Source organism: Channa argus, unplaced genomic scaffold (genome assembly GCF_033026475.1).
Source record: "Channa argus isolate prfri unplaced genomic scaffold, Channa argus male v1.0 Contig093, whole genome shotgun sequence".
Classification (NCBI taxonomy): Eukaryota; Metazoa; Chordata; class Actinopteri; order Anabantiformes; family Channidae; genus Channa; species Channa argus.
In genome coordinates, this window is record NW_027125312.1 from 1 (window position 1) to 114,000 (window position 114,000).

Below are 114,000 nucleotides of genomic sequence, written 5' to 3' on the forward strand. Positions count from 1 at the left end.
GAAATAGTAGTGGAAGCTAGGCTAAGGGCAGAGGTGTTTGGCAGAGAAGTATGTTACAGTGATGGAGGACATGTATGAAAGCTGTAAGACCGTGGTGAGGTGTGCTGTAGATGTGACAGAGGAGTTCAAGGTGGCGGTGGGTCTGCATCAAGGATCGGCTCTGAGCCCCTTCTTCCTTGCTCTGGTGGCTGACATGCTGACAGATGAGGTTAGACTGGAATCTCCGTGGACTATGATGTTTGCGGATGACATTGTGATTTGTAGTGAGAACAGGGAGCAGGTGGAGGAAAATCTAGAGAGATGGAGGTCTGCTCTGGAAAACTGAGATGTGTGTCAATGAGAGGGACCTAGGTGGAACGGTGAGGTTACAGGGGGCAGAGGTGAAGAAGGTGCAGGACTTTAAGTACTTAGGGTCAACGGTTCAGAGCAACGGAGAGTGTGGAAAAGAGTTGAAGAGGCGACTGCAATCAGGTTGGAACGGGTGGACAAAAGTGTCAGGTGTGTTGTGTGATAAAAGAGTGTCAGCGAGAATGAAAGGAAGCCACCGTCTCAAGACAGTGGTGAGACCAGCGATGTTGTTCGGCTTAGAGACAGCGGCACTAAAGAAAACACAGGAGGCAGAGCTGGAGGTAGCAGAGCTTAAGATGTTGAGGTTCTCTTTGGGAGTAACAAAGATGGACAGGATCAAGAATGAGGCTAAACGGTTAGTTCAAAGCAATATACTCCAAGCCTAAGACTTACTGTCTGGAGGACAGTGTAAAAGGACAGTGATTTCACAAATTGGGATATGGAAACCGACTTTACCCGACTAGATACCAGTCGGAGTACCGCAATTTTGTTGTCGTTTATACACGTAACCATGTTTCCAATCAGCTTTCTCAAACTGTGCATAAGCGTAACAAAAGGCTGCAAGCCCTACGATGGATGCTGAGGTTTTCGAAAAAGTAGCAATTCAGAAAATCCAGCTGCAACTGCAGCCAGACTTGGCTACCCGTACAAACGTTTTGCCAAACAATATCGATCATCTAACCAACACTCCAACTGAAACCCACTAAACTATCAAACAAGAGCTTCACTCACTTCATTACACTGTCATAAGTTGCGCAAAGTCCCGACTGACGGCCCTTTCCAGCTGAGACAAAGGTGAGTATTGCAACAAATTGAGACTTTCCTCAAGAACACCTCGAGTATGTTGATTGAATTAGAGAATAACAACCTAATGACTTAGTTCCACTGTCCTAAAGAGTCGGCGCCCACCAACAACTGTCAGGATGGCCGAGCGGTCTAAGGCGCCAGACTCAAGGAAGAACTTTTTCCCCAAAGGGACTTCTGGTCTCCAGTGGAGGCGTGGGTTCAAATCCCACTCCTGACATTACTTTTATCTGCATGTTGCTAATGATTTAGACATAATTGTATTGAACAAATTTGAAAACTTTAACAACTCGTGATTGTCTTTTGTTGCACAAAGCAAAAGACATGGCAACACTATTGCATAATCCTTCTCTACCATATACCATTGTGCTGCTGAGATAATGCTGCCGCAACTTTCTTACGAGAATGCACCTCGGGCACTCCTGGCAGTAATTTCTGACCACGCGCACAACTGACCCTCCACATCAACTCACGTCAAGTGAGGTGGCCATGATGTGCATGCAAACGATTAGTTCGAAGCAATTTATTCCAAGCCTAAGACTTACTGTCTGGAGGAAGATGCAGAAATCAAACGGCTAAATAGTTGCAGCTGATCTAAAAGTGATTGCTGAAACAGAGTGGGACTTTGCTTAAACACGCCTGGAAAAATGTTGCTTTATTGAGGGTCAAAGGGTCTTTTCAGGTGTCCTTTTAGCGGCCCGGCTAGCTCAGTCGGTAGAGCATGAGACTCTTAATCTCAGGGTCGTGGGTTCGAGCCCCACGTTGGGGGGGGTCTTTTTTGATTATGGCCACACTGGAGAAGATCTGGGACCAACACTAAAACTGCACAAAACCTTGATTTCTTGTACAGCTGAAATTGAAAGTCACTTCCTGCAATTACACACAGTAAAGTAGCCAAATTACAGTCGGCTTTCTCAGGTGAGGTGATTTCACAAATTGGGATATGGAAACCGACTTTACCCGACTAGATACCACTCGGAGTACCGCAACTTTGTTGTCGTTTATACACGTAACCATGTTTCCAATCAGTTTTCTCAAACTGTGCATAAGCGTAACAAAAGGCTGCAAGCCCTACGATGGATGCTGAGGTTTTCGAAAAAGTAGCAATTCAGAAAATACAGCTGCAACTGCAGCCAGACTTGGCTACCCGTACAAACGTTTTGCCAAACAATATCGATCATCTAACCAACACTCCAACTGAAACCCACTAAACTCACAAACAAGAGCTTCACTCACTTCATTACACTGTCATAAGTTGCGCAAAGTCCCGACTGACGGCCCTTTCCAGCTGAGACAAAGGTGAGTATTACAACAAATTGAGACTTTCCTCAAGAACACCTCGAGTATGTTGATTGAATTAGAGAATAACAACCTAATGACTTAGTTCCACTCTCCTAAAGAGTCGGCGCCCACCAACGGCTGTCAGGATGGCCGAGCGGTCTAAGGCGCCAGACTCAAGGAAGAACTCCTTCCCCAAAGGGACTTCTGGTCTCCAGTGGAGGCGTGGGTTCAAATCCCACTCCTGACATTACTTTTATCTGCATGTTGCTAATGATTTAGACATATTTGTATTGAACAACTTTGAAAACTTTAACAACTCGTGATTGTCTTTTGTTGCACAAAGCAAAAGACATGGCAACACTATTGCATAATCCTTCTCTACCATATACCATTGTGCTGCTGAGATAATGCTGCCGCAACATTCTTACGAGAATGCACCTCGGGCACTCCTGGCAGTAATTTCTGACCACGCGCACAACTGACCCTCCACATCAACTCACGTCAAGTGAGGTGGCCATGATGTGCATGCAAACGATTAGTTCGAAGCAATTTATTCCAAGCCTAAGACTTACTGTCTGGAGGAAGATGCAGAAAACAAACGGCTAAATAGTTGCAGCTGATCTAAAAGTGATTGCTGAAACAGAGTGGGACTTTGCTTAAACACGCCTGGAAAAATGTTGCTTTATTGAGGGTCAAAGGGTCTTTTCAGGTGTCCTTTTAGCGGCCCGGCTAGCTCAGTCGGTAGAGCATGAGACTCTTAATCTCAGGGTCGTGGGTTCGAGCCCCACGTTGGGCGGGGTCTTTTTTGATTATGGCCACACTGGAGAAGATCTGGGACCAACACAAAAACTGCAGAACAACTTGATTTCTTGTACAGCTGAAAATGAAAGTCACTGGGGGACTTTCATAGGGAACACCGAGGGTACTCGGTGTGTCATCTGGAAAGAGGAAAGTGGACAAGGTGATTTGGCGGCAGAACGAGGAACTTCAGGAGTGTATACAGAGAAAAAGGTTAGCTAAGAAGAAGTGGGACACTGCGAGGACTGAAGAGAGTCGACAAGAGTACAGGGAGATGCAGCGTAAGGTGAAGGTAGAGGTGGCAAAGAGCATATGAGGACTTGTATGCTAGGTTGGACACTAAAGAGGGAGGGGTGGATTTGTTCAGGTTGGCCAGACTAAGAGACAGAGATGGGAAGGATTTGCAGCAGGTTAGGGTGATTAATGATAAGGATGGAAATAAATTGACAGGTGCCAGGATTGTGATGGGAAGATGGAAGGAGAACTTTTTAAGAGTTAATCAATGAGGAAAATGAAAGGGAACAAAGAGTAGAAGAGGTGACTGGTGTGGAGCAGGAAGTAGCCAAGATTAGTAAGAGTGAAGTGAGGAGGACGTTGAAGAGGATGAAGAGTGGAAAGGCAGCGGGTCCTGATGACATACCTGTGGAGGTATGAAAGTGTCTAGGAGAGGTGGCAGTAGAGTTTCTGACTAGTTTGTTTAACAAGATCTTGGAGAGTGAAAGGAGGGCTGAGGACTGGAGGAGAAGTGTACTGGTGCCCATTTTTAAGAACAAAGGAGATGAGCAGAGCTGTGGCAACTACGGAGGAATAAAGTTGATGAGCCACACAATGAAGTTGTGGGAAATAGTAGTGGAAGCTAGGCTAAGGGCAGAGGTGAGCAATATGGTTTCATGCCTAGAAAGAGTCCAACAGATGAAGTATTTGCTTTGAGGATGCCGATGGAGAAATACAGAGAAGGTCATGGGGAGTTGCATTGTGTCTTCGTAGACTTAGAGAAAGCGTATGACAGGGTGCCGAGAGAGGAGCTGTGGTATTGTATGAGGAATTCTGGAGTGGCAGAGAAGTATGTTAGAGTGATGGAGGACATGTATGAAAGCTGTAAGACCGCGGTGAGGTGTGCTGTAGATGTGACAGAGGAGTTCAAGGTGGCGGTGGGTCTGCATCAAGGATCGGCTCTTAGCCCCTTCTTCATAGCTCTGGTGGCGGACAGGCTGACAGATGAGGTTAGACTGGAATCTCCGTGGACTATGATGTTTGCGGATGACATTGTGATTTGTAGTGAGAACAGGGAGCAGGTGGAGGAAAATCTAGAGAGATGGAGGTCTGCTCTGGAAAACTGAGATGTGTGTCAATGAGAGGGACCCAGGTGGAACGGTGAGGTTACAGGGGGCAGAGGTGAAGAAGGTGCAGGACTTTAAGTACTTAGGGTCAACGGTTCAGAGCAACGGAGAGTGTGGAAAAGAGTTGAAGAGGCGACTGCAATCAGGCTGGAACGGGTGGAAAAAAGTGTCAGGTGGGTTGTGTGATAAAAGAGTGTCAGCGAGAATGAAAGGAAGCCACCGTCTCAAGACAGTGGTGAGACCAGCGATGTTGTTCGGCTTAGAGACAGCGGCACTAAAGAAAACACAGGAGGCAGAGCTGGAGGTAGCAGAGCTTAAGATGTTGAGGTTCTCTTTGGGAGTAACGAGGATGGACAGGATCAAGAATGAGGACAAACGGTTAGTTCAAAGCAATATACTCCAAGCCTAAGACTTACTGTCTGGAGGAAGTTGCAGAAAACAAACGGCTAAATAGTTGCAGCTGATGTAAGAGCGATTGCTGAAACAAAGTGGGACTTTTCTCAAAGACGCCTGGAAATATGTTGCTTCATTGAAGGTCAAAGGGTCTTTTCAGGGTCCTCTTTGAGGCCCGGCTATCTCAGGCGGTAGAGCATGAGAGTTTTAATCTCAGGGTCGTGGGTTCAAGCCCCACGTTTTGTGTGGTGCTTTTAATACGGCCACACTGGATAAGATCTGGGACCAACACTAAAACTCCACAAAACCTTGATTTCTTGTACAGCTGAAAATGAAAGTCACTTCCTGCAATTACACACAGTAAAGTAGCCAAATTACAGTCGGCTTTCTCAGGGGAGGTGATTTCACAAATTGGGATATGGAAACCGACTTTACCCGACTAGATACCACTCGGAGTACCGCAATTTTGTTGTCGTTTATACACGTAACCAAGTTTCCAATCAGCTTTCTCAAACTGTGCATAAGCGTAACAAAAGGCTGCAAGCCCTACGATGGATGATGAGGTTTTCGAAAAAGTAGCAATTCAGAAAATCGAAAATCGAGGAGAAGTGTACTGGTGCCCATTTTTAAGAACAAGGGAGATGAGCAGAGCTGTGGCAACTACAGAGGAATAAAGTTGATGAGCCACACAATGAAGTTGTGGGAAATAGTAGTGGAAGCTAGGCTAAGGGCAGAGGTGAGCAATATGGTTTCATGCCTAGAAAGAGTCCAACAGATGAAGTATTTGCTTTGAGGATGCCGATGGAGAAATACAGAGAAGGTCATGGGGAGTTGCATTGTGTCTTCGTAGACTTAGAGAAATCGTATGACAGGGTGCCGAGAGAGGAGCTGTGGTATTGTATGAGGAATTCTGGAGTGGCAGAGAAGTATGTTACAGTGATGGAGGACATGTATGAAAGCTGTAAGACCGTGGTGAGGTGTGCTGTAGATGTGACAGAGGAGTTCAAGGTGGCGGTGGGTCTGCATCAAGGATCGGCTCTGAGCCCCTTCTTCCTTGCTCTGGTGGCGGACAGGCTGACAGATGAGGTTAGACTGGGATCTCCGTGGACTATGATGTTTGCGGATGACATTGTGATTTGTAGTGAGAACAGGGAGCAGGTGGAGGAAAATCTAGAGAGATGGAGGTCTGCTCTGGAAAACTGAGATGTGTGTCAATGAGAGGGACCTAGGTGGAACGGTGAGGTTACAGGGGGCAGAGGTGAAGAAGGTGCAGGACTTTAAGTACTTAGGGTCAACGGTTCAGAGCAACGGAGAGTGTGGAAAAGAGTTGAAGAGGCGACTGCAATCAGGTTGGAACGGGTGGACAAAAGTGTCAGGTGGGTTGTGTGAAAAAAGAGTGTCAGCGAGAATGAAAGGAAGCCACCGTCTCAAGACAGTGGTGAGACCAGCGATGTTGTTCGGCTTAGAGACAGCGGCACTGAAGAAAACACAGGAGGCAGAGCTGGAGGTAGCAGAGCTTAAGATGTTGAGGTTCTGTTTGGGAGTAACGAGGATGGACAGGATCAAGAATGAGGACAAACGGTTAGTTCTAAGCAATATACTCCAAGCCTAAGACTTACTGTCTGGAGGAAGTTGCAGAAAACAAACGGCTAAATAGTTGCAGCTGATGTAAGAGCGATTGCTGAAACAAAGTGGGTCTTTGCTCAAAGACGCCTGGAAATATGTTGCTTCATTGAAGGTCAAAGGGTCTTTTCAGGGTCCTCTTTGAGGCCCGGCTAGCTCAGGCGGTAGAGCATGAGAGTTTTAATTTCAGGGTCGTGGGTTCGAGCCCCACGTTTTGTGTGGTGCTTTTAATACGGCCACACTGGATAAGATCTGGGACCAACACTAAAACTCCACAAAACCTTGATTTCTTGTACAGCTGAAAATGAAAGTCACTTCCTGCAATTACACACAGTAAAGTAGCCAAATTACAGTCGGCTTTCTCAGGGGAGGTGATTTCACAAATTGGGATATGGAAACCGACTTTACCCGACTAGATACCACTCGGAGTACCGCAATTTTGTTGTCGTTTATACACGTAACCAAGTTTCCAATCAGCTTTCTCAAACTGTGCATAAGCGTAACAAAAGGCTGCAAGCCCTACGATGGATGATGAGGTTTTCGAAAAAGTAGCAATTCAGAAAATCGAAAATCGAGGAGAAGTGTACTGGTGCCCATTTTTAAGAACAAGGGAGATGAGCAGAGCTGTGGCAACTACAGAGGAATAAAGTTGATGAGCCACACAATGAGGTTGTGGGAAATAGTAGTGGAAGCTAGGCTAAGGGCAGAGGTGAGCAATATGGTTTCATGCCTAGAAAGAGTCCAACAGATGAAGTATTTGCTTTGAGGATGCCGATGGAGAAATACAGAGAAGGTCATGGGGAGTTGCATTGTGTCTTCGTAGACTTAGAGAAATCGTATGACAGGGTGCCGAGAGAGGAGCTGTGGTATTGTATGAGGAATTCTGGAGTGGCAGAGAAGTATGTTACAGTGATGGAGGACATGTATGAAAGCTGTAAGACCGTGGTGAGGTGTGCTGTAGATGTGACAGAGGAGTTCAAGGTGGCGGTGGGTCTGCATCAAGGATCGGCTCTGAGCCCCTTCTTCCTTGCTCTGGTGGCGGACAGGCTGACAGATAAGGTTAGACTGGAATCTCCGTGGACTATGATGTTTGCGGATGGCATTGTGATTTGTAGTGAGAACAGGGAGCTGGTGGAGGAAAATCTAGAGAGATGGAGGTCTGCTCTGGAAAACTGAGATGTGTGTCAATGAGAGGGACCCAGGTGGAACGGTGAGGTTACAGGGGGCAGAGGTGAAGAAGGTGCAGGACTTTAAGTACTTAGGGTCAACGGTTCAGAGCAACGGAGAGTGTGGAAAAGAGATGAAGAGGCGACTGCAATCAGGTTGGAACGGGTGGACAAAAGTGTCAGGTGGGTTGTGTGATAAAAGAGTGTCAGCGAGAATGAAAGGAAGCCACCGTCTCAAGACAGTGGTGAGACCAGCGATGTTCTTCGGCTTAGAGACAGCGGCACTAAAGAAAACACAGGAGGCAGAGCTGGAGGTAGTAGAGCTTAAGATGTTGAGGTTCTCTTTGGGAGTAACGAGGATGGACAGGATCAAGAATGAGGACAAACGGTTAGTTCAAAGCAATATACTCCAAGCCTAAGACTTACTGTCTGGAGGAAGTTGCAGAAAACAACTGGCTAAATAGTTGCAGCTGATGTAAGAGCGATTGCTGAAACAAAGTGGGACTTTGCTCAAAGACGCCTGGAAATATGTTGCTTCATTGAAGGTCAAAGGGTCTTTTCAGGGTCCTCTTTGAGGCCCAGCTAGCTCAGGCAGTAGAGCATGAGAGTTTTAATCTCAGGGTCGTGGGTTCTAGCCCCACGTTATGTGTGGTGCTTTTAATACGGCCACACTGGATAAGATCTGGGACCAACATTAAAACTCCACAAAACCTTGATTTCTTGTACAGCTGAAAATGAAAGTCACTTCCTGCAATTACACACAGTAAAGTAGCCAAATTACAGTCGGCTTTCTCAGGGGAGGTGATTTCACAAATTGGGATATGGAAACCGACTTTACCCGACTAGATACCAGTCGGAGTACCGCAATTTTGTTGTCGTTTATACACGTAACCATGTTTCCAATCAGCTTTCTCAAACTGTGCATAAGCGTAACAAAAGGCTGCAAGCCCTACGATGGATGCTGAGGTTTTCGAAAAAGTAGCAATTTAGAAAATCCAGCTGCAACTGCAGCCAGACTTGGCTACCCGTACAAACGTTTTGCCAAACAATATCGATCATCTAACCAACAATCCAACTGAAACCCACTAAACTCACAAACAAGAGCTTCACTCACTTAATTACACTGTCATAAGTTGCGCAAAGTCCCGACTGACGGCCCTTTCCAGCTGAGACAAAGGTGAGTATTGCAACAAATTGAGACTTTCCTCAAGAACACCTCGAGTATGTTGATTGAATTAGAGAATAACAACCTAATGACTTACTTCCACTGTCCTAAAGAGTCTGCGCCCACCAACGGCTGTCAGCATGGCCGAGCTGTCTAAGGCGCCAGATTCAAGGAACAACTCCTTCCCCAAAGGGACTTCTGGTCTCCAGTGGAGGCGTGGGTTCAAATCCCACTCCTGACATTACTTTTATCTGCATGTTGCTAATGATTTAGACATAATTGTATTGAACAACTTTGAAAACTTTTACAACTCATGATTGTCTTTTGTTGCACAAAGCAAAAGACATGGCAACACTATTGCATAATCCTTCTCTACCATATACCATTGTGCTGCTGAGATAATGCTGCCGCAACATTCTTACGAGAATGCACCTCGGGCACTCCTGGCAGTAATTTCTGACCACGCGCACAACTGACCCTCCACATCAACTCACGTCAAGTGAGGTGGCCATGATGTGCAAGCAAACGATTAGTTCGAAGCAATTTATTCCAAGCCTAAGACTTACTGTCTGGAGGAAGATGCAGAAATCAAACGGCTAAATAGTTGCAGCTGATCTAAAAGTGATTACTGAAACAGAGTGGGACTTTACTTAACCACGCCTGGAAAAATGTTGCTTTATTGAGGGTCAAAGGGTCTTTTCAGGTGTCCTTTTAGCGGCCCGGCTAGCTCAGTCGGTAGAGCATGAGACTCTTAATCTCAGGGTCGTGGGTTCGAGCCCCACGTTGGGCGGGGTCTTTTTTGATTATGGCCACACTGGAGAAGATCTGGGACCAACACAAAAACTGCAGAACAACTTGATTTCTTGTACAGCTGAAAATGAAAGTCACTGGGGGACTTTCATAGGGAACACCGAGGGTACTCGGTGTGTCATCTGGAAAGAGGAAAGTGGACAAGGTGATTTGGCGGCAGAACGAGGAACTTCAGGAGTGTATACAGAGAAAAAGGTTAGCTAAGAAGAAGTGGGACACTGCGAGGACTGAAGAGAGTCGACAAGAGTACAGGGAGATGCAGCGTAAGGTGAAGGTAGAGGTGGCAAAGAGCATATGAGGACTTGTATGCTAGGTTGGACACTAAAGAGGGAGGGGTGGATTTGTTCAGGTTGGCCAGACTAAGAGACAGAGATGGGAAGGATTTGCAGCAGGTTAGGGTGATTAATGATAAGGATGGAAATAAATTGACAGGTGCCAGGATTGTGATGGGAAGATGGAAGGAGAACTTTTTAAGAGTTAATCAATGAGGAAAATGAAAGGGAACAAAGAGTAGAAGAGGTGACTGGTGTGGAGCAGGAAGTAGCCAAGATTAGTAAGAGTGAAGTGAGGAGGACGTTGAAGAGGATGAAGAGTGGAAAGGCAGCGGGTCCTGATGACATACCTGTGGAGGTATGAAAGTGTCTAGGAGAGGTGGCAGTAGAGTTTCTGACTAGTTTGTTTAACAAGATCTTGGAGAGTGAGAGGAGGGCCGAGGACTGGAGGAGAAGTGTACTGGTGCCCATTTTTAAGAACAAGGGAGATGAGCAGAGCTGTGGCAACTACAGAGGAATAAAGTTGATGAGCCACACAATGAAGTTGTGGGAAATAGTAGTGGAAGCTAGGCTAAGGGCAGAGGTGAGCAATATGGTTTCATGCCTAGAAAGAGTCCAACAGATGAAGTATTTGCTTTGAGGATGCCGATGGAGAAATACAGAGAAGGTCATGGGGAGTTGCATTGTGTCTTCGTAGACTTAGAGAAAGCGTATGACAGGGTGCCGAGAGAGGAGCTGTGGTATTGTATGAGGAATTCTGGAGTGGCAGAGAAGTATGTTAGAGTGATGGAGGACATGTATGAAAGCTGTAAGACCGCGGTGAGGTGTGCTGTAGATGTGACAGAGGAGTTCAAGGTGGCGGTGGGTCTGCATCAAGGATCGGCTCAGAGCCCCTTCTTCCTTGCTCTGGTGGCGGACAGGCTGACAGATGAGGTTAGACTGGAATCTCCGTGGACTATGATGTTTGCGGATGACATTGTGATTTGTAGTGAGAACAGGGAGCAGGTGGAGGAAAATCTAGAGAGATGGAGGTCTGCTCTGGAAAACTGAGATGTGTGTCAATGAGAGGGACCCAGGTGGAACGGTGAGGTTACAGGGGGCAGAGGTGAAGAAGGTGCAGGACTTTAAGTACTTAGGGTCAACGGTTCAGAGCAACGGAGAGTGTGGAAAAGAGGTGAAGAGGCGACTGCAATCAGGTTGGGACGGGTGGACAAAAGTGTCAGGTGGGTTGTGTGATAAAAGAGTGTCAGCGAGAATGAAAGGAAGCCACCGTCTCAAGACAGTGGTGAGACCAGCGATGTTCTTCGGCTTAGAGACAGCGGCACTAAAGAAAACACAGGAGGCAGAGCTGGAGGTAGCAGAGCTTAAGATGTTGAGGTTCTCTTTGGGAGTAACGAGGATGGACAGGATCAAGAATGAGGACAAACGGTTAGTTCAAAGCAATATACTCCAAGCTTAAGACTTACTGTCTGGAGGAAGTTGCAGAAAACAAACGGCTAAATAGTTGCAGCTGATGTAAGAGCGATTAGTGAAATATAGTGGGACTTTGCTCAAAGACGCCTGGAAATATGTTGCTCATTGAAGGTCAAAGGGTCTTTTCAGGGTCCTCTTTGAGGCCCGGCTAGCTCAGGCGGTAGAGCATGAGACTTTTAATCTCAGGGTCGTGGGTTCGAGCCACACGTTATGTGTGGTGCTTTTAATACGGCCACACTGGATAAGATCTGGGACCAACATTAAAACTCCACAAAACCTTGATTTCTTGTACAGCTGAAAATGAAAGTCACTTCCTGCAATTACACACAGTAAAGTAGCCAAATTACAGTCGGCTTTCTCAGGGGAGGTGATTTCACAAATTGGGATATGGAAACCGACTTTACCCGACTAGATACCAGTCGGAGTACCGCAATTTTGTTGTCGTTTATACACGTAACCATGTTTCCAATCAGCTTTCTCCAACTGTGCATAAGCGTAACAAAAGGCTGCAAGCCCTACGATGGATGCTGAGGTTTTCGAAAAAGTAGCAATTCAGAAAATCCAGCTGCAACTGCAGCCAGACTTGGCTACCCGTACAAACGTTTTGCCAAACAATATCGATCATCTAACCAACACTCCAACTGAAACCCACTAAACTCACAAACAAGAGCTTCACTCACTTCATTACACTGTCACAAGTTGCGCAAAGTCCCGACTGACGGCCCTTTCCAGCTGAGACAAAGGTGAGTATTGCAACAAATTGAGACTTTCCTCAAGAACACCTCGAGTATGTTGATTGAATTAGAGAATAACAACCTAATGACTTACTTCCACTGTCCTAAAGAGTCGGCGCCCACCAACGGCTGTCAGGATGGCCGAGCGGTCTAAGGCGCCAGACTCAAGGAAGAACTCCTTCCCCAAAGGGACTTCTGGTCTCCAGTGGAGGCGTGGGTTCAAATCCCACTCCTGACATTACTTTTATCTGCATGTTGCTAATGATTTAGACATATTTGTATTGAACAACTTTGAAAACTTTAACAACTCGTGATTGTCTTTTGTTGCACAAAGCAAAAGACATGGCAACACTATTGCATAATCCTTCTCTACCATATACCATTGTGCTGCTGAGATAATGCTGCCGCAACATTCTTACGAGAATGCACCTCGGGCACTCCTGGCAGTAATTTCTGACCACGCGCACAACTGACCCTCCACATCAACTCACGTCAAGTGAGGTGGCCATGATGTGCATGCAAACGATTAGTTCGAAGCAATTTATTCCAAGCTTAAGACTTACTGTCTGGAGGAAGATGCAGAAAACAAACGGCTAAATAGTTGCAGCTGATCTAAAATTGATTGCTGAAACAGAGTGGGACTTTGCTTAAACACGCCTGGAAAAATGTTGCTTTATTGAGGGTCAAAGGGTCTTTTCAGGTGTCCTTTTAGCGGCCCGGCTAGCTCAGTCGGTAGAGCATGAGACTCTTAATCTCAGGGTCGTGGGTTCAAGCCCCACGTTGGGCGGGGTCTTTTTTGATTATGGCCACACTGGAGAAGATCTGGGACCAACACAAAAACTGCAGAACAACTTGATTTTATGTACAGCTGAAAATGAAAGTCACTGGGGGACTTTCATAGGGAACACCGAGGGTACTCGGTGTGTCATCTGGAAAGAGGAAAGTGGACAAGGTGATTTGGCGGCAGAACGAGGAACTTCAGGAGTGTATACAGAGAAAAAGGTTAGCTAAGAAGAAGTGGGACACTGCGAGGACTGAAGAGAGTCGACAAGAGTACAGGGAGATGCAGCGTAAGGTGAAGGTAGACGTGGCAAAGAGCATATGAGGACTTGTATGCTAGGTTGGACACTAAAGAGGGGGAGGTGGATTTGTTCAGGTTGGCCAGACTAAGAGACACAGATGGGAAGGATGTGCAGCAGGTTAGGGTGATTAATGATAAGGATGGAAATAAATTGACAGATGCCAGGATTGTGATGGGAAGATGGAAGGAGAACTTTTTAAGAGTTAATCAATGAGGAAAATGAAAGGGAACAAAGAGTAGAAGAGGTGACTGGTGTGGAGCAGTAAGTAGCCAAGATTAGTAAGAGTGAAGTGAGGAGGACGTTGAAGAGGATGAAGAGTGGAAAGGCAGCGGGTCCTGATGACATACCTGTGGAGGTATGAAAGTGTCTAGGAGAGGTGGCAGTAGAGTTTCTGACTAGTTTGTTTAACAAGATCTTGGAGAGTGAGAGGAGGGCCGAGGACTGGAGGAGAAGTGTACTGGTGCCCATTTTTAAGAACAAGGGAGATGAGCAGAGCTGTGGCAACTACAGAGGAAGAAAGTTGATGAGCCACACAATGAAGTTGTGGGAAATAGTAGTGGAAGCTAGGCTAAGGGCAGAGGTGAGCAATATGGTTTCATGCCTAGAAAATGTCCAACAGATGAAGTATTTGCTTTGAGGATGCCGATGGAGAAATACAGAGAAGGTCATGGGGAGTTGCATTGTGTCTTCGTAGACTTAGAGAAAGCGTATGACAGGGTGCCGAGAGAGGAGCTGTGGTATTGTATGAGGAATTCTGGAGTGGCAGAGAAGTATGTTACAGTGATGGAGGACATGTATGAAAGCTGTAAGACCGCGGTGAGGTGTGCTGTAGATGTGACAGAGGAGTTCAAGGTGGCGGTGGGTCTGCATCAAGGATCGGCTCTGAGCCCCTTCTTCCTAGCTCTGGTGGCGGACAGGCTGACAGATGAGGTTAGACTGGAATCTCCGTGGACTATGATGTTTGCGGATGACATTGTGATTTGTAGTGAGAACAGGGAGCAGGTGGAGGAAAATCTAGAGAGATGGAGGTCTGCTCTGGAAAACTGAGATGTGTGTCAATGAGAGGGACCCAGGTGGAACGGTGAGGTTACAGGGGGCAGAGGTGAAGAAGGTGCAGGACTTTAAGTACTTAGGGTCAACGGTTCAGAGCAACGGAGAGTGTGGAAAAGAGTTGAAGAGGCGACTGCAATCAGGTTGGAACGGGTGGAAAAAAGTGTCAGGTGTGTTGTGTGATAAAAGAGTGTCAGCGAGAATGAAAGGAAGCCACCGTCTCAAGACAGTGGTGAGACCAGCGATGTTGTTCGGCTTAGAGACAGCGGCACTAAAGAAAACACAGGAGGCAGAGCTGGAGGTAGCAGAGCTTAAGATGTTTAGGTTCTCTTTGGGAGTAACGAGGATGGACAGGATCAAGAATGAGGACAAACGGTTAGTTCAAAGCAATATACTCCAAGCCTAAGACTTACTGTCTGGAGGAAGTTGCAGAAAACAAACGGCTAAATAGTTGCAGCTGATGTAAGAGCGATTGCTGAAACAAAGTGGGACTTTGCTCAAAGACGCCTGGAAATATGTTGCTTCATTGAAGGTCAAAGGGTCTTTTCAGGGTCCTCTTTGAGGCCCGGCTAGCTCAGGTGGTAGAGCATGAGACTTTTAATCTCAGGGTCGTGGGTTCGAGCCCCACGTTATGTGTGGTGCTTTTAATACGGCCACACTGGATAAGATCTGGGACCAACACTAAAACTCCACAAAACCTTGATTTCTTGTACAGCTGAAAATGAAAGTCACTTCCTGCAATTACACACAGTAAAGTAGCCAAATTACAGTCGGCTTTCTCAGGGGAGGTGATTTCACAAATTGGGATATGGAAACCGACTTTACCCGACTAGATACCACTCGGAGTACCGCAATTTTGTTGTCGTTTATACACGTAACCATGTTTCCAATCAGTTTTCTCAAACTGTGCATAAGCGTAACAAAAGGCTGCAAGCCCTACGATGGATGCTGAGGTTTTCGAAAAAGTAGCAATTCAGAAAATCCAGCTGCAACTGCAGCCAGACTTGGCTACCCGTACAAACGTTTTGCCAAACAATATCGATCATCTAACCAACACTCCAACTGAAACCCACTAAACTCACAAACAAGAGCTTCACTCACTTCATTACACTGTCATAAGTTGCGCAAAGTCCCGACTGACGGCCCTTTCCAGCTGAGACAAAGGTGAGTATTACAACAAATTGAGACTTTCCTCAAGAACACCTCGAGTATGTTGATTGAATTAGAGAATAACAACCTAATGACTTAGTTCCACTGTCCTAAAGAGTCGGCGCCCATCAACGGCTGTCAGGATGGCCGAGCGGTCTAAGGCGCCAGACTCAAGGAAGAACTCCTTCCCCAAAGGGACTTCTGGTCTCCAGTGGAGGAGTGGGTTCAAATCCCACTCCTGACATTACTTTTATCTGCATGTTGCTAATGATTTAGACATGTTTGTATTGAACAACTTTGAAAACTTTAACAACTCGTGATTGTCTTTTGTTGCACAAAGCAAAAGACATGGCAACACTATTGCATAATCCTTCTCTACCATATACCATTGTGCTGCTGAGATAATGCTGCCGCAACATTCTTACGAGAATGCACCTCGGGCACTCCTGGCAGTAATTTCTGACCACGCGCACAACTGACCCTCCACATCAACTCACGTCAAGTGAGGTGGCCATGATGTGCATGCAAACGATTAGTTCGAAGCAATTTATTCCAAGCCTAAGACTTACTGTCTGGAGGAAGATGCAGAAAACAAACGGCTAAATAGTTGCAGCTGATCTAAAAGTGATTGCTGAAACAGAGTGGGACTTTGCTTAAACACGCCTGGAAAAATGTTGCTTTATTGAGGGTCAAAGGGTCTTTTCAGGTGTCCTTTTAGAGGCCCGGCTAGCTCAGTCGGTAGAGCATGAGACTCTTAATCTCAGGGTCGTGGGTTCGAGCCCCACGTTGGGAGGGGTCTTTTTTGATTATGGCCACACTGGAGAAGATCTGGGACCAACACAAAAACTGCAGAACAACTTGATTTCTTGTACAGCTGAAAATGAAAGTCACTGGGGGACTTTCATAGGGAACACCGAGGGTACTCGGTGTGTCATCTGGAAAGAGAAAAGTGGACAAGGTGATTTGGCGGCAGAACGAGGAACTTCAGGAGTGTATACAGAGAAAAAGGTTAGCTAAGAAGAAGTGGGACACTGCGAGGACTGAAGAGAGTCGACAAGAGTACAGGGAGATGCAGCGTAAGGTGAAGGTAGAGGTGGCAAAAAGCATATGAGGACTTGTATGCTAGGTTGGACACTAAAGAGGGAGGGGTGGATTTGTTCAGGTTGGTCAGACTAAGAGACAGAGATGGGAAGGATGTGCAGCAGGTTAGGGTGATTAATGATAAGGATGGAAATAAATTGACAGGTGCCAGGATTGTGATGGGAAGATGGAAGGAGAACTTTTTAAGAGTTAATCAATGAGGAAAATGAAAGGGAACAAAGAGTAGAAGATGTGACTGGTGTGGAGCAGGAAGTAGCCAAGATTAGTAAGAGTGAAGTGAGGAGGACGTTGAAGAGGATGAAGAGTGGAAAGGCAGCGGGTCCTGATGACATACCTGTGGAGGTATGAAAGTGTCTAGGAGAGGTGGCAGTAGAGTTTCTGACTAGTTTGTTTAACAAGATCTTGGAGAGTGAAAGGAGGGCTGAGGACTGGAGGAGAAGTGTACTGGTGCCCATTTTTAAGAACAAAGGAGATGAGCAGAGCTGTGGCAACTACAGAGGAATAAAGTTGATGAGCCACACAATGAAGTTGTGGGAAATAGTAGTGGAAGCTAGGCTAAGGGCAGAGGTGAGCAATATGGTTTCATGCCTAGAAAGAGTCCAACAGATGAAGTATTTGCTTTGAGGATGCCGATGGAGAAATACAGAGAAGGTCATGGGGAGTTGCATTGTGTCTTCGTAGACTTAGAGAAAGCGTATGACAGGGTGCCGAGAGAGGAGCTGTGGTATTGTATGAGGAATTCTGGAGTGGCAGAGAAGTATGTTAGAGTGATGGAGGACATGTATGAAAGCTGTAAGACCGCGGTGAGGTGTGCTGTAGATGTGACAGAGGAGTTCAAGGTGGCGGTGGGTCTGCATCAAGGATCGGCTCTTAGCCCCTTCTTCATAGCTCTGGTGGCGGACAGGCTGACAGATGAGGTTAGACTGGAATCTCCGTGGACTATGATGTTTGCGGATGACATTGTGATTTGTAGTGAGAACAGGGAGCAGGTGGAGGAAAATCTAGAGAGATGGAGGTCTGCTCTGGAAAACTGAGATGTGTGTCAATGAGAGGGACCCAGGTGGAACGGTGAGGTTACAGGGGGCAGAGGTGAAGAAGGTGCAGGACTTTAAGTACTTAGGGTCAACGGTTCAGAGCAACGGAGAGTGTGGAAAAGAGTTGAAGAGGCGACTGCAATCAGGTTGGAACGGGTGGAAAAAAGTGTCAGGTGTGTTGTGTGATAAAAGAGTGTCAGCGAGAATGAAAGGAAGCCACCGTCTCCAGACAGTGGTGAGACCAGCGATGTTGTTCGGCTTAGAGACAGCGGCACTAAAGAAAACACAGGAGGCAGAGCTGGAGGTAGCAGAGCTTAAGATGTTGAGGTTCTCTTTGGGAGTAACGAGGATGGACAGGATCAAGAATGAGGACAAACGGTTAGTTCAAAGCAATATACTCCAAGCCTAAGACTTACTGTCTGGAGGAAGTTGCAGAAAACAAACGGCTAAATAGTTGCAGCTGATGTAAGAGCGATTGCTGAAACAAAGTGGGACTTTGCTCAAAGACGCCTGGAAATATGTTGCTTCATTGAAGGTCAAAGGGTCTTTTCAGGGTCCTCTTTGAGGCCCGGCTATCTCAGGCGGTAGAGCATGAGAGTTTTAATCTCAGGGTCGTGGGTTCAAGCCCCACGTTTTGTGTGGTGCTTTTAATACGGCCACACTGGATAAGATCTGGGACCAACACTAAAACTCCACAAAACCTTGATTTCTTGTACAGCTGAAAATGAAAGTCACTTCCTGCAATTACACACAGTAAAGTAGCCAAATTACAGTCGGCTTTCTCAGGGGAGGTGATTTCACAAATTGGGATATGGAAACCGACTTTACCCGACTAGATACCACTCGGAGTACCGCAATTTTGTTGTCGTTTATACACGTAACCAAGTTTCCAATCAGCTTTCTCAAACTGTGCATAAGCGTAACAAAAGGCTGCAAGCCCTACGATGGATGATGAGGTTTTCGAAAAAGTAGCAATTCAGAAAATCGAAAATCGAGGAGAAGTGTACTGGTGCCCATTTTTAAGAACAAGGGAGATGAGCACAGCTGTGGCAACTACAGAGGAATAAAGTTGATGAGCCACACAATGAAGTTGTGGGAAATAGTAGTGGAAGCTAGGCTAAGGGCAGAGGTGAGCAATATGGTTTCATGCCTAGAAAGAGTCCAACAGATGAAGTATTTGCTTTGAGGATGCCGATGGAGAAATACAGAGAAGGTCATGGGGAGTTGCATTGTGTCTTCGTAGACTTAGAGAAATCGTATGACAGGGTGCCGAGAGAGGAGCTGTGGTATTGTATGAGGAATTCTGGAGTGGCAGAGAAGTATGTTACAGTGATGGAGGACATGTATGAAAGCTGTAAGACCGTGGTGAGGTGTGCTGTAGATGTGACAGAGGAGTTCAAGGTGGCGGTGGGTCTGCATCAAGGATCGGCTCTGAGCCCCTTCTTCCTTGCTCTGGTGGCGGACAGGCTGACAGATAAGGTTAGACTGGAATCTCCGTGGACTATGATGTTTGCGGATGGCATTGTGATTTGTAGTGAGAACAGGGAGCTGGTGGAGGAAAATCTAGAGAGATGGAGGTCTGCTCTGGAAAACTGAGATGTGTGTCAATGAGAGGGACCCAGGTGGAACGGTGAGGTTACAGGGGGCAGAGGTGAAGAAGGTGCAGGACTTTAAGTACTTAGGGTCAACGGTTCAGAGCAACGGAGAGTGTGGAAAAGAGATGAAGAGGCGACTGCAATCAGGTTGGAACGGGTGGACAAAAGTGTCAGGTGGGTTGTGTGATAAAAGAGTGTCAGCGAGAATGAAAGGAAGCCACCGTCTCAAGACAGTGGTGAGACCAGCGATGTTCTTCGGCTTAGAGACAGCGGCACTAAAGAAAACACAGGAGGCAGAGCTGGAGGTAGCAGAGCTTAAGATGTTGAGGTTCTCTTTGGGAGTAACGAGGATGGACAGGATCAAGAATGAGGACAAACGGTTAGTTCAAAGCAATATACTCCAAGCCTAAGACTTACTGTCTGGAGGAAGTTGCAGAAAACAACTGGCTAAATAGTTGCAGCTGATGTAAGAGCGATTGCTGAAACAAAGTGGGACTTTGCTCAAAGACGCCTGGAAATATGTTGCTTCATTGAAGGTCAAAGGGTCTTTTCAGGGTCCTCTTTGAGGCCCAGCTAGCTCAGGCAGTAGAGCATGAGAGTTTTAATCTCAGGGTCGTGGGTTCTAGCCCCACGTTATGTGTGGTGCTTTTAATACGGCCACACTGGATAAGATCTGGGACCAACATTAAAACTCCACAAAACCTTGATTTCTTGTACAGCTGAAAATGAAAGTCACTTCCTGCAATTACACACAGTAAAGTAGCCAAATTACAGTCGGCTTTCTCAGGGGAGGTGATTTCACAAATTGGGATATGGAAACCGACTTTACCCGACTACATACCAGTCGGAGTACCGCAATTTTGTTGTCGTTTATACACGTAACCATGTTTCCAATCAGCTTTCTCAAACTGTGCATAAGCGTAACAAAAGGCTGCAAGCCCTACGATGGATGTTGAGGTTTTCGAAAAAGTAGCAATTTAGAAAATCCAGCTGCAACTGCAGCCAGACTTGGCTACCCGTACAAACGTTTTGCCAAACAATATCGATCATCTAACCAACAATCCAACTGAAACCCACTAAACTCACAAACAAGAGCTTCACTCACTTAATTACACTGTCATAAGTTGCGCAAAGTCCCGACTGACGGCCCTTTCCAGCTGAGACAAAGGTGAGTATTGCAACAAATTGAGACTTTCCTCAAGAACACCTCGAGTATGTTGATTGAATTAGAGAATAACAACCTAATGACTTACTTCCACTGTCCTAAAGAGTCGGCGCCCACCAACGGCTGTCAGCATGGCCGAGCTGTCTAAGGCGCCAGATTCAAGGAACAACTCCTTCCCCAAAGGGACTTCTGGTCTCCAGTGGAGGCGTGGGTTCAAATCCCACTCCTGACATTACTTTTATCTGCATGTTGCTAATGATTTAGACATAATTGTATTGAACAACTTTGAAAACTTTTACAACTCATGATTGTCTTTTGTTGCACAAAGCAAAAGACATGGCAACACTATTGCATAATCCTTCTCTACCATATACCATTGTGCTGCTGAGATAATGCTGCCGCAACATTCTTACGAGAATGCACCTCGGGCACTCCTGGCAGTAATTTCTGACCACGCGCACAACTGACCCTCCACATCAACTCACGTCAAGTGAGGTGGCCATGATGTGCATGCAAACGATTAGTTCGAAGCAATTTATTCCAAGCCTAAGACTTACTGTCTGGAGGAAGATGCAGAAATCAAACGGCTAAATAGTTGCAGCTGATCTAAAAGTGATTACTGAAACAGAGTGGGACTTTGCTTAACCACGCCTGGAAAAATGTTGCTTTATTGAGGGTCAAAGGGTCTTTTCAGGTGTCCTTTTAGCGGCCCGGCTAGCTCAGTCGGTAGAGCGTGAGACTCTTAATCTCAGGGTCGTGGGTTCGAGCCCCACGTTGGGCGGGGTCTTTTTTGATTATGGCCACACTGGAGAAGATCTGGGACCAACACAAAAACTGCAGAACAACTTGATTTCTTGTACAGCTGAAAATGAAAGTCACTGGGGGACTTTCATAGGGAACACCGAGGGTACTCGGTGTGTCATCTGGAAAGAGGAAAGTGGACAAGGTGATTTGGCGGCAGAACGAGGAACTTCAGGAGTGTATACAGAGAAAAAGGTTAGCTAAGAAGAAGTGGGACACTGCGAGGACTGAAGAGAGTCGACAAGAGGGTCCTCTTTGAGGCCCGACTAGCTCAGGTGGTAGAGCATGAGACTTTTAATCTCAGGGTCGTGGGTTCGAGCCCCACGTTATGTGTGGTGCTTTTAATACGGCCACACTGGATAAGATCTGGGACCAACACTAAAACTCCACAAAACCTTGATTTCTTGTACAGCTGAAAATGAAAGTCACTTCCTGCAATTACACACAGTAAAGTAGCCAAATTACAGTCGGCTTTCTCAGGGGAGGTGATTTCACAAATTGGGATATGGAAACCGACTTTACCCGACTAGATACCACTCGGAGTACCGCAATTTTGTTGTCGTTTATACACGTAACCATGTTTCCAATCAGTTTTCTCAAACTGTGCATAAGCGTAACAAAAGGCTGCAAGCCCTACGATGGATGCTGAGGTTTTCGAAAAAGTAGCAATTCAGAAAATCCAGCTGCAACTGCAGCCAGACTTGGCTACCCGTACAAACGTTTTGCCAAACAATATCGATCATCTAACCAACACTCCAACTGAAACCCACTAAACTCACAAACAAGAGCTTCACTCACTTCATTACACTGTCATAAGTTGCGCAAAGTCCCGACTGACGGCCCTTTCCAGCTGAGACAAAGGTGAGTATTACAACAAATTGAGACTTTCCTCAAGAACACCTCGAGTATGTTTATTGAATTAGAGAATAACAACCTAATGACTTAGTTCCACTGTCCTAAAGAGTCGGCGCCCACCAACGGCTGTCAGGATGGCCGAGCGGTCTAAGGCGCCAGACTCAAGGAAGAACTCCTTCCCCAAAGGGACTTCTGGTCTCCAGTGGAGGCGTGGGTTCAAATCCCACTCCTGACATTACTTTTATCTGCATGTTGCTAATGATTTAGACATATTTGTATTGAACAACTTTGAAAACTTTAACAACTCGTGATTGTCTTTTGTTGCACAAAGCAAAAGACATGGCAACACTATTGCATAATCCTTCTCTACCATATACCATTGTGCTGCTGAGATAATGCTGCCGCAACATTCTTACGAGAATGCACCTCGGGCACTCCTGGCAGTAATTTCTGACCACGCGCACAACTGACCCTCCACATCAACTCACGTCAAGTGAGGTGGCCATGATGTGCATGCAAACGATTAGTTCGAAGCAATTTATTCCAAGCTTAAGACTTACTGTCTGGAGGAAGATGCAGAAAACAAACGGCTAAATAGTTGCAGCTGATCTAAAATTGATTGCTGAAACAGAGTGGGACTTTGCTTAAACACGCCTGGAAAAATGTTGCTTTATTGAGGGTCAAAGGGTCTTTTCAGGTGTCCTTTTAGCGGCCCGGCTAGCTCAGTCGGTAGAGCATGAGACTCTTAATCTCAGGGTCGTGGGTTCAAGCCCCACGTTGGGCGGGGTCTTTTTTGATTATGGCCACACTGGAGAAGATCTGGGACCAACACAAAAACTGCAGAACAACTTGATTTTATGTACAGCTGAAAATGAAAGTCACTGGGGGACTTTCATAGGGAACACCGAGGGTACTCGGTGTGTCATCTGGAAAGAGGAAAGTGGACAAGGTGATTTGGCGGCAGAACGAGGAACTTCAGGAGTGTATACAGAGAAAAAGGTTAGCTAAGAAGAAGTGGGACACTGCGAGGACTGAAGAGAGTCGACAAGAGTACAGGGAGATGCAGCGTAAGGTGAAGGTAGACGTGGCAAAGAGCATATGAGGACTTGTATGCTAGGTTGGACACTAAAGAGGGGGAGGTGGATTTGTTCAGGTTGGCCAGACTAAGAGACACAGATGGGAAGGATGTGCAGCAGGTTAGGGTGATTAATGATAAGGATGGAAATAAATTGACAGATGCCAGGATTGTGATGGGAAGATGGAAGGAGAACTTTTTAAGAGTTAATCAATGAGGAAAATGAAAGGGAACAAAGAGTAGAAGAGGTGACTGGTGTGGAGCAGTAAGTAGCCAAGATTAGTAAGAGTGAAGTGAGGAGGACGTTGAAGAGGATGAAGAGTGGAAAGGCAGCGGGTCCTGATGACATACCTGTGGAGGTATGAAAGTGTCTAGGAGAGGTGGCAGTAGAGTTTCTGACTAGTTTGTTTAACAAGATCTTGGAGAGTGAGAGGAGGGCCGAGGACTGGAGGAGAAGTGTACTGGTGCCCATTTTTAAGAACAAGGGAGATGAGCAGAGCTGTGGCAACTACAGAGGAAGAAAGTTGATGAGCCACACAATGAAGTTGTGGGAAATAGTAGTGGAAGCTAGGCTAAGGGCAGAGGTGAGCAATATGGTTTCATGCCTAGAAAATGTCCAACAGATGAAGTATTTGCTTTGAGGATGCCGATGGAGAAATACAGAGAAGGTCATGGGGAGTTGCATTGTGTCTTCGTAGACTTAGAGAAAGCGTATGACAGGGTGCCGAGAGAGGAGCTGTGGTATTGTATGAGGAATTCTGGAGTGGCAGAGAAGTATGTTACAGTGATGGAGGACATGTATGAAAGCTGTAAGACCGCAGTGAGGCCCGGCTAGCTCAGGTGGTAGAGCATGAGAGTTTTAATCTCAGGGTCGTGGGTTCGAGCCCCATGTTATGTGTGGTGCTTTTAATACGGCCACACTGGATAAGATCTGGGACCAACACTAAAACTCCACAAAACCTTGATTTCTTGTACAGCTGAAAATGAAAGTCACTTCCTGCAATTACACACAGTAAAGTAGCCAAATTACAGTCGGCTTTCTCAGGGGAGGTGATTTCACAAATTGGGATATGGAAACCGACTTTACCCGACTAGATACCACTCGGAGTACCGCAATTTTGTTGTCGTTTATACACGTAACCAAGTTTCCAATCAGCTTTCTCAAACTGTGCATAAGCGTAACAAAAGGCTGCAAGCCCTACGATGGATGATGAGGTTTTCGAAAAAGTAGCAATTCAGAAAATCGAAAATCGAGGAGAAGTGTACTGGTGCCCATTTTTAAGAACAAGGGAGATGAGCAGAGCTGTGGCAACTACAGAGGAATAAAGTTGATGAGCCACACAATGAAGTTGTGGGAAATAGTAGTGGAAGCTAGGCTAAGGGCAGAGGTGAGCAATATGGTTTCATGCCTAGAAAGAGTCCAACAGATGAAGTATTTGCTTTGAGGATGCCGATGGAGAAATACAGAGAAGGTCATGGGGAGTTGCATTGTGTCTTCGTAGACTTAGAGAAAGCTATTGCATAATCCTTCTCTACCATATACCATTGTGCTGCTGAGATAATGCTGCCGCAACATTCTTACGAGAATGCACCTCGGGCACTCCTGGCAGTAATTTCTGACCACGCGCACAACTGACCCTCCACATCAACTCACGTCAAGTGAGGTGGCCATGATGTGCATGCAAACGATTAGTTCGAAGCAATTTATTCCAAGCCTAAGACTTACTGTCTGGAGGAAGATACAGAAATCAAACGGCTAAATAGTTGCAGCTGATCTAAAAGTGATTGCTGAAACAGAGTGGGACTTTGCTTAAACACGCCTGGAAAAATGTTGCTTTATTGAGGGTCAAAGGGTCTTTTCAGGTGTCCTTTTAGCGGCCCGGCTAGCTCAGTCGGTAGAGCATGAGACTCTTAATCTCAGGGTCGTGGGTTCGAGCCCCACGTTGGGCGGGGTCATTTTTGATTATGGCCACACTGGAGAAGATCTGGGACCAACACAAAAACTGCAGAACAACTTGATTTCTTGTACAGCTGAAAATGAAAGTCACTGGGGGACTTTCATAGGGAACACCGAGGGTACTCGGTGTCTCATCTGGAAAGAGGAAAGTGGACAAGGTGATTTGGCGGCAGAACGAGGAACTTCAGGAGTGTATACAGAGAAAAAGGTTAGCTAAGAAGAAGTGGGACACTGCGAGGACTGAAGAGAGTCGACAAGAGTACCGGGAGATGCAGCGTAAGGTGAAGGAAGAGGTGGCAAAGAGCATATGAGGACTTGTATGCTAGGTTGGACACTAAAGAGGGAGAGGTGGATTTGTTCAGGTTGGCCAGACTAAGAGACAGAGATGGGAAGGATGTGCAGCAGGTTAGGGTGATTAACGATAAGGATGGAAATAAATTGACAGGTGCCAGGATTGTGATGGGAAGATGGAAGGAGAACTTTTTAAGAGTTAATCAATGAGGAAAATGAAAGGGAACAAAGAGTAGAAGAGGTGACTGGTGTGGAGCAGGAAGTAGCCAAGATTAGTAAGAGTGAAGTGAGGAGGATGTTGAAGAGGATGAAGAGTGGAAAGGCAGCGGGTCCTGATGACATACCTGTGGAGGTATGAAAGTGTCTAGGAGAGGTGGCAGTAGAGTTTCTGACTAGTTTGTTTAACAAGATCTTGGAGAGTGAGAGGAGGTTCGAGGACTGGAGGAGAAGTGTACTGGTGCCCATTTTTAAGAACAAGGGAGATGAGCAGAGCTGTGGCAACTACAGAGGAATAAAGTTGATGAGCCACACAATGAAGTTGTGGGAAATAGTAGTGGAAGCTAGGCTAAGGGCAGAGGTGAGCAATATGGTTTCATGCCTAGAAAGAGTCTAACAGATGAAGTATTTGCTTTGAGGATGCCGATGGAGAAATACAGAGAAGGTCATGGGGAGTTGCATTGTGTCTTCGTAGACTTAGAGAAAGCGTATGACAGGGTGCCGAGAGAGGAGCTGTGGTATTGTATGAGGAATTCTGGAGTGGCAGAGAAGTATGTTACAGTGATGGAGGACATGTATGAAAGCTGTAAGACCGTGGTGAGGTGTGCTGTAGATGTGACAGAGGAGTTCAAGGTGGCGGTGGGTCTGCATCAAGGATCGGCTCTGAGCCCCTTCTTCCTTGCTCTGGTGGCGGACAGGCTGACAGATAAGGTTAGACTGGAATCTCCGTGGACTATGATGTTTGCGGATGGCATTGTGATTTGTAGTGAGAACAGGGAGCTGGTGGAGGAAAATCTAGAGAGATGGAGGTCTGCTCTGGAAAACTGAGATGTGTGTCAATGAGAGGGACCCAGGTGGAACGGTGAGGTTACAGGGGGCAGAGGTGAAGAAGGTGCAGGACTTTAAGTACTTAGGGTCAACGGTTCAGAGCAACGGAGAGTGTGGAAAAGAGATGAAGAGGCGACTGCAATCAGGTTGGAACGGGTGGACAAAAGTGTCAGGTGGGTTGTGTGATAAAAGAGTGTCAGCGAGAATGAAAGGAAGCCACCGTCTCAAGACAGTGGTGAGACCAGCGATGTTCTTCGGCTCAGAGACAGCGGCACTAAAGAAAACACAGGAGGCAGAGCTGGAGGTAGCAGAGCTTAAGATGTTGAGGTTCTCTTTGGGAGTAACGAGGATGGACAGGATCAAGAATGAGGACAAACGGTTAGTTCAAAGCAATATACTCCAAGCCTAAGACTTACTGTCTGGAGGAAGTTGCAGAAAACAACTGGCTAAATAGTTGCAGCTGATGTAAGAGCGATTGCTGAAACAAAGTGGGACTTTGCTCAAAGACGCCTGGAAATATGTTGCTTCATTGAAGGTCAAAGGGTCTTTTCAGGGTCCTCTTTGAGGCCTAGCTAGCTCAGGCAGTAGAGCATGAGAGTTTTAATCTCAGGGTCGTGGGTTCTAGCCCCACGTTATGTGTGGTGCTTTTAATACGGCCACACTGGATAAGATCTGGGACCAACATTAAAACTCCACAAAACCTTGATTTCTTGTACAGCTGAAAATGAAAGTCACTTCCTGCAATTACACACAGTAAAGTAGCCAAATTACAGTCGGCTTTCTCAGGGGAGGTGATTTCACAAATTGGGATATGGAAACCGACTTTACCCGACTAGATACCAGTCGGAGTACCGCAATTTTGTTGTCGTTTATACACGTAACCATGTTTCCAATCAGCTTTCTCCAACTGTGCATAAGCGTAACAAAAGGCTGCAAGCCCTACGATGGATGCTGAGGTTTTCGAAAAAGTAGCAATTCAGAAAATCCAGCTGCAACTGCAGCCAGACTTGGCTACCCGTACAAACGTTTTGCCAAACAATATCGATCATCTAACCAACACTCCAACTGAAACCCACTAAACTCACAAACAAGAGCTTCACTCACTTCATTACACTGTCACAAGTTGCGCAAAGTCCCGACTGACGGCCCTTTCCAGCTGAGACAAAGGTGAGTATTGCAACAAATTGAGACTTTCCTCAAGAACACCTCGAGTATGTTGATTGAATTAGAGAATAACAACCTAATGACTTACTTCCACTGTCCTAAAGAGTCGGCGCCCACCAACGGCTGTCAGGGTGGCCGAGCGGTCTAAAGCGCCAGACTAAAAGAAGGACTCCTTCCCCAAAGGGACTTCTGGTCTCCAGTGGAGGCGTGGGTTCAAATCCCACTCCTGACATTACTTTTATCTGCATGTTGCTAATGATTTAGACATAATTGTATTGAACAAATTTGAAAACTTTAACAACTCGGGATTGTCTTTTGTTGCACAAAGCAAAAGACATGGCAACACTATTGCATAATCCTTCTCTACCATATACCATTGTGCTGCTGAGATAATGCTGCCGCAACATTCTTACGAGAATGCACCTCGGGCACTCCTGGCAGTAATTTCTGACCACGCGCACAACTGACCCTCCACATCAACTCACGTCAAGTGAGGTGGCCATGATGTGCATGCAAACGATTAGTTCGAAGCAATTTATTCCAAGCCTAAGACTTACTGTCTGGAGGAAGATGCAGAAATCAAACGGCTAAATAGTTGCAGCTGATCTAAAAGTGATTGCTGAAACAGAGTGGGACTTTGCTTAAACACGCCTGGAAAATTGTTGCTTTATTGAGGGTCAAAGGGTCTTTTCAGGTGTCCTTTTAGCGGCCCGGCTAGCTCAGTCGGTAGAGCATGAGACTCTTAATCTCAGGGTCGTGGGTTCGAGCCCCACGTTGGGCGGGGACTTTTTTGATTATGGCCACACTGGAGAAGATCTGGGACCAACACAAAAACTGCAGAACAACTTGATTTCTTGTACAGCTGAAAATGAAAGTCACTGGGGGACTTTCATAGGGAACACCGAGGGTACTCGGTGTGTCATCTGGAAAGAGGAAAGTGGACAAGGTGATTTGGCGGCAGAACGAGGAACTTCAGGAGTGTATACAGAGAAAAAGGTTAGCTAAGAAGAAGTGGGACACTGCGAGGACTGAAGAGAGTCGACAAGAGTACCGGGAGATGCAGCGTAAGGTGAAGGTAGAGGTGGCAAAGAGCATATGAGGACTTGTATGCTAGGTTGGACACTAAAGAGGGAGGGGTGGATTTGTTCAGGTTGGCCAGACTAAGAGACAGAGATGGGAAGGATGTGCAGCAGGTTAGGGTGATTAACGATAAGGATGGAAAAAAATTGACAGGTGCCAGGATTGTGATGGGAAGATGGAAGGAGAACTTTTTAAGAGTTAATCAATGAGGAAAATGAAAGGGAACAAAGAGTAGAAGAGGTGACTGGTGTGGAGCAGGAAGTAGCCAAGATTAGTAAGAGTGAAGTGAGGAGGACGTTGAAGAGGATGAAGAGTGGAAAGGCAGCGGGTCCTGATGACATACCTGTGGAGGTATGAAAGTGTCTAGGAGAGGTGGCAGTAGAGTTTCTGACTAGTTTGTTTAACAAGATCTTGGAGAGTGAGAGGAGGTTCGAGGACTGGAGGAGAAGTGTACTGGTGCCCATTTTTAAGAACAAGGGAGATGAGCAGAGCTGTGGCAACTACAGAGGAAGAAAGTTGATGAGCCACACAATGAAGTTGTGGGAAATAGTAGTGGAAGCTAGGCTAAGGGCAGAGGTGTTTGGCAGAGAAGTATGTTACAGTGATGGAGGACATGTATGAAAGCTGTAAGACCGCAGTGAGGTGTGCTGTAGATGTGACAGAGGAGTTCAAGGTGGCGGTGGGTCTGCATCAAGGATCGGCTCTGAGCCCCTTCTTCCTTGCTCTGGTGCCGGACAGGCTGACAGATGAGGTTAGACTGGAATCTCCGTGGACTATGATGTTTGCGGATGACATTGTGATTTGTAGTGAGAACAGGGAGCAGGTGGAGGAAAATCTAGAGAGATGGAGGTCTGCTCTGGAAAACTGAGATGTGTGTCAATGAGAGGGACCTAGGTGGAACGGTGAGGTTACAGGGGGCAGAGGTGAAGAAGGTGCAGGACTTTAAGTACTTAGGGTCAACGGTTGAGAGCAACGGAGAGTGTGGAAAAGAGTTGAAGAGGCGACTGCAATCAGGTTGGAACGGGTGGACAAAAGTGTCAGGTGTGTTGTGTGATAAAAGAGTGTCAGCGAGAATGAAAGGAAGCCACCGTCTCAAGACAGTGGTGAGACCAGCGATGTTGTTCGGCTTAGAGACAGCGGCACTAAAGAAAACACAGGAGGCAGAGCTGGAGGTAGCAGAGCTTAAGATGTTGAGGTTCTCTTTGGGAGTAACAAAGATGGACAGGATCAAGAATGAGGCTAAACGGTTAGTTCAAAGCAATATACTCCAAGCCTAAGACTTACTGTCTGGAGGACAGTGTAAAAGGACAGTGATTTCACAAATTGGGATATGGAAACCGACTTTACCCGACTAGATACCACTCGGAGTACCGCAATTTTGTTGTCGTTTATACACGTAACCATGTTTCCAATCAGTTTTCTCAAACTGTGCATAAGCGTAACAAAAGGCTGCAAGCCCTACGATGGATGCTGAGGTTTTCGAAAAAGTAGCAATTCAGAAAATCCAGCTGCAACTGCAGCCAGACTTGGCTACCCGTACAAACGTTTTGCCAAACAATATCGATCATCTAACCAACACTCCAACTGAAACCCACTAAACTCACAAACAAGAGCTTCACTCACTTCATTACACTGTCATAAGTTGCGCAAAGTCCCGACTGACGGCCCTTTCCAGCTGAGACAAAGGTGAGTATTACAACAAATTGAGACTTTTCTCAAGAACACCTCGAGTATGTTGATTGAATTAGAGAATAACAACCTAATGACTTAGTTCCACTGTCCTAAAGAGTCGGCGCCCACCAACGGCTGTCAGGATGGCCGAGCGGTCTAAGGCGCCAGACTCAAGGAAGAACTCCTTCCCCAAAGGGACTTCTGGTCTCCAGTGGAGGCGTGGGTTCAAGTCCCACTCCTGACATTACTTTTATCTGCATGTTGCTAATGATTTAGACATATTTGTATTGAACAACTTTGAAAACTTTAACAACTCGTGATTGTCTTTTGTTGCACAAAGCAAAAGACATGGCAACACTATTGCATAATCCTTCTCTACCATATACCATTGTGCTGCTGAGATAATGCTGCCGCAACATTCTTACGAGAATGCACCTCGGGCACTCCTGGCAGTAATTTCTGACCACGCGCACAACTGACCCTCCACATCAACTCACGTCAAGTGAGGTGGCCATGATGTGCATGCAAACGATTAGTTCGAAGCAATTTATTCCAAGCCTAAGACTTACTGTCTGGAGGAAGATGCAGAAAACAAACGGCTAAATAGTTGCAGCTGATCTAAAAGTGATTGCTGAAACAGAGTGGGACTTTGCTTAAACACGCCTGGAAAAATGTTGCTTTATTGAGGGTCAAAGGGTCTTTTCAGGTGTCCTTTTAGCGGCCCGGCTAGCTCAGTCGGTAGAGCATGAGACTCTTAATCTCAGGGTCGTGGGTTCGAGCCCCACGTTGGGAGGGGTCTTTTTTGATTATGGCCACACTGGAGAAGATCTGGGACCAACACAAAAACTGCAGAACAACTTGATTTCTTGTACAGCTGAAAATGAAAGTCACTGGGGGACTTTCATAGGGAACACCGAGGGTACTCGGTGTGTCATCTGGAAAGAGAAAAGTGGACAAGGTGATTTGGCGGCAGAACGAGGAACTTCAGGAGTGTATACAGAGAAAAAGGTTAGCTAAGAAGAAGTGGGACACTGCGAGGACTGAAGAGAGTCGACAAGAGTACAGGGAGATGCAGCGTAAGGTGAAGGTAGAGGTGGCAAAGAGCATATGAGGACTTGTATGCTAGGTTGGACACTAAAGAGGGAGGGGTGGATTTGTTCAGGTTGGTCAGACTAAGAGACAGAGATGGGAAGGATGTGCAGCAGGTTAGGGTGATTAATGATAAGGATGGAAATAAATTGACAGGTGCCAGGATTGTGATGGGAAGATGGAAGGAGAACTTTTTAAGAGTTAATCAATGAGGAAAATGAAAGGGAACAAAGAGTAGAAGATGTGACTGGTGTGGAGCAGGAAGTAGCCAAGATTAGTAAGAGTGAAGTGAGGAGGACGTTGAAGAGGATGAAGAGTGGAAAGGCAGCGGGTCCTGATGACATACCTGTGGAGGTATGAAAGTGTCTAGGAGAGGTGGCAGTAGAGTTTCTGACTAGTTTGTTTAACAAGATCTTGGAGAGTGAAAGGAGGGCTGAGGACTGGAGGAGAAGTGTACTGGTGCCCATTTTTAAGAACAAAGGAGATGAGCAGAGCTGTGGCAACTACAGAGGAAGAAAGTTGATGAGCCACACAATGAAGTTGTGGGAAATAGTAGTGGAAGCTAGGCTAAGGGCAGAGGTGAGCAATATGGTTTCATGCCTAGAAAGAGTCCAACAGATGAAGTATTTGCTTTGAGGATGCCGATGGAGAAATACAGAGAAGGTCATGGGGAGTTGCATTGTGTCTTCGTAGACTTAGAGAAAGCGTATGACAGGGTGCCGAGAGAGGAGCTGTGGTATTGTATGAGGAATTCTGGAGTGGCAGAGAAGTATGTTAGAGTGATGGAGGACATGTATGAAAGCTGTAAGACCGCGGTGAGGTGTGCTGTAGATGTGACAGAGGAGTTCAAGGTGGCGGTGGGTCTGCATCAAGGATCGGCTCTGAGCCCCTTCTTCCTAGCTCTGGTGGCGGACAGGCTGACAGATGAGGTTAGACTGGAATCTCCGTGGACTATGATGTTTGCGGATGACATTGTGATTTGTAGTGAGAACAGGGAGCAGGTGGAGGAAAATCTAGAGAGATGGAGGTCTGCTCTGGAAAACTGAGATGTGTGTCAATGAGAGGGACCTAGGTGGAACGGTGAGGTTACAGGGGGCAGAGGTGAAGAAGGTGCAGGACTTTAAGTACTTAGGGTCAACGGTTCAGAGCAACGGAGAGTGTGGAAAAGAGTTGAAGAGGCGACTGCAATCAGGTTGGAACGGGTGGACAAAAGTGTCAGGTGTGTTGTGTGATAAAAGAGTGTCAGCGAGAATGAAAGGAAGCCACCGTCTCAAGACAGTGGTGAGACCAGCGATGTTGTTCGGCTTAGAGACAGCGGCACTAAAGAAAACACAGGAGGCAGAGCTGGAGGTAGCAGAGCTTAAGATGTTGAGGTTCTCTTTGGGAGTAACGAGGATGGACAGGATCAAGAATGAGGACAAACGGTTAGTTCAAAGCAATATACTCCAAGCCTAAGACTTACTGTCTGGAGGAAGTTGCAGAAAACAAACGGCTAAATAGTTGCAGCTGATGTAAGAGCGATTGCTGAAACAAAGTGGGACTTTGCTCAAAGACGCCTGGAAATATGTTGCTTCATTGAAGTTCAAAGGGTCTTTTCAGGGTCCTCTTTGAGGCCCGGCTATCTCAGGCGGTAGAGCATGAGAGTTTTAATCTCAGGGTCGTGGGTTCAAGCCCCACGTTTTGTGTGGTGCTTTTAATACGGCCACACTGGATAAGATCTGGGACCAACACTAAAACTCCACAAAACCTTGATTTCTTGTACAGCTGAAAATGAAAGTCACTTCCTGCAATTACACACAGTAAAGTAGCCAAATTACAGTCGGCTTTCTCAGGGGAGGTGATTTCACAAATTGGGATATGGAAACCGACTTTACCCGACTAGATACCACTCGGAGTACCGCAATTTTGTTGTCGTTTATACACGTAACCAAGTTTCCAATCAGCTTTCTCAAACTGTGCATAAGCGTAACAAAAGGCTGCAAGCCCTACGATGGATGATGAGGTTTTCGAAAAAGTAGCAATTCAGAAAATCGAAAATCGAGGAGAAGTGTACTGGTGCCCATTTTTAAGAACAAGGGAGATGAGCAGAGCTGTGGCAACTACAGAGGAATAAAGTTGATGAGCCACACAATGAAGTTGTGGGAAATAGTAGTGGAAGCTAGGCTAAGGGCAGAGGTGAGCAATATGGTTTCATGCCTAGAAAGAGTCCAACAGATGAAGTATTTGCTTTGAGGATGCCGATGGAGAAATACAGAGAAGGTCATGGGGAGTTGCATTGTGTCTTCGTAGACTTAGAGAAATCGTATGACAGGGTGCCGAGAGAGGAGCTGTGGTATTGTATGAGGAATTCTGGAGTGGCAGAGAAGTATGTTACAGTGATGGAGGACATGTATGAAAGCTGTAAGACCATGGTGAGGTGTGCTGTAGATGTGACAGAGGAGTTCAAGGTGGCGGTGGGTCTGCATCAAGGATCGGCTCTGAGCCCCTTCTTCCTTGCTCTGGTGGCGGACAGGCTGACAGATGAGGTTAGACTGGGATCTCCGTGGACTATGATGTTTGCGGATGACATTGTGATTTGTAGTGAGAACAGGGAGCAGGTGGAGGAAAATCTAGAGAGATGGAGGTCTGCTCTGGAAAACTGAGATGTGTGTCAATGAGAGGGACCTAGGTGGAACGGTGAGGTTACAGGGGGCAGAGGTGAAGAAGGTGCAGGACTTTAAGTACTTAGGGTCAACGGTTCAGAGCAACGGAGAGTGTGGAAAAGAGTTGAAGAGGCGACTGCAATCAGGTTGGAACGGGTGGACAAAAGTGTCAGGTGGGTTGTGTGATAAAAGAGTGTCAGCGAGAATGAAAGGAAGCCACCGTCTCAAGACAGTGGTGAGACCAGCGATGTTGTTCGGCTTAGAGACAGCGGCACTGAAGAAAACACAGGAGGCAGAGCTGGAGGTAGCAGAGCTTAAGATGTTGAGGTTCTGTTTGGGAGTAACGAGGATGGACAGGATCAAGAATGAGGACAAACGGTTAGTTCTAAGCAATATACTCCAAGCCTAAGACTTACTGTCTGGAGGAAGTTGCAGAAAACAAACGGCTAAATAGTTGCAGCTGATGTAAGAGCGATTGCTGAAACAAAGTGGGTCTTTGCTCAAAGACGCCTGGAAATATGTTGCTTCATTGAAGGTCAAAGGGTCTTTTCAGGGTCCTCTTTGAGGCCCGGCTAGCTCAGGCGGTAGAGCATGAGAGTTTTAATTTCAGGGTCGTGGGTTCGAGCCCCACGTTATGTGTGGTGTTTTCAATACGGCCACACTGGATAAGATCTGGGACCAACACTAAAACTCCACAAAACCTTGATTTCTTGTACAGCTGAAAATGAAAGTCACTTCCTGCAATTACACACAGTAAAGTAGCCAAATTACAGTCGGCTTTCTCAGGGGAGGTGATTTCACAAATTGGGATATGGAAACCGACTTTACCCGACTAGATACCACTCGGAGTACCGCAATTTTGTTGTCGTTTATACACGTAACCATGTTTCCAATCAGTTTTCTCAAACTGTGCATAAGCGTAACAAAAGGCTGCAAGCCCTACGATGGATGCTGAGGTTTTCGAAAAAGTAGCAATTCAGAAAATCCAGCTGCAACTGCAGCCAGACTTGGCTACCCGTACAAACGTTTTGCCAAACAATATCGATCATCTAACCAACACTCCAACTGAAACCCACTAAACTCACAAACAAGAGCTTCACTCACTTCATTACACTGTCATAAGTTGCGCAAAGTCCCGACTGACGGCCCTTTCCAGCTGAGACAAAGGTGAGTATTACAACAAATTGAGACTTTCCTCAAGAACACCTCGAGTATGTTGATTGAATTAGAGAATAACAACCTAATGACTTAGTTCCACTCTCCTAAAGAGTCGGCGCCCACCAACGGCTGTCAGGATGGCCGAGCGGTCTAAGGCGCCAGACTCAAGGAAGAACTCCTTCCCCAAAGGGACTTCTGGTCTCCAGTGGAGGCGTGGGTTCAAATCCCACTCCTGACATTACTTTTATCTGCATGTTGCTAATGATTTAGACATATTTGTATTGAACAACTTTGAAAACTTTAACAACTCGTGATTGTCTTTTGTTGCACAAAGCAAAAGACATGGCAACACTATTGCATAATCCTTCTCTACCATATACCATTGTGCTGCTGAGATAATGCTGCCGCAACATTCTTACGAGAATGCACCTCGGGCACTCCTGGCAGTAATTTCTGACCACGCGCACAACTGACCCTCCACATCAACTCACGTCAAGTGAGGTGGCCATGATGTGCATGCAAACGATTAGTTCGAAGCAATTTATTCCAAGCCTAAGACTTACTGTCTGGAGGAAGATGCAGAAAACAAACGGCTAAATAGTTGCAGCTGATCTAAAAGTGATTGCTGAAACAGAGTGGGACTTTGCTTAAACACGCCTGGAAAAATGTTGCTTTATTGAGGGTCAAAGGGTCTTTTCAGGTGTCCTTTTAGCGGCCCGGCTAGCTCAGTCGGTAGAGCATGAGACTCTTAATTTCAGGGTCGTGGGTTCGAGCCCCACGTTGAGAGGGGTCTTTTTTGATTATGGCCACACTGGAGAAGATCTGGGACCAACACAAAAACTGCAGAACAACTTGATTTCTTGTACAGCTGAAAATGAAAGTCACTGGGGGACTTTCATAGGGAACACCGAGGGTACTCGGTGTGTCATCTGGAAAGAGAAAAGTGGACAAGGTGATTTGGCGGCAGAACGAGGAACTTCAGGAGTGTATACAGAGAAAAAGGTTAGCTAAGAAGAAGTGGGACACTGCGAAGACTGAAGAGAGTCGACAAGAGTACAGGGAGATGCAGCGTAAGGTGAAGGTAGAGGTGGCAAAAAGCATATGAGGACTTGTATGCTAGGTTGGACACTAAAGAGGGAGGGGTGGATTTGTTCAGGTTGGTCAGACTAAGAGACAGAGATGGGAAGGATGTGCAGCAGGTTAGGGTGATTAATGATAAGGATGGAAATAAATTGACAGGTGCCAGGATTGTGATGGGAAGATGGAAGGAGAACTTTTTAAGAGTTAATCAATGAGGAAAATGAAAGGGAACAAAGAATAGAAGATGTGACTGGTGTGGAGCAGGAAGTAGCCAAGATTAGTAAGAGTGAAGTGAGGAGGACGTTGAAGAGGATGAAGAGTGGAAAGGCAGCGGGTCCTGATGACATACCTGTGGAGGTATGAAAGTGTCTAGGAGAGGTGGCAGTAGAGTTTCTGACTAGTTTGTTTAACAAGATCTTGGAGAGTGAAAGGAGGGCTGAGGACTGGAGGAGAAGTGTACTGGTGCCCATTTTTAAGAACAAAGGAGATGAGCAGAGCTGTGGCAACTACAGAGGAATAAAGTTGATGAGCCACACAATGAAGTTGTGGGAAATAGTAGTGGAAGCTAGGCTAAGGGCAGAGGTGAGCAATATGGTTTCATGCCTAGAAAGAGTCCAACAGATGAAGTATTTGCTTTGAGGATGCCGATGGAGAAATACAGAGAAGGTCATGGGGAGTTGCATTGTGTCTTCGTAGACTTAGAGAAAGCGTATGACAGGGTGCCGAGAGAGGAGCTGTGGTATTGTATGAGGAATTCTGGAGTGGCAGAGAAGTATGTTAGAGTGATGGAGGACATGTATGAAAGCTGTAAGACCGCGGTGAGGTGTGCTGTAGATGTGACAGAGGAGTTCAAGGTGGCGGTGGGTCTGCATCAAGGATCGGCTCTTAGCCCCTTCTTCATAGCTCTGGTGGCGGACAGGCTGACAGATGAGGTTAGACTGGAATCTCCGTGGACTATGATGTTTGCGGATGACATTGTGATTTGTAGTGAGAACAGGGAGCAGGTGGAGGAAAATCTAGAGAGATGGAGGTCTGCTCTGGAAAACTGAGATGTGTGTCAATGAGAGGGACCCAGGTGGAACGGTGAGGTTACAGGGGGCAGAGGTGAAGAAGGTGCAGGACTTTAAGTACTTAGGGTCAACGGTTCAGAGCAACGGAGAGTGTGGAAAAGAGTTGAAGAGGCGACTGCAATCAGGTTGGAACGGGTGGAAAAAAGTGTCAGGTGTGTTGTGTGATAAAAGAGTGTCAGCGAGAATGAAAGGAAGCCACCGTCTCAAGACAGTGGTGAGACCAGCGATGTTGTTCGGCTTAGAGACAGCGGCACTAAAGAAAACACAGGAGGCAGAGCTGGAGGTAGCAGAGCTTAAGATGTTGAGGTTCTCTTTGGGAGTAACGAGGATGGACAGGATCAAGAATGAGGACAAACGGTTAGTTCAAAGCAATATACTCCAAGCCTAAGACTTACTGTCTGGAGGAAGTTGCAGAAAACAAACGGCTAAATAGTTGCAGCTGATGTAAGAGCGATTGCTGAAACAAAGTGGGACTTTGCTCAAAGACGCCTGGAAATATGTTGCTTCATTGAAGGTCAAAGGGTCTTTTCAGGGTCCTCTTTGAGGCCCGGCTATCTCAGGCGGTAGAGCATGAGAGTTTTAATCTCAGGGTCGTGGGTTCAAGCCCCACGTTTTGTGTGGTGCTTTTAATACGGCCACACTGGATAAGATCTGGGACCAACACTAAAACTCCACAAAACCTTGATTTCTTGTACAGCTGAAAATGAAAGTCACTTCCTGCAATTACACACAGTAAAGTAGCCAAATTACAGTCGGCTTTCTCAGGGGAGGTGATTTCACAAATTGGGATATGGAAACCGACTTTACCCGACTAGATACCACTCGGAGTACCGCAATTTTGTTGTCGTTTATACACGTAACCAAGTTTCCAATCAGCTTTCTCAAACTGTGCATAAGCGTAACAAAAGGCTGCAAGCCCTACGATGGATGATGAGGTTTTCGAAAAAGTAGCAATTCAGAAAATCGAAAATCGAGGAGAAGTGTACTGGTGCCCATTTTTAAGAACAAGGGAGATGAGCAGAGCTGTGGCAACTACAGAGGAATAAAGTTGATGAGCCACACAATGAAGTTGTGGGAAATAGTAGTGGAAGCTAGGCTAAGGGCAGAGGTGAGCAATATGGTTTCATGCCTAGAAAGAGTCCAACAGATGAAGTATTTGCTTTGAGGATGCCGATGGAGAAATACAGAGAAGGTCATGGGGAGTTGCATTGTGTCTTCGTAGACTTAGAGAAATCGTATGACAGGGTGCCGAGAGAGGAGCTGTGGTATTGTATGAGGAATTCTGGAGTGGCAGAGAAGTATGTTACAGTGATGGAGGACATGTATGAAAGCTGTAAGACCGTGGTGAGGTGTGCTGTAGATGTGACAGAGGAGTTCAAGGTGGCGGTGGGTCTGCATCAAGGATCGGCTCTGAGCCCCTTCTTCCTTGCTCTGGTGGCGGACAGGCTGACAGATGAGGTTAGACTGGGATCTCCGTGGACTATGATGTTTGCGGATGACATTGTGATTTGTAGTGAGAACAGGGAGCAGGTGGAGGAAAATCTAGAGAGATGGAGGTCTGCTCTGGAAAACTGAGATGTGTGTCAATGAGAGGGACCTAGGTGGAACGGTGAGGTTACAGGGGGCAGAGGTGAAGAAGGTGCAGGACTTTAAGTACTTAGGGTCAACGGTTCAGAGCAACGGAGAGTGTGGAAAAGAGTTGAAGAGGCGACTGCAATCAGGTTGGAACGGGTGGACAAAAGTGTCAGGTGGGTTGTGTGATAAAAGAGTGTCAGCGAGAATGAAAGGAAGCCACCGTCTCAAGACAGTGGTGAGACCAGCGATGTTGTTCGGCTTAGAGACAGCGGCACTGAAGAAAACACAGGAGGCAGAGCTGGAGGTAGCAGAGCTTAAGATGTTGAGGTTCTGTTTGGGAGTAACGAGGATGGACAGGATCAAGAATGAGGACAAACGGTTAGTTCTAAGCAATATACTCCAAGCCTAAGACTTACTGTCTGGAGGAAGTTGCAGAAAACAAACGGCTAAATAGTTGCAGCTGATGTAAGAGCGATTGCTGAAACAAAGTGGGTCTTTGCTCAAAGACGCCTGGAAATATGTTGCTTCATTGAAGGTCAAAGGGTCTTTTCAGGGTCCTCTTTGAGGCCCGGCTAGCTCAGGCGGTAGAGCATGAGAGTTTTAATTTCAGGGTCGTGGGTTCGAGCCCCACGTTATGTGTGGTGTTTTCAATACGGCCACACTGGATAAGATCTGGGACCAACACTAAAACTCCACAAAACCTTGATTTCTTGTACAGCTGAAAATGAAAGTCACTTCCTGCAATTACACACAGTAAAGTAGCCAAATTACAGTCGGCTTTCTCAGGGGAGGTGATTTCACAAATTGGGATATGGAAACCGACTTTACCCGACTAGATACCACTCGGAGTACCGCAATTTTGTTGTCGTTTATACACGTAACCATGTTTCCAATCAGTTTTCTCAAACTGTGCATAAGCGTAACAAAAGGCTGCAAGCCCTACGATGGATGCTGAGGTTTTCGAAAAAGTAGCAATTCAGAAAATCCAGCTGCAACTGCAGCCAGACTTGGCTACCCGTACAAACGTTTTGCCAAACAATATCGATCATCTAACCAACACTCCAACTGAAACCCACTAAACTCACAAACAAGAGCTTCACTCACTTCATTACACTGTCATAAGTTGCGCAAAGTCCCGACTGACGGCCCTTTCCAGCTGAGACAAAGGTGAGTATTACAACAAATTGAGACTTTCCTCAAGAACACCTCGAGTATGTTGATTGAATTAGAGAATAACAACCTAATGACTTAGTTCCACTCTCCTAAAGAGTCGGCGCCCACCAACGGCTGTCAGGATGGCCGAGCGGTCTAAGGCGCCAGACTCAAGGAAGAACTCCTTCCCCAAAGGGACTTCTGGTCTCCAGTGGAGGCGTGGGTTCAAATCCCACTCCTGACAATACTTTTATCTGCATGTTGCTAATGATTTAGACATATTTGTATTGAACAACTTTGAAAACTTTAACAACTCGTGATTGTCTTTTGTTGCACAAAGCAAAAGACATGGCAACACTATTGCATAATCCTTCTCTACCATATACCATTGTGCTGCTGAGATAATGCTGCCGCAACATTCTTACGAGAATGCACCTCGGGCACTCCTGGCAGTAATTTCTGACCACGCGCACAACTGACCCTCCACATCAACTCACGTCAAGTGAGGTGGCCATGATGTGCATGCAAACGATTAGTTCGAAGCAATTTATTCCAAGCCTAAGACTTACTGTCTGGAGGAAGATGCAGAAAACAAACGGCTAAATAGTTGCAGCTGATCTAAAAGTGATTGCTGAAACAGAGTGGGACTTTGCTTAAACACGCCTGGAAAAATGTTGCTTTATTGAGGGTCAAAGGGTCTTTTCAGGTGTCCTTTTAGCGGCCCGGCTAGCTCAGTCGGTAGAGCATGAGACTCTTAATCTCAGGGTCGTGGGTTCGAGCCCCACGTTGGGAGGGGTCTTTTTTGATTATGGCCACACTGGAGAAGATCTGGGACCAACACAAAAACTGCAGAACAACTTGATTTCTTGTACAGCTGAAAATGAAAGTCACTGGGGGACTTTCATAGGGAACACCGAGGGTACTCGGTGTGTCATCTGGAAAGAGAAAAGTGGACAAGGTGATTTGGCGGCAGAACGAGGAACTTCAGGAGTGTATACAGAGAAAAAGGTTAGCTAAGAAGAAGTGGGACACTGCGAGGACTGAAGAGAGTCGACAAGAGTACAGGGAGATGCAGCGTAAGGTGAAGGTAGAGGTGGCAAAAAGCATATGAGGACTTGTATGCTAGGTTGGACACTAAAGAGGGAGGGGTGGATTTGTTCAGGTTGGTCAGACTAAGAGACAGAGATGGGAAGGATGTGCAGCAGGTTAGGGTGATTAATGATAAGGATGGAAATAAATTGACAGGTGCCAGGATTGTGATGGGAAGATGGAAGGAGAACTTTTTAAGAGTTAATCAATGAGGAAAATGAAAGGGAACAAAGAGTAGAAGATGTGACTGGTGTGGAGCAGGAAGTAGCCAAGATTAGTAAGAGTGAAGTGAGGAGGACGTTGAAGAGGATGAAGAGTGGAAAGGCAGCGGGTCCTGATGACATACCTGTGGAGGTATGAAAGTGTCTAGGAGAGGTGGCAGTAGAGTTTCTGACTAGTTTGTTTAACAAGATCTTGGAGAGTGAAAGGAGGGCTGAGGACTGGAGGAGAAGTGTACTGGTGCCCATTTTTAAGAACAAAGGAGATGAGCAGAGCTGTGGCAACTACAGAGGAATAAAGTTGATGAGCCACACAATGAAGTTGTGGGAAATAGTAGTGGAAGCTAGGCTAAGGGCAGAGGTGAGCAATATGGTTTCATGCCTAGAAAGAGTCCAACAGATGAAGTATTTGCTTTGAGGATGCCGATGGAGAAATACAGAGAAGGTCATGGGGAGTTGCATTGTGTCTTCGTAGACTTAGAGAAAGCGTATGACAGGGTGCCGAGAGAGGAGCTGTGGTATTGTATGAGGAATTCTGGAGTGGCAGAGAAGTATGTTAGAGTGATGGAGGACATGTATGAAAGCTGTAAGACCGCGGTGAGGTGTGCTGTAGATGTGACAGAGGAGTTCAAGGTGGCGGTGGGTCTGCATCAAGGATCGGCTCTTAGCCCCTTCTTCATAGCTCTGGTGGCGGACAGGCTGACAGATGAGGTTAGACTGGAATCTCCGTGGACTATGATGTTTGCGGATGACATTGTGATTTGTAGTGAGAACAGGGAGCAGGTGGAGGAAAATCTAGAGAGATGGAGGTCTGCTCTGGAAAACTGAGATGTGTGTCAATGAGAGGGACCCAGGTGGAACGGTGAGGTTACAGGGGGCAGAGGTGAAGAAGGTGCAGGACTTTAAGTACTTAGGGTCAACGGTTCAGAGCAACGGAGAGTGTGGAAAAGAGTTGAAGAGGCGACTGCAATCAGGTTGGAACGGGTGGAAAAAAGTGTCAGGTGTGTTGTGTGATAAAAGAGTGTCAGCGAGAATGAAAGGAAGCCACCGTCTCAAGACAGTGGTGAGACCAGCGATGTTGTTCGGCTTAGAGACAGCGGCACTAAAGAAAACACAGGAGGCAGAGCTGGAGGTAGCAGAGCTTAAGATGTTGAGGTTCTCTTTGGGAGTAACGAGGATGGACAGGATCAAGAATGAGGACAAACGGTTAGTTCAAAGCAATATACTCCAAGCCTAAGACTTACTGTCTGGAGGAAGTTGCAGAAAACAAACGGCTAAATAGTTGCAGCTGATGTAAGAGCGATTGCTGAAACAAAGTGGGACTTTGCTCAAAGACGCCTGGAAATATGTTGCTTCATTGAAGGTCAAAGGGTCTTTTCAGGGTCCTCTTTGAGGCCCGGCTATCTCAGGCGGTAGAGCATGAGAGTTTTAATCTCAGGGTCGTGGGTTCAAGCCCCACGTTTTGTGTGGTGCTTTTAATACGGCCACACTGGATAAGATCTGGGACCAACACTAAAACTCCACAAAACCTTGATTTCTTGTACAGCTGAAAATGAAAGTCACTTCCTGCAATTACACACAGTAAAGTAGCCAAATTACAGTCGGCTTTCTCAGGGGAGGTGATTTCACAAATTGGGATATGGAAACCGACTTTACCCGACTAGATACCACTCGGAGTACCGCAATTTTGTTGTCGTTTATACACGTAACCAAGTTTCCAATCAGCTTTCTCAAACTGTGCATAAGCGTAACAAAAGGCTGCAAGCCCTACGATGGATGATGAGGTTTTCGAAAAAGTAGCAATTCAGAAAATCGAAAATCGAGGAGAAGTGTACTGGTGCCCATTTTTAAGAACAAGGGAGATGAGCAGAGCTGTGGCAACTACAGAGGAATAAAGTTGATGAGCCACACAATGAAGTTGTGGGAAATAGTAGTGGAAGCTAGGCTAAGGGCAGAGGTGAGCAATATGGTTTCATGCCTAGAAAGAGTCCAACAGATGAAGTATTTGCTTTGAGGATGCCGATGGAGAAATACAGAGAAGGTCATGGGGAGTTGCATTGTGTCTTCGTAGACTTAGAGAAATCGTATGACAGGGTGCCGAGAGAGGAGCTGTGGTATTGTATGAGGAATTCTGGAGTGGCAGAGAAGTATGTTACAGTGATGGAGGACATGTATGAAAGCTGTAAGACCGTGGTGAGGTGTGCTGTAGATGTGACAGAGGAGTTCAAGGTGGCGGTGGGTCTGCATCAAGGATCGGCTCTGAGCCCCTTCTTCCTTGCTCTGGTGGCGGACAGGCTGACAGATGAGGTTAGACTGGGATCTCCGTGGACTATGATGTTTGCGGATGACATTGTGATTTGTAGTGAGAACAGGGAGCAGGTGGAGGAAAATCTAGAGAGATGGAGGTCTGCTCTGGAAAACTGAGATGTGTGTCAATGAGAGGGACCTAGGTGGAACGGTGAGGTTACAGGGGGCAGAGGTGAAGAAGGTGCAGGACTTTAAGTACTTAGGGTCAACGGTTCAGAGCAACGGAGAGTGTGGAAAAGAGTTGAAGAGGCGACTGCAATCAGGTTGGAACGGGTGGAAAAAAGTGTCAGGTGGGTTGTGTGATAAAAGAGTGTCAGCGAGAATGAAAGGAAGCCACCGTCTCAAGACAGTGGTGAGACCAGCGATGTTGTTCGGCTTAGAGACAGCGGCACTGAAGAAAACACAGGAGGCAGAGCTGGAGGTAGCAGAGCTTAAGATGTTGAGGTTCTGTTTGGGAGTAACGAGGATGGACAGGATCAAGAATGAGGACAAACGGTTAGTTCTAAGCAATATACTCCAAGCCTAAGACTTACTGTCTGGAGGAAGTTGCAGAAAACAAACGGCTAAATAGTTGCAGCTGATGTAAGAGCGATTGCTGAAACAAAGTGGGTCTTTGCTCAAAGACGCCTGGAAATATGTTGCTTCATTGAAGGTCAAAGGGTCTTTTCAGGGTCCTCTTTGAGGCCCGGCTAGCTCAGGCGGTAGAGCATGAGAGTTTTAATTTCAGGGTCGTGGGTTCGAGCCCCACGTTATGTGTGGTGTTTTCAATACGGCCACACTGGATAAGATCTGGGACCAACACTAAAACTCCACAAAACCTTGATTTCTTGTACAGCTGAAAATGAAAGTCACTTCCTGCAATTACACACAGTAAAGTAGCCAAATTACAGTCGGCTTTCTCAGGGGAGGTGATTTCACAAATTGGGATATGGAAACCGACTTTACCCGACTAGATACCACTCGGAGTACCGCAATTTTGTTGTCGTTTATACACGTAACCATGTTTCCAATCAGTTTTCTCAAACTGTGCATAAGCGTAACAAAAGGCTGCAAGCCCTACGATGGATGCTGAGGTTTTCGAAAAAGTAACAATTCAGAAAATCCAGCTGCAACTGCAGCCAGACTTGGCTACCCGTACAAACGTTTTGCCAAACAATATCGATCATCTAACCAACACTCCAACTGAAACCCACTAAACTCACAAACAAGAGCTTCACTCACTTCATTACACTGTCATAAGTTGCGCAAAGTCCCGACTGACGGCCCTTTCCAGCTGAGACAAAGGTGAGTATTACAACAAATTGAGACTTTCCTCAAGAACACCTCGAGTATGTTGATTGAATTAGAGAATAACAACCTAATGACTTAGTTCCACTGTCCTAAAGAGTCGGCGCCCACCAACGGCTGTCAGGATGGCCGAGCGGTCTAAGGCGCCAGACTCAAGGAAGAACTCCTTCCCCAAAGGGACTTCTGGTCTCCAGTGGAGGCGTGGGTTCAAATCCCACTCCTGACATTACTTTTATCTGCATGTTGCTAATGATTTAGACATATTTGTATTGAACAACTTTGAAAACTTTAACAACTCGTGATTGTCTTTTGTTGCACAAAGCAAAAGACATGGCAACACTATTGCATAATCCTTCTCTACCATATACCATTGTGCTGCTGAGATAATGCTGCCGCAACATTCTTACGAGAATGCACCTCGGGCACTCCTGGCAGTAATTTCTGACCACGCGCACAACTGACCCTCCACATCAACTCACGTCAAGTGAGGTGGCCATGATGTGCATGCAAACGATTAGTTCGAAGCAATTTATTCCAAGCCTAAGACTTACTGTCTGGAGGAAGATGCAGAAAACAAACGGCTAAATAGTTGCAGCTGATCTAAAAGTGATTGCTGAAACAGAGTGGGACTTTGCTTAAACACGCCTGGAAAAATGTTGCTTTATTGAGGGTCAAAGGGTCTTTTCAGGTGTCCTTTTAGCGGCCCGGCTAGCTCAGTCGGTAGAGCATGAGACTCTTAATCTCAGGGTCGTGGGTTCGAGCCCCACGTTGGGAGGGGTCTTTTTTGATTATGGCCACACTGGAGAAGATCTGGGACCAACACAAAAACTGCAGAACAACTTGATTTCTTGTACAGCTGAAAATGAAAGTCACTGGGGGACTTTCATAGGGAACACCGAGGGTACTCGGTGTGTCATCTGGAAAGAGAAAAGTGGACAAGGTGATTTGGCGGCAGAACGAGGAACTTCAGGAGTGTATACAGAGAAAAAGGTTAGCTAAGAAGAAGTGGGACACTGCGAGGACTGAAGAGAGTCGACAAGAGTACAGGGAGATGCAGCGTAAGGTGAAGGTAGAGGTGGCAAAAAGCATATGAGGACTTGTATGCTAGGTTGGACACTAAAGAGGGAGGGGTGGATTTGTTCAGGTTGGTCAGACTAAGAGACAGAGATGGGAAGGATGTGCAGCAGGTTAGGGTGATTAATGATAAGGATGGAAATAAATTGACAGGTGCCAGGATTGTGATGGGAAGATGGAAGGAGAACTTTTTAAGAGTTAATCAATGAGGAAAATGAAAGGGAACAAAGAGTAGAAGATGTGACTGGTGTGGAGCAGGAAGTAGCCAAGATTAGTAGGAGTGAAGTGAGGAGGACGTTGAAGAGGATGAAGAGTGGAAAGGCAGCGGGTCCTGATGACATACCTGTGGAGGTATGAAAGTGTCTAGGAGAGGTGGCAGTAGAGTTTCTGACTAGTTTGTTTAACAAGATCTTGGAGAGTGAAAGGAGGGCTGAGGACTGGAGGAGAAGTGTACTGGTGCCCATTTTTAAGAACAAAGGAGATGAGCAGAGCTGTGGCAACTACAGAGGAATAAAGTTGATGAGCCACACAATGAAGTTGTGGGAAATAGTAGTGGAAGCTAGGCTAAGGGCAGAGGTGTTTGGCAGAGAAGTATGTTACAGTGATGGAGGACATGTATGAAAGCTGTAATACCGCAGTGAGGTGTGCTGTAGATGTGACAGAGGAGTTCAAGGTGGCGGTGGGTCTGCATCAAGGATCGGCTCTGAGCCCCTTCTTCCTTGCTCTGGTGGCGGACAGGCTGACAGATGAGGTTAGACTGGAATCTCCGTGGACTATGATGTTTGCGGATGACATTGTGATTTGTAGTGAGAACAGGGAGCAGGTGGAGGAAAATCTAGAGAGATGGAGGTCTGCTCTGGAAAACTGAGATGTGTGTCAATGAGAGGGACCTAGGTGGAACGGTGAGGTTACAGGGGGCAGAGGTGAAGAAGGTGCAGGACTTTAAGTACTTAGGGTCAACGGTTGAGAGCAACGGAGAGTGTGGAAAAGAGTTGAAGAGGCGACTGCAATCAGGTTGGAACGGGTGGACAAAAGTGTCAGGTGTGTTGTGTGATAAAAGAGTGTCAGCGAGAATGAAAGGAAGCCACCGTCTCAAGACAGTGGTGAGACCAGCGATGTTGTTCGGCTTAGAGACAGCGGCACTAAAGAAAACACAGGAGGCAGAGCTGGAGGTAGCAGAGCTTAAGATGTTGAGGTTCTCTTTGGGAGTAACAAAGATGGACAGGATCAAGAATGAGGCTAAACGGTTAGTTCAAAGCAATATACTCCAAGCCTAAGACTTACTGTCTGGAGGACAGTGTAAAAGGACAGTGATTTCACAAATTGGGATATGGAAACCGACTTTACCCGACTAGATACCACTCGGAGTACCGCAATTTTGTTGTCGTTTATACACGTAACCATGTTTCCAATCAGTTTTCTCAAACTGTGCATAAGCGTAACAAAAGGCTGCAAGCCCTACGATGGATGCTGAGGTTTTCGAAAAAGTAGCAATTCAGAAAATCCAGCTGCAACTGCAGCCAGACTTGGCTACCCGTACAAACGTTTTGCCAAACAATATCGATCATCTAACCAACACTCCAACTGAAACCCACTAAACTCACAAACAAGAGCTTCACTCACTTCATTACACTGTCATAAGTTGCGCAAAGTCCCGACTGACGGCCCTTTCCAGCTGAGACAAAGGTGAGTATTACAACAAATTGAGACTTTCCTCAAGAACACCTCGAGTATGTTGATTGAATTAGAGAATAACAACCTAATGACTTAGTTCCACTGTCCTAAAGAGTCGGCGCCCACCAACGGCTGTCAGGATGGCCGAGCGGTCTAAGGCGCCAGACTCAAGGAAGAACTCCTTCCCCAAAGGGACTTCTGGTCTCCAGTGGAGGCGTGGGTTCAAATCCCACTCCTGACATTACTTTTATCTGCATGTTGCTAATGATTTAGACATATTTGTATTGAACAACTTTGAAAACTTTAACAACTCGTGATTGTCTTTTGTTGCACAAAGCAAAAGACATGGCAACACTATTGCATAATCCTTCTCTACCATATACCATTGTGCTGCTGAGATAATGCTGCCGCAACATTCTTACGAGAATGCACCTCGGGCACTCCTGGCAGTAATTTCTGACCACGCGCACAACTGACCCTCCACATCAACTCACGTCAAGTGAGGTGGCCATGATGTGCATGCAAACGATTAGTTCGAAGCAATTTATTCCAAGCTTAAGACTTACTGTCTGGAGGAAGATGCAGAAATCAAACGGCTAAATAGTTGCAGCTGATCTAAAAGTGATTGCTGAAACAGAGTGGGACTTTGCTTAAACACGCCTGGAAAAATGTTGCTTTATTGAGGGTCAAAGGGTCTTTTCAGGTGTCCTTTTAGCGGCCCGGCTAGCTCAGTCGGTAGAGCATGAGACTCTTAATCTCAGGGTCGTGGGTTCGAGCCCCACGTTGGGCGGGGACTTTTTTGATTATGGCCACACTGGAGAAGATCTGGGACCAACACAAAAACTGCAGAACAACTTGATTTTATGTACAGCTGAAAATGAAAGTCACTGGGGGACTTTCATAGGGAACACCGAGGGTACTCGGTGTGTCATCTGGAAAGAGGAAAGTGGACAAGGTGATTTGGCGGCAGAACGAGGAACTTCAGGAGTGTATACAGAGAAAAAGGTTAGCTAAGAAGAAGTGGGACACTGCGAGGACTGAAGAGAGTCGACAAGAGTACAGGGAGATGCAGCGTAAGGTGAAGGTAGACGTGGCAAAGAGCATATGAGGACTTGTATGCTAGGTTGGACACTAAAGAGGGGGAGGTGGATTTGTTCAGGTTGGCCAGACTAAGAGACACAGATGGGAAGGATGTGCAGCAGGTTAGGGTGATTAATGATAAGGATGGAAATAAATTGACAGATGCCAGGATTGTGATGGGAAGATGGAAGGAGAACTTTTTAAGAGTTAATCAATGAGGAAAATGAAAGGGAACAAAGAGTAGAAGAGGGGACTGGTGTGGAGCAGTAAGTAGCCAAGATTAGTAAGAGTGAAGTGAGGAGGACGTTGAAGAGGATGAAGAGTGGAAAGGCAGCGGGTCCTGATGACATACCTGTGGAGGTATGAAAGTGTCTAGGAGAGGTGGCAGTAGAGTTTCTGACTAGTTTGTTTAACAAGATCTTGGAGAGTGAGAGGAGGGCCGAGGACTGGAGGAGAAGTGTACTGGTGCCCATTTTTAAGAACAAGGGAGATGAGCAGAGCTGTGGCAACTACAGAGGAAGAAAGTTGATGAGCCACACAATGAAGTTGTGGGAAATAGTAGTGGAAGCTAGGCTAAGGGCAGAGGTGAGCAATATGGTTTCATGCCTAGAAAATGTCCAACAGATGAAGTATTTGCTTTGAGGATGCCGATGGAGAAATACAGAGAAGGTCATGGGGAGTTGCATTGTGTCTTCGTAGACTTAGAGAAAGCGTATGACAGGGTGCCGAGAGAGGAGCTGTGGTATTGTATGAGGAATTCTGGAGTGGCAGAGAAGTATGTTACAGTGATGGAGGACATGTATGAAAGCTGTAAGACCGCGGTGAGGTGTGCTGTAGATGTGACAGAGGAGTTCAAGGTGGCGGTGGGTCTGGATCAAGGATCGGCTCTGAGCCCCTTCTTCCTAGCTCTGGTGGCGGACAGGCTGACAGATGAGGTTAGACTGGAATCTCCGTGGACTATGATGTTTGCGGATGACATTGTGATTTGTAGTGAGAACAGGGAGCAGGTGGAGGAAAATCTAGAGAGATGGAGGTCTGCTCTGGAAAACTGAGATGTGTGTCAATGAGAGGGACCCAGGTGGAACGGTGAGGTTACAGGGGGCAGAGGTGAAGAAGGTGCAGGACTTTAAGTACTTAGGGTCAACGGTTCAGAGCAACGGAGAGTGTGGAAAAGAGTTGAAGAGGCGACTGCAATCAGGTTGGAACGGGTGGAAAAAAGTGTCAGGTGTGTTGTGTGATAAAAGAGTGTCAGCGAGAATGAAAGGAAGCCACCGTCTCAAGACAGTGGTGAGACCAGCGATGTTGTTCGGCTTAGAGACAGCGGCACTAAAGAAAACACAGGAGGCAGAGCTGGAGGTAGCAGAGCTTAAGATGTTGAGGTTCTCTTTGGGAGTAACGAGGATGGACAGGATCAAGAATGAGGACAAACGGTTAGTTCAAAGCAATATACTCCAAGCCTAAGACTTACTGTCTGGAGGAAGTTGCAGAAAACAAACGGCTAAATAGTTGCAGCTGATGTAAGAGCGATTGCTGAAACAAAGTGGGACTTTGCTCAAAGACGCCTGGAAATATGTTGCTTCATTGAAGGTCAAAGGGTCTTTTCAGGGTTCTCTTTGAGGCCCGGCTAGCTCAGGTGGTAGAGCATGAGACTTTTAATCTCAGGGTCGTGGGTTCGAGCCCCACGTTATGTGTGGTGCTTTTAATACGGCCACACTGGATAAGATCTGGGACCAACACTAAAACTCCACAAAACCTTGATTTCTTGTACAGCTGAAAATGAAAGTCACTTCCTGCAATTACACACAGTAAAGTAGCCAAATTACAGTCGGCTTTCTCAAGGGAGGTGATTTCACAAATTGGGATATGGAAACCGACTTTACCCGACTAGATACCACTCGGAGTACCGCAATTTTGTTGTCGTTTATACACGTAACCATGTTTCCAATCAGTTTTCTCAAACTGTGCATAAGCGTAACAAAAGGCTGCAAGCCCTACGATGGATGCTGAGGTTTTCGAAAAAGTAGTAATTCAGAAAATCCAGCTGCAACTGCAGCCAGACTTGGCTACCCGTACAAACGTTTTGCCAAACAATATCGATCATCTAACCAACACTCCAACTGAAACCCACTAAACTATCAAACAAGAGCTTCACTCACTTCATTACACTGTCATAAGTTGCGCAAAGTCCCGACTGACGGCCCTTTCCAGCTGAGACAAAGGTGAGTATTGCAACAAATTGAGACTTTCCTCAAGAACACCTCGAGTATGTTGATTGAATTAGAGAATAACAACCTAATGACTTAGTTCCACTGTCCTAAAGAGTCGGCGCCCACCAACAACTGTCAGGATGGCCGAGCGGTCTAAGGCGCCAGACTCAAGGAAGAACTTTTTCCCCAAAGGGACTTCTGGTCTCCAGTGGAGGCGTGGGTTCAAATCCCACTCCTGACATTACTTTTATCTGCATGTTGCTAATGATTTAGACATAATTGTATTGAACAAATTTGAAAACTTTAACAACTCGTGATTGTCTTTTGTTGCACAAAGCAAAAGACATGGCAACACTATTGCATAATCCTTCTCTACCATATACCATTGTGCTGCTGAGATAATGCTGCCGCAACTTTCTTACGAGAATGCACCTCGGGCACTCCTGGCAGTAATTTCTGACCACGCGCACAACTGACCCTCCACATCAACTCACGTCAAGTGAGGTGGCCATGATGTGCATGCAAACGATTAGTTCGAAGCAATTTATTCCAAGCCTAAGACTTACTGTCTGGAGGAAGATGCAGAAATCAAACGGCTAAATAGTTGCAGCTGATCTAAAAGTGATTGCTGAAACAGAGTGGGACTTTGCTTAAACACGCCTGGAAAAATGTTGCTTTATTGAGGGTCAAAGGGTCTTTTCAGGTGTCCTTTTAGCGGCCCGGCTAGCTCAGTCGGTAGAGCATGAGACTCTTAATCTCAGGGTCGTGGGTTCGAGCCCCACGTTGGGGGGGGTCTTTTTTGATTATGGCCACACTGGAGAAGATCTGGGACCAACACTAAAACTGCACAAAACCTTGATTTCTTGTACAGCTGAAATTGAAAGTCACTTCCTGCAATTACACACAGTAAAGTAGCCAAATTACAGTCGGCTTTCTCAGGTGAGGTGATTTCACAAATTGGGATATGGAAACCGACTTTACCCGACTAGATACCACTCGGAGTACCGCAACTTTGTTGTCGTTTATACACGTAACCATGTTTCCAATCAGTTTTCTCAAACTGTGCATAAGCGTAACAAAAGGCTGCAAGCCCTACGATGGATGCTGAGGTTTTCGAAAAAGTAGCAATTCAGAAAATCCAGCTGCAACTGCAGCCAGACTTGGCTACCCGTACAAACGTTTTGCCAAACAATATCGATCATCTAACCAACACTCCAACTGAAACCCACTAAACTCACAAACAAGAGCTTCACTCACTTCATTACACTGTCATAAGTTGCGCAAAGTCCCGACTGACGGCCCTTTCCAGCTGAGACAAAGGTGAGTATTACAACAAATTGAGACTTTCCTCAAGAACACCTCGAGTATGTTGATTGAATTAGAGAATAACAACCTAATGACTTAGTTCCACTCTCCTAAAGAGTCGGCGCCCACCAACGGCTGTCAGGATGGCCGAGCGGTCTAAGGCGCCAGACTCAAGGAAGAACTCCTTCCCCAAAGGGACTTCTGGTCTCCAGTGGAGGCGTGGGTTCAAATCCCACTCCTGACATTACTTTTATCTGCATGTTGCTAATGATTTAGACATAATTGTATTGAACAAATTTGAAAACTTTAACAACTCGTGATTGTCTTTTGTTGCACAAAGCAAAAGACATGGCAACACTATTGCATAATCCTTCTCTACCATATACCATTGTGCTGCTGAGATAATGCTGCCGCAACTTTCTTACGAGAATGCACCTCGGGCACTCCTGGCAGTAATTTCTGACCACGCGCACAACTGACCCTCCACATCAACTCACGTCAAGTGAGGTGGCCATGATGTGCATGCAAACGATTAGTTCGAAGCAATTTATTCCAAGCCTAAGACTTACTGTCTGGAGGAAGATGCAGAAATCAAACGGCTAAATAGTTGCAGCTGATCTAAAAGTGATTGCTGAAACAGAGTGGGACTTTGCTTAAACACGCCTGGAAAAATGTTGCTTTATTGAGGGTCAAAGGGTCTTTTCAGGTGTCCTTTTAGCGGCCCGGCTAGCTCAGTCGGTAGAGCATGAGACTCTTAATCTCAGGGTCGTGGGTTCGAGCCCCACGTTGGGGGGGGTCTTTTTTGATTATGGCCACACTGGAGAAGATCTGGGACCAACACTAAAACTGCACAAAACCTTGATTTCTTGTACAGCTGAAATTGAAAGTCACTTCCTGCAATTACACACAGTAAAGTAGCCAAATTACAGTCGGCTTTCTCAGGTGAGGTGATTTCACAAATTGGGATATGGAAACCGACTTTACCCGACTAGATACCACTCGGAGTACCGCAACTTTGTTGTCGTTTATACACGTAACCATGTTTCCAATCAGTTTTCTCAAACTGTGCATAAGCGTAACAAAAGGCTGCAAGCCCTACGATGGATGCTGAGGTTTTCGAAAAAGTAGCAATTCAGAAAATCCAGCTGCAACTGCAGCCAGACTTGGCTACCCGTACAAACGTTTTGCCAAACAATATCGATCATCTAACCAACACTCCAACTGAAACCCACTAAACTCACAAACAAGAGCTTCACTCACTTCATTACACTGTCATAAGTTGCGCAAAGTCCCGACTGACGGCCCTTTCCAGCTGAGACAAAGGTGAGTATTACAACAAATTGAGACTTTCCTCAAGAACACCTCGAGTATGTTGATTGAATTAGAGAATAACAACCTAATGACTTAGTTCCACTCTCCTAAAGAGTCGGCGCCCACCAACGGCTGTCAGGATGGCCGAGCGGTCTAAGGCGCCAGACTCAAGGAAGAACTCCTTCCCCAAAGGGACTTCTGGTCTCCAGTGGAGGCGTGGGTTCAAATCCCACTCCTGACATTACTTTTATCTGCATGTTGCTAATGATTTAGACATATTTGTATTGAACAACTTTGAAAACTTTAACAACTCGTGATTGTCTTTTGTTGCACAAAGCAAAAGACATGGCAACACTATTGCATAATCCTTCTCTACCATATACCATTGTGCTGCTGAGATAATGCTGCCGCAACATTCTTACGAGAATGCACCTCGGGCACTCCTGGCAGTAATTTCTGACCACGCGCACAACTGACCCTCCACATCAACTCACGTCAAGTGAGGTGGCCATGATGTGCATGCAAACGATTAGTTCGAAGCAATTTATTCCAAGCCTAAGACTTACTGTCTGGAGGAAGATGCAGAAAACAAACGGCTAAATAGTTGCAGCTGATCTAAAAGTGATTGCTGAAACAGAGTGGGACTTTGCTTAAACACGCCTGGAAAAATGTTGCTTTATTGAGGGTCAAAGGGTCTTTTCAGGTGTCCTTTTAGCGGCCCGGCTAGCTCAGTCGGTAGAGCATGAGACTCTTAATCTCAGGGTCGTGGGTTCGAGCCCCACGTTGGGCGGGGTCTTTTTTGATTATGGCCACACTGGAGAAGATCTGGGACCAACACAAAAACTGCAGAACAACTTGATTTCTTGTACAGCTGAAAATGAAAGTCACTGGGGGACTTTCATAGGGAACACCGAGGGTACTCGGTGTGTCATCTGGAAAGAGGAAAGTGGACAAGGTGATTTGGCGGCAGAACGAGGAACTTCAGGAGTGTATACAGAGAAAAAGGTTAGCTAAGAAGAAGTGGGACACTGCGAGGACTGAAGAGAGTCGACAAGAGTACAGGGAGATGCAGCGTAAGGTGAAGGTAGAGGTGGCAAAGAGCATATGAGGACTTGTATGCTAGGTTGGACACTAATAAGGGAGGGGTGGATTTGTTCAGGTTGGCCAGACTAAGAGACAGAGATGGGAAGGATTTGCAGCAGGTTAGGGTGATTAATGATAAGGATGGAAATAAATTGACAGGTGCCAGGATTGTGATGGGAAGATGGAAGGAGAACTTTTTAAGAGTTAATCAATGAGGAAAATGAAAGGGAACAAAGAGTAGAAGAGGTGACTGGTGTGGAGCAGGAAGTAGCCAAGATTAGTAAGAGTGAAGTGAGGAGGACGTTGAAGAGGATGAAGAGTGGAAAGGCAGCGGGTCCTGATGACATACCTGTGGAGGTATGAAAGTGTCTAGGAGAGGTGGCAGTAGAGTTTCTGACTAGTTTGTTTAACAAGATCTTGGAGAGTGAAAGGAGGGCTGAGGACTGGAGGAGAAGTGTACTGGTGCCCATTTTTAAGAACAAAGGAGATGAGCAGAGCTGTGGCAACTACAGAGGAATAAAGTTGATGAGCCACACAATGAAGTTGTGGGAAATAGTAGTGGAAGCTAGGCTAAGGGCAGAGGTGAGCAATATGGTTTCATGCCTAGAAAGAGTCCAACAGATGAAGTATTTGCTTTGAGGATGCCGATGGAGAAATACAGAGAAGGTCATGGGGAGTTGCATTGTGTCTTCGTAGACTTAGAGAAAGCGTATGACAGGGTGCCGAGAGAGGAGCTGTGGTATTGTATGAGGAATTCTGGAGTGGCAGAGAAGTATGTTAGAGTGATGGAGGACATGTATGAAAGCTGTAAGACCGCGGTGAGGTGTGCTGTAGATGTGACAGAGGAGTTCAAGGTGGCGGTGGGTCTGCATCAAGGATCGGCTCTTAGCCCCTTCTTCATAGCTCTGGTGGCGGACAGGCTGACAGATGAGGTTAGACTGGAATCTCCGTGGACTATGATGTTTGCGGATGACATTGTGATTTGTAGTGAGAACAGGGAGCAGGTGGAGGAAAATCTAGAGAGATGGAGGTCTGCTCTGGAAAACTGAGATGTGTGTCAATGAGAGGGACCCAGGTGGAACGGTGAGGTTACAGGGGGCAGAGGTGAAGAAGGTGCAGGACTTTAAGTACTTAGGGTCAACGGTTCAGAGCAACGGAGAGTGTGGAAAAGAGTTGAAGAGGCGACTGCAATCAGGTTGGAACGGGTGGAAAAAAGTGTCAGGTGGGTTGTGTGATAAAAGAGTGTCAGCGAGAATGAAAGGAAGCCACCGTCTCAAGACAGTGGTGAGACCAGCGATGTTGTTCGGCTTAGAGACAGCGGCACTAAAGAAAACACAGGAGGCAGAGCTGGAGGTAGCAGAGCTTAAGATGTTGAGGTTCTCTTTGGGAGTAACGAGGATGGACAGGATCAAGAATGAGGACAAACGGTTAGTTCAAAGCAATATACTCCAAGCCTAAGACTTACTGTCTGGAGGAAGTTGCAGAAAACAAACGGCTAAATAGTTGCAGCTGATGTAAGAGCGATTGCTGAAACAAAGTGGGACTTTGCTCAAAGACGCCTGGAAATATGTTGCTTCATTGAAGGTCAAAGGGTCTTTTCAGGGTCCTCTTTGAGGCCCGGCTATCTCAGGCGGTAGAGCATGAGAGTTTTAATCTCAGGGTCGTGGGTTCAAGCCCCACGTTTTGTGTGGTGCTTTTAATACGGCCACACTGGATAAGATCTGGGACCAACACTAAAACTCCACAAAACCTTGATTTCTTGTACAGCTGAAAATGAAAGTCACTTCCTGCAATTACACACAGTAAAGTAGCCAAATTACAGTCGGCTTTCTCAGGGGAGGTGATTTCACAAATTGGGATATGGAAACCGACTTTACCCGACTAGATACCACTCGGAGTACCGCAATTTTGTTGTCGTTTATACACGTAACCAAGTTTCCAATCAGCTTTCTCAAACTGTGCATAAGCGTAACAAAAGGCTGCAAGCCCTACGATGGATGATGAGGTTTTCGAAAAAGTAGCAATTCAGAAAATCGAAAATCGAGGAGAAGTGTACTGGTGCCCATTTTTAAGAACAAGGGAGATGAGCAGAGCTGTGGCAACTACAGAGGAATAAAGTTGATGAGCCACACAATGAAGTTGTGGGAAATAGTAGTGGAAGCTAGGCTAAGGGCAGAGGTGAGCAATATGGTTTCATGCCTAGAAAGAGTCCAACAGATGAAGTATTTGCTTTGAGGATGCCGATGGAGAAATACAGAGAAGGTCATGGGGAGTTGCATTGTGTCTTCGTAGACTTAGAGAAATCGTATGACAGGGTGCCGAGAGAGGAGCTGTGGTATTGTATGAGGAATTCTGGAGTGGCAGAGAAGTATGTTACAGTGATGGAGGACATGTATGAAAGCTGTAAGACCGTGGTGAGGTGTGCTGTAGATGTGACAGAGGAGTTCAAGGTGGCGGTGGGTCTGCATCAAGGATCGGCTCTGAGCCCCTTCTTCCTTGCTCTGGTGGCGGACAGGCTGACAGATGAGGTTAGACTGGGATCTCCGTGGACTATGATGTTTGCGGATGACATTGTGATTTGTAGTGAGAACAGGGAGCAGGTGGAGGAAAATCTAGAGAGATGGAGGTCTGCTCTGGAAAACTGAGATGTGTGTCAATGAGAGGGACCTAGGTGGAACGGTGAGGTTACAGGGGGCAGAGGTGAAGAAGGTGCAGGACTTTAAGTACTTAGGGTCAACGGTTCAGAGCAACGGAGAGTGTGGAAAAGAGTTGAAGAGGCGACTGCAATCAGGTTGGAACGGGTGGACAAAAGTGTCAGGTGGGTTGTGTGATAAAAGAGTGTCAGCGAGAATGAAAGGAAGCCACCGTCTCAAGACAGTGGTGAGACCAGCGATGTTGTTCGGCTTAGAGACAGCGGCACTGAAGAAAACACAGGAGGCAGAGCTGGAGGTAGCAGAGCTTAAGATGTTGAGGTTCTGTTTGGGAGTAACGAGGATGGACAGGATCAAGAATGAGGACAAACGGTTAGTTCTAAGCAATATACTCCAAGCCTAAGACTTACTGTCTGGAGGAAGTTGCAGAAAACAAACGGCTAAATAGTTGCAGCTGATGTAAGAGCGATTGCTGAAACAAAGTGGGTCTTTGCTCAAAGACGCCTGGAAATATGTTGCTTCATTGAAGGTCAAAGGGTCTTTTCAGGGTCCTCTTTGAGGCCCGGCTAGCTCAGGCGGTAGAGCATGAGAGTTTTAATTTCAGGGTCGTGGGTTCGAGCCCCACGTTATGTGTGGTGTTTTCAATACGGCCACACTGGATAAGATCTGGGACCAAAACTAAAACTCCACAAAACCTTGATTTCTTGTACAGCTGAAAATGAAAGTCACTTCCTGCAATTACACACAGTAAAGTAGCCAAATTACAGTCGGCTTTCTCAGGGGAGGTGATTTCACAAATTGGGATATGGAAACCGACTTTACCCGACTAGATACCACTCGGAGTACCGCAATTTTGTTGTCGTTTATACACGTAACCATGTTTCCAATCAGTTTTCTCAAACTGTGCATAAGCGTAACAAAAGGCTGCAAGCCCTACGATGGATGCTGAGGTTTTCGAAAAAGTAGCAATTCAGAAAATCCAGCTGCAACTGCAGCCAGACTTGGCTACCCGTACAAACGTTTTGCCAAACAATATCGATCATCTAACCAACACTCCAACTGAAACCCACTAAACTCACAAACAAGAGCTTCACTCACTTCATTACACTGTCATAAGTTGCGCAAAGTCCCGACTGACGGCCCTTTCCAGCTGAGACAAAGGTGAGTATTACAACAAATTGAGACTTTCCTCAAGAACACCTCGAGTATGTTGATTGAATTAGAGAATAACAACCTAATGACTTAGTTCCACTCTCCTAAAGAGTTGGCGCCCACCAACGGCTGTCAGGATGGCCGAGCGGTCTAAGGCGCCAGACTCAAGGAAGAACTCCTTCCCCAAAGGGACTTCTGGTCTCCAGTGGAGGCGTGGGTTCAAATCCCACTCCTGACAATACTTTTATCTGCATGTTGCTAATGATTTAGACATATTTGTATTGAACAACTTTGAAAACTTTAACAACTCGTGATTGTCTTTTGTTGCACAAAGCAAAAGACATGGCAACACTATTGCATAATCCTTCTCTACCATATACCATTGTGCTGCTGAGATAATGCTGCCGCAACATTCTTACGAGAATGCACCTCGGGCACTCCTGGCAGTAATTTCTGACCACGCGCACAACTGACCCTCCACATCAACTCACGTCAAGTGAGGTGGCCATGATGTGCATGCAAACGATTAGTTCGAAGCAATTTATTCCAAGCCTAAGACTTACTGTCTGGAGGAAGATGCAGAAAACAAACGGCTAAATAGTTGCAGCTGATCTAAAAGTGATTGCTGAAACAGAGTGGGACTTTGCTTAAACACGCCTGGAAAAATGTTGCTTTATTGAGGGTCAAAGGGTCTTTTCAGGTGTCCTTTTAGCGGCCCGGCTAGCTCAGTCGGTAGAGCATGAGACTCTTAATCTCAGGGTCGTGGGTTCGAGCCCCACGTTGGGAGGGGTCTTTTTTGATTATGGCCACACTGGAGAAGATCTGGGACCAACACAAAAACTGCAGAACAACTTGATTTCTTGTACAGCTGAAAATGAAAGTCACTGGGGGACTTTCATAGGGAACACCGAGGGTACTCGGTGTGTCATCTGGAAAGAGAAAAGTGGACAAGGTGATTTGGCGGCAGAACGAGGAACTTCAGGAGTGTATACAGAGAAAAAGGTTAGCTAAGAAGAAGTGGGACACTGCGAGGACTGAAGAGAGTCGACAAGAGTACAGGGAGATGCAGCGTAAGGTGAAGGTAGAGGTGGCAAAAAGCATATGAGGACTTGTATGCTAGGTTGGACACTAAAGAGGGAGGGGTGGATTTGTTCAGGTTGGTCAGACTAAGAGACAGAGATGGGAAGGATGTGCAGCAGGTTAGGGTGATTAATGATAAGGATGGAAATAAATTGACAAGTGCCAGGATTGTGATGGGAAGATGGAAGGAGAACTTTTTAAGAGTTAATCAATGAGGAAAATGAAAGGGAACAAAGAGTAGAAGATGTGACTGGTGTGGAGCAGGAAGTAGCCAAGATTAGTAAGAGTGAAGTGAGGAGGACGTTGAAGAGGATGAAGAGTGGAAAGGCAGCGGGTCCTGATGACATACCTGTGGAGGTATGAAAGTGTCTAGGAGAGGTGGCAGTAGAGTTTCTGACTAGTTTGTTTAACAAGATCTTGGAGAGTGAAAGGAGGGCTGAGGACTGGAGGAGAAGTGTACTGGTGCCCATTTTTAAGAACAAAGGAGATGAGCAGAGCTGTGGCAACTACAGAGGAATAAAGTTGATGAGCCACACAATGAAGTTGTGGGAAATAGTAGTGGAAGCTAGGCTAAGGGCAGAGGTGAGCAATATGGTTTCATGCCTAGAAAGAGTCCAACAGATGAAGTATTTGCTTTGAGGATGCCGATGGAGAAATACAGAGAAGGTCATGGGGAGTTGCATTGTGTCTTCGTAGACTTAGAGAAAGCGTATGACAGGGTGCCGAGAGAGGAGCTGTGGTATTGTATGAGGAATTCTGGAGTGGCAGAGAAGTATGTTAGAGTGATGGAGGACATGTATGAAAGCTGTAAGACCGCGGTGAGGTGTGCTGTAGATGTGACAGAGGAGTTCAAGGTGGCGGTGGGTCTGCATCAAGGATCGGCTCTTAGCCCCTTCTTCATAGCTCTGGTGGCGGACAGGCTGACAGATGAGGTTAGACTGGAATCTCCGTGGACTATGATGTTTGCGGATGACATTGTGATTTGTAGTGAGAACAGGGAGCAGGTGGAGGAAAATCTAGAGAGATGGAGGTCTGCTCTGGAAAACTGAGATGTGTGTCAATGAGAGGGACCCAGGTGGAACGGTGAGGTTACAGGGGGCAGAGGTGAAGAAGGTGCAGGACTTTAAGTACTTAGGGTCAACGGTTCAGAGCAACGGAGAGTGTGGAAAAGAGTTGAAGAGGCGACTGCAATCAGGTTGGAACGGGTGGAAAAAAGTGTCAGGTGTGTTGTGTGATAAAAGAGTGTCAGCGAGAATGAAAGGAAGCCACCGTCTCAAGACAGTGGTGAGACCAGCGATGTTGTTCGGCTTAGAGACAGCGGCACTAAAGAAAACACAGGAGGCAGAGCTGGAGGTAGCAGAGCTTAAGATGTTGAGGTTCTCTTTGGGAGTAACGAGGATGGACAGGATCAAGAATGAGGACAAACGGTTAGTTCAAAGCAATATACTCCAAGCCTAAGACTTACTGTCTGGAGGAAGTTGCAGAAAACAAACGGCTAAATAGTTGCAGCTGATGTAAGAGCGATTGCTGAAACAAAGTGGGACTTTGCTCAAAGACGCCTGGAAATATGTTGCTTCATTGAAGGTCAAAGGGTCTTTTCAGGGTCCTCTTTGAGGCCCGGCTATCTCAGGCGGTAGAGCATGAGAGTTTTAATCTCAGGGTCGTGGGTTCAAGCCCCACGTTTTGTGTGGTGCTTTTAATACGGCCACACTGGATAAGATCTGGGACCAACACTAAAACTCCACAAAACCTTGATTTCTTGTACAGCTGAAAATGAAAGTCACTTCCTGCAATTACACACAGTAAAGTAGCCAAATTACAGTCGGCTTTCTCAGGGGAGGTGATTTCACAAATTGGGATATGGAAACCGACTTTACCCGACTAGATACCACTCGGAGTACCGCAATTTTGTTGTCGTTTATACACGTAACCAAGTTTCCAATCAGCTTTCTCAAACTGTGCATAAGCGTAACAAAAGGCTGCAAGCCCTACGATGGATGATGAGGTTTTCGAAAAAGTAGCAATTCAGAAAATCGAAAATCGAGGAGAAGTGTACTGGTGCCCATTTTTAAGAACAAGGGAGATGAGCAGAGCTGTGGCAACTACAGAGGAATAAAGTTGATGAGCCACACAATGAAGTTGTGGGAAATAGTAGTGGAAGCTAGGCTAAGGGCAGAGGTGAGCAATATGGTTTCATGCCTAGAAAGAGTCCAACAGATGAAGTATTTGCTTTGAGGATGCCGATGGAGAAATACAGAGAAGGTCATGGGGAGTTGCATTGTGTCTTCGTAGACTTAGAGAAATCGTATGACAGGGTGCCGAGAGAGGAGCTGTGGTATTGTATGAGGAATTCTGGAGTGGCAGAGAAGTATGTTACAGTGATGGAGGACATGTATGAAAGCTGTAAGACCGTGGTGAGGTGTGCTGTAGATGTGACAGAGGAGTTCAAGGTGGCGGTGGGTCTGCATCAAGGATCGGCTCTGAGCCCCTTCTTCCTTGCTCTGGTGGCGGACAGGCTGACAGATGAGGTTAGACTGGGATCTCCGTGGACTATGATGTTTGCGGATGACATTGTGATTTGTAGTGAGAACAGGGAGCAGGTGGAGGAAAATCTAGAGAGATGGAGGTCTGCTCTGGAAAACTGAGATGTGTGTCAATGAGAGGGACCTAGGTGGAACGGTGAGGTTACAGGGGGCAGAGGTGAAGAAGGTGCAGGACTTTAAGTACTTAGGGTCAACGGTTCAGAGCAACGGAGAGTGTGGAAAAGAGTTGAAGAGGCGACTGCAATCAGGTTGGAACGGGTGGACAAAAGTGTCAGGTGGGTTGTGTGATAAAAGAGTGTCAGCGAGAATGAAAGGAAGCCACCGTCTCAAGACAGTGGTGAGACCAGCGATGTTGTTCGGCTTAGAGACAGCGGCACTGAAGAAAACACAGGAGGCAGAGCTGGAGGTAGCAGAGCTTAAGATGTTGAGGTTCTGTTTGGGAGTAACGAGGATGGACAGGATCAAGAATGAGGACAAACGGTTAGTTCTAAGCAATATACTCCAAGCCTAAGACTTACTGTCTGGAGGAAGTTGCAGAAAACAAACGGCTAAATAGTTGCAGCTGATGTAAGAGCGATTGCTGAAACAAAGTGGGTCTTTGCTCAAAGACGCCTGGAAATATGTTGCTTCATTGAAGGTCAAAGGGTCTTTTCAGGGTCCTCTTTGAGGCCCGGCTAGCTCAGGCGGTAGAGCATGAGAGTTTTAATTTCAGGGTCGTGGGTTCGAGCCCCACGTTATGTGTGGTGTTTTCAATACGGCCACACTGGATAAGATCTGGGACCAACACTAAAACTCCACAAAACCTTGATTTCTTGTACAGCTGAAAATGAAAGTCACTTCCTGCAATTACACACAGTAAAGTAGCCAAATTACAGTCGGCTTTCTCAGGGGAGGTGATTTCACAAATTGGGATATGGAAACCGACTTTACCCGACTAGATACCACTCGGAGTACCGCAATTTTGTTGTCGTTTATACACGTAACCATGTTTCCAATCAGTTTTCTCAAACTGTGCATAAGCGTAACAAAAGGCTGCAAGCCCTACGATGGATGCTGAGGTTTTCGAAAAAGTAACAATTCAGAAAATCCAGCTGCAACTGCAGCCAGACTTGGCTACCCGTACAAACGTTTTGCCAAACAATATCGATCATCTAACCAACACTCCAACTGAAACCCACTAAACTCACAAACAAGAGCTTCACTCACTTCATTACACTGTCATAAGTTGCGCAAAGTCCCGACTGACGGCCCTTTCCAGCTGAGACAAAGGTGAGTATTACAACAAATTGAGACTTTCCTCAAGAACACCTCGAGTATGTTGATTGAATTAGAGAATAACAACCTAATGACTTAGTTCCACTGTCCTAAAGAGTCGGCGCCCACCAACGGCTGTCAGGATGGCCGAGCGGTCTAAGGCGCCAGACTCAAGGAAGAACTCCTTCCCCAAAGGGACTTCTGGTCTCCAGTGGAGGCGTGGGTTCAAATCCCACTCCTGACATTACTTTTATCTGCATGTTGCTAATGATTTAGACATATTTGTATTGAACAACTTTGAAAACTTTAACAACTCGTGATTGTCTTTTGTTGCACAAAGCAAAAGACATGGCAACACTATTGCATAATCCTTCTCTACCATATACCATTGTGCTGCTGAGATAATGCTGCCGCAACATTCTTACGAGAATGCACCTCGGGCACTCCTGGCAGTAATTTCTGACCACGCGCACAACTGACCCTCCACATCAACTCACGTCAAGTGAGGTGGCCATGATGTGCATGCAAACGATTAGTTCGAAGCAATTTATTCCAAGCCTAAGACTTACTGTCTGGAGGAAGATGCAGAAAACAAACGGCTAAATAGTTGCAGCTGATCTAAAAGTGATTGCTGAAACAGAGTGGGACTTTGCTTAAACACGCCTGGAAAAATGTTGCTTTATTGAGGGTCAAAGGGTCTTTTCAGGTGTCCTTTTAGCGGCCCGGCTAGCTCAGTCGGTAGAGCATGAGACTCTTAATCTCAGGGTCGTGGGTTCGAGCCCCACGTTGGGAGGGGTCTTTTTTGATTATGGCCACACTGGAGAAGATCTGGGACCAACACAAAAACTGCAGAACAACTTGATTTCTTGTACAGCTGAAAATGAAAGTCACTGGGGGACTTTCATAGGGAACACCGAGGGTACTCGGTGTGTCATCTGGAAAGAGAAAAGTGGACAAGGTGATTTGGCGGCAGAACGAGGAACTTCAGGAGTGTATACAGAGAAAAAGGTTAGCTAAGAAGAAGTGGGACACTGCGAGGACTGAAGAGAGTCGACAAGAGTACAGGGAGATGCAGCGTAAGGTGAAGGTAGAGGTGGCAAAAAGCATATGAGGACTTGTATGCTAGGTTGGACACTAAAGAGGGAGGGGTGGATTTGTTCAGGTTGGTCAGACTAAGAGACAGAGATGGGAAGGATGTGCAGCAGGTTAGGGTGATTAATGATAAGGATGGAAATAAATTGACAAGTGCCAGGATTGTGATGGGAAGATGGAAGGAGAACTTTTTAAGAGTTAATCAATGAGGAAAATGAAAGGGAACAAAGAGTAGAAGATGTGACTGGTGTGGAGCAGGAAGTAGCCAAGATTAGTAAGAGTGAAGTGAGGAGGACGTTGAAGAGGATGAAGAGTGGAAAGGCAGCGGGTCCTGATGACATACCTGTGGAGGTATGAAAGTGTCTAGGAGAGGTGGCAGTAGAGTTTCTGACTAGTTTGTTTAACAAGATCTTGGAGAGTGAAAGGAGGGCTGAGGACTGGAGGAGAAGTGTACTGGTGCCCATTTTTAAGAACAAAGGAGATGAGCAGAGCTGTGGCAACTACAGAGGAATAAAGTTGATGAGCCACACAATGAAGTTGTGGGAAATAGTAGTGGAAGCTAGGCTAAGGGCAGAGGTGTTTGGCAGAGAAGTATGTTACAGTGATGGAGGACATGTATGAAAGCTGTAATACCGCAGTGAGGTGTGCTGTAGATGTGACAGAGGAGTTCAAGGTGGCGGTGGGTCTGCATCAAGGATCGGCTCTGAGCCCCTTCTTCCTTGCTCTGGTGGCGGACAGGCTGACAGATGAGGTTAGACTGGAATCTCCGTGGACTATGATGTTTGCGGATGACATTGTGATTTGTAGTGAGAACAGGGAGCAGGTGGAGGAAAATCTAGAGAGATGGAGGTCTGCTCTGGAAAACTGAGATGTGTGTCAATGAGAGGGACCTAGGTGGAACGGTGAGGTTACAGGGGGCAGAGGTGAAGAAGGTGCAGGACTTTAAGTACTTAGGGTCAACGGTTGAGAGCAACGGAGAGTGTGGAAAAGAGTTGAAGAGGCGACTGCAATCAGGTTGGAACGGGTGGACAAAAGTGTCAGGTGTGTTGTGTGATAAAAGAGTGTCAGCGAGAATGAAAGGAAGCCACCGTCTCAAGACAGTGGTGAGACCAGCGATGTTGTTCGGCTTAGAGACAGCGGCACTAAAGAAAACACAGGAGGCAGAGCTGGAGGTAGCAGAGCTTAAGATGTTGAGGTTCTCTTTGGGAGTAACAAAGATGGACAGGATCAAGAATGAGGCTAAACGGTTAGTTCAAAGCAATATACTCCAAGCCTAAGACTTACTGTCTGGAGGACAGTGTAAAAGGACAGTGATTTCACAAATTGGGATATGGAAACCGACTTTACCCGACTAGATACCACTCGGAGTACCGCAATTTTGTTGTCGTTTATACACGTAACCATGTTTCCAATCAGTTTTCTCAAACTGTGCATAAGCGTAACAAAAGGCTGCAAGCCCTACGATGGATGCTGAGGTTTTCGAAAAAGTAGCAATTCAGAAAATCCAGCTGCAACTGCAGCCAGACTTGGCTACCCGTACAAACGTTTTGCCAAACAATATCGATCATCTAACCAACACTCCAACTGAAACCCACTAAACTCACAAACAAGAGCTTCACTCACTTCATTACACTGTCATAAGTTGCGCAAAGTCCCGACTGACGGCCCTTTCCAGCTGAGACAAAGGTGAGTATTACAACAAATTGAGACTTTCCTCAAGAACACCTCGAGTATGTTGATTGAATTAGAGAATAACAACCTAATGACTTAGTTCCACTGTCCTAAAGAGTCGGCGCCCACCAACGGCTGTCAGGATGGCCGAGCGGTCTAAGGCGCCAGACTCAAGGAAGAACTCCTTCCCCAAAGGGACTTCTGGTCTCCAGTGGAGGCGTGGGTTCAAATCCCACTCCTGACATTACTTTTATCTGCATGTTGCTAATGATTTAGACATATTTGTATTGAACAACTTTGAAAACTTTAACAACTCGTGATTGTCTTTTGTTGCACAAAGCAAAAGACATGGCAACACTATTGCATAATCCTTCTCTACCATATACCATTGTGCTGCTGAGATAATGCTGCCGCAACATTCTTACGAGAATGCACCTCGGGCACTCCTGGCAGTAATTTCTGACCACGCGCACAACTGACCCTCCACATCAACTCACGTCAAGTGAGGTGGCCATGATGTGCATGCAAACGATTAGTTCGAAGCAATTTATTCCAAGCTTAAGACTTACTGTCTGGAGGAAGATGCAGAAATCAAACGGCTAAATAGTTGCAGCTGATCTAAAAGTGATTGCTGAAACAGAGTGGGACTTTGCTTAAACACGCCTGGAAAAATGTTGCTTTATTGAGGGTCAAAGGGTCTTTTCAGGTGTCCTTTTAGCGGCCCGGCTAGCTCAGTCGGTAGAGCATGAGACTCTTAATCTCAGGGTCGTGGGTTCGAGCCCCACGTTGGGCGGGGACTTTTTTGATTATGGCCACACTGGAGAAGATCTGGGACCAACACAAAAACTGCAGAACAACTTGATTTTATGTACAGCTGAAAATGAAAGTCACTGGGGGACTGTCACTGGGGGACTTTCATAGGGAACACCGAGGGTACTCGGTGTGTCATCTGGAAAGAGGAAAGTGGACAAGGTGATTTGGCGGCAGAACGAGGAACTTCAGGAGTGTATACAGAGAAAAAGGTTAGCTAAGAAGAAGTGGGACACTGCGAGGACTGAAGAGAGTCGACAAGAGTACAGGGAGATGCAGCGTAAGGTGAAGGTAGACGTGGCAAAGAGCATATGAGGACTTGTATGCTAGGTTGGACACTAAAGAGGGGGAGGTGGATTTGTTCAGGTTGGCCAGACTAAGAGACAGAGATGGGAAGGATGTGCAGCAGGTTAGGGTGATTAATGATAAGGATGGAAATAAATTGACAGATGCCAGGATTGTGATGGGAAGATGGAAGGAGAACTTTTTAAGAGTTAATCAATGAGGAAAATGAAAGGGAACAAAGAGTAGAAGAGGTGACTGGTGTGGAGCAGTAAGTAGCCAAGATTAGTAAGAGTGAAGTGAGGAGGACGTTGAAGAGGATGAAGAGTGGAAAGGCAGCGGGTCCTGATGACATACCTGTGGAGGTATGAAAGTGTCTAGGAGAGGTGGCAGTAGAGTTTCTGACTAGTTTGTTTAACAAGATCTTGGAGAGTGAGAGGAGGGCCGAGGACTGGAGGAGAAGTGTACTGGTGCCCATTTTTAAGAACAAGGGAGATGAGCAGAGCTGTGGCAACTACAGAGGAAGAAAGTTGATGAGCCACACAATGAAGTTGTGGGAAATAGTAGTGGAAGCTAGGCTAAGGGCAGAGGTGAGCAATATGGTTTCATGCCTAGAAAATGTCCAACAGATGAAGTATTTGCTTTGAGGATGCCGATGGAGAAATACAGAGAAGGTCATGGGGAGTTGCATTGTGTCTTCGTAGACTTAGAGAAAGCGTATGACAGGGTGCCGAGAGAGGAGCTGTGGTATTGTATGAGGAATTCTGGAGTGGCAGAGAAGTATGTTACAGTGATGGAGGACATGTATGAAAGCTGTAAGACCGCGGTGAGGTGTGCTGTAGATGTGACAGAGGAGTTCAAGGTGGCGGTGGGTCTGGATCAAGGATCGGCTCTGAGCCCCTTCTTCCTAGCTCTGGTGGCGGACAGGCTGACAGATAAGGTTAGACTGGAATCTCCGTGGACTATGATGTTTGCGGATGACATTGTGATTTGTAGTGAGAACAGGGAGCAGGTGGAGGAAAATCTAGAGAGATGGAGGTCTGCTCTGGAAAACTGAGATGTGTGTCAATGAGAGGGACCCAGGTGGAACGGTGAGGTTACAGGGGGCAGAGGTGAAGAAGGTGCAGGACTTTAAGTACTTAGGGTCAACGGTTCAGAGCAACGGAGAGTGTGGAAAAGAGTTGAAGAGGCGACTGCAATCAGGTTGGAACGGGTGGACAAAAGTGTCAGGTGTGTTGTGTGATAAAAGAGTGTCAGCGAGAATGAAAGGAAGCCACCGTCTCAAGACAGTGGTGAGACCAGCGATGTTGTTCGGCTTAGAGACAGCGGCACTAAAGAAAACACAGGAGGCAGAGCTGGAGGTAGCAGAGCTTAAGATGTTGAGGTTCTCTTTGGGAGTAACAAAGATGGACAGGATCAAGAATGAGGCTAAACGGTTAGTTCAAAGCAATATACTCCAAGCCTAAGACTTACTGTCTGGAGGACAGTGTAAAAGGACAGTGATTTCACAAATTGGGATATGGAAACCGACTTTACCCGACTAGATACCACTCGGAGTACCGCAATTTTGTTGTCGTTTATACACGTAACCATGTTTCCAATCAGTTTTCTCAAACTGTGCATAAGCGTAACAAAAGGCTGCAAGCCCTACGATGGATGCTGAGGTTTTCGAAAAAGTAGCAATTCAGAAAATCCAGCTGCAACTGCAGCCAGACTTGGCTACCCGTACAAACGTTTTGCCAAACAATATCGATCATCTAACCAACACTCCAACTGAAACCCACTAAACTCACAAACAAGAGCTTCACTCACTTCATTACACTGTCATAAGTTGCGCAAAGTCCCGACTGACGGCCCTTTCCAGCTGAGACAAAGGTGAGTATTACAACAAATTGAGACTTTCCTCAAGAACACCTCGAGTATGTTGATTGAATTAGAGAATAACAACCTAATGACTTAGTTCCACTGTCCTAAAGAGTCGGCGCCCACCAACGGCTGTCAGGATGGCCGAGCGGTCTAAGGCGCCAGACTCAAGGAAGAACTCCTTCCCCAAAGGGACTTCTGGTCTCCAGTGGAGGCGTGGGTTCAAATCCCACTCCTGACATTACTTTTATCTGCATGTTGCTAATGATTTAGACATATTTGTATTGAACAACTTTGAAAACTTTAACAACTCGTGATTGTCTTTTGTTGCACAAAGCAAAAGACATGGCAACACTATTGCATAATCCTTCTCTACCATATACCATTGTGCTGCTGAGATAATGCTGCCGCAACATTCTTACGAGAATGCACCTCGGGCACTCCTGGCAGTAATTTCTGACCACGCGCACAACTGACCCTCCACATCAACTCACGTCAAGTGAGGTGGCCATGATGTGCATGCAAACGATTAGTTCGAAGCAATTTATTCCAAGCTTAAGACTTACTGTCTGGAGGAAGATGCAGAAATCAAACGGCTAAATAGTTGCAGCTGATCTAAAAGTGATTGCTGAAACAGAGTGGGACTTTGCTTAAACACGCCTGGAAAAATGTTGCTTTATTGAGGGTCAAAGGGTCTTTTCAGGTGTCCTTTTAGCGGCCCGGCTAGCTCAGTCGGTAGAGCATGAGACTCTTAATCTCAGGGTCGTGGGTTCGAGCCCCACGTTGGGCGGGGACTTTTTTGATTATGGCCACACTGGAGAAGATCTGGGACCAACACAAAAACTGCAGAACAACTTGATTTTATGTACAGCTGAAAATGAAAGTCACTGGGGGACTTTCATAGGGAACACCGAGGGTACTCGGTGTGTCATCTGGAAAGAGGAAAGTGGACAAGGTGATTTGGCGGCAGAACGAGGAACTTCAGGAGTGTATACAGAGAAAAAGGTTAGCTAAGAAGAAGTGGGACACTGCGAGGACTGAAGAGAGTCGACAAGAGTACAGGGAGATGCAGCGTAAGGTGAAGGTAGACGTGGCAAAGAGCATATGAGGACTTGTATGCTAGGTTGGACACTAAAGAGGGGGAGGTGGATTTGTTCAGGTTGGCCAGACTAAGAGACACAGATGGGAAGGATGTGCAGCAGGTTAGGGTGATTAATGATAAGGATGGAAATAAATTGACAGATGCCAGGATTGTGATGGGAAGATGGAAGGAGAACTTTTTAAGAGTTAATCAATGAGGAAAATGAAAGGGAACAAAGAGTAGAAGAGGGGACTGGTGTGGAGCAGTAAGTAGCCAAGATTAGTAAGAGTGAAGTGAGGAGGACGTTGAAGAGGATGAAGAGTGGAAAGGCAGCGGGTCCTGATGACATACCTGTGGAGGTATGAAAGTGTCTAGGAGAGGTGGCAGTAGAGTTTCTGACTAGTTTGTTTAACAAGATCTTGGAGAGTGAGAGGAGGGCCGAGGACTGGAGGAGAAGTGTACTGGTGCCCATTTTTAAGAACAAGGGAGATGAGCAGAGCTGTGGCAACTACAGAGGAAGAAAGTTGATGAGCCACACAATGAAGTTGTGGGAAATAGTAGTGGAAGCTAGGCTAAGGGCAGAGGTGAGCAATATGGTTTCATGCCTAGAAAATGTCCAACAGATGAAGTATTTGCTTTGAGGATGCCGATGGAGAAATACAGAGAAGGTCATGGGGAGTTGCATTGTGTCTTCGTAGACTTAGAGAAAGCGTATGACAGGGTGCCGAGAGAGGAGCTGTGGTATTGTATGAGGAATTCTGGAGTGGCAGAGAAGTATGTTACAGTGATGGAGGACATGTATGAAAGCTGTAAGACCGCGGTGAGGTGTGCTGTAGATGTGACAGAGGAGTTCAAGGTGGCGGTGGGTCTGGATCAAGGATCGGCTCTGAGCCCCTTCTTCCTAGCTCTGGTGGCGGACAGGCTGACAGATGAGGTTAGACTGGAATCTCCGTGGACTATGATGTTTGCGGATGACATTGTGATTTGTAGTGAGAACAGGGAGCAGGTGGAGGAAAATCTAGAGAGATGGAGGTCTGCTCTGGAAAACTGAGATGTGTGTCAATGAGAGGGACCCAGGTGGAACGGTGAGGTTACAGGGGGCAGAGGTGAAGAAGGTGCAGGACTTTAAGTACTTAGGGTCAACGGTTCAGAGCAACGGAGAGTGTGGAAAAGAGTTGAAGAGGCGACTGCAATCAGGTTGGAACGGGTGGAAAAAAGTGTCAGGTGTGTTGTGTGATAAAAGAGTGTCAGCGAGAATGAAAGGAAGCCACCGTCTCAAGACAGTGGTGAGACCAGCGATGTTGTTCGGCTTAGAGACAGCGGCACTAAAGAAAACACAGGAGGCAGAGCTGGAGGTAGCAGAGCTTAAGATGTTGAGGTTCTCTTTGGGAGTAACGAGGATGGACAGGATCAAGAATGAGGACAAACGGTTAGTTCAAAGCAATATACTCCAAGCCTAAGACTTACTGTCTGGAGGAAGTTGCAGAAAACAAACGGCTAAATAGTTGCAGCTGATGTAAGAGCGATTGCTGAAACAAAGTGGGACTTTGCTCAAAGACGCCTGGAAATATGTTGCTTCATTGAAGGTCAAAGGGTCTTTTCAGGGTTCTCTTTGAGGCCCGGCTAGCTCAGGTGGTAGAGCATGAGACTTTTAATCTCAGGGTCGTGGGTTCGAGCCCCACGTTATGTGTGGTGCTTTTAATACGGCCACACTGGATAAGATCTGGGACCAACACTAAAACTCCACAAAACCTTGATTTCTTGTACAGCTGAAAATGAAAGTCACTTCCTGCAATTACACACAGTAAAGTAGCCAAATTACAGTCGGCTTTCTCAAGGGAGGTGATTTCACAAATTGGGATATGGAAACCGACTTTACCCGACTAGATACCACTCGGAGTACCGCAATTTTGTTGTCGTTTATACACGTAACCATGTTTCCAATCAGTTTTCTCAAACTGTGCATAAGCGTAACAAAAGGCTGCAAGCCCTACGATGGATGCTGAGGTTTTCGAAAAAGTAGTAATTCAGAAAATCCAGCTGCAACTGCAGCCAGACTTGGCTACCCGTACAAACGTTTTGCCAAACAATATCGATCATCTAACCAACACTCCAACTGAAACCCACTAAACTATCAAACAAGAGCTTCACTCACTTCATTACACTGTCATAAGTTGCGCAAAGTCCCGACTGACGGCCCTTTCCAGCTGAGACAAAGGTGAGTATTGCAACAAATTGAGACTTTCCTCAAGAACACCTCGAGTATGTTGATTGAATTAGAGAATAACAACCTAATGACTTAGTTCCACTGTCCTAAAGAGTCGGCGCCCACCAACAACTGTCAGGATGGCCGAGCGGTCTAAGGCGCCAGACTCAAGGAAGAACTTTTTCCCCAAAGGGACTTCTGGTCTCCAGTGGAGGCGTGGGTTCAAATCCCACTCCTGACATTACTTTTATCTGCATGTTGCTAATGATTTAGACATAATTGTATTGAACAAATTTGAAAACTTTAACAACTCGTGATTGTCTTTTGTTGCACAAAGCAAAAGACATGGCAACACTATTGCATAATCCTTCTCTACCATATACCATTGTGCTGCTGAGATAATGCTGCCGCAACTTTCTTACGAGAATGCACCTCGGGCACTCCTGGCAGTAATTTCTGACCACGCGCACAACTGACCCTCCACATCAACTCACGTCAAGTGAGGTGGCCATGATGTGCATGCAAACGATTAGTTCGAAGCAATTTATTCCAAGCCTAAGACTTACTGTCTGGAGGAAGATGCAGAAATCAAACGGCTAAATAGTTGCAGCTGATCTAAAAGTGATTGCTGAAACAGAGTGGGACTTTGCTTAAACACGCCTGGAAAAATGTTGCTTTATTGAGGGTCAAAGGGTCTTTTCAGGTGTCCTTTTAGCGGCCCGGCTAGCTCAGTCGGTAGAGCATGAGACTCTTAATCTCAGGGTCGTGGGTTCGAGCCCCACGTTGGGGGGGGTCTTTTTTGATTATGGCCACACTGGAGAAGATCTGGGACCAACACTAAAACTGCACAAAACCTTGATTTCTTGTACAGCTGAAATTGAAAGTCACTTCCTGCAATTACACACAGTAAAGTAGCCAAATTACAGTCGGCTTTCTCAGGTGAGGTGATTTCACAAATTGGGATATGGAAACCGACTTTACCCGACTAGATACCACTCGGAGTACCGCAACTTTGTTGTCGTTTATACACGTAACCATGTTTCCAATCAGTTTTCTCAAACTGTGCATAAGCGTAACAAAAGGCTGCAAGCCCTACGATGGATGCTGAGGTTTTCGAAAAAGTAGCAATTCAGAAAATCCAGCTGCAACTGCAGCCAGACTTGGCTACCCGTACAAACGTTTTGCCAAACAATATCGATCATCTAACCAACACTCCAACTGAAACCCACTAAACTCACAAACAAGAGCTTCACTCACTTCATTACACTGTCATAAGTTGCGCAAAGTCCCGACTGACGGCCCTTTCCAGCTGAGACAAAGGTGAGTATTACAACAAATTGAGACTTTCCTCAAGAACACCTCGAGTATGTTGATTGAATTAGAGAATAACAACCTAATGACTTAGTTCCACTCTCCTAAAGAGTCGGCGCCCACCAACGGCTGTCAGGATGGCCGAGCGGTCTAAGGCGCCAGACTCAAGGAAGAACTCCTTCCCCAAAGGGACTTCTGGTCTCCAGTGGAGGCGTGGGTTCAAATCCCACTCCTGACATTACTTTTATCTGCATGTTGCTAATGATTTAGACATATTTGTATTGAACAACTTTGAAAACTTTAACAACTCGTGATTGTCTTTTGTTGCACAAAGCAAAAGACATGGCAACACTATTGCATAATCCTTCTCTACCATATACCATTGTGCTGCTGAGATAATGCTGCCGCAACATTCTTACGAGAATGCACCTCGGGCACTCCTGGCAGTAATTTCTGACCACGCGCACAACTGACCCTCCACATCAACTCACGTCAAGTGAGGTGGCCATGATGTGCATGCAAACGATTAGTTCGAAGCAATTTATTCCAAGCCTAAGACTTACTGTCTGGAGGAAGATGCAGAAAACAAACGGCTAAATAGTTGCAGCTGATCTAAAAGTGATTGCTGAAACAGAGTGGGACTTTGCTTAAACACGCCTGGAAAAATGTTGCTTTATTGAGGGTCAAAGGGTCTTTTCAGGTGTCCTTTTAGCGGCCCGGCTAGCTCAGTCGGTAGAGCATGAGACTCTTAATCTCAGGGTCGTGGGTTCGAGCCCCACGTTGGGCGGGGTCTTTTTTGATTATGGCCACACTGGAGAAGATCTGGGACCAACACAAAAACTGCAGAACAACTTGATTTCTTGTACAGCTGAAAATGAAAGTCACTGGGGGACTTTCATAGGGAACACCGAGGGTACTCGGTGTGTCATCTGGAAAGAGGAAAGTGGACAAGGTGATTTGGCGGCAGAACGAGGAACTTCAGGAGTGTATACAGAGAAAAAGGTTAGCTAAGAAGAAGTGGGACACTGCGAGGACTGAAGAGAGTCGACAAGAGTACAGGGAGATGCAGCGTAAGGTGAAGGTAGAGGTGGCAAAGAGCATATGAGGACTTGTATGCTAGGTTGGACACTAAAGAGGGAGGGGTGGATTTGTTCAGGTTGGCCAGACTAAGAGACAGAGATGGGAAGGATTTGCAGCAGGTTAGGGTGATTAATGATAAGGATGGAAATAAATTGACAGGTGCCAGGATTGTGATGGGAAGATGGAAGGAGAACTTTTTAAGAGTTAATCAATGAGGAAAATGAAAGGGAACAAAGAGTAGAAGAGGTGACTGGTGTGGAGCAGGAAGTAGCCAAGATTAGTAAGAGTGAAGTGAGGAGGACGTTGAAGAGGATGAAGAGTGGAAAGGCAGCGGGTCCTGATGACATACCTGTGGAGGTATGAAAGTGTCTAGGAGAGGTGGCAGTAGAGTTTCTGACTAGTTTGTTTAACAAGATCTTGGAGAGTGAAAGGAGGGCTGAGGACTGGAGGAGAAGTGTACTGGTGCCCATTTTTAAGAACAAAGGAGATGAGCAGAGCTGTGGCAACTACAGAGGAATAAAGTTGATGAGCCACACAATGAAGTTGTGGGAAATAGTAGTGGAAGCTAGGCTAAGGGCAGAGGTGAGCAATATGGTTTCATGCCTAGAAAGAGTCCAACAGATGAAGTATTTGCTTTGAGGATGCCGATGGAGAAATACAGAGAAGGTCATGGGGAGTTGCATTGTGTCTTCGTAGACTTAGAGAAAGCGTATGACAGGGTGCCGAGAGAGGAGCTGTGGTATTGTATGAGGAATTCTGGAGTGGCAGAGAAGTATGTTAGAGTGATGGAGGACATGTATGAAAGCTGTAAGACCGCGGTGAGGTGTGCTGTAGATGTGACAGAGGAGTTCAAGGTGGCGGTGGGTCTGCATCAAGGATCGGCTCTTAGCCCCTTCTTCATAGCTCTGGTGGCGGACAGGCTGACAGATGAGGTTAGACTGGAATCTCCGTGGACTATGATGTTTGCGGATGACATTGTGATTTGTAGTGAGAACAGGGAGCAGGTGGAGGAAAATCTAGAGAGATGGAGGTCTGCTCTGGAAAACTGAGATGTGTGTCAATGAGAGGGACCCAGGTGGAACGGTGAGGTTACAGGGGGCAGAGGTGAAGAAGGTGCAGGACTTTAAGTACTTAGGGTCAACGGTTCAGAGCAACGGAGAGTGTGGAAAAGAGTTGAAGAGGCGACTGCAATCAGGTTGGAACGGGTGGAAAAAAGTGTCAGGTGGGTTGTGTGATAAAAGAGTGTCAGCGAGAATGAAAGGAAGCCACCGTCTCAAGACAGTGGTGAGACCAGCGATGTTGTTCGGCTTAGAGACAGCGGCACTAAAGAAAACACAGGAGGCAGAGCTGGAGGTAGCAGAGCTTAAGATGTTGAGGTTCTCTTTGGGAGTAACGAGGATGGACAGGATCAAGAATGAGGACAAACGGTTAGTTCAAAGCAATATACTCCAAGCCTAAGACTTACTGTCTGGAGGAAGTTGCAGAAAACAAACGGCTAAATAGTTGCAGCTGATGTAAGAGCGATTGCTGAAACAAAGTGGGACTTTGCTCAAAGACGCCTGGAAATATGTTGCTTCATTGAAGGTCAAAGGGTCTTTTCAGGGTCCTCTTTGAGGCCCGGCTATCTCAGGCGGTAGAGCATGAGAGTTTTAATCTCAGGGTCGTGGGTTCAAGCCCCACGTTTTGTGTGGTGCTTTTAATACGGCCACACTGGATAAGATCTGGGACCAACACTAAAACTCCACAAAACCTTGATTTCTTGTACAGCTGAAAATGAAAGTCACTTCCTGCAATTACACACAGTAAAGTAGCCAAATTACAGTCGGCTTTCTCAGGGGAGGTGATTTCACAAATTGGGATATGGAAACCGACTTTACCCGACTAGATACCACTCGGAGTACCGCAATTTTGTTGTCGTTTATACACGTAACCAAGTTTCCAATCAGCTTTCTCAAACTGTGCATAAGCGTAACAAAAGGCTGCAAGCCCTACGATGGATGATGAGGTTTTCGAAAAAGTAGCAACTCAGAAAATCGAAAATCGAGGAGAAGTGTACTGGTGCCCATTTTTAAGAACAAGGGAGATGAGCAGAGCTGTGGCAACTACAGAGGAATAAAGTTGATGAGCCACACAATGAAGTTGTGGGAAATAGTAGTGGAAGCTAGGCTAAGGGCAGAGGTGAGCAATATGGTTTCATGCCTAGAAAGAGTCCAACAGATGAAGTATTTGCTTTGAGGATGCCGATGGAGAAATACAGAGAAGGTCATGGGGAGTTGCATTGTGTCTTCGTAGACTTAGAGAAATCGTATGACAGGGTGCCGAGAGAGGAGCTGTGGTATTGTATGAGGAATTCTGGAGTGGCAGAGAAGTATGTTACAGTGATGGAGGACATGTATGAAAGCTGTAAGACCGTGGTGAGGTGTGCTGTAGATGTGACAGAGGAGTTCAAGGTGGCGGTGGGTCTGCATCAAGGATCGGCTCTGAGCCCCTTCTTCCTTGCTCTGGTGGCGGACAGGCTGACAGATGAGGTTAGACTGGGATCTCCGTGGACTATGATGTTTGCGGATGACATTGTGATTTGTAGTGAGAACAGGGAGCAGGTGGAGGAAAATCTAGAGAGATGGAGGTCTGCTCTGGAAAACTGAGATGTGTGTCAATGAGAGGGACCTAGGTGGAACGGTGAGGTTACAGGGGGCAGAGGTGAAGAAGGTGCAGGACTTTAAGTACTTAGGGTCAACGGTTCAGAGCAACGGAGAGTGTGGAAAAGAGTTGAAGAGGCGACTGCAATCAGGTTGGAACGGGTGGACAAAAGTGTCAGGTGTGTTGTGTGATAAAAGAGTGTCAGCGAGAATGAAAGGAAGCCACCGTCTCAAGACAGTGGTGAGACCAGCGATGTTGTTCGGCTTAGAGACAGCGGCACTGAAGAAAACACAGGAGGCAGAGCTGGAGGTAGCAGAGCTTAAGATGTTGAGGTTCTGTTTGGGAGTAACGAGGATGGACAGGATCAAGAATGAGGACAAACGGTTAGTTCTAAGCAATATACTCCAAGCCTAAGACTTACTGTCTGGAGGAAGTTGCAGAAAACAAACGGCTAAATAGTTGCAGCTGATGTAAGAGCGATTGCTGAAACAAAGTGGGTCTTTGCTCAAAGACGCCTGGAAATATGTTGCTTCATTGAAGGTCAAAGGGTCTTTTCAGGGTCCTCTTTGAGGCCCGGCTAGCTCAGGCGGTAGAGCATGAGAGTTTTAATTTCAGGGTCGTGGGTTCGAGCCCCACGTTTTGTGTGGTGCTTTTAATACGGCCACACTGGATAAGATCTGGGACCAACACTAAAACTCCACAAAACCTTGATTTCTTGTACAGCTGAAAATGAAAGTCACTTCCTGCAATTACACACAGTAAAGTAGCCAAATTACAGTCGGCTTTCTCAGGGGAGGTGATTTCACAAATTGGGATATGGAAACCGACTTTACCCGACTAGATACCACTCGGAGTACCGCAATTTTGTTGTCGTTTATACACGTAACCAAGTTTCCAATCAGCTTTCTCAAACTGTGCATAAGCGTAACAAAAGGCTGCAAGCCCTACGATGGATGATGAGGTTTTCGAAAAAGTAGCAATTCAGAAAATCGAAAATCGAGGAGAAGTGTACTGGTGCCCATTTTTAAGAACAAGGGAGATGAGCACAGCTGTGGCAACTACAGAGGAATAAAGTTGATGAGCCACACAATGAAGTTGTGGGAAATAGTAGTGGAAGCTAGGCTAAGGGCAGAGGTGAGCAATATGGTTTCATGCCTAGAAAGAGTCCAACAGATGAAGTATTTGCTTTGAGGATGCCGATGGAGAAATACAGAGAAGGTCATGGGGAGTTGCATTGTGTCTTCGTAGACTTAGAGAAATCGTATGACAGGGTGCCGAGAGAGGAGCTGTGGTATTGTATGAGGAATTCTGGAGTGGCAGAGAAGTATGTTACAGTGATGGAGGACATGTATGAAAGCTGTAAGACCGTGGTGAGGTGTGCTGTAGATGTGACAGAGGAGTTCAAGGTGGCGGTGGGTCTGCATCAAGGATCGGCTCTGAGCCCCTTCTTCCTTGCTCTGGTGGCGGACAGGCTGACAGATGAGGTTAGACTGGAATCTCCGTGGACTATGATGTTTGCGGATGACATTGTGATTTGTAGTGAGAACAGGGAGCAGGTGGAGGAAAATCTAGAGAGATGGAGGTCTGCTCTGGAAAACTGAGATGTGTGTCAATGAGAGGGACCCAGGTGGAACGGTGAGGTTACAGGGGGCAGAGGTGAAGAAGGTGCAGGACTTTAAGTACTTAGGGTCAACGGTTCAGAGCAACGGAGAGTGTGGAAAAGAGTTGAAGAGGCGACTGCAATCAGGTTGGAACGGGTGGAAAAAAGTGTCAGGTGTGTTGTGTGATAAAAGAGTGTCAGCGAGAATGAAAGGAAGCCACCGTCTCAAGACAGTGGTGAGACCAGCGATGTTGTTCGGCTTAGAGACAGCGGCACTAAAGAAAACACAGGAGGCAGAGCTGGAGGTAGCAGAGCTTAAGATGTTGAGGTTCTCTTTGGGAGTAACGAGGATGGACAGGATCAAGAATGAGGACAAACGGTTAGTTCAAAGCAATATACTCCAAGCCTAAGACTTACTGTCTGGAGGAAGTTGCAGAAAACAAACGGCTAAATAGTTGCAGCTGATGTAAGAGCGATTGCTGAAACAAAGTGGGACTTTGCTCAAAGACGCCTGGAAATATGTTGCTTCATTGAAGGTCAAAGGGTCTTTTCAGGGTCCTCTTTGAGGCCCGACTAGCTCAGGTGGTAGAGCATGAGACTTTTAATCTCAGGGTCGTGGGTTCGAGCCCCACGTTATGTGTGGTGCTTTTAATACGGCCACACTGGATAAGATCTGGGACCAACACTAAAACTCCACAAAACCTTGATTTCTTGTACAGCTGAAAATGAAAGTCACTTCCTGCAATTACACACAGTAAAGTAGCCAAATTACAGTCGGCTTTCTCAAGGGAGGTGATTTCACAAATTGGGATATGGAAACCGACTTTACCCGACTAGATACCACTCGGAGTACCGCAATTTTGTTGTCGTTTATACACGTAACCATGTTTCCAATCAGTTTTCTCAAACTGTGCATAAGCGTAACAAAAGGCTGCAAGCCCTACGATGGATGCTGAGGTTTTCGAAAAAGTAGCAATTCAGAAAATCCAGCTGCAACTGCAGCCAGACTTGGCTACCCGTACAAACGTTTTGCCAAACAATATCGATCATCTAACCAACACTCCAACTGAAACCCACTAAACTATCAAACAAGAGCTTCACTCACTTCATTACACTGTCATAAGTTGCGCAAAGTCCCGACTGACGGCCCTTTCCAGCTGAGACAAAGGTGAGTATTGCAACAAATTGAGACTTTCCTCAAGAACACCTCGAGTATGTTGATTGAATTAGAGAATAACAACCTAATGACTTAGTTCCACTGTCCTAAAGAGTCGGCGCCCACCAACGGCTGTCAGGATGGCCGAGCGGTCTAAGGCGCCAGACTCAAGGAAGAACTCCTTCCCCAAAGGGACTTCTGGTCTCCAGTGGAGGCATGGGTTCAAATCCCACTCCTGACATTACTTTTATCTGCATGTTGCTAATGATTTAGACATATTTGTATTGAACAACTTTGAAAACTTTAACAACTCGTGATTGTCTTTTGTTGCACAAAGCAAAAGACATGGCAACACTATTGCATAATCCTTCTCTACCATATACCATTGTGCTGCTGAGATAATGCTGCCGCAACATTCTTACGAGAATGCACCTCGGGCACTCCTGGCAGTAATTTCTGACCACGCGCACAACTGACCCTCCACATCAACTCACGTCAAGTGAGGTGGCCATGATGTGCATGCAAACGATTAGTTCGAAGCAATTTATTCCAAGCTTAAGACTTACTGTCTGGAGGAAGATGCAGAAAACAAACGGCTAAATAGTTGCAGCTGATCTAAAATTGATTGCTGAAACAGAGTGGGACTTTGCTTAAACACGCCTGGAAAAATGTTGCTTTATTGAGGGTCAAAGGGTCTTTTCAGGTGTCCTTTTAGCGGCCCGGCTAGCTCAGTCGGTAGAGCATGAGACTCTTAATCTCAGGGTCGTGGGTTCAAGCCCCACGTTGGGCGGGGTCTTTTTTGATTATGGCCACACTGGAGAAGATCTGGGACCAACACAAAAACTGCAGAACAACTTGATTTCATGTACAGCTGAAAATGAAAGTCACTGGGGGACTTTCATAGGGAACACCGAGGGTACTCGGTGTGTCATCTGGAAAGAGGAAAGTGGACAAGGTGATTTGGCGGCAGAACGAGGAACTTCAGGAGTGTATACAGAGAAAAAGGTTAGCTAAGAAGAAGTGGGACACTGCGAGGACTGAAGAGAGTCGACAAGAGTACCGGGAGATGCAGCGTAAGGTGAAGGTAGAGGTGGCAAAGAGCATATGAGGACTTGTATGCTAGGTTGGACACTAAAGAGGGAGAGGTGGATTTGTTCAGGTTGGCCAGACTAAGAGACAGAGATGGGAAGGATGTGCAGCAGGTTAGGGTGATTAATGATAAGGATGGAAATAAATTGACAGATGCCAGGATTGTGATGGGAAGATGGAAGGAGAACTTTTTAAGAGTTAATCAATGAGGAAAATGAAAGGGAACAAAGAGTAGAAGAGGTGACTGGTGTGGAGCAGTAAGTAGCCAAGATTAGTAAGAGTGAAGTGAGGAGGACGTTGAAGAGGATGAAGAGTGGAAAGGCAGCGGGTCCTGATGACATACCTGTGGAGGTATGAAAGTGTCTAGGAGAGGTGGCAGTAGAGTTTCTGACTAGTTTGTTTAACAAGATCTTGGAGAGTGAGAGGAGGGCCGAGGACTGGAGGAGAAGTGTACTGGTGCCCATTTTTAAGAACAAGGGAGATGAGCAGAGCTGTGGCAACTACAGAGGAATAAAGTTGATGAGCCACACAATGAAGTTGTGGGAAATAGTAGTGGAAGCTAGGCTAAGGGCAGAGGTGAGCAATATGGTTTCATGCCTAGAAAGAGTCCAACAGATGAAGTATTTGCTTTGAGGATGCCGATGGAGAAATACAGAAAAGGTCATGGGGAGTTGCATTGTGTCTTCGTAGACTTAGAGAAAGCGTATGACAGGGTGCCGAGAGAGGAGCTGTGGTATTGTATGAGGAATTCTGGAGTGGCAGAGAAGTATGTTAGAGTGATGGAGGACATGTATGAAAGCTGTAAGACCGCGGTGAGGTGTGCTGTAGATGTGACAGAGGAGTTCAAGGTGGCGGTGGGTCTGCATCAAGGATCGGCTCTTAGCCCCTTCTTCATAGCTCTGGTGGCGGACAGGCTGACAGATGAGGTTAGACTGGAATCTCCGTGGACTATGATGTTTGCGGATGACATTGTGATTTGTAGTGAGAACAGGGAGCAGGTGGAGGAAAATCTAGAGAGATGGAGGTCTGCTCTGGAAAACTGAGATGTGTGTCAATGAGAGGGACCCAGGTGGAACGGTGAGGTTACAGGGGGCAGAGGTGAAGAAGGTGCAGGACTTTAAGTACTTAGGGTCAACGGTTCAGAGCAACGGAGAGTGTGGAAAAGAGTTGAAGAGGCGACTGCAATCAGGTTGGAACGGGTGGAAAAAAGTGTCAGGTGTGTTGTGTGATAAAAGAGTGTCAGCGAGAATGAAAGGAAGCCACCGTCTCCAGACAGTGGTGAGACCAGCGATGTTGTTCGGCTTAGAGACAGCGGCACTAAAGAAAACACAGGAGGCAGAGCTGGAGGTAGCAGAGCTTAAGATGTTGAGGTTCTCTTTGGGAGTAACGAGGATGGACAGGATCAAGAATGAGGACAAACGGTTAGTTCAAAGCAATATACTCCAAGCCTAAGACTTACTGTCTGGAGGAAGTTGCAGAAAACAAACGGCTAAATAGTTGCAGCTGATGTAAGAGCGATTGCTGAAACAAAGTGGGACTTTGCTCAAAGACGCCTGGAAATATGTTGCTTCATTGAAGGTCAAAGGGTCTTTTCAGGGTCCTCTTTGAGGCCCGGCTATCTCAGGCGGTAGAGCATGAGAGTTTTAATCTCAGGGTCGTGGGTTCAAGCCCCACGTTTTGTGTGGTGCTTTTAATACGGCCAAACTGGATAAGATCTGGGACCAACACTAAAACTCCACAAAACCTTGATTTCTTGTACAGCTGAAAATGAAAGTCACTTCCTGCAATTACACACAGTAAAGTAGCCAAATTACAGTCGGCTTTCTCAGGGGAGGTGATTTCACAAATTGGGATATGGAAACCGACTTTACCCGACTAGATACCACTCGGAGTACCGCAATTTTGTTGTCGTTTATACACGTAACCAAGTTTCCAATCAGCTTTCTCAAACTGTGCATAAGCGTAACAAAAGGCTGCAAGCCCTACGATGGATGATGAGGTTTTCGAAAAAGTAGCAATTCAGAAAATCGAAAATCGAGGAGAAGTGTACTGGTGCCCATTTTTAAGAACAAGGGAGATGAGCACAGCTGTGGCAACTACAGAGGAATAAAGTTGATGAGCCACACAATGAAGTTGTGGGAAATAGTAGTGGAAGCTAGGCTAAGGGCAGAGGTGAGCAATATGGTTTCATGCCTAGAAAGAGTCCAACAGATGAAGTATTTGCTTTGAGGATGCCGATGGAGAAATACAGAGAAGGTCATGGGGAGTTGCATTGTGTCTTCGTAGACTTAGAGAAATCGTATGACAGGGTGCCGAGAGAGGAGCTGTGGTATTGTATGAGGAATTCTGGAGTGGCAGAGAAGTATGTTAGAGTGATGGAGGACATGTATGAAAGCTGTAAGACCGTGGTGAGGTGTGCTGTAGATGTGACAGAGGAGTTCAAGGTGGCGGTGGGTCTGCATCAAGGATCGGCTCTGAGCCCCTTCTTCCTTGCTCTGGTGGCGGACAGGCTGACAGATAAGGTTAGACTGGAATCTCCGTGGACTATGATGTTTGCGGATGGCATTGTGATTTGTAGTGAGAACAGGGAGCTGGTGGAGGAAAATCTAGAGAGATGGAGGTCTGCTCTGGAAAACTGAGATGTGTGTCAATGAGAGGGACCCAGGTGGAACGGTGAGGTTACAGGGGGCAGAGGTGAAGAAGGTGCAGGACTTTAAGTACTTAGGGTCAACGGTTCAGAGCAACGGAGAGTGTGGAAAAGAGATGAAGAGGCGACTGCAATCAGGTTGGAACGGGTGGACAAAAGTGTCAGGTGGGTTGTGTGATAAAAGAGTGTCAGCGAGAATGAAAGGAAGCCACCGTCTCAAGACAGTGGTGAGACCAGCGATGTTCTTCGGCTTAGAGACAGCGGCACTAAAGAAAACACAGGAGGCAGAGCTGGAGGTAGCAGAGCTTAAGATGTTGAGGTTCTCTTTGGGAGTAACGAGGATGGACAGGATCAAGAATGAGGACAAACGGTTAGTTCAAAGCAATATACTCCAAGCCTAAGACTTACTGTCTGGAGGAAGTTGCAGAAAACAACTGGCTAAATAGTTGCAGCTGATGTAAGAGCGATTGCTGAAACAAAGTGGGACTTTGCTCAAAGACGCCTGGAAATATGTTGCTTCATTGAAGGTCAAAGGGTCTTTTCAGGGTCCTCTTTGAGGCCCAGCTAGCTCAGGCAGTAGAGCATGAGAGTTTTAATCTCAGGGTCGTGGGTTCTAGCCCCACGTTATGTGTGGTGCTTTTAATACGGCCACACTGGATAAGATCTGGGACCAACATTAAAACTCCACAAAACCTTGATTTCTTGTACAGCTGAAAATGAAAGTCACTTCCTGCAATTACACACAGTAAAGTAGCCAAATTACAGTCGGCTTTCTCAGGGGAGGTGATTTCACAAATTGGGATATGGAAACCGACTTTACCCGACTAGATACCAGTCGGAGTACCGCAATTTTGTTGTCGTTTATACACGTAACCATGTTTCCAATCAGCTTTCTCAAACTGTGCATAAGCGTAACAAAAGGCTGCAAGCCCTACGATGGATGCTGAGGTTTTCGAAAAAGTAGCAATTTAGAAAATCCAGCTGCAACTGCAGCCAGACTTGGCTACCCGTACAAACGTTTTGCCAAACAATATCGATCATCTAACCAACAATCCAACTGAAACCCACTAAACTCACAAACAAGAGCTTCACTCACTTAATTACACTGTCATAAGTTGCGCAAAGTCCCGACTGACGGCCCTTTCCAGCTGAGACAAAGGTGAGTATTGCAACAAATTGAGACTTTCCTCAAGAACACCTCGAGTATGTTGATTGAATTAGAGAATAACAACCTAATGACTTACTTCCACTGTCCTAAAGAGTCTGCGCCCACCAACGGCTGTCAGCATGGCCGAGCTGTCTAAGGCGCCAGATTCAAGGAACAACTCCTTCCCCAAAGGGACTTCTGGTCTCCAGTGGAGGCGTGGGTTCAAATCCCACTCCTGACATTACTTTTATCTGCATGTTGCTAATGATTTAGACATAATTGTATTGAACAACTTTGAAAACTTTTACAACTCATGATTGTCTTTTGTTGCACAAAGCAAAAGACATGGCAACACTATTGCATAATCCTTCTCTACCATATACCATTGTGCTGCTGAGATAATGCTGCCGCAACATTCTTACGAGAATGCACCTCGGGCACTCCTGGCAGTAATTTCTGACCACGCGCACAACTGACCCTCCACATCAACTCACGTCAAGTGAGGTGGCCATGATGTGCATGCAAACGATTAGTTCGAAGCAATTTATTCCAAGCCTAAGACTTACTGTCTGGAGGAAGATGCAGAAATCAAACGGCTAAATAGTTGCAGCTGATCTAAAAGTGATTACTGAAACAGAGTGGGACTTTGCTTAACCACGCCTGGAAAAATGTTGCTTTATTGAGGGTCAAAGGGTCTTTTCAGGTGTCCTTTTAGCGGCCCGGCTAGCTCAGTCGGTAGAGCATGAGACTCTTAATCTCAGGGTCGTGGGTTCGAGCCCCACGTTGGGGGGGGTCTTTTTTGATTATGGCCACACTGGAGAAGATCTGGGACCAACACAAAAACTGCAGAACAACTTGATTTCTTGTACAGCTGAAAATGAAAGTCACTGGGGGACTTTCATAGGGAACACCGAGGGTACTCGGTGTGTCATCTGGAAAGAGGAAAGTGGACAAGGTGATTTGGCGGCAGAACGAGGAACTTCAGGAGTGTATACAGAGAAAAAGGTTAGCTAAGAAGAAGTGGGACACTGCGAGGACTGAAGAGAGTCGACAAGAGTACAGGGAGATGCAGCGTAAGGTGAAGGTAGACGTGGCAAAGAGCATATGAGGACTTGTATGCTAGGTTGGACACTAAAGAGGGGGAGGTGGATTTGTTCAGGTTGGCCAGACTAAGAGACACAGATGGGAAGGATGTGCAGCAGGTTAGGGTGATTAATGATAAGGATGGAAATAAATTGACAGATGCCAGGATTGTGATGGGAAGATGGAAGGAGAACTTTTTAAGAGTTAATCAATGAGGAAAATGAAAGGGAACAAAGAGTAGAAGAGGTGACTGGTGTGGAGCAGTAAGTAGCCAAGATTAGTAAGAGTGAAGTGAGGAGGACGTTGAAGAGGATGAAGAGTGGAAAGGCAGCGGGTCCTGATGACATACCTGTGGAGGTATGAAAGTGTCTAGGAGAGGTGGCAGTAGAGTTTCTGACTAGTTTGTTTAACAAGATCTTGGAGAGTGAGAGGAGGGCCGAGGACTGGAGGAGAAGTGTACTGGTGCCCATTTTTAAGAACAAGGGAGATGAGCAGAGCTGTGGCAACTACAGAGGAAGAAAGTTGATGAGCCACACAATGAAGTTGTGGGAAATAGTAGTGGAAGCTAGGCTAAGGGCAGAGGTGAGCAATATGGTTTCATGCCTAGAAAATGTCCAACAGATGAAGTATTTGCTTTGAGGATGCCGATGGAGAAATACAGAGAAGGTCATGGGGAGTTGCATTGTGTCTTCGTAGACTTAGAGAAAGCGTATGACAGGGTGCCGAGAGAGGAGCTGTGGTATTGTATGAGGAATTCTGGAGTGGCAGAGAAGTATGTTAGAGTGATGGAGGACATGTATGAAAGCTGTAAGACCGCGGTGAGGTGTGCTGTAGATGTGACAGAGGAGTTCAAGGTGGCGGTGGGTCTGCATCAAGGATCGGCTCAGAGCCCCTTCTTCCTTGCTCTGGTGGCGGACAGGCTGACAGATGAGGTTAGACTGGAATCTCCGTGGACTATGATGTTTGCGGATGACATTGTGATTTGTAGTGAGAACAGGGAGCAGGTGGAGGAAAATCTAGAGAGATGGAGGTCTGCTCTGGAAAACTGAGATGTGTGTCAATGAGAGGGACCCAGGTGGAACGGTGAGGTTACAGGGGGCAGAGGTGAAGAAGGTGCAGGACTTTAAGTACTTAGGGTCAACGGTTCAGAGCAACGGAGAGTGTGGAAAAGAGGTGAAGAGGCGACTGCAATCAGGTTGGGACGGGTGGACAAAAGTGTCAGGTGTGTTGTGTGATAAAAGAGTGTCAGCGAGAATGAAAGGAAGCCACCGTCTCAAGACAGTGGTGAGACCAGCGATGTTCTTCGGCTTAGAGACAGCGGCACTAAAGAAAACACAGGAGGCAGAGCTGGAGGTAGCAGAGCTTAAGATGTTGAGGTTCTCTTTGGGAGTAACGAGGATGGACAGGATCAAGAATGAGGACAAACGGTTAGTTCAAAGCAATATACTCCAAGCTTAAGACTTACTGTCTGGAGGAAGTTGCAGAAAACAAACGGCTAAATAGTTGCAGCTGATCTAAGAGCGATTAGTGAAATATAGTGGGACTTTGCTCAAAGACGCCTGGAAATATGTTGCTCATTGAAGGTCAAAGGGTCTTTTCAGGGTCCTCTTTGAGGCCCGGCTAGCTCAGGCGGTAGAGCATGAGACTTTTAATCTCAGGGTCGTGGGTTCGAGCCACACGTTATGTGTGGTGCTTTTAATACGGCCACACTGGATAAGATCTGGGACCAACATTAAAACTCCACAAAACCTTGATTTCTTGTACAGCTGAAAATGAAAGTCACTTCCTGCAATTACACACAGTAAAGTAGCCAAATTACAGTCGGCTTTCTCAGGGGAGGTGATTTCACAAATTGGGATATGGAAACCGACTTTACCCGACTAGATACCAGTCGGAGTACCGCAATTTTGTTGTCGTTTATACACGTAACCATGTTTCCAATCAGCTTTCTCAAACTGTGCATAAGCGTAACAAAAGGCTGCAAGCCCTACGATGGATGCTGAGGTTTTCGAAAAAGTAGCAATTTAGAAAATCCAGCTGCAACTGCAGCCAGACTTGGCTACCCGTACAAACGTTTTGCCAAACAATATCGATCATCTAACCAACAATCCAACTGAAACCCACTAAACTCACAAACAAGAGCTTCACTCACTTAATTACACTGTCATAAGTTGCGCAAAGTCCCGACTGACGGCCCTTTCCAGCTGAGACAAAGGTGAGTATTGCAACAAATTGAGACTTTCCTCAAGAACACCTCGAGTATGTTGATTGAATTAGAGAATAACAACCTAATGACTTACTTCCACTGTCCTAAAGAGTCTGCGCCCACCAACGGCTGTCAGCATGGCCGAGCTGTCTAAGGCGCCAGATTCAAGGAACAACTCCTTCCCCAAAGGGACTTCTGGTCTCCAGTGGAGGCGTGGGTTCAAATCCCACTCCTGACATTACTTTTATCTGCATGTTGCTAATGATTTAGACATAATTGTATTGAACAACTTTGAAAACTTTTACAACTCATGATTGTCTTTTGTTGCACAAAGCAAAAGACATGGCAACACTATTGCATAATCCTTCTCTACCATATACCATTGTGCTGCTGAGATAATGCTGCCGCAACATTCTTACGAGAATGCACCTCGGGCACTCCTGGCAGTAATTTCTGACCACGCGCACAACTGACCCTCCACATCAACTCACGTCAAGTGAGGTGGCCATGATGTGCATGCAAACGATTAGTTCGAAGCAATTTATTCCAAGCCTAAGACTTACTGTCTGGAGGAAGATGCAGAAATCAAACGGCTAAATAGTTGCAGCTGATCTAAAAGTGATTACTGAAACAGAGTGGGACTTTGCTTAACCACGCCTGGAAAAATGTTGCTTTATTGAGGGTCAAAGGGTCTTTTCAGGTGTCCTTTTAGCGGCCCGGCTAGCTCAGTCGGTAGAGCATGAGACTCTTAATCTCAGGGTCGTGGGTTCGAGCCCCACGTTGGGGGGGGTCTTTTTTGATTATGGCCACACTGGAGAAGATCTGGGACCAACACAAAAACTGCAGAACAACTTGATTTCTTGTACAGCTGAAAATGAAAGTCACTGGGGGACTTTCATAGGGAACACCGAGGGTACTCGGTGTGTCATCTGGAAAGAGGAAAGTGGACAAGGTGATTTGGCGGCAGAACGAGGAACTTCAGGAGTGTATACAGAGAAAAAGGTTAGCTAAGAAGAAGTGGGACACTGCGAGGACTGAAGAGAGTCGACAAGAGTACAGGGAGATGCAGCGTAAGGTGAAGGTAGACGTGGCAAAGAGCATATGAGGACTTGTATGCTAGGTTGGACACTAAAGAGGGGGAGGTGGATTTGTTCAGGTTGGCCAGACTAAGAGACACAGATGGGAAGGATGTGCAGCAGGTTAGGGTGATTAATGATAAGGATGGAAATAAATTGACAGATGCCAGGATTGTGATGGGAAGATGGAAGGAGAACTTTTTAAGAGTTAATCAATGAGGAAAATGAAAGGGAACAAAGAGTAGAAGAGGTGACTGGTGTGGAGCAGTAAGTAGCCAAGATTAGTAAGAGTGAAGTGAGGAGGACGTTGAAGAGGATGAAGAGTGGAAAGGCAGCGGGTCCTGATGACATACCTGTGGAGGTATGAAAGTGTCTAGGAGAGGTGGCAGTAGAGTTTCTGACTAGTTTGTTTAACAAGATCTTGGAGAGTGAGAGGAGGGCCGAGGACTGGAGGAGAAGTGTACTGGTGCCCATTTTTAAGAACAAGGGAGATGAGCAGAGCTGTGGCAACTACAGAGGAAGAAAGTTGATGAGCCACACAATGAAGTTGTGGGAAATAGTAGTGGAAGCTAGGCTAAGGGCAGAGGTGAGCAATATGGTTTCATGCCTAGAAAATGTCCAACAGATGAAGTATTTGCTTTGAGGATGCCGATGGAGAAATACAGAGAAGGTCATGGGGAGTTGCATTGTGTCTTCGTAGACTTAGAGAAAGCGTATGACAGGGTGCCGAGAGAGGAGCTGTGGTATTGTATGAGGAATTCTGGAGTGGCAGAGAAGTATGTTACAGTGATGGAGGACATGTATGAAAGCTGTAAGACCGCGGTGAGGTGTGCTGTAGATGTGACAGAGGAGTTCAAGGTGGCGGTGGGTCTGCATCAAGGATCGGCTCAGAGCCCCTTCTTCCTTGCTCTGGTGGCGGACAGGCTGACAGATGAGGTTAGACTGGAATCTCCGTGGACTATGATGTTTGCGGATGACATTGTGATTTGTAGTGAGAACAGGGAGCAGGTGGAGGAAAATCTAGAGAGATGGAGGTCTGCTCTGGAAAACTGAGATGTGTGTCAATGAGAGGGACCCAGGTGGAACGGTGAGGTTACAGGGGGCAGAGGTGAAGAAGGTGCAGGACTTTAAGTACTTAGGGTCAACGGTTCAGAGCAACGGAGAGTGTGGAAAAGAGGTGAAGAGGCGTTTGCAATCAGGTTGGGACGGGTGGACAAAAGTGTCAGGTGTGTTGTGTGATAAAAGAGTGTCAGCGAGAATGAAAGGAAGCCACCGTCTCAAGACAGTGGTGAGACCAGCGATGTTCTTCGGCTTAGAGACAGCGGCACTAAAGAAAACACAGGAGGCAGAGCTGGAGGTAGCAGAGCTTAAGATGTTGAGGTTCTCTTTGGGAGTAACGAGGATGGACAGGATCAAGAATGAGGACAAACGGTTAGTTCAAAGCAATATACTCCAAGCTTAAGACTTACTGTCTGGAGGAAGTTGCAGAAAACAAACGGCTAAATAGTTGCAGCTGATCTAAGAGCGATTAGTGAAATATAGTGGGACTTTGCTCAAAGACGCCTGGAAATATGTTGCTCATTGAAGGTCAAAGGGTCTTTTCAGGGTCCTCTTTGAGGCCCGGCTAGCTCAGGCGGTAGAGCATGAGACTTTTAATCTCAGGGTCGTGGGTTCGAGCCACACGTTATGTGTGGTGCTTTTAATACGGCCACACTGGATAAGATCTGGGACCAACATTAAAACTCCACAAAACCTTGATTTCTTGTACAGCTGAAAATGAAAGTCACTTCCTGCAATTACACACAGTAAAGTAGCCAAATTACAGTCGGCTTTCTCAGGGGAGGTGATTTCACAAATTGGGATATGGAAACCGACTTTACCCGACTAGATACCAGTCGGAGTACCGCAATTTTGTTGTCGTTTATACACGTAACCATGTTTCCAATCAGCTTTCTCCAACTGTGCATAAGCGTAACAAAAGGCTGCAAGCCCTACGATGGATGCTGAGGTTTTCGAAAAAGTAGCAATTCAGAAAATCCAGCTGCAACTGCAGCCAGACTTGGCTACCCGTACAAACGTTTTGCCAAACAATATCGATCATCTAACCAACACTCCAACTGAAACCCACTAAACTCACAAACAAGAGCTTCACTCACTTCATTACACTGTCACAAGTTGCGCAAAGTCCCGACTGACGGCCCTTTCCAGCTGAGACAAAGGTGAGTATTGCAACAAATTGAGACTTTCCTCAAGAACACCTCGAGTATGTTGATTGAATTAGAGAATAACAACCTAATGACTTACTTCCACTGTCCTAAAGAGTCGGCGCCCACCAACGGCTGTCAGGATGGCCGAGCGGTCTAAGGCGCCAGACTCAAGGAAGAACTCCTTCCCCAAAGGGACTTCTGGTCTCCAGTGGAGGCGTGGGTTCAAATCCCACTCCTGACATTACTTTTATCTGCATGTTGCTAATGATTTAGACATATTTGTATTGAACAACTTTGAAAACTTTAACAACTCGTGATTGTCTTTTGTTGCACAAAGCAAAAGACATGGCAACACTATTGCATAATCCTTCTCTACCATATACCATTGTGCTGCTGAGATAATGCTGCCGCAACATTCTTACGAGAATGCACCTCGGGCACTCCTGGCAGTAATTTCTGACCACGCGCACAACTGACCCTCCACATCAACTCACGTCAAGTGAGGTGGCCATGATGTGCATGCAAACGATTAGTTCGAAGCAATTTATTCCAAGCTTAAGACTTACTGTCTGGTGGAAGATGCAGAAAACAAACGGCTAAATAGTTGCAGCTGATCTAAAATTGATTGCTGAAACAGAGTGGGACTTTGCTTAAACACGCCTGGAAAAATGTTGCTTTATTGAGGGTCAAAGGGTCTTTTCAGGTGTCCTTTTAGCGGCCCGGCTAGCTCAGTCGGTAGAGCATGAGACTCTTAATCTCAGGGTCGTGGGTTCAAGCCCCATGTTGGGCGGGGTCTTTTTTGATTATGGCCACACTGGAGAAGATCTGGGACCAACACAAAAACTGCAGAACAACTTGATTTTATGTACAGCTGAAAATGAAAGTCACTGGGGGACTTTCATAGGGAACACCGAGGGTACTCGGTGTGTCATCTGGAAAGAGGAAAGTGGACAAGGTGATTTGGCGGCAGAACGAGGAACTTCAGGAGTGTATACAGAGAAAAAGGTTAGCTAAGAAGAAGTGGGACACTGCGAGGACTGAAGAGAGTCGACAAGAGTACAGGGAGATGCAGCGTAAGGTGAAGGTAGAGGTGGCAAAAAGCATATGAGGACTTGTATGCTAGGTTGGACACTAAAGAGGGAGGGGTGGATTTGTTCAGGTTGGCCAGACTAAGAGACACAGATGGGAAGGATGTGCAGCAGGTTAGGGTGATTAATGATAAGGATGGAAATAAATTGACAGGTGCCAGGATTGTGATGGGAAGATGGAAGGAGAACTTTTTAAGAGTTAATCAATGAGGAAAATGAAAGGGAACAAAGAGTAGAAGAGGTGACTGGTGTGGAGCAGGAAGTAGCCAAGATTAGTAAGAGTGAAGTGAGGAGGACGTTGAAGAGGATGAAGAGTGGAAAGGCAGCGGGTCCTGATGACATACCTGTGGAGGTATGAAAGTGTCTAGGAGAGGTGGCAGTAGAGTTTCTGACTAGTTTGTTTAACAAGATCTTGGAGAGTGAAAGGAGGGCTGAGGACTGGAGGAGAAGTGTACTGGTGCCCATTTTTAAGAACAAAGGAGATGAGCAGAGCTGTGGCAACTACAGAGGAATAAAGTTGATGAGCCACACAATGAAGTTGTGGGAAATAGTAGTGGAAGCTAGGCTAAGGGCAGAGGTGAGCAATATGGTTTCATGCCTAGAAAGAGTCCAACAGATGAAGTATTTGCTTTGAGGATGCCGATGGAGAAATACAGAGAAGGTCATGGGGAGTTGCATTGTGTCTTCGTAGACTTAGAGAAAGCGTATGACAGGGTGCCGAGAGAGGAGCTGTGGTATTGTATGAGGAATTCTGGAGTGGCAGAGAAGTATGTTAGAGTGATGGAGGACATGTATGAAAGCTGTAAGACCGCGGTGAGGTGTGCTGTAGATGTGACAGAGGAGTTCAAGGTGGCGGTGGGTCTGCATCAAGGATCGGCTCTTAGCCCCTTCTTCATAGCTCTGGTGGCGGACAGGCTGACAGATGAGGTTAGACTGGAATCTCCGTGGACTATGATGTTTGCGGATGACATTGTGATTTGTAGTGAGAACAGGGAGCAGGTGGAGGAAAATCTAGAGAGATGGAGGTCTGCTCTGGAAAACTGAGATGTGTGTCAATGAGAGGGACCCAGGTGGAACGGTGAGGTTACAGGGGGCAGAGGTGAAGAAGGTGCAGGACTTTAAGTACTTAGGGTCAACGGTTCAGAGCAACGGAGAGTGTGGAAAAGAGTTGAAGAGGCGACTGCAATCAGGTTGGAACGGGTGGAAAAAAGTGTCAGGTGTGTTGTGTGATAAAAGAGTGTCAGCGAGAATGAAAGGAAGCCACCGTCTCAAGACAGTGGTGAGACCAGCGATGTTGTTCGGCTTAGAGACAGCGGCACTAAAGAAAACACAGGAGGCAGAGCTGGAGGTAGCAGAGCTTAAGATGTTGAGGTTCTCTTTGGGAGTAACGAGGATGGACAGGATCAAGAATGAGGACAAACGGTTAGTTCAAAGCAATATACTCCAAGCCTAAGACTTACTGTCTGGAGGAAGTTGCAGAAAACAAACGGCTAAATAGTTGCAGCTGATGTAAGAGCGATTGCTGAAACAAAGTGGGACTTTGCTCAAAGACGCCTGGAAATATGTTGCTTCATTGAACGTCAAAGGGTCTTTTCAGGGTCCTCTTTGAGGCCCGGCTATCTCAGGCGGTAGAGCATGAGAGTTTTAATCTCAGGGTCGTGGGTTCAAGCCCCACGTTTTGTGTGGTGCTTTTAATACGGCCACACTGGATAAGATCTGGGACCAACACTAAAACTCCACAAAACCTTGATTTCTTGTACAGCTGAAAATGAAAGTCACTTCCTGCAATTACACACAGTAAAGTAGCCAAATTACAGTCGGCTTTCTCAGGGGAGGTGATTTCACAAATTGGGATATGGAAACCGACTTTACCCGACTAGATACCACTCGGAGTACCGCAATTTTGTTGTCGTTTATATACGTAACCAAGTTTCCAATCAGCTTTCTCAAACTGTGCATAAGCGTAACAAAAGGCTGCAAGCCCTACGATGGATGATGAGGTTTTCGAAAAAGTAGCAATTCAGAAAATCGAAAATCGAGGAGAAGTGTACTGGTGCCCATTTTTAAGAACAAGGGAGATGAGCAGAGCTGTGGCAACTACAGAGGAATAAAGTTGATGAGCCACACAATGAAGTTGTGGGAAATAGTAGTGGAAGCTAGGCTAAGGGCAGAGGTGAGCAATATGGTTTCATGCCTAGAAAGAGTCCAACAGATGAAGTATTTGCTTTGAGGATGCCGATGGAGAAATACAGAGAAGGTCATGGGGAGTTGCATTGTGTCTTCGTAGACTTAGAGAAATCGTATGACAGGGTGCCGAGAGAGGAGCTGTGGTATTGTATGAGGAATTCTGGAGTGGCAGAGAAGTATGTTACAGTGATGGAGGACATGTATGAAAGCTGTAAGACCGTGGTGAGGTGTGCTGTAGATGTGACAGAGGAGTTCAAGGTGGCGGTGGGTCTGCATCAAGGATCGGCTCTGAGCCCCTTCTTCCTTGCTCTGGTGGCGGACAGGCTGACAGATAAGGTTAGACTGGAATCTCCGTGGACTATGATGTTTGCGGATGGCATTGTGATTTGTAGTGAGAACAGGGAGCTGGTGGAGGAAAATCTAGAGAGATGGAGGTCTGCTCTGGAAAACTGAGATGTGTGTCAATGAGAGGGACCCAGGTGGAACGGTGAGGTTACAGGGGGCAGAGGTGAAGAAGGTGCAGGACTTTAAGTACTTAGGGTCAACGGTTCAGAGCAACGGAGAGTGTGGAAAAGAGATGAAGAGGCGACTGCAATCAGGTTGGAACGGGTGGACAAAAGTGTCAGGTGGGTTGTGTGATAAAAGAGTGTCAGCGAGAATGAAAGGAAGCCACCGTCTCAAGACAGTGGTGAGACCAGCGATGTTCTTCGGCTTAGAGACAGCGGCACTAAAGAAAACACAGGAGGCAGAGCTGGAGGTAGCAGAGCTTAAGATGTTGAGGTTCTCTTTGGGAGTAACGAGGATGGACAGGATCAAGAATGAGGACAAACGGTTAGTTCAAAGCAATATACTCCAAGCCTAAGACTTACTGTCTGGAGGAAGTTGCAGAAAACAACTGGCTAAATAGTTGCAGCTGATGTAAGAGCGATTGCTGAAACAAAGTGGGACTTTGCTCAAAGGCGCCTGGAAATATGTTGCTTCATTGAAGGTCAAAGGGTCTTTTCAGGGTCCTCTTTGAGGCCCAGCTAGCTCAGGCAGTAGAGCATGAGAGTTTTAATCTCAGGGTCGTGGGTTCTAGCCCCACGTTATGTGTGGTGCTTTTAATACGGCCACACTGGATAAGATCTGGGACCAACATTAAAACTCCACAAAACCTTGATTTCTTGTACAGCTGAAAATGAAAGTCACTTCCTGCAATTACACACAGTAAAGTAGCCAAATTACAGTCGGCTTTCTCAGGGGAGGTGATTTCACAAATTGGGATATGGAAACCGACTTTACCCGACTAGATACCAGTCGGAGTACCGCAATTTTGTTGTCGTTTATACACGTAACCATGTTTCCAATCAGCTTTCTCAAACTGTGCATAAGCGTAACAAAAGGCTGCAAGCCCTACGATGGATGCTGAGGTTTTCGAAAAAGTAGCAATTTAGAAAATCCAGCTGCAACTGCAGCCAGACTTGGCTACCCGTACAAACGTTTTGCCAAACAATATCGATCATCTAACCAACAATCCAACTGAAACCCACTAAACTCACAAACAAGAGCTTCACTCACTTAATTACACTGTCATAAGTTGCGCAAAGTCCCGACTGACGGTCCTTTCCAGCTGAGACAAAGGTGAGTATTGCAACAAATTGAGACTTTCCTCAAGAACACCTCGAGTATGTTGATTGAATTAGAGAATAACAACCTAATGACTTACTTCCACTGTCCTAAAGAGTCTGCGCCCACCAACGGCTGTCAGCATGGCCGAGCTGTCTAAGGCGCCAGATTCAAGGAACAACTCCTTCCCCAAAGGGACTTCTGGTCTCCAGTGGAGGCGTGGGTTCAAATCCCACTCCTGACAATACTTTTATCTGCATGTTGCTAATGATTTAGACATAATTGTATTGAACAACTTTGAAAACTTTTACAACTCATGATTGTCTTTTGTTGCACAAAGCAAAAGACATGGCAACACTATAGCATAATCCTTCTCTACCATATACCATTGTGCTGCTGAGATAATGCTGCCGCAACATTCTTACGAGAATGCACCTCGGGCACTCCTGGCAGTAATTTCTGACCACGCGCACAACTGACCCTCCACATCAACTCACGTCAAGTGAGGTGGCCATGATGTGCATGCAAACGATTAGTTCGAAGCAATTTATTCCAAGCCTAAGACTTACTGTCTGGAGGAAGATGCAGAAATCAAACGGCTAAATAGTTGCAGCTGATCTAAAAGTGATTACTGAAACAGAGTGGGACTTTGCTTAACCACGCCTGGAAAAATGTTGCTTTATTGAGGGTCAAAGGGTCTTTTCAGGTGTCCTTTTAGCGGCCCGGCTAGCTCAGTCGGTAGAGCATGAGACTCTTAATCTCAGGGTCGTGGGTTCGAGCCCCACGTTGGGCGGGGTCTTTTTTGATTATGGCCACACTGGAGAAGATCTGGGACCAACACAAAAACTGCAGAACAACTTGATTTCTTGTACAGCTGAAAATGAAAGTCACTGGGGGACTTTCATAGGGAACACCGAGGGTACTCGGTGTGTCATCTGGAAAGAGGAAAGTGGACAAGGTGATTTGGCGGCAGAACGAGGAACTTCAGGAGTGTATACAGAGAAAAAGGTTAGCTAAGAAGAAGTGGGACACTGCGAGGACTGAAGAGAGTCGACAAGAGTACAGGGAGATGCAGCGTAAGGTGAAGGTAGAGGTGGCAAAGAGCATATGAGGACTTGTATGCTAGGTTGGACACTAAAGAGGGAGGGGTGGATTTGTTCAGGTTGGCCAGACTAAGAGACAGAGATGGGAAGGATTTGCAGCAGGTTAGGGTGATTAATGATAAGGATGGAAATAAATTGACAGGTGCCAGGATTGTGATGGGAAGATGGAAGGAGAACTTTTTAAGAGTTAATCAATGAGGAAAATGAAAGGGAACAAAGAGTAGAAGAGGTGACTGGTGTGGAGCAGGAAGTAGCCAAGATTAGTAAGAGTGAAGTGAGGAGGACGTTGAAGAGGATGAAGAGTGGAAAGGCAGCGGGTCCTGATGACATACCTGTGGAGGTATGAAAGTGTCTAGGAGAGGTGGCAGTAGAGTTTCTGACTAGTTTGTTTAACAAGATCTTGGAGAGTGAGAGGAGGGCCGAGGACTGGAGGAGAAGTGTACTGGTGCCCATTTTTAAGAACAAGGGAGATGAGCAGAGCTGTGGCAACTACAGAGGAATAAAGTTGATGAGCCACACAATGAAGTTGTGGGAAATAGTAGTGGAAGCTAGGCTAAGGGCAGAGGTGAGCAATATGGTTTCATGCCTAGAAAGAGTCCAACAGATGAAGTATTTGCTTTGAGGATGCCGATGGAGAAATACAGAGAAGGTCATGGGGAGTTGCATTGTGTCTTCGTAGACTTAGAGAAATCGTATGACAGGGTGCCGAGAGAGGAGCTGTGGTATTGTATGAGGAATTCTGGAGTGGCAGAGAAGTATGTTACAGTGATGGAGGACATGTATGAAAGCTGTAAGACCGTGGTGAGGTGTGCTGTAGATGTGACAGAGGAGTTCAAGGTGGCGGTGGGTCTGCATCAAGGATCGGCTCTGAGCCCCTTCTTCCTTGCTCTGGTGGCGGACAGGCTGACAGATAAGGTTAGACTGGAATCTCCGTGGACTATGATGTTTGCGGATGGCATTGTGATTTGTAGTGAGAACAGGGAGCTGGTGGAGGAAAATCTAGAGAGATGGAGGTCTGCTCTGGAAAACTGAGATGTGTGTCAATGAGAGGGACCCAGGTGGAACGGTGAGGTTACAGGGGGCAGAGGTGAAGAAGGTGCAGGACTTTAAGTACTTAGGGTCAACGGTTCAGAGCAACGGAGAGTGTGGAAAAGAGATGAAGAGGCGACTGCAATCAGGTTGGAACGGGTGGACAAAAGTGTCAGGTGGGTTGTGTGATAAAAGAGTGTCAGCGAGAATGAAAGGAAGCCACCGTCTCAAGACAGTGGTGAGACCAGCGATGTTCTTCGGCTTAGAGACAGCGGCACTAAAGAAAACACAGGAGGCAGAGCTGGAGGTAGCAGAGCTTAAGATGTTGAGGTTCTCTTTGGGAGTAACGAGGATGGACAGGATCAAGAATGAGGACAAACGGTTAGTTCAAAGCAATATACTCCAAGCCTAAGACTTACTGTCTGGAGGAAGTTGCAGAAAACAACTGGCTAAATAGTTGCAGCTGATGTAAGAGCGATTGCTGAAACAAAGTGGGACTTTGCTCAAAGACGCCTGGAAATATGTTGCTTCATTGAAGGTCAAAGGGTCTTTTCAGGGTCCTCTTTGAGGCCCAGCTAGCTCAGGCAGTAGAGCATGAGAGTTTTAATCTCAGGGTCGTGGGTTCTAGCCCCACGTTATGTGTGGTGCTTTTAATACGGCCACACTGGATAAGATCTGGGACCAACATTAAAACTCCACAAAACCTTGATTTCTTGTACAGCTGAAAATGAAAGTCACTTCCTGCAATTACACACAGTAAAGTAGCCAAATTACAGTCGGCTTTCTCAGGGGAGGTGATTTCACAAATTGGGATATGGAAACCGACTTTACCCGACTAGATACCAGTCGGAGTACCGCAATTTTGTTGTCGTTTATACACGTAACCATGTTTCCAATCAGCTTTCTCAAACTGTGCATAAGCGTAACAAAAGGCTGCAAGCCCTACGATGGATGCTGAGGTTTTCGAAAAAGTAGCAATTTAGAAAATCCAGCTGCAACTGCAGCCAGACTTGGCTACCCGTACAAACGTTTTGCCAAACAATATCGATCATCTAACCAACAATCCAACTGAAACCCACTAAACTCACAAACAAGAGCTTCACTCACTTAATTACACTGTCATAAATTGCGCAAAGTCCCCACTGACGGCCCTTTCCAGCTGAGACAAAGGTGAGTATTGCAACAAATTGAGACTTTCCTCAAGAACACCTCGAGTATGTTGATTGAATTAGAGAATAACAACCTAATGACTTACTTCCACTGTCCTAAAGAGTCTGCGCCCACCAACGGCTGTCAGCATGGCCGAGCTGTCTAAGGCGCCAGATTCAAGGAACAACTCCTTCCCCAAAGGGACTTCTGGTCTCCAGTGGAGGCGTGGGTTCAAATCCCACTCCTGACATTACTTTTATCTGCATGTTGCTAATGATTTAGACATAATTGTATTGAACAACTTTGAAAACTTTTACAACTCATGATTGTCTTTTGTTGCACAAAGCAAAAGACATGGCAACACTATTGCATAATCCTTCTCTACCATATACCATTGTGCTGCTGAGATAATGCTGCCGCAACATTCTTACGAGAATGCACCTCGGGCACTCCTGGCAGTAATTTCTGACCACGCGCACAACTGACCCTCCACATCAACTCACGTCAAGTGAGGTGGCCATGATGTGCATGCAAACGATTAGTTCGAAGCAATTTATTCCAAGCCTAAGACTTACTGTCTGGAGGAAGATGCAGAAATCAAACGGCTAAATAGTTGCAGCTGATCTAAAAGTGATTACTGAAACAGAGTGGGACTTTGCTTAACCACGCCTGGAAAAATGTTGCTTTATTGAGGGTCAAAGGGTCTTTTCAGGTGTCCTTTTAGCGGCCCGGCTAGCTCAGTCGGTAGAGCATGAGACTCTTAATCTCAGGGTCGTGGGTTCGAGCCCCACGTTGGGCGGGGTCTTTTTTGATTATGGCCACACTGGAGAAGATCTGGGACCAACACAAAAACTGCAGAACAACTTGATTTCTTGTACAGCTGAAAATGAAAGTCACTGGGGGACTTTCATAGGGAACACCGAGGGTACTCGGTGTGTCATCTGGAAAGAGGAAAGTGGACAAGGTGATTTGGCGGCAGAACGAGGAACTTCAGGAGTGTATACAGAGAAAAAGGTTAGCTAAGAAGAAGTGGGACACTGCGAGGACTGAAGAGAGTCGACAAGAGTACAGGGAGATGCAGCGTAAGGTGAAGGTAGAGGTGGCAAAGAGCATATGAGGACTTGTATGCTAGGTTGGACACTAAAGAGGGAGGGGTGGATTTGTTCAGGTTGGCCAGACTAAGAGACAGAGATGGGAAGGATTTGCAGCAGGTTAGGGTGATTAATGATAAGGATGGAAATAAATTGACAGGTGCCAGGATTGTGATGGGAAGATGGAAGGAGAACTTTTTAAGAGTTAATCAATGAGGAAAATGAAAGGGAACAAAGAGTAGAAGAGGTGACTGGTGTGGAGCAGGAAGTAGCCAAGATTAGTAAGAGTGAAGTGAGGAGGACGTTGAAGAGGATGAAGAGTGGAAAGGCAGCGGGTCCTGATGACATACCTGTGGAGGTATGAAAGTGTCTAGGAGAGGTGGCAGTAGAGTTTCTGACTAGTTTGTTTAACAAGATCTTGGAGAGTGAGAGGAGGGCCGAGGACTGGAGGAGAAGTGTACTGGTGCCCATTTTTAAGAACAAGGGAGATGAGCAGAGCTGTGGCAACTACAGAGGAATAAAGTTGATGAGCCACACAATGAAGTTGTGGGAAATAGTAGTGGAAGCTAGGCTAAGGGCAGAGGTGAGCAATATGGTTTCATGCCTAGAAAGAGTCCAACAGATGAAGTATTTGCTTTGAGGATGCCGATGGAGAAATACAGAGAAGGTCATGGGGAGTTGCATTGTGTCTTCGTAGACTTAGAGAAATCGTATGACAGGGTGCCGAGAGAGGAGCTGTGGTATTGTATGAGGAATTCTGGAGTGGCAGAGAAGTATGTTACAGTGATGGAGGACATGTATGAAAGCTGTAAGACCGTGGTGAGGTGTGCTGTAGATGTGACAGAGGAGTTCAAGGTGGCGGTGGGTCTGCATCAAGGATCGGCTCTGAGCCCCTTCTTCCTTGCTCTGGTGGCGGACAGGCTGACAGATAAGGTTAGACTGGAATCTCCGTGGACTATGATGTTTGCGGATGGCATTGTGATTTGTAGTGAGAACAGGGAGCTGGTGGAGGAAAATCTAGAGAGATGGAGGTCTGCTCTGGAAAACTGAGATGTGTGTCAATGAGAGGGACCCAGGTGGAACGGTGAGGTTACAGGGGGCAGAGGTGAAGAAGGTGCAGGACTTTAAGTACTTAGGGTCAACGGTTCAGAGCAACGGAGAGTGTGGAAAAGAGATGAAGAGGCGACTGCAATCAGGTTGGAACGGGTGGACAAAAGTGTCAGGTGGGTTGTGTGATAAAAGAGTGTCAGCGAGAATGAAAGGAAGCCACCGTCTCAAGACAGTGGTGAGACCAGCGATGTTCTTCGGCTTAGAGACAGCGGCACTAAAGAAAACACAGGAGGCAGAGCTGGAGGTAGCAGAGCTTAAGATGTTGAGGTTCTCTTTGGGAGTAACGAGGATGGACAGGATCAAGAATGAGGACAAACGGTTAGTTCAAAGCAATATACTCCAAGCCTAAGACTTACTGTCTGGAGGAAGTTGCAGAAAACAACTGGCTAAATAGTTGCAGCTGATGTAAGAGCGATTGCTGAAACAAAGTGGGACTTTGCTCAAAGACGCCTGGAAATATGTTGCTTCATTGAAGGTCAAAGGGTCTTTTCAGGGTCCTCTTTGAGGCCCAGCTAGCTCAGGCAGTAGAGCATGAGAGTTTTAATCTCAGGGTCGTGGGTTCTAGCCCCACGTTATGTGTGGTGCTTTTAATACGGCCACACTGGATAAGATCTGGGACCAACATTAAAACTCCACAAAACCTTGATTTCTTGTACAGCTGAAAATGAAAGTCACTTCCTGCAATTACACACAGTAAAGTAGCCAAATTACAGTCGGCTTTCTCAGGGGAGGTGATTTCACAAATTGGGATATGGAAACCGACTTTACCCGACTAGATACCAGTCGGAGTACCGCAATTTTGTTGTCGTTTATACACGTAACCATGTTTCCAATCAGCTTTCTCAAACTGTGCATAAGCGTAACAAAAGGCTGCAAGCCCTACGATGGATGCTGAGGTTTTCGAAAAAGTAGCAATTTAGAAAATCCAGCTGCAACTGCAGCCAGACTTGGCTACCCGTACAAACGTTTTGCCAAACAATATCGATCATCTAACCAACAATCCAACTGAAACCCACTAAACTCACAAACAAGAGCTTCACTCACTTAATTACACTGTCATAAATTGCGCAAAGTCCCCACTGACGGCCCTTTCCAGCTGAGACAAAGGTGAGTATTGCAACAAATTGAGACTTTCCTCAAGAACACCTCGAGTATGTTGATTGAATTAGAGAATAACAACCTAATGACTTACTTCCACTGTCCTAAAGAGTCTGCGCCCACCAACGGCTGTCAGCATGGCCGAGCTGTCTAAGGCGCCAGATTCAAGGAACAACTCCTTCCCCAAAGGGACTTCTGGTCTCCAGTGGAGGCGTGGGTTCAAATCCCACTCCTGACATTACTTTTATCTGCATGTTGCTAATGATTTAGACATAATTGTATTGAACAACTTTGAAAACTTTTACAACTCATGATTGTCTTTTGTTGCACAAAGCAAAAGACATGGCAACACTATTGCATAATCCTTCTCTACCATATACCATTGTGCTGCTGAGATAATGCTGCCGCAACATTCTTACGAGAATGCACCTCGGGCACTCCTGGCAGTAATTTCTGACCACGCGCACAACTGACCCTCCACATCAACTCACGTCAAGTGAGGTGGCCATGATGTGCATGCAAACGATTAGTTCGAAGCAATTTATTCCAAGCCTAAGACTTACTGTCTGGAGGAAGATGCAGAAATCAAACGGCTAAATAGTTGCAGCTGATCTAAAAGTGATTACTGAAACAGAGTGGGACTTTGCTTAACCACGCCTGGAAAAATGTTGCTTTATTGAGGGTCAAAGGGTCTTTTCAGGTGTCCTTTTAGCGGCCCGGCTAGCTCAGTCGGTAGAGCATGAGACTCTTAATCTCAGGGTCGTGGGTTCGAGCCCCACGTTGGGCGGGGTCTTTTTTGATTATGGCCACACTGGAGAAGATCTGGGACCAACACAAAAACTGCAGAACAACTTGATTTCTTGTACAGCTGAAAATGAAAGTCACTGGGGGACTTTCATAGGGAACACCGAGGGTACTCGGTGTGTCATCTGGAAAGAGGAAAGTGGACAAGGTGATTTGGCGGCAGAACGAGGAACTTCAGGAGTGTATACAGAGAAAAAGGTTAGCTAAGAAGAAGTGGGACACTGCGAGGACTGAAGAGAGTCGACAAGAGTACAGGGAGATGCAGCGTAAGGTGAAGGTAGAGGTGGCAAAGAGCATATGAGGACTTGTATGCTAGGTTGGACACTAAAGAGGGAGGGGTGGATTTGTTCAGGTTGGCCAGACTAAGAGACAGAGATGGGAAGGATTTGCAGCAGGTTAGGGTGATTAATGATAAGGATGGAAATAAATTGACAGGTGCCAGGATTGTGATGGGAAGATGGAAGGAGAACTTTTTAAGAGTTAATCAATGAGGAAAATGAAAGGGAACAAAGAGTAGAAGAGGTGACTGGTGTGGAGCAGGAAGTAGCCAAGATTAGTAAGAGTGAAGTGAGGAGGACGTTGAAGAGGATGAAGAGTGGAAAGGCAGCGGGTCCTGATGACATACCTGTGGAGGTATGAAAGTGTCTAGGAGAGGTGGCAGTAGAGTTTCTGACTAGTTTGTTTAACAAGATCTTGGAGAGTGAGAGGAGGGCCGAGGACTGGAGGAGAAGTGTACTGGTGCCCATTTTTAAGAACAAGGGAGATGAGCAGAGCTGTGGCAACTACAGAGGAATAAAGTTGATGAGCCACACAATGAAGTTGTGGGAAATAGTAGTGGAAGCTAGGCTAAGGGCAGAGGTGAGCAATATGGTTTCATGCCTAGAAAGAGTCCAACAGATGAAGTATTTGCTTTGAGGATGCCGATGGAGAAATACAGAGAAGGTCATGGGGAGTTGCATTGTGTCTTCGTAGACTTAGAGAAAGCGTATGACAGGGTGCCGAGAGAGGAGCTGTGGTATTGTATGAGGAATTCTGGAGTGGCAGAGAAGTATGTTAGAGTGATGGAGGACATGTATGAAAGCTGTAAGACCGCGGTGAGGTGTGCTGTAGATGTGACAGAGGAGTTCAAGGTGGCGGTGGGTCTGCATCAAGGATCGGCTCAGAGCCCCTTCTTCCTTGCTCTGGTGGCGGACAGGCTGACAGATGAGGTTAGACTGGAATCTCCGTGGACTATGATGTTTGCGGATGACATTGTGATTTGTAGTGAGAACAGGGAGCAGGTGGAGGAAAATCTAGAGAGATGGAGGTCTGCTCTGGAAAACTGAGATGTGTGTCAATGAGAGGGACCCAGGTGGAACGGTGAGGTTACAGGGGGCAGAGGTGAAGAAGGTGCAGGACTTTAAGTACTTAGGGTCAACGGTTCAGAGCAACGGAGAGTGTGGAAAAGAGGTGAAGAGGCGACTGCAATCAGGTTGGGACGGGTGGACAAAAGTGTCAGGTGTGTTGTGTGATAAAAGAGTGTCAGCGAGAATGAAAGGAAGCCACCGTCTCAAGACAGTGGTGAGACCAGCGATGTTCTTCGGCTTAGAGACAGCGGCACTAAAGAAAACACAGGAGGCAGAGCTGGAGGTAGCAGAGCTTAAGATGTTGAGGTTCTCTTTGGGAGTAACGAGGATGGACAGGATCAAGAATGAGGACAAACGGTTAGTTCAAAGCAATATACTCCAAGCTTAAGACTTACTGTCTGGAGGAAGTTGCAGAAAACAAACGGCTAAATAGTTGCAGCTGATCTAAGAGCGATTAGTGAAATATAGTGGGACTTTGCTCAAAGACGCCTGGAAATATGTTGCTCATTGAAGGTCAAAGGGTCTTTTCAGGGTCCTCTTTGAGGCCCGGCTAGCTCAGGCGGTAGAGCATGAGACTTTTAATCTCAGGGTCGTGGGTTCCAGCCACACGTTATGTGTGGTGCTTTTAATACGGCCACACTGGATAACATCTGGGACCAACATTAAAACTCCACAAAACCTTGATTTCTTGTACAGCTGAAAATGAAAGTCACTTCCTGCAATTACACACAGTAAAGTAGCCAAATTACAGTCGGCTTTCTCAGGGGAGGTGATTTCACAAATTGGGATATGGAAACCGACTTTACCCGACTAGATACCAGTCGGAGTACCGCAATTTTGTTGTCGTTTATACACGTAACCATGTTTCCAATCAGCTTTCTCCAACTGTGCATAAGTGTAACAAAAGGCTGCAAGCCCTACGATGGATGCTGAGGTTTTCGAAAAAGTAGCAATTCAGAAAATCCAGCTGCAACTGCAGCCAGACTTGGCTACCCGTACAAACGTTTTGCCAAACAATATCGATCATCTAACCAACACTCCAACTGAAACCCACTAAACTCACAAACAAGAGCTTCACTCACTTAATTACACTGTCACAAGTTGCGCAAAGTCCCGACTGACGGCCCTTTCCAGCTGAGACAAAGGTGAGTATTGCAACAAATTGAGACTTTCCTCAAGAACACCTCGAGTATGTTGATTGAATTAGAGAATAACAACCTAATGACTTACTTCCACTGTCCTAAAGAGTCGGCGCCCACCAACGGCTGTCAGGATGGCCGAGCGGTCTAAGGCGCCAGACTCAAGGAAGAACTCCTTCCCCAAAGGGACTTCTGGTCTCCAGTGGAGGCGTGGGTTCAAATCCCACTCCTGACATTACTTTTATCTGCATGTTGCTAATGATTTAGACATAATTGTATTGAACAACTTTGAAAACTTTAACAACTCGTGATTGTCTTTTGTTGCACAAAGCAAAAGACATGGCAACACTATTGCATAATCCTTCTCTACCATATACCATTGTGCTGCTGAGATAATGCTGCCGCAACATTCTTACGAGAATGCACCTCGGGCACTCCTGGCAGTAATTTCTGACCACGCGCACAACTGACCCTCCACATCAACTCACGTCAAGTGAGGTGGCCATGATGTGCATGCAAACGATTAGTTCGAAGCAATTTATTCCAAGCTTAAGACTTACTGTCTGGAGGAAGATGCAGAAAACAAACGGTTAAATAGTTGCAGCTGATCTAAAATTGATTGCTGAAACAGAGTGGGACTTTGCTTAAACACGCCTGGAAAAATGTTGCTTTATTGAGGGTCAAAGGGTCTTTTCAGGTGTCCTTTTAGCGGCCCGGCTAGCTCAGTCGGTAGAGCATGAGACTCTTAATCTCAGGGTCGTGGGTTCAAGCCCCACGTTGGGCGGGGTCTTTTTTGATTATGGCCACACTGGAGAAGATCTGGGACCAACACAAAAACTGCAGAACAACTTGATTTTATGTACAGCTGAAAATGAAAGTCACTGGGGGACTTTCATAGGGAACACCGAGGGTACTCGGTGTGTCATCTGGAAAGAGGAAAGTGGACAAGGTGATTTGGCGGCAGAACGAGGAACTTCAGGAGTGTATACAGAGAAAAAGGTTAGCTAAGAAGAAGTGGGACACTGCGAGGACTGAAGAGAGTCGACAAGAGTACAGGGAGATGCAGCGTAAGGTGAAGGTAGACGTGGCAAAGAGCATATGAGGACTTGTATGCTAGGTTGGACACTAAAGAGGGGGAGGTGGATTTGTTCAGGTTGGCCAGACTAAGAGACACAGATGGGAAGGATGTGCAGCAGGTTAGGGTGATTAATGATAAGGATGGAAATAAATTGACAGATGCCAGGATTGTGATGGGAAGATGGAAGGAGAACTTTTTAAGAGTTAATCAATGAGGAAAATGAAAGGGAACAAAGAGTAGAAGAGGTGACTGGTGTGGAGCAGTAAGTAGCCAAGATTAGTAAGAGTGAAGTGAGGAGGACGTTGAAGAGGATGAAGAGTGGAAAGGCAGCGGGTCCTGATGACATACCTGTGGAGGTATGAAAGTGTCTAGGAGAGGTGGCAGTAGAGTTTCTGACTAGTTTGTTTAACAAGATCTTGGAGAGTGAGAGGGGGGCCGAGGACTGGAGGAGAAGTGTACTGGTGCCCATTTTTAAGAACAAGGGAGATGAGCAGAGCTGTGGCAACTACAGAGGAAGAAAGTTGATGAGCCACACAATGAAGTTGTGGGAAATAGTAGTGGAAGCTAGGCTAAGGGCAGAGGTGAGCAATATGGTTTCATGCCTAGAAAATGTCCAACAGATGAAGTATTTGCTTTGAGGATGCCGATGGAGAAATACAGAGAAGGTCATGGGGAGTTGCATTGTGTCTTCGTAGACTTAGAGAAAGCGTATGACAGGGTGCCGAGAGAGGAGCTGTGGTATTGTATGAGGAATTCTGGAGTGGCAGAGAAGTATGTTAGAGTGATGGAGGACATGTATGAAAGCTGTAAGACCACGGTGAGGCCCGGCTAGCTCAGGTGGTAGAGCATGAGAGTTTTAATCTCAGGGTCGTGGGTTCGAGCCCCATGTTATGTGTGGTGCTTTTAATACGGCCACACTGGATAAGATCTGGGACCAACACTAAAACTCCACAAAACCTTGATTTCTTGTACAGCTGAAAATGAAAGTCACTTCCTGCAATTACACACAGTAAAGTAGCCAAATTACAGTCGGCTTTCTCAGGGGAGGTGATTTCACAAATTGGGATATGGAAACCGACTTTACCCGACTAGATACCACTCGGAGTACCGCAATTTTGTTGTCGTTTATACACGTAACCAAGTTTCCAATCAGCTTTCTCAAACTGTGCATAAGCGTAACAAAAGGCTGCAAGCCCTACGATGGATGATGAGGTTTTCGAAAAAGTAGCAATTCAGAAAATCGAAAATCGAGGAGAAGTGTACTGGTGCCCATTTTTAAGAACAAGGGAGATGAGCAGAGCTGTGGCAACTACAGAGGAAGAAAGTTGATGAGCCACACAATGAAGTTGTGGGAAATAGTAGTGGAAGCTAGGCTAAGGGCAGAGGTGAGCAATATGGTTTCATGCCTAGAAAATGTCCAACAGATGAAGTATTTGCTTTGAGGATGCCGATGGAGAAATACAGAGAAGGTCATGGGGAGTTGTGGTATTGTATGAGGAATTCTGGAGTGGCAGAGAAGTATGTTAGAGTGATGGAGGACATGTATGAAAGCTGTAAGACCGCGGTGAGGTGTGCTGTAGATGTGACAGAGGAGTTCAAGGTGGCGGTGGGTCTGCATCGAGGATCGGCTCAGAGCCCCTTCTTCCTTGCTCTGGTGGCGGACAGGCTGACAGATGAGGTTAGACTGGAATCTCCGTGGACTATGATGTTTGCGGATGACATTGTGATTTGTAGTGAGAACAGGGAGCAGGTGGAGGAAAATCCAGAGAGATGGAGGTCTGCTCTGGAAAGGACGTTGAAGAGGATGAAGAGTGGAAAGGCAGCGGGTCCTGATGACATACCTGTGGAGGTATGAAAGTGTCTAGGAGAGGTGGCAGTAGAGTTTCTGACTAGTTTGTTTAACAAGATCTTGGAGAGTGAGAGGGGGGCCGAGGACTGGAGGAGAAGTGTACTGGTGCCCATTTTTAAGAACAAGGGAGATGAGCAGAGCTGTGGCAACTACAGAGGAAGAAAGTTGATGAGCCACACAATGAAGTTGTGGGAAATAGTAGTGGAAGCTAGGCTAAGGGCAGAGGTGAGCAATATGGTTTCATGCCTAGAAAATGTCCAACAGATGAAGTATTTGCTTTGAGGATGCCGATGGAGAAATACAGAGAAGGTCATGGGGAGTTGCATTGTGTCTTCGTAGACTTAGAGAAAGCGTATGACAGGGTGCCGAGAGAGGAGCTGTGGTATTGTATGAGGAATTCTGGAGTGGCAGAGAAGTATGTTAGAGTGATGGAGGACATGTATGAAAGCTGTAAGACCACGGTGAGGCCCGGCTAGCTCAGGTGGTAGAGCATGAGAGTTTTAATCTCAGGGTCGTGGGTTCGAGCCCCATGTTATGTGTGGTGCTTTTAATACGGCCACACTGGATAAGATCTGGGACCAACACTAAAACTCCACAAAACCTTGATTTCTTGTACAGCTGAAAATGAAAGTCACTTCCTGCAATTACACACAGTAAAGTAGCCAAATTACAGTCGGCTTTCTCAGGGGAGGTGATTTCACAAATTGGGATATGGAAACCGACTTTACCCGACTAGATACCACTCGGAGTACCGCAATTTTGTTGTCGTTTATACACGTAACCAAGTTTCCAATCAGCTTTCTCAAACTGTGCATAAGCGTAACAAAAGGCTGCAAGCCCTACGATGGATGATGAGGTTTTCGAAAAAGTAGCAATTCAGAAAATCGAAAATCGAGGAGAAGTGTACTGGTGCCCATTTTTAAGAACAAGGGAGATGAGCAGAGCTGTGGCAACTACAGAGGAATAAAGTTGATGAGCCACACAATGAAGTTGTGGGAAATAGTAGTGGAAGCTAGGCTAAGGGCAGAGGTGAGCAATATGGTTTCATGTCTAGAAAGAGTCCAACAGATGAAGTATTTGCTTTGAGGATGCCGATGGAGAAATACAGAGAAGGTCATGGGGAGTTGCATTGTGTCTTCGTAGACTTAGAGAAAGCGTATGACAGGGTGCCGAGAGAGGAGCTGTGGTATTGTATGAGGAATTCTGGAGTGGCAGAGAAGTATGTTAGAGTGATGGAGGACATGTATGAAAGCTGTAAGACCGCGGTGAGGTGTGCTGTAGATGTGACAGAGGAGTTCAAGGTGGCGGTGGGTCTGCATCGAGGATCGGCTCAGAGCCCCTTCTTCCTTGCTCTGGTGGCGGACAGGCTGACAGATGAGGTTAGACTGGAATCTCCGTGGACTATGATGTTTGCGGATGACATTGTGATTTGTAGTGAGAACAGGGAGCAGGTGGAGGAAAATCCAGAGAGATGGAGGTCTGCTCTGGAAAACTGAGATGTGTGTCAATGAGAGGGACCCAGGTGGAACGGTGAGGTTACAGGGGGCAGAGGTGAAGAAGGTGCAGGACTTTAAGTACTTCGGGTCAACGGTTCAGAGCAACGGAGAGTGTGGAAAAGAGGTGAAGAGGCGACTGCAATCAGGTTGGAACGGGTGGACAAAAGTGTCAGGTGGGTTGTGTGATAAAAGAGTGTCAGCGAGAATGAAAGGAAGCCACCGTCTCAAGACAGTGGTGAGACCAGCGATGTTCTTCGGCTTAGAGACAGCGGCACTAAAGAAAACACAGGAGGCAGAGCTGGAGGTAGCAGAGCTTAAGATGTTGAGGTTCTCTTTGGGAGTAACGAGGATGGACAGGATCAAGAATGAAGACAAACGGTTAGTTCAAAGCAATATACTCCAAGCTTAAGACTTACTGTCTGGAGGAAGTTGCAGAAAACAAACGGCTAAATAGTTGCAGCTGATCTAAGAGCGATTAGTGAAATATAGTGGGACTTTGCTCAAAGACGCCTGGAAATATGTTGCTCATTGAAGGTCAAAGGGTCTTTTCAGGGTCCTCTTCGAGGCCCGGCTAGCTCAGGCGGTAGAGCATGAGACTTTTAATCTCAGGGTCGTGGGTTCGAGCCACACGTTATGTGTGGTGCTTTTAATACGGCCACACTGGATAAGATCTGGGACCAACACTAAAACTGCACAAAACCTTGATTTTTTGTACAGGTGAAATTGAAAGTCACTTCCTGCAATTACACACAGTAAAGTAGCCAAATTACAGTCGGCTTTCTCAGGGGAGCTGATTTCACAAATTGGGATATGGAAACCGACTTTACCCGACTAGATACCACTCGGAGTACCGCAATTTTGTTGTCGTTTATACACGTAACCATGTTTCCAATCAGCTTTCTCAAACTGTGCATAAGCGTAACAAAAGGCTGCAAGCCCTACGATGGATGCTGAGGTTTTCGAAAAAGTAGCAATTCAGAAAATCCAGCTGCAACTGCAGCCAGACTTGGCTACCCGTACAAACGTTTTGCCAAACAATATCGATCATCTAACCAACACTCCACCTGAAACCCACTAAACTCACAAACAAGAGCTTCACTCACTTCATTACACTGTCATAAGTTGCGCAAAGTCCCGACTGACGGCCCTTTCCAGCTGAGACAAAGGTGAGTATTGCAACAAATTGAGACTTTCCTCAAGAACACCTCGAGTATGTTGATTGAATTAGAGATTAACAACCTAATGACTTAGTTCCACTGTCCTAAAGAGTCGGCGCCCACCAACGACTGTCAGGATGGCCGAGCGGTCTAAGGCGCCAGACTCAAGGAAGAACTCCTTCCCCAAAGGGACTTCTGGTCTCCAGTGGAGGCGTGGGTTCAAATCCCACTCCTGACATTACTTTGATCTGCATGTTGCTAATGATTTAGACATAATTGTATTGAACAAATTTGAAAACTTTAACAACTCGTGATTGTCTTTTGTTGCACAAAGCAAAAGACATGGCAACACTATTGCATAATCCTTCTCTACCATATACCATTGTGCTGCTGAGATAATGCTGCCGCAACATTCTTACGAGAATGCACCTCGGGCACTCCTGGCAGTAATTTCTCACCACGCGCACAACTGACCCTCCACATCAACTCACGTCAAGTGAGGTGGCCATGATGTGCATGCAAACGATTAGTTCGAAGCAATTTATTCCAAGCTTAAGACTTACTGTCTGGAGGAAGATGCAGAAAACAAATGGCTAAATAGTTGCAGCTGATCTAAAATTGACTGCTGAAACAGAGTGGGACTTTGCTTAAACACGCCTGGAAAAATGTTGCTTTATTGAGGGTCAAAGGGTCTTTTCAGGTGTCATTTTAGCGGCCCGGCTAGCTCAGTCGGTAGAGCATGAGACTCTTAATCTCAGGGTCGTGGGTTCAAGCCCCACGTTGGGCGGGGTCTTTTTTGATTATGGCCACACTGGAGAAGATCTGGGACCAACACAAAAACTGCAGAACAACTTGATTTCATGTACAGCTGAAAATGAAAGTCACTGGGGGACTTTCATAGGGAACACCGAGGGTACTCGGTGTGTCATCTGGAAAGAGGAAAGTGGACAAGGTGATTTGGCGGCAGAACGAGGAACTTCAGGAGTGTATACAGAGAAAAAGGTTAGCTAAGAAGAAGTGGGACACTGCGAGGACTGAAGAGAGTCGACAAGAGTACAGGGAGATGCAGCGTAAGGTGAAGGTAGAGGTGGCAAAGAGCATATGAGGACTTGTATGCTAGGTTGGACACTAAAGAGGGGGAGGTGGATTTGTTCAGGTTGGCCAGACTAAGAGACACAGATGGGAAGGATGTGCAGCAGGTTAGGGTGATTAATGATAAGGATGGAAATAAATTGACAGATGCCAGGATTGTGATGGGAAGATGGAAGGAGAACTTTTTAAGAGTTAATCAATGAGGAAAATGAAAGGGAACAAAGAGTAGAAGAGGTGACTGGTGTGGAGCAGTAAGTAGCCAAGATTAGTAAGAGTGAAGTGAGGAGGACGTTGAAGAGGATGAAGAGTGGAAAGGCAGCGGGTCCTGATGACATACCTGTGGAGGTATGAAAGTGTCTAGGAGAGGTGGCAGTAGAGTTTCTGACTAGTTTGTTTAACAAGATCTTGGAGAGTGAGAGGAGGGCCGAGGACTGGAGGAGAAGTGTACTGGTGCCCATTTTTAAGAACAAGGGAGATGAGCAGAGCTGTGGCAACTACAGAGGAAGAAAGTTGATGAGCCACACAATGAAGTTGTGGGAAATAGTAGTGGAAGCTAGGCTAAGGGCAGAGGTGAGCAATATGGTTTCATGCCTAGAAAATGTCCAACAGATGAAGTATTTGCTTTGAGGATGCCGATGGAGAAATACAGGGAAGGTCATGGGGAGTTGCATTGTGTCTTCGTAGACTTAGAGAAAGCGTATGACAGGGTGCCGAGAGAGGAGCTGTGGTATTGTATGAGGAATTCTGGAGTGGCAGAGAAGTATGTTAGAGTGATGGAGGACATGTATGAAAGCTGTCAGACCGCAGTGAGGCCCGGCTAGCTCAGGTGGTAGAGCATGAGAGTTTTAATCTCAGGGTCGTGGGTTGGAGCCCCATGTTATGTGTGGTGCTTTTAATACGGCCACACTGGATAAGATCTGGGACCAACAC

The 114,000-nt window shown here is 46.3% G+C and overlaps 55 non-coding genes across 55 annotated transcripts; all 55 read left to right on the forward strand.

Moving 5' to 3' along the window:
* Window positions 1-1,265: 1,265 nt before the first annotated feature.
* trnal-caa (transfer RNA leucine (anticodon CAA)) lies at window positions 1,266-1,372 on the forward strand. Its single transcript has 2 exons — window positions 1,266-1,303; window positions 1,328-1,372. It is a non-coding gene; the product is annotated as a tRNA-Leu (tRNA).
* Window positions 1,373-1,848: 476 nt separating this feature from the next.
* On the forward strand, window positions 1,849-1,921 carry trnak-cuu (transfer RNA lysine (anticodon CUU)). The gene has a single exon. It is a non-coding gene; the product is annotated as a tRNA-Lys (tRNA).
* Window positions 1,922-2,573: 652 nt separating this feature from the next.
* Window positions 2,574-2,680, forward strand: trnal-caa (transfer RNA leucine (anticodon CAA)). The gene is made up of 2 exons: window positions 2,574-2,611; window positions 2,636-2,680. It is a non-coding gene; the product is annotated as a tRNA-Leu (tRNA).
* Window positions 2,681-3,156: 476 nt separating this feature from the next.
* On the forward strand, window positions 3,157-3,229 carry trnak-cuu (transfer RNA lysine (anticodon CUU)). The gene has a single exon. It is a non-coding gene; the product is annotated as a tRNA-Lys (tRNA).
* Window positions 3,230-9,635: 6,406 nt separating this feature from the next.
* trnak-cuu (transfer RNA lysine (anticodon CUU)) lies at window positions 9,636-9,708 on the forward strand. Its single transcript has one exon. It is a non-coding gene; the product is annotated as a tRNA-Lys (tRNA).
* A 2,630-nt stretch (window positions 9,709-12,338) lies between these two features.
* trnal-caa (transfer RNA leucine (anticodon CAA)) lies at window positions 12,339-12,445 on the forward strand. The gene is made up of 2 exons: window positions 12,339-12,376; window positions 12,401-12,445. It is a non-coding gene; the product is annotated as a tRNA-Leu (tRNA).
* A 476-nt stretch (window positions 12,446-12,921) lies between these two features.
* Window positions 12,922-12,994, forward strand: trnak-cuu (transfer RNA lysine (anticodon CUU)). The gene has a single exon. It is a non-coding gene; the product is annotated as a tRNA-Lys (tRNA).
* Window positions 12,995-15,625: 2,631 nt separating this feature from the next.
* Window positions 15,626-15,732, forward strand: trnal-caa (transfer RNA leucine (anticodon CAA)). The gene is made up of 2 exons: window positions 15,626-15,663; window positions 15,688-15,732. It is a non-coding gene; the product is annotated as a tRNA-Leu (tRNA).
* Window positions 15,733-16,208: 476 nt separating this feature from the next.
* On the forward strand, window positions 16,209-16,281 carry trnak-cuu (transfer RNA lysine (anticodon CUU)). The gene has a single exon. It is a non-coding gene; the product is annotated as a tRNA-Lys (tRNA).
* Window positions 16,282-21,091: 4,810 nt separating this feature from the next.
* Window positions 21,092-21,164, forward strand: trnak-cuu (transfer RNA lysine (anticodon CUU)). The gene has a single exon. It is a non-coding gene; the product is annotated as a tRNA-Lys (tRNA).
* Window positions 21,165-22,167: 1,003 nt separating this feature from the next.
* On the forward strand, window positions 22,168-22,274 carry trnal-caa (transfer RNA leucine (anticodon CAA)). Its single transcript has 2 exons — window positions 22,168-22,205; window positions 22,230-22,274. It is a non-coding gene; the product is annotated as a tRNA-Leu (tRNA).
* A 476-nt stretch (window positions 22,275-22,750) lies between these two features.
* On the forward strand, window positions 22,751-22,823 carry trnak-cuu (transfer RNA lysine (anticodon CUU)). The gene has a single exon. It is a non-coding gene; the product is annotated as a tRNA-Lys (tRNA).
* A 2,168-nt stretch (window positions 22,824-24,991) lies between these two features.
* On the forward strand, window positions 24,992-25,064 carry trnak-cuu (transfer RNA lysine (anticodon CUU)). Its single transcript has one exon. It is a non-coding gene; the product is annotated as a tRNA-Lys (tRNA).
* A 2,631-nt stretch (window positions 25,065-27,695) lies between these two features.
* On the forward strand, window positions 27,696-27,802 carry trnaf-aaa (transfer RNA phenylalanine (anticodon AAA)). Its single transcript has 2 exons — window positions 27,696-27,733; window positions 27,758-27,802. It is a non-coding gene; the product is annotated as a tRNA-Phe (tRNA).
* Window positions 27,803-28,278: 476 nt separating this feature from the next.
* On the forward strand, window positions 28,279-28,351 carry trnak-cuu (transfer RNA lysine (anticodon CUU)). Its single transcript has one exon. It is a non-coding gene; the product is annotated as a tRNA-Lys (tRNA).
* A 2,107-nt stretch (window positions 28,352-30,458) lies between these two features.
* trnal-caa (transfer RNA leucine (anticodon CAA)) lies at window positions 30,459-30,565 on the forward strand. The gene is made up of 2 exons: window positions 30,459-30,496; window positions 30,521-30,565. It is a non-coding gene; the product is annotated as a tRNA-Leu (tRNA).
* Window positions 30,566-31,041: 476 nt separating this feature from the next.
* Window positions 31,042-31,114, forward strand: trnak-cuu (transfer RNA lysine (anticodon CUU)). Its single transcript has one exon. It is a non-coding gene; the product is annotated as a tRNA-Lys (tRNA).
* Window positions 31,115-35,341: 4,227 nt separating this feature from the next.
* Window positions 35,342-35,448, forward strand: trnal-caa (transfer RNA leucine (anticodon CAA)). The gene is made up of 2 exons: window positions 35,342-35,379; window positions 35,404-35,448. It is a non-coding gene; the product is annotated as a tRNA-Leu (tRNA).
* A 4,776-nt stretch (window positions 35,449-40,224) lies between these two features.
* On the forward strand, window positions 40,225-40,331 carry trnal-caa (transfer RNA leucine (anticodon CAA)). Its single transcript has 2 exons — window positions 40,225-40,262; window positions 40,287-40,331. It is a non-coding gene; the product is annotated as a tRNA-Leu (tRNA).
* A 476-nt stretch (window positions 40,332-40,807) lies between these two features.
* On the forward strand, window positions 40,808-40,880 carry trnak-cuu (transfer RNA lysine (anticodon CUU)). The gene has a single exon. It is a non-coding gene; the product is annotated as a tRNA-Lys (tRNA).
* Window positions 40,881-45,107: 4,227 nt separating this feature from the next.
* Window positions 45,108-45,214, forward strand: trnal-caa (transfer RNA leucine (anticodon CAA)). Its single transcript has 2 exons — window positions 45,108-45,145; window positions 45,170-45,214. It is a non-coding gene; the product is annotated as a tRNA-Leu (tRNA).
* A 476-nt stretch (window positions 45,215-45,690) lies between these two features.
* On the forward strand, window positions 45,691-45,763 carry trnak-cuu (transfer RNA lysine (anticodon CUU)). The gene has a single exon. It is a non-coding gene; the product is annotated as a tRNA-Lys (tRNA).
* A 2,107-nt stretch (window positions 45,764-47,870) lies between these two features.
* On the forward strand, window positions 47,871-47,977 carry trnal-caa (transfer RNA leucine (anticodon CAA)). Its single transcript has 2 exons — window positions 47,871-47,908; window positions 47,933-47,977. It is a non-coding gene; the product is annotated as a tRNA-Leu (tRNA).
* A 476-nt stretch (window positions 47,978-48,453) lies between these two features.
* Window positions 48,454-48,526, forward strand: trnak-cuu (transfer RNA lysine (anticodon CUU)). The gene has a single exon. It is a non-coding gene; the product is annotated as a tRNA-Lys (tRNA).
* A 2,631-nt stretch (window positions 48,527-51,157) lies between these two features.
* On the forward strand, window positions 51,158-51,264 carry trnal-caa (transfer RNA leucine (anticodon CAA)). The gene is made up of 2 exons: window positions 51,158-51,195; window positions 51,220-51,264. It is a non-coding gene; the product is annotated as a tRNA-Leu (tRNA).
* Window positions 51,265-51,740: 476 nt separating this feature from the next.
* On the forward strand, window positions 51,741-51,813 carry trnak-cuu (transfer RNA lysine (anticodon CUU)). The gene has a single exon. It is a non-coding gene; the product is annotated as a tRNA-Lys (tRNA).
* Window positions 51,814-52,465: 652 nt separating this feature from the next.
* trnal-caa (transfer RNA leucine (anticodon CAA)) lies at window positions 52,466-52,572 on the forward strand. The gene is made up of 2 exons: window positions 52,466-52,503; window positions 52,528-52,572. It is a non-coding gene; the product is annotated as a tRNA-Leu (tRNA).
* A 476-nt stretch (window positions 52,573-53,048) lies between these two features.
* Window positions 53,049-53,121, forward strand: trnak-cuu (transfer RNA lysine (anticodon CUU)). Its single transcript has one exon. It is a non-coding gene; the product is annotated as a tRNA-Lys (tRNA).
* A 652-nt stretch (window positions 53,122-53,773) lies between these two features.
* Window positions 53,774-53,880, forward strand: trnal-caa (transfer RNA leucine (anticodon CAA)). The gene is made up of 2 exons: window positions 53,774-53,811; window positions 53,836-53,880. It is a non-coding gene; the product is annotated as a tRNA-Leu (tRNA).
* A 476-nt stretch (window positions 53,881-54,356) lies between these two features.
* trnak-cuu (transfer RNA lysine (anticodon CUU)) lies at window positions 54,357-54,429 on the forward strand. Its single transcript has one exon. It is a non-coding gene; the product is annotated as a tRNA-Lys (tRNA).
* A 4,227-nt stretch (window positions 54,430-58,656) lies between these two features.
* Window positions 58,657-58,763, forward strand: trnal-caa (transfer RNA leucine (anticodon CAA)). Its single transcript has 2 exons — window positions 58,657-58,694; window positions 58,719-58,763. It is a non-coding gene; the product is annotated as a tRNA-Leu (tRNA).
* A 476-nt stretch (window positions 58,764-59,239) lies between these two features.
* On the forward strand, window positions 59,240-59,312 carry trnak-cuu (transfer RNA lysine (anticodon CUU)). Its single transcript has one exon. It is a non-coding gene; the product is annotated as a tRNA-Lys (tRNA).
* Window positions 59,313-63,539: 4,227 nt separating this feature from the next.
* Window positions 63,540-63,646, forward strand: trnal-caa (transfer RNA leucine (anticodon CAA)). Its single transcript has 2 exons — window positions 63,540-63,577; window positions 63,602-63,646. It is a non-coding gene; the product is annotated as a tRNA-Leu (tRNA).
* A 476-nt stretch (window positions 63,647-64,122) lies between these two features.
* On the forward strand, window positions 64,123-64,195 carry trnak-cuu (transfer RNA lysine (anticodon CUU)). The gene has a single exon. It is a non-coding gene; the product is annotated as a tRNA-Lys (tRNA).
* A 2,107-nt stretch (window positions 64,196-66,302) lies between these two features.
* trnal-caa (transfer RNA leucine (anticodon CAA)) lies at window positions 66,303-66,409 on the forward strand. Its single transcript has 2 exons — window positions 66,303-66,340; window positions 66,365-66,409. It is a non-coding gene; the product is annotated as a tRNA-Leu (tRNA).
* A 476-nt stretch (window positions 66,410-66,885) lies between these two features.
* Window positions 66,886-66,958, forward strand: trnak-cuu (transfer RNA lysine (anticodon CUU)). Its single transcript has one exon. It is a non-coding gene; the product is annotated as a tRNA-Lys (tRNA).
* Window positions 66,959-69,254: 2,296 nt separating this feature from the next.
* Window positions 69,255-69,361, forward strand: trnal-caa (transfer RNA leucine (anticodon CAA)). Its single transcript has 2 exons — window positions 69,255-69,292; window positions 69,317-69,361. It is a non-coding gene; the product is annotated as a tRNA-Leu (tRNA).
* A 476-nt stretch (window positions 69,362-69,837) lies between these two features.
* trnak-cuu (transfer RNA lysine (anticodon CUU)) lies at window positions 69,838-69,910 on the forward strand. The gene has a single exon. It is a non-coding gene; the product is annotated as a tRNA-Lys (tRNA).
* A 2,631-nt stretch (window positions 69,911-72,541) lies between these two features.
* Window positions 72,542-72,648, forward strand: trnal-caa (transfer RNA leucine (anticodon CAA)). The gene is made up of 2 exons: window positions 72,542-72,579; window positions 72,604-72,648. It is a non-coding gene; the product is annotated as a tRNA-Leu (tRNA).
* Window positions 72,649-73,124: 476 nt separating this feature from the next.
* Window positions 73,125-73,197, forward strand: trnak-cuu (transfer RNA lysine (anticodon CUU)). Its single transcript has one exon. It is a non-coding gene; the product is annotated as a tRNA-Lys (tRNA).
* Window positions 73,198-73,849: 652 nt separating this feature from the next.
* On the forward strand, window positions 73,850-73,956 carry trnal-caa (transfer RNA leucine (anticodon CAA)). The gene is made up of 2 exons: window positions 73,850-73,887; window positions 73,912-73,956. It is a non-coding gene; the product is annotated as a tRNA-Leu (tRNA).
* A 476-nt stretch (window positions 73,957-74,432) lies between these two features.
* Window positions 74,433-74,505, forward strand: trnak-cuu (transfer RNA lysine (anticodon CUU)). Its single transcript has one exon. It is a non-coding gene; the product is annotated as a tRNA-Lys (tRNA).
* Window positions 74,506-80,328: 5,823 nt separating this feature from the next.
* Window positions 80,329-80,435, forward strand: trnal-caa (transfer RNA leucine (anticodon CAA)). Its single transcript has 2 exons — window positions 80,329-80,366; window positions 80,391-80,435. It is a non-coding gene; the product is annotated as a tRNA-Leu (tRNA).
* A 476-nt stretch (window positions 80,436-80,911) lies between these two features.
* Window positions 80,912-80,984, forward strand: trnak-cuu (transfer RNA lysine (anticodon CUU)). Its single transcript has one exon. It is a non-coding gene; the product is annotated as a tRNA-Lys (tRNA).
* Window positions 80,985-85,794: 4,810 nt separating this feature from the next.
* On the forward strand, window positions 85,795-85,867 carry trnak-cuu (transfer RNA lysine (anticodon CUU)). The gene has a single exon. It is a non-coding gene; the product is annotated as a tRNA-Lys (tRNA).
* A 3,213-nt stretch (window positions 85,868-89,080) lies between these two features.
* On the forward strand, window positions 89,081-89,153 carry trnak-cuu (transfer RNA lysine (anticodon CUU)). The gene has a single exon. It is a non-coding gene; the product is annotated as a tRNA-Lys (tRNA).
* A 2,630-nt stretch (window positions 89,154-91,783) lies between these two features.
* Window positions 91,784-91,890, forward strand: trnal-caa (transfer RNA leucine (anticodon CAA)). Its single transcript has 2 exons — window positions 91,784-91,821; window positions 91,846-91,890. It is a non-coding gene; the product is annotated as a tRNA-Leu (tRNA).
* A 476-nt stretch (window positions 91,891-92,366) lies between these two features.
* Window positions 92,367-92,439, forward strand: trnak-cuu (transfer RNA lysine (anticodon CUU)). The gene has a single exon. It is a non-coding gene; the product is annotated as a tRNA-Lys (tRNA).
* A 4,810-nt stretch (window positions 92,440-97,249) lies between these two features.
* trnak-cuu (transfer RNA lysine (anticodon CUU)) lies at window positions 97,250-97,322 on the forward strand. Its single transcript has one exon. It is a non-coding gene; the product is annotated as a tRNA-Lys (tRNA).
* Window positions 97,323-100,536: 3,214 nt separating this feature from the next.
* On the forward strand, window positions 100,537-100,609 carry trnak-cuu (transfer RNA lysine (anticodon CUU)). The gene has a single exon. It is a non-coding gene; the product is annotated as a tRNA-Lys (tRNA).
* Window positions 100,610-103,823: 3,214 nt separating this feature from the next.
* Window positions 103,824-103,896, forward strand: trnak-cuu (transfer RNA lysine (anticodon CUU)). Its single transcript has one exon. It is a non-coding gene; the product is annotated as a tRNA-Lys (tRNA).
* Window positions 103,897-106,526: 2,630 nt separating this feature from the next.
* On the forward strand, window positions 106,527-106,633 carry trnal-caa (transfer RNA leucine (anticodon CAA)). Its single transcript has 2 exons — window positions 106,527-106,564; window positions 106,589-106,633. It is a non-coding gene; the product is annotated as a tRNA-Leu (tRNA).
* A 476-nt stretch (window positions 106,634-107,109) lies between these two features.
* trnak-cuu (transfer RNA lysine (anticodon CUU)) lies at window positions 107,110-107,182 on the forward strand. The gene has a single exon. It is a non-coding gene; the product is annotated as a tRNA-Lys (tRNA).
* A 4,927-nt stretch (window positions 107,183-112,109) lies between these two features.
* Window positions 112,110-112,216, forward strand: trnal-caa (transfer RNA leucine (anticodon CAA)). The gene is made up of 2 exons: window positions 112,110-112,147; window positions 112,172-112,216. It is a non-coding gene; the product is annotated as a tRNA-Leu (tRNA).
* Window positions 112,217-112,692: 476 nt separating this feature from the next.
* trnak-cuu (transfer RNA lysine (anticodon CUU)) lies at window positions 112,693-112,765 on the forward strand. Its single transcript has one exon. It is a non-coding gene; the product is annotated as a tRNA-Lys (tRNA).
* Window positions 112,766-114,000: the final 1,235 nt, after the last annotated feature.